Here is a 144179-nt window from a genome sequence, read left to right as displayed (position 1 = left end):
GAATATAGCTCATTATGAATCATAGTAATTTGAGAAGAGCTCTCTGTAAAAGTTAATAACCTACCTACCTACTTTATTATACACCAAATACTCCGTACTCAGTATTGTTGTGTTCCGGTTTGAAGAGTGAGTGAGCCAGTGTAACTACGGGCACAAGAGACATAACATCTTAATTCCCAAGGTTGGTGGCACATCGACGATGTAAGGAATAGGTAATATTTCTTACAACGTCATTGTCTATGGGTGATGGTGACCACTTACCATCAGGTGGCGCATATGCTCGTCCGCCAACCTATACCATAAAAAATTTAATAATTTCATATTTCATTGAAAATAATAGTTTCCTATGTAATAAAAATACTTTTTCAGAGCTATACAAAATATGACAGATACAGGATACAATTTACCCGGTGATTCTAGTGACGCTTTGTATAAAGGATCGATTTACGTAAAGGTCTAAGATTTTTAGGAAATGTTTCCGACTTAATCATAAATTACGTGTAATTGACGTAACAAATTATTACCAAGGTCCTGGGACTCCTCGATTCCATATAAAACCTCTGCTCACCTTTGACCGAAGTCTGACTCCGCTATTATACGCAGCAAATACACCTCAAGGCTTATTTCATTAATTTCCGTTTCAACGGAAATACTACTATTAATAGTCCGCTCTCAAGCGCGGTGCATCATCCTGACCGCAGGTATTGTTTCCTGACGAATTGTTAACGGAAACAACCGACTTACATTAAGCAGTTTTAGTTTTCTATGACTCAACGATGAAATAACGAGAACTATTAGGTAACGTCAATAATTTAATACATTATGTTTGGTTTGCTTGTACGAGTGTGACGAGTAACTCATATATTCCGCCACCACATACAAAGGAAAAGAATTAGGATGGTTCGGTCACAGCTTATCAAGCATTAATTGAAATAATTGTATTTAACTAACTTGACTTTGTATTTTTTAAATGTTGAAAAAGAGTAACTACTGGGTTTCTTGCCGGTTCTTCTCGTTAGAATCTACTTCCCGAACCGGTGGTAGCTTCACTTAATTGTAAAATGACGATTTAAAAGTGCTTATAAAAGCCTACTTGAATAAAGTTTATTTTCATTTTGATTAGTACTCACTGTACTATGTTGCTGCCGCTGGTAACTAAAATATATACTATGTTCGTTCTTATTGCTTATTTATTTGATGGAAACTTATTCACTTTGAAACAAAGTACGGAGATGGCCTAATGGCACAGTACATGTACCTAGACGTCACGGAATCGATTACCGCTACTGAGTTGTCTTAAACTTGGTTTATATTTATCTCGAAGGAGAAATAAAACCTCGTATCACACATTCGAGCAAAGAGTAAACACACTAAACAAAACTAAGCCTACATAATAGGACTTTTTTCTGCATGAATGCATGGAATCAATATCTTCATCAAAATTATAAGCTTAAGAGGCAGTTACATGTATGTCGTTGACCTTTCTAGATTGGGCGTTACTTAATGTAAGTTATCATTAAAAATATTAAAAAGATATTCTGTGAAAATCGCCCGTAGATCCAATATAAACGAAATCAGAGAACTTTGCATATTTATTTCTATTAGTTCTAATTTTTGTTTTGAAAATATGCGATACAATACTTCGTTTCAATCTGTTATCTATGCCAATTTACCTAAAGGATAGCTTTACCTTGAGTGTAGTTTAAAATGAACAAAAATTAGAGTATAGAACAGCTCCAAAAGGCTTTCAAAAGTCCAGTTCTGATTAAGACCGGGGTCACGTAATCATGCCAACAGCATAAACCGAATGACTCGGTACGTGTTTGACGTCAGTCGCGTGCACCGCGGGCGGGGGGACTAACCGTCGCACCTGGAGACCTTGGCTCTACCAGCCTTGGCTGAGAAATTGTGTTATTACGACGAAACAATCACACTATTCAAACAAAGTAGCCTGTTCTCACAAGTTGAAATGTATTTTGGTAATTCGCTTGCATTGATTATGGCCCGCGATACAGTATTTGAAGTAGCCTTGTTTCATTATGAAGCAGGTCTTTGCACAGGAATGCCTAGTCTCAAATAAAAAAAGCCGAATTTATAATCAAAACGTCTTAAAAGAAAAATATGGAGTGTATAATTTTCTAAATAACCGCAAGAGTCCGATGACGTGTCGCTCTGCTTCTTTTGTCATCGTCCCATTAGGATGTAGCGCGCGTCTGTTATATACCCACTGATGACAACGCGTGGCGTACGTGCTGACTGCGGCGCAACACCTGAGCCAAATGTACCGAAATATATTCATGTCACACAGACAACCAAAACTTAGCTGCTAAAATAATTAAACTTTCTTACAGAAATTTTGTCCATATTGCTAGTCCAGTGTCTTAATCCAGCGTGCAGAGTTTACAAACGCGCGTTGGGTGACGCCTTATGGAAGACGGTCTTTAGACATCTGTGAGGCGCTCGAGGTTTCTTGAAAATATATTCCGGGGGTATTTATATCTCTAGAAATCGACTCGCAGTAGTGCCTGGGGTACTTGGCCTAGTAGCTAGGTGAGATATCATTTCTATCAAATGCTGGAAATTGTATTCATTCACCTACACAACTTAGGATAATGCAACATCTTGTTTTTAGAAGTTTACAAAATTGTTCAAGAGAAGTTGACAAGTTATTTGAAAGTAATTCTCAATTACTTAAATTATTTTGCTTAGGATGTAAATGCACGGGACTGTAACAGTCAACTCTGCCTACTGAGTGCAGGCGACTGAAAGATGTGTCTTATAAAAAACTTCAATATCTTTAATATACTGGTGTGCTTGACCCGCAATTTTAGATCGATAACAACGGCGCCTTTGAAACTGTAATTTACAAATACATAATAACGAGTAATTCTGACGTCATTAGCGAAAAAATTTTAATTTAATAGAAAGATAATGTACGTAATTCCGAGGAGGTTGATTACCCGCCGAGCGCTACGTCACGTCTTCGCTGACGGATTGTTTATTGTTCACCGTTACCCAGTCACCGCTTAGACAGGTCCTTTAATTATTGGGATAAAAATAACGTAACGGACTATAATGGCTATTTTTTAGTTAAGTATCGTCACGAGGCGCATTAACACAGACCACAGGTGAAGTACATCTGCGACCGCAACGTCTAAATATAGAACCACTTCGATATTCAGAAAAGAGTTACCGCAGATCCGTTATTCCATCTCTTTTAATTGATCATTTGTTCATCGCGATATAGAGGTAAAAGCAAGGCGATTAAATTTCAACAAAAAAACATTGTTTAAATATTTGTAAACCATTTTATACAAAATAATTATGATTTTTTTTATGCAAATTTAATACTGAGTCAAATGGAATATAAATATTTAAAGTTTAACGGAAGATTTCGATTCCATTCAAATCTCAGCAAATCATCTCCTGCCCCTGGTACAAAAGAATATCTTCTTGATAATCCTAATTCAGCACAGAATAGTCGCTGTAGAGTGGCCTGCGTGTGATTGGTTGAATACGTGCGTCAGAATGTCATTCTCCCTGAGCGCGGGGCGGTTGCCCTGCTGTGGGTACTTTTACCTCAGCTTACGCCTAACGTTAAAATCAGCGGAAGAATAACAAATATAAAAAAAATAAAACTTTTAATATAATATCCTATGAAACAAAACAAAAAGTAATGTAATAAAAATAATTTCAATATGTATCCAACCAAATAAAAAATTGCATCGAAGAATATTTAACGCCTTAAACTAAGCCTTGCCTCGACTTTCTGACGTCAGTGATTAGATGAACCGAAATGTTAAGAAGCTTAGAGGTTTTGGAGTTGACGGGCCGACACTTACCTCCCACGAACACATTAGTACAGTACAGTTAGGTTCGGTAAGGCTCGTCTAAGGCTCTAAAAACAAGTGATGGAGTATGTAATTAATACATGGCATATGTTATGTCATTGACAGCAATATACAAGCAATGTAATAAGAATAGGTACTAAATATTTAAAGAAAAATACTAATTTTATATTGACAGAAGTCTATTTAAACTTAACTTCGTTACATTTTTTTAGATGTATTATTGAACATTTTTTTACAACACGGACTCGAGATGGCCCAGTGGTTAGAACACGTGCATCTTAACCGATGATTGCGGGTTCAAACCCAGGCAAGCACCGCTGTTTGTATTGTATTTGCTTAATTTGTCTTATTAATTCATCTTGTGCTCAGCGGTGAAGGAAAACATCCTGAGGAAACCTGCATGTGACAAATTTCATAGAAATTCTGCCACGTGTGTATTCCACCAACCCGCATTGGAACAGCGTGGTGGAATATGTGCCAAACCTTCTCCTCAAAGGGAGAGGAGGCCTTTAGCCCAGCAGTGGGAATTTACAGGCTGTTGTTGTTGTATAAAACACACTTAGCTCAGGAACTACTATAATAATTTCCGTTCCAATTTCACCTAAGTAATAGATTTATCGTATGTATGTATGTTTGTCCATAAGACATAACTATTCCTAATTGATCACAACAAACTGTTACAGCTATGTATCGTTGAATTATAGCCTGAAATAGATATACAAAGAGAGCATTAGATATATTATGTACATAGTTGATTAATAGAAAGGCTTGTTTGTATTTTCAAGAGCTCCTTTTCCATTTAATATTCTGATTTCGTTGTTTGTTAAAAATAAAAAAAAAATACATTTCTCATACATGGATCGTGGTCCGGAAATTCTTAACGCGGAATGTGTATCTTTGTGTCTGTGGAGTAAGGCTGCGTACAGATAATTGTATTACGATCAATGATCCCTGCGCGGCTGCGCGGGCGCATCGCCTGTCAATCAGCTGCCTGCACGTAGACCATGCATTATTTCACATCACGTACGATTAACTGTAAAGACATGTTTGCATTAAAGTGCAATCGTTGTTTTATAAGCTTATTAAAAAGAGTAGACTATAAATTATTCATATATATATACACAAATATATGCAAAAAGATTGATTGATTCCATCACAAACATTCAAGTATTTATTGAAATAAATGTATTCTATATAAAGCTCTGCTGTTTTGATTTTATTTGCTAAAATTACAATTACAGGATTTTTCAAAAAAAATTTTTTCTATATTTACATTTTTTCCCTAAAACGGGAGCAAAGTCGCGAACAAAAACTAGTTGTTTATATAATATAATAACGAATTTGAAGCGAATTTCAAGGAGAAATGTAAATGAATCAAAGGGCGTCCCTCCCTAATTTCATCACAGCAGCTTGTTATTGCGTCATGTTTGTTGTGGTAAGTAGTTGAAGATAAAGGCCGCGTCAAGTTGACTGTTGGCCACACAAACACGTATTCCGGGAATCGTACCCGTAGTTGCCACTGCGAGCGACAGTTATCGGAAGGATGTCTCGCCTGTAGTGATTAGTGAAATATTTCAAAACACCCTTTTGTGTTTTTTTATTTGCTGAGCTCCTAATGACACCTTTATGTTTAGAGGCGGCTCAACAAACAGATCTATAAATAAAGTGGGAAACAATTGCCAAGCGCCCCTGGGAATGTTGCCTCTTCCGTTAAATTTTCATTCTGAAGATTCGTCCCTTTCTTACCTACACAATAATCACTTGAGCTTGAGAGAGCAAATACTTAGTGAGTCCGACCTGTTGCCACAAGCTCGGGAATTAACGACCGTATCATCACAATCCATTTGCAGTATCTTCACTATTGAAACGATCTTTAAATAAAATATGCACTCAATAACCGAGATGCTCGGAAGCTTGCGGAAATTATGTGATGTGGCTGATCGTTTTAACTGAGTTGTGTTGTACAATGGAGTCCAGGTCGTCTCCCCTGTTACATTCCTGTGCAGTTACTCAATGGGCAGGCGGCTACAAGTCAGTGCACGTCTGGGTAGCGCTCCTTATCGGCTTTGTGGCCGCAAAAAACGTTAATGAGCTGATATCCGCGATTGTTAGCAACACCACATTCTTACTTTTCCTCTAAACAAAATAAACAATACACATTATAATCGTCTCGAACTTTCTGCGATAAGGATCTATTTTATTTTAAGAGTAGTAAACATTTCCAACGAAACCGGATCTGGGCGCTTAAAAACTTGGTAACTATTTAAAAAGCGTACACATTTAACAATTAAACCAATTCCAGCAAAGGATTTTGTAATCTTTATTATATTCTCTTATTGGTTACTAACGGTATATAATGTAATTCAAATGTAATATAATTCAAATCTAATAAATAATTTCTTTAATTTATATATTTCTTTTTATATTTACACTTAATGGTCTACCGAAAATATTGGTAGACTTCGAAGCAATTCAGTCAGATAATTCATGTTCCAAGCCCGGAGAAGGCTAATGTTATTTAATATACAGAAAAAAGTTTATATTAAATACATTTTACTGTCGACTCTAAATTTTTAACCAATGATAACTTACATAAAGTATAAGTAGTAGCAGTAGTATTTAAATTATCGCTTTTTAAGAATTAAGTCTCGTGCGACGTTTATTTGATTGGAATGGACGTGATTTTCAAATCATCTTTTTCTATGTCACCAATGAAATACCAACGGAAATACAACTGATACAAGTCAAAAGACATTGATTCTTTCCTCAAGAAAAGCTTGCAATCAGACAAGTAAGGCGGTAAACAATACAAACAATGTGAGTAGTAACACACGCGATCAGATTCCCGATGCGTCGACAGTGGGCACTAGTGCGTCAAGGCGCTCGGCATTCGTATGCCGGACGCGCCTCCAGTTATCCTCCATCAAGATTACCATGACGATTAATTAATGACGCGTGTTACGTGGACACTTCGGAGTTATTCAATCCTAATCAGCTCTGACGTCAAGTTCGCGAGAACTTATTAGGATGTAGGGAAAATTGATTAGGAAATTATTAAGAGTTACTTTACACGAAATGTAACACCGATTCGAAAATGATTCAAGGATTGCTGTCAAAAATATTAGACTTAGAGGTTAATTAGCATAAATAAAGCAAAGCAGCAGTCGGGTCAAAAATTTACCACCCAAAACAAATTTTATTCAAACCGTTGGATGGTTTGAGTTATTTATTTCTTATAGTTCATGTCTAGTAACAAGGTGATCAAAATAGAGTTTATTTTCATCCTGATCCTGAATAAAGTTTATTTTGGTTCACAACTGTCTCGTATTCCCGTGACAAATAAAATGATTGCTCATATCAGGCTTTATGTTTCGATACTTGTTATATTTGTCTAATGTCAAGAAATCTCATTACCGGCTACGTTCCAAAGCTTCGATAAGCACGTAAAACCGACGGCGCACCGAAAGTTTTTCCGATGGTGATGGGTCGGACCCACTAACTATAGTATCTCTTACCCAATCTCTACCCCGTAGTCTAACGGCCTGACACGTATTAAATCTGTATTAATATTATAAATGAGAAAGAAACTCTGTCCGTCACTCTTTCATGGCTAAACCTCTGAATCGAATTTGATGAAATTTTGTATAAAGAAAACTTGAACTCCAAGAAAGGAACTAGGCTACTTTTTACCAAACGAAGCCGCGCGCAACTACAAGTTATCGTGTTTAAAAAACTGCAGCCATTGTAAAGGAGCTCTTATTTTATCAACAAAAACCAACGTTTATCTCGAGGAAGGAAGGAAACGCTTCTGGCTTTTGCAAGTGCGTAAGAGTTACATAAAAAACTGTGAAATATGATTATCATTTAAAAATTAATTCCATTTTTATATTTATAATAATTGACGTAACTAAAGTTACCATGATTGACTTTATATTTTTTAAATTTTGCCGATTCATAAATTGAAATAGTTTGTTAAAATATTTTTTCATTTTAATCATTTTCATATATCTTAAATTTCAGGTAGAGGTTTAAATATATATTATAGTAGATGTGTCCCCGGATGTATCCGCAATTGTTTGAATTTGTAACTGTAAGAATGTTATAGTTACTGCAATAAAAGAAAATGTTATTGCTGGTTAATCGGGTCAAATGATTCAGATTTTATCTGTTACAAACAAACAAATCTTTATTCGTAATAATATTATGTACGACTTAGCTCGCACTATTTACGATAAAAGCATTTTAGTTATTAAAATAAGACATAATAATAGTAAGGACTTGTTATCAATAATTCTTATACTTAAATACAATTTAAAATCCTTCTACGATTCCATTTTGAATTCAATATAATTTGACTTTCAACAAAAGTACCAAACCCTTTCACACCATCTATAGAGCATACATAATAAATAAATTTCAAAAACCATAGGACTTTCATACAAACTTCCAAAATCCGTTCAGGGTTTTTTTTTATGGTATAGGTCGGCGGACGAGCATATGGGCCACCTGATGGTAAGTGGTCACCATCGCCCATAGACAATGACGCTGTACGGAATATTAACTATTCCTTTCATCGTCAATGTACCTTGGGAACTAAGATGTTATTTATGTCCCTTGTGCCTGTAGTTACACGGGCTCACTCACCCTTCAGACCGGAACACAACAATACTGAGTATTGTTATTTGGCGGTAGAATAACTGATGAGTGGGTGGTACCTACCCAGACGGGCTTGCACAAAGCCCTACCACCAAGTAAACCCTTAGATATGGCCCTATGAACCGGCCAAATTTCAAGACTGTAAATGGTATAGTTTTTTTTAATTCCGTATTATTGTTTCCGTATTGTTGTATTTCGCTTTTATATATAGATATATTATATATAGATTGTATTTAACTGATATACATTTTGTATCTCATATATTCGAAAGGAATAACTATTAAATTACCTTCTCGATTGGATCTACTGGAACCGTTAGTAGCTGTCCGCTTAATACAATTTCCGAACATACCCCCCCATCATTTGGAGGTAAAGAGTCAAGCGTTTTTCCAGCGAAAAAAAATGCGATTTGGTAGAAGATTTCTATAATGACTCTTCTCTCGGGTTCCTAGACACGTGTAGAAAAATTATACACGTGTCTAGACGAGTTGATTTTTGTCGTTTTTTTGTGGTAATTTTGATTTCTCAAGGAGTACGTACGCAGCATCGCGATAAAACGTGACCGCTGCTGTTATATTTGCGTGTTAAATAAATGATAAACTCTAATATTTGCTCTTCATGTTATATTTACTCGTAAAACTTCTGACAATCTACAGCTCAGTTTAACCCCGAGACTGACATTCAAAAGTAAAATCTCAGAGCGGGTTTCATACATAGCATTGTTATTATTTCAAATAGGTGGACCATCAAATGACAAGTGGTCCCCACTGTACCTGAGACACATCCCTTACATCGCTTATTGACAACTAAGATGCTAATAACGATGCGAACTATAAATCCCGTGTCTGTAGTCACACTGGCTGACTCACCCTTTCAACCGGAGCACGAAAATACTTTGCCGCAGTATATGTGATTGATGGTATCTAACTAACCTTTTTATAATAATGATTTATATAGTTATATGGCATTATTATATTAGAGTTATATGTTGAAATGGTAGTCGCCCGCAAATACGTTTGTATTATAGGGGTTGTAGCGCCGTGTGTTCATCCTGGGAGTTTAGGATTGATTTATAGAAAACTTCATCAAATTCAGTTCAATGACCTCGTCCTAGAAGACAAACAATTAGACAGACCTACATTAGCATTTATAATAAACATTAGTAATATACATACTACGAAATCATTAATAAAGCCTACGGTTAATAAAGTCTTATTTACTTAGTTAAGTTTACTGATTGATATAAACAAATAATATCTCGAATGCCGATTCTATATTACGTATGCCGGTTGACTATTTTGTTTTCATCATAATTAAATTAACAAAAAAAGTTAATGGAAGAAAATCCACTTGGTCCTGTTGGCCACTGGCCATAGTACACGTTAATCTTATATGAGGTTATAGGTACTAGGCCCATCAAGCCGTTGAAATTCTGCCAACTACCCACCAACCCGCAATCAAGCAATAGGTAATTGTATAATAAGCCAGGTTTGTTAAGCGCGAAACCCTTCTCCTTGAGAGAGGGGACGGCTAGCTCTTACTTTTACAGACCGCTTGACTTAATATACTTATATAAAAATAACTTCGTGTAAAATTTATATGCGTGTTAAATTTTAATAATAAAAATAATATTATGTATATTATTGTTATTCAAATGTATATATTAAAAATTCAACTACTATTGGATTCGGTACTCGTGTGAACATACATAATCATACCTTATATATGTGCCTCGTCTTTCTAGAATTATTGACATCTTAAGTAACTATACAAAAAAGTTAAGAACTTAGTTTGTATATTTTATATATGTAAAATATCATAATGGCATTTAGAAAATTAAAGAAGCACTAGTTTTCTATCGCGACACTATGTGAGATTTAACATTCATTCTTTTAACACAATGCCAAATGCAATATGCCAAAGTTTGTTTCAGTCTGATCTCGTAATGTGTTTCCTGGAACTGAAATCCCTTTGTTTTTTTGTATCCGCCTTGCAAGTACCGCCACCCAAACGACTGTCAATCACTTTTAAATATTGTAATCTTCGTCGCTCAGAAGCGCTCTAATAGACAAATCAAATAAAACTTCGTTTCAACAGAAAAAACGTCTCATTGTAAAGACCGATAATTGACTGCTTGTTTAAATATTTCCATAATATTTACTATATCTATATATATCAGTACGTGTTATATATCTATTAAATATGTCCTTTTGTTAATTTAAAATACGTGTAAATGTGTAAGGCTTATGGTAAGGTGTCACCACCACCCACACATATTAATACTGTAAGAAATATTAACCATCCCATACGTCGCCGACGGGATACTAGCCTTGGGTACTTAGATTTATGGCAAGGTAAGTTTCTAAACTCATAATAGATCATGTATAGTATTTGTCCGTTTAACGAAATAAGTACTAAACAATAGTTTACACTAGACGGCTTTGACACCCCACTCATTAATGAGTCACTGAGGCGCTAAGCCCGACGCCCGGTTTTGTTTACAATTTGGAATTGTTGCATGAACACAGGGCTCCGGTTACAAAACTTTATGAATGGACTTCCGTAACATTGTTTGCCAGAACGTCGATACGGATCCGCAACAATAAAAGGACGGTCGGCGGTGAATAGCATCGTTAAATCTATTTGCGAGTGTTGAGACGCCGGCGCTAAGTGCGTCAATGTTGTTAGGGGCGCAAACATTTGCTCTCTCGTGATCTATGACGCTCGACACATTCTACATCCCTTTTGTGGATTCTGCGCGTCGGATCATTTGATCTTCGCCCACGCCGGCGGTGGAAACCGATGCGTTTCGTGGTATTGCTGATTCACGGGACGGTTATGCGTTATTTTTTACTTATTTTTATAAAGTCATGGATTTACTTAATATATTTGGACCTTTTTTTATACGAGAAGCTTTTACAAATTTCTTTCCTGGAAACTGTAAAATTTTATGTAGCGGTACATTGCAAGCTGTCTATTTTTAAAATAAATAAAGACAAAAAAATACATACTTCAATGACCTTATGATGTTAAAAACATTAACAAAAAAAAAACGAAATATCGAGATTTACATTTTTTATCGCCAGATCATTGTATGGACTGTGCTTTTAATCTACGCGGTGTAAATAGATGTTTACTATTTTTTACTTTTGAGTTCATTGAATTTTATAAAATTCTTTTACTACTTAATTAAAAAAAAATTATTAGCATATTCAATGACAGTTCCAAGTACCTGTAAAAATTATCGGTATTATAAGATTGCACTATAAAAATATATATACATATATTAAACAAAGATTAATCACGAAAACTCAGACACTATGTATAACACCTTCAACAACTCATGGGGATGAAACGGAATATTATGTTATTGGAAAATTATATTTTATAAATTTTGCGCGGGTAAAGCCGCAGGTTCGGCTATTTTTTATAAAAAATATTATTATTACCGATCTTGTCCAAGCTAATCAAATAACGTTTGGTTCAATTATCACCTTATTTTAGTCATTGTCTTAATCAATATACATATATTTTATTCAACAACGAGAACAATCTTTATATGAAGGCTCTTTCTACTCGGCGGTCAGGAGTTTAGACATTGGTAATGTTTTATGTTCCATGCCTGTAACTAGAAACCTAATTGTACCAGATTACCGCCCTAGCGCCCATTGGATGCAGAATAAGTGTGTAGTAGATAGCCGTCTATTGGTTATGTCCGCTGACTTGGGACGACATATTATATATATTATGTTATATTGTGGTATAAATATGGTTATGTAAATAATGATAAAAAAAAGCTTCAACTTAGTTTTTTCATAAGCACATTTAAATTTTTAACAATTATGCTGTAACTGTAATTTTATTATGCTCAAATAACCGCAAATAAAAAGTTCCTAGCAGACAAAAAATTGCTTAATTTTATTATTTTTTTCTACATATCAATTAAGAAAACGTTGTTCGTAACGATACGAAGCGCCTAAAAACCGTTATATTATCAATTTTAAAACACGTTATATTTCTTGATGCCATATCGAGCATTATCTCGACAGCTTAAAATCAATACAAAAACAACATGATATCTGTTTTCATGACGCCAAGACAGATTTATTCAATCTATCTTCAACCATAACAAACGCGTCCTGAAACTCGGTGAGTCACGGGCGGGCGCATCCGTGACTATACTCGTATATGACGGAACGAGTCGTTCCCGCGTCACATTCACGCTACAATTGCAGAACATGTGTGTCTTCTCGCCTGCTCCGCTCAGGTCCGGCAGTTACGAAAGCTGGATGTTAGCACGGCGTCGGCGTCGGCGTCAGAGGGTGTGCGTCTGACGTCACAGCGGCGCTACGTGGTCGTGTCGTCGCGTCGCTCGCTCAGCGAAGTATCGGTCATGCGATACTTTAATGAGCGCGACTCTCCTGGACGCTATTAACCTTTGACAATGAATATAGACGAGGATGACATTGTCTATTGTGCTATTAATAGATAAGTACAATGCAGACCGCACATACACGACTGGTACGTGTTGGAACATATTTATGTTCTTTACTGTTTAGCTGCACATGATTAATTATAAATTATATTCTATATTACAGATTTCTATTTGCTTGTATAATATACCAATTAATATATAATTACAATTTTAAATCAAGCATTGGAGAAAGTTTTAACATAACAGTTTAATTTGCTCTAAGTGAGACTTAACCGCAAGATTCATCTTCAATATCTGAGATACTGTACCAGCCGCGACGGATCGCGACGATCATGTGTTAAATTGAGATGTGTTTAGTGTAGTATGTATATACGTCGTGCACAGGTCTTGATGGATAGATCGTTTGTATATTGATTGCCGATTGTAATTTTTTTTAAATAAAATATTTTTTTTAATTAAACCTCATTTAAATAATGTCGTGGAAACACGTGTTATATTATCAATTTAGCTAACTATCAACCTGAAAACCGATGTATTTTATTAGTCTATCCCTTTAAACTATATAAATAATATTAAAAATATTCTCGTCATACAAAAAATACTTTGATGAAAAGCAAAAATAAAGGAACAAAGGATGAGGAACAAACTAGCGCTTAGAAGACTTTCTGTCTGGAAATAAAACATTATATATACTTAATTTTATTTATATTAATTTACTGAACAAATCATACACACAATAATATTATATTGAACCGATTTATATAGTAATATATTACATATTAATATGAAATTGAGTTGTAAGGATACATCGCATCGACTCAATTTACATAAAATAATTTAATTTAAAATAAAATGGACTCCTCAATGCCATTGTCCTTAGAGGTGTATTTAATTAACATACATTACAAATTACATACTTTCGCCTTTAGGCTATAACGTATCAATTACAAAACCACAAGACATACATACACACAGAAAAAACGGCGATTTGATAAAAAATATAAAACGTATTATAGAATAATTATAAGTCTCTTCTAATTCGTCCAATTTGCGGTCACGTTATACCCCGTAGCGTAACATCAGAAACGGCCGAGGCTGAGAAAAGCACTCGTAGAACGGAACCGGGTCAGGCGATTAGACGTTTATAAGTAAGAAAAGGATTATAAATTTGCAACGCTTTGAGGTTACGACAATAACCTTACCAGACAACCGAAGGACTATTCTGTACGGATGATCTCGAAACTTACCGCCGATCGCAATGTTTCTAATTACAGTTATTAAGTCTCGTGAACGAGACATTCGTAGATAATGTCGAAATATCGAGCTGCAACAAATAAAAAAATGGTAAATATCCCGATTTTAATAACTGTAATAATAAAAAATTAAGCAACGTATCACCAGTACTCGAGTGGAAGTGAGAACTTTTAGAAAAGAACTGCCGGCTAACCGCCGACATTACATTCGTTAATTTGTAAGTGTTCGTAATGAAAGAAGAAAACTTTTTGCGCATGCGCAACGTATTCGGCGCAAGTGCATGGCGAGTTCCTGTCATATGATCAACGTTTTCAGCACACACAACACACCGATCAGGAAATATTGCTTTACTTTGCTTTGAACGTTTACATAGGCAACGAAAACTGATACAAAGGCGGTTTTGTTCGCGCCAAGATATAGCGACGATATTATCACGCACCCAAACTACAACAAGCTTGCTGCAAACAATGTTGTTGTTCGCCTCGCTGAATCCTTCTTTCCAGTTCTCGTGCTCGCCGATGACTACGAATACATACAGCCCTAAACCAGTAAAGCACCTGTTATGCAGTTACAAGTGATGCTATCTATGAAACGCATTATTCTAAGATATAATAAACCTGGTGCACACTTATCTAAACTTAAACAGATGACTCCATACTCAATAACTTCTTTAATAATTATACACAATCCTAATTGTGAAGTTTCGAAAAGGTTTTTGTCCATTTCAGTCGTTATTAATTGCTGTTTATGTATCGTGATCATCAACGCGACGGTAATCCCGAACCCTGAGAATGGTGTCTTACAAACAGCGCGGGTTTTTCGTCGGGGAAGTTCGTGGCGATCTTTTCTTCTCTAATGACATTTGCCCACAATCAGAGCGTCTCGCTAACGAATCGTGACTGACTCCGATACATATTAAGACTCTTCTCCACCGAGACGACAGTGTTGATTCGGCGGAAGAGTGCTCCGGCGGTCTCGTGAGTCCTTTATTACATACATACGCCTCTATTTTTACGCTTCCGTGAATCTATTTCATGATTATTTGCGTTACTCAACCATTTTATCGATATAAATAGCATTATGACATTACGTAGTTATGCTATTATTAATATAATTTGATAGTCCAACTACAAGTTTATGTGACTACATACGCAACTAATAATTCGTGTTCCATATCTGGTATTTTGTCAAATTCATTGTATCAGATGTCATTTATATTATTTTTTTAATCTTGAGATAATTTTATTAACATATACTAAAAATTAGTTTTTACACTCTATTTCAATAATGGATAATATCAAATTATCAATAACAAATCATAGGTCTTTTGAATATTTGTCAAATCATCTAAAGACAGGAAAACTCCTATGAAGGTCTCTTAAGAAAATGTTCGCATTTTTAATGGCTAAAATGGCTCGGATGGCTTGATGTTATCAATACAAAATTTTAATTTACACGGATTCGTTCTCGCCTTAGTCAATATTAATCGATAATATAGACTTTAGGGTGCGGTGGAACCGATAAAGTAAACGGAAGGTTTCGCGTAAATGAGATCAACGGCTTTGATTCTTAGTACCGCAAAAGCACGCGACCTACGCGTCGACGTCAAGACAGCGCGTGCGCAAGCGCGATATCCGCTCACCAAATATTGGACAAGGTTGAACCATCGGGTCGCCCAACCATTGAAAATGTTACTGGCGTTTATCTTATTCTAATTCCCAGAAGAAAGGTAACGTTCAATATTTGACATATGAAAGTTTCAATAGAACAGATTGCTACTTTCAAAAATATTGCAGACTTCACATTGAAGCCTTAACCGCAGTCCTATATACGAAACCACAATTTAATCAATGCCATTATCAGCGAGCACTCACTAACTCCAAGATAAACATAATTGTGAAAGGTAATTGACCAGCTGCCGGGAGCTCCTCGCAGCCGAGCCTCGGACCTGACCTGACCCGCTGGCGTGAGAGGGTGGATGAACCTTGCGGTTGAGCCGTGACATCGATTAAAACAAACAGTCATTTTTTAAACTTTCTCCAATCTCTTATTTGACATTCGGAAGAATCCGCGAACAAATTCGAAAAGAGAACGAAGTCTTCACATCCCTGTGGTCAGACTTGTTTGAATATCTGTCTAAGCTTTCATTAAACTAACATTCAATTTGTTTAACACTATTCCTACCACATTTTAAACCGGGCCTTCTCTGCAGCCGTTTCATAATTAATCAATATTTTTTTTATATGCGAACTTTTTTTACTGTATGTATTTTCCAAAATTATTCCATTTGAAAACCACATAAACTTCGCGGTTGAATCTACTTTCTGAGCCGGTGCTAGCTTCACTTAATATCGTTGTTAAATCACGTCTCGATTTTGATTTTGATGGATTTAAGGGGGTTGTGTTATAATGTACTTTTTCGAGGCGTAACATTCGATAAAAATATTTATTTCCGGCTTTAGCGTGTCATATTATAATTTATAAATAGTATTGTGTGTCTCAAAGCAGACATACCTATTTTTGTAAAAATTTAGTAAACCAAATATGCAAAACCTCAAAGCCCATGTACTTATCAATGGGAAATCGATGGATCCTGTTAAATCAGATGAACTGTTGATGCCAAGTTTTAATGGGTTCACCATATTAGTGGGTTGGCGACTAGACTAACCTATGCCGCATTCGCATACAAAAAAATAGATTATTTACTAATGTTGATACGGCTTGCTTAGTATAATTATGTCAGTTACATTTACAGTGTAATGTCTTACGCTATTATGCTGTCAAATTTAAAAATAATATTAAAGAACGCTGGTGTGCCAAAGATATTAGTGATTTCATGGCTGATGGCACATCTTAGAAATAAAACGATCACCTTTTATCGATCAATCGGCTATTTCTTTTCATATATAATATAATAATATTGTAAATTGTCACTAATTTGCAAAAATTGATTTTCTTTCGGCGGTTCTTCTCGTGTCAGAGTATTTTCTTTTCCGAACCGCGGGCGGGGGTGATTTTTGACAATCAATAAGTAAATGTTTCTATATCGAATAAAAGAATTTAATTTAATCTTGATCTCGGATATATTACAAAGATTAATTGACAATATTAGTATATTTTTTTTTTTATAAATATGAGACAACATCGCATACATTACTCTGATCCAATGAGTTATGGAAAATCAGAAGAAACGGCGGTACCACAAACACCCAGACCCAAGACAACATAGAAATCTAATGATAACCTACATCGACTCAGCTGGGAATCGAGCCCAGGACCTCGGAGTGGCATACCCATGAAAACCGGTGTAAACATCACTCCACGGAGGTCGTCGTTATGATACTCGAAAGCATCACTATCAACAAACCCTAAGCAATTATATCGTTATATTTGTGCGCACCTTGCGCATATGGTCAATCTAAGAGGGTCCCCGTCTTGGCTGCAATTAAAATATATACATACTTTTACAAGGGATTTTGCTTGTGTCCATCCAAAATATGTATACTTATGTATGTGTAGTAATTTTTATTTTTCAGTATATTCAAAAGCTTCAATTTACCGAATTAGCAATCACGGCAAAAAATATCAAATTAATTATTTGCCTGAGTTTCAAATACGATCGAAGAATTCTCCGCGAGCTATTGATTGTCCCTATCATGTAATAACGTTCTCTTATTGTTTGTAGGATACAAGTGTCACACCTTGGAATATAGAGACATATGTACACATACATAGTTTATGATGTATATATAATTATTTTATAAAACGTTAGGCATTTTTCTGTCAGAGCTTCGGCTTAAACCGTCACCGATCCCGTTGCCTGGGAACCCGAGGATGGTTTTAGTGGGTAGGACAGGACATTAGGCCCTGGCACGGGGCCCTCATAGCCCCGATTGAGTCCCACATACCCGTCCCAGTGCCCCGACCAGGCGGCATGCGTAAACGCATTTCCTCCTATTAACGTTATACTTTAAAAATTAAAATTATAGTTAATTTCACAATTATCTTTTCTTTGCCTCGCTATATTGTGCTAGTAGTAGTTATTCGCTTTACTGGTGGGTGAGGTTTGACTGAGTGTCAAGGGCGCCGCCGCGCGCCGTTTAGCGGTAAAAGCATACAATTTGCATGCTAGTCTTGTGACACATCACGGATCTGTGTGTTTGTATTTATCTCATTTCAACTTCAAACCTAGATTGCATAATGTTTATAACACATAATTATCTAATATTCGTATTTAAGACCAATCCGTGAACGTCATTTCTAGTTGAGATTGTTAAAAAATTTACACAAAATTCGTTTTAATGATTATACTTAGTGGTGTATTATCTACCACCCACTCAAATCAAATCAATTTTATTCAAGGAAACTTCACAATGAAGCGTTTTTGAATTCACTCATCATTCGCATTCATTGTGTTTCGGTTTAAAGCCAATGAAACTACTGCCATAGAGGACATTACATATAAGTTCCCAATGTTTGTTTTATTGACGTCCAACTGCCTGTTATATAAAAACAATAATAGAAATAAATCGAGTATTCAGGTATAAAAGATTATCATAGTAAACAATTGGTTTGTAAGTATGAATCGGTATGAAATGTACTTGGTGTCGATTGACGTAAATTGTAATAACTCCATACACCCGCGCTCTATCTAAATCATAATGATGACAACGTAAAAATAATAAGTTGAATTTTTAACAAAAAATTTTTTTCTATGAGTTATTCGGAAAACTCGATACTCACCACAGAAAACGGCGTGATATATCATAATTTGATAATATGCGGCATCATCATTAAGAATCATTTGTAAGTTAAGAATCAATTCAAATTCTTAACATTTGAAGTTTGGGATTGTCATACAAGTACATAATGTGATCATCGCGAGTTAATTGATTGAATCACACTGTTATGAATCAAACCCAATTGAGAAAGGCGCGTCACGTTTTTTTATCATTAGCTATTCGCTTCTGTTGCTTCACTTGAACGTTTCGTGCGCCCTATTTAGCCTTTTATTTTATAATCTTTACCTTAGAGGATAATAGAGAATGATTTAATTCATAGATGTTTCTGAAGCCGTCACACTGGCAGCAAACGTTATCACAATCATTGCGCAATACCCGTGCACTGACCTCTTAACAAGGCTGCTGGAACATAACCGTATGCGGATGCGTGTCGTCAGCCGTGTACGCGTGCACGCGTGTGTGCGTGTGGGTGCGTATGCGTGTGTGTGTGCGCGGTCAAGGTCGCGGTGAAAGATTCCTGGGATAACCGTTGTGCGGCGGTGAAAGTGTATCAGCGTGATCGAGCTACGCCACTATGCTATGGGCTGGGTTGTGACTCGTATATTTGAAGCGAAACGATAACACTAACGATACAATATTAATTATATTAAGTAATGATAACCATTTTATATAATTTTGTACTAAATCCTCCGATGCGATGTTGACCACGCGTTCTTTGGCTCTATGAGCATATGTCATCGTATTCCGATCATCCGAACCGACAATGGTAGGGAAGTGAAGGTCGGCACTAATATCAATTGCGTTATTATTTCTACATCTATCTATCTATCATAAGCTCATAGTTTTACATTTTATGGTTCAAAACTGTCTCAAGTCCCGTCTTTTGATTAGTTCTCTAAGCAATCATCAATAATGAACTTTAAAATATCCTTCCCTAGAGTTCATTCACATTAGATACTCCTGTGCGTGCTAGTTCAGACTCTGCTTTGTATGTCAGTTGGTTAGTTAACTCATATGAATGTGAATATGCATGAATATGAGGTAAATGGACGGTTTGAAGGCAGCGCGGCGTTTCGAGGCACGTCATCGGGCTACCCCGCTGAGTCACCGACCCCGCTTCCCCCTGCAGCCCTCGCGTAAGGCCGCGCCGCCCGCATGATGCATTCTTGTGTAATCTTTTCTAATCTTTATTTGAGTATGCACAAATTATGTCTCTATATTCTATAAAATAAATTGAATGGGGTCGTTTAAGAAAACGTAAATATATTTAGTCACAGTAGCATACAAGAATATGACTAAATGAAGCATGACTTGCAATAACAGTACGACGTCACTGAAAGCAGCGCAGGCGGCGGCTGATTTATTACAGGAGTAGAATGTGTAAAAACCGTAACGGAAAACAACTGCCTGACCGCGCGCCGTTCCGAGAAAGTCCTCATATCGCAACCGTCTTCACTAGTCAGGCTGCGGCAGCAATGAATGTCGCAGCTGTGACGACATCATACGTGGTATTCGATGGAAAACTGCACAGGTGGTAAAATGCATGAACTCAGTATTCGTGGATTTTTATGCAGGAGGTATAATTTTTCTTTAACAATATCAATGGCAATTTTTATTGCCAATAGAATCTTAAAATATATCAAAAGTCGTAAAGTCATATTCATATTTAATCTATTTATTATATATTTCATTTCATTTACACCCCAAACGGTCATGAAATACTTGTCTTCCTCAAGACTATTTCCATACCAAATTTCATGTGAATAGGTGCAGCAGATAGACAGTGCTACTGTCGCATTTTCAATATTAGTAAATATATGAATTTCATAAGTAAATAAATAAATTAAATGTCCTAAGAACGATTCCGCGTCACCCAATTCAAAATACCTTCGCTATTCCTGGATTCCGTACAAATGTAATCAAATTTTCGCCTGTGATGCAATATATGTGTATGAGTAGTATATGAGTAGTTACAATGATATTACTTCTCATGACATTGATATTTATACAGCCATAACAGCAATTGTTTTAAGAAAAAGTTAGACTCTGTTTAGTTGGTGTCAAGATATATTTAGGGTTCCGTAGTCTACTAGGAACCCTTATAGTATATTTTTTTTATTAAAATTTATTTGCTACTTTAATTTCATAAGCTATGAATATATATTGTCGATGGTGTTTCGAAAACTTTAAATAAATAAATAAAGTAGTACATTGTATCTCCTGACATAAAGTATTCTCGTTCTGACGAAGTCAGTAGATTCTCTAGACTAGAGTATTTATTCCATATATAGATATTTTAATTATGTAAGCGAAGTAATTAGTTTAATAATAGATTTTATGCACTGTACGGTAGGCTGCGGTTAATTCCCGTCGCGTGGCACGCCGGCCGCCAGCGCACGCGCACTCAATTATGATAAACTGAATGAAATACTAAATGCGAACAATTTATGCATTATTTATGATAAATTACTGTAATTAAATGACAGTTTGATGTTACATAAACAATATCGTTTTCTATACCAATATTGTGCAATCAGAATAGCAAAATTAAAGTTGTTTTAATCTTACTCGATTGTAATCGGCATAACATTAAATATTTAATGAATAATTATTAGTTAATCTGTAGTAACAGTTACGTATCTTTAACGTCAGATCATACATGACATACATATGTAAGACATCTAACTAAACTTATTTCTAGACTTATTTATAGTCATTATTACAATGCTATTAAAACAAAGTGTGATGAAGTTATTTTAAAAATAATTTAATGACTAAATTCTTATTGATATCCTAAAATATGTTATTACGTACGTAGTCCGAGCGTTATTAATAATAATGATTTAGTTAAAATTAAATCAACTTTAAAATGAAAACGTAGTTTACTGTTTTTTAATTATAAAATATAGATACTTCTTTGAAACGAAACCGCAATTTGTTGACCACACAAAAACGTAATGGCCAAAGTCAAGTGTGCATACACAAGACATGATGCCGCCCTGTTGTTTATTTATTTTTTTTGGCTTAGTAATTACTTGAATCATGCAATTACAGAAAAACCAAATGATTTTCTCTTCATTTCGATCTTTTTCAAAGTCAATGTCAAAAATATTTTTTTTTTTTTTAAAGAAATTCAGGGGCATACTTTTATAAATTCATGAAAGATCTTTTAATGGGGTATTGGTTGTTGTGGATAAAATCGTCAAGTTCAAAGTTCGGTAGATGTGTTAAAGCCTTTACTGTTAGTGCAACTTCGGCAGAGACACTCATCTGCCACTCGTAAGCTGTATGCTATGTACAACAAACGGTTTCATTGCAATCTTGAAAATTGATGCTCAACAGTTTATTACAAAGTTAAATACATTTTATAATCATACTTATACGTAGCATTATTTATTTTCTATATTGTATGTTATATATAGAGACCACTCTTACCTACTACTACAACTACGACACGGTATCACTATATATTATAAAACAAAGTCCCCCAGCCGCGTCTGTCTGTCTGTTCACGATAAACTCTAAAATAACTGAACGGATTTCCATGCGGTTTTGTAAAGACGATTTAAGTATATAATTTATTAATGTTTTTGTGTAATTAAGTTGAAATAGAACGACAATTGTTAATGATGTCGATAAAATTGTTAAATAAAATATTTACTGTTATAATTTTGTCATAAAATTATAAAAAAAAAATAGCGCGTGCACCGTTATATAAGAGACCGCACTGAGATCTATTTTGTTTTCAATAATTTTATTGTTTTGGCCAAGATAATTTTAAAAAAATTAAAAGTGTACCGAACTATGAATGAGTGAAAAATAAATATGTAGTTGCCGCTCGCGCTGCTCAGAACGCACGGTGGAATGTAAATTGTAACCAGTAGTAACCATTACGAGTTTACCTGTAACGAGTAACCGCCACGTGGACGAGAGCGCTGAGCTGCTGGGTTTTTTGGCGATGGAAGCGAACATCCACATAATAATATAATTATTATTAGGATATTATTTCATAACCTTAGTCACGCTACATGTTTCTTACAACTACTAAGAAAAATACGTTTTGAATCATAGCTCGTAACGCACACAGCGCCCCGCACCGGTACTCGTTATCGAATTGATCAATTGTCCGTGTTATTATGGAAACCCCGGTGCAGACTATGGGCGACCACGATTACGCAAGGTGCAACGTAATGCTGCCCTAACTGATCTCAGACAATATCGGGCAGTACGAGTATGTGTCAATTACTGTGTTCTATTGCGTTGCTGGTTTTAATTACGAAATACAGATAGACTGGGGAAATTATTAAGGTGTTTAATAATTATTAAGTGCTTTGTTTTCCTTTATTCTGTTTAGGAAAATCTACAATATTATTTCATAATGTTTCGAACACATTATTTAACGTTGACTATTATCGGTTTCGTAATGTTATTCAAGTCTGCCGTTCAATGAAAATAGTTGAATGAATGCAAAGATTTGCAATGAAGTTCGTAAAACAGCTTTACTTTTTGAGAAGATGTCTAAATAACTTCTCAAAAAGTAAAGGTATCTGAAGACGCCACGCACAATACATTTCGTTTTAGTTTACACATTAGACACGTGCGTACAATTTTTCTTGCTCGAGTTTGAATTTGCAATCGTAGGTTAAAATGTGCGGACGTGACTACTTACCTTCAGGGGACCCTTTTACTAGTCTCTCTCCCTACATTAATTAACACTAAATAAACAAAACAACATAGAACTGCATCCCATTTGACCAGAAACAAAAACTAAGTGCAATCCTCCAACGATCATGTGAGTTATTAGTTTGGCACGCGCCTTGTTCATTAAGAGACGGGTTGCGATTGATAGCTCGTTTGCATCAAATTAATATATGTAATGTTAATACTATTATGTGTTTAAGTATATTGGTTATAGTATAGTAAATATAAATATATTGTTTACTTTTTTATATACATATTAAAATTTTGTTAGATTTTAGTATTTATACCTATTTTATATACTTTGATTCTATTAATCTTTTAAACGGCCTTATGTATTATTTCATCATTCTACTCGTATGTGAATTATAAGCGAATCAAAACTGAACCTACAATAAATTTCTGTAACCCTTAGATTGTTGATACGGACAAATCATGAAATATGCAAACATTTTAATAAAATCTATATTTATATTTATAAAACTCAATAAATGTATTTACGTTTTTACTCAGTGGTAGGGCTCGGCGTGAGAGAAGACATGGCTAGAGAAGTATGGAAGGAAAAGGCATGCTGCGCCGACCCCAAATAAAGTTAGGGTAAGGGCAGGAGGATGGTGATTGGTGGTAGAGCTCGTCTGGGTTAATAGCACTGATTCATCAAATATTCCACCAAAAATTAGCAGTAATTGAACACAACGAGCCGGTAAAACTACAAGTACCAGTAACGAGTAACATCTTAGTTTCCCAGTTTGTAGTCGCATTGGCGATATAAGGGATGGCAATAATTTCTTACTACGTCTATGGGCGTGGTCGTTTGCTTAACTACGTTAAAAATATCCTGACCTTCTAATATCACATAGAAAAACCGATCTGAGAATATTCAACAAAACCTGCTTTATTGAAATGAATAAATACAACATTGGATTTCTTAATTTAAAAAAATAATTTGGGTTAGAGATATAATTAACATAAGTTCAGTCCTATGTGTCGTGTTGGGTAAATATGTTTGTTTATAAAATAACCGGTTCGCTTGGTTTCCCGCTACGATGATATAACCAGTACTTCCTCATACTCGTACATATATAAAATATCTGAATGTGCGTTAATGCAAATGTAGTTCATAAAATATGCAATTATTAAGATAAAAGTCCATTATATTTATATACCACATATTATATTAAGGAGCACACATAAATGTGTCACTGTCACTGGCACGAAATATGAGTACGTTTATACTACATATGTACCTACATACGTGCGTACACTTAACATGTTGAACATCATCTGTAGGAGATATACGACCCCTTGCGATTGCAGGTTCCTTCTTGGCATCTTGGTCAGGTCCTCGTATAAGTGACCAAGCTAGTACATTTATGTCCATTTACAAATTACTTTCAACTAGTTGCCGCTCGCAGTTTTTGCTATAGGGATTGGTAGTCAGGTGTTGGGCATAAAAAGTAGATAAGATTCGATGAATTTGTCACATGATGTTCCGTAGTTTAAGACATTTGCATTTATAATATTAGTCTAGATTTTTTTTGAATTTAGAATATTAGTATTATTTAGAACTGGTCCATCCGTCCTTTAACCACTAACCCTTGTCAGGTTAGAAAGTGATTACCTTTCATCAGTCCCGCTGCGCTATCCAACTGGCGCCATTAGATCCTCGACCTCTATGTTAATTATGTATACAAACAATATATCAATACTACAAACTCGATATTTTATACGCTTTTATTTAACTTATAAAATATAGAGTTTGTATTATTCTTTCTGATTGATTTTTCATACACTTTAATTGCTACAATGACCATGAGCAATGACCAGCAAGAAACTCGTTAGCTCAACAAGAAGAACTGAGTGAGCTTTTTATACATTTATTATTGATCAATACATACATATCAATATTGCTCAACGATTAGACGAACGTGAATGTGTTCGAATGACTAATGACTATTTTCTTTTTTGTTCCTTATCATTTGGAAGTCTTATTTTTATATTATGGTAGCTTAACTTAATTGTAAAATGACGATTCAAAAGTGCTTGTAAAAGCCCGTTTGAATCGATTCGATTTGATCGATTTGATTTGAGTGATCTTCCCTTGCCCGATGTGCCCGAAGTGGGCCACCGCAGCCTATATCGACGATAACAATACAACGGTATAGAAAATAATATTATCTATATTAATACTACAAATGAGGAAGTAACTCTTTCTGTCTGCCTGTCACTCTTGCACGCCATATTACCGAATATACTGAATTTTATGAAATTTTGGTATAAAGTAAACTTGAACTCCAAGACATGGGACATATGAATAACCAACCAACACCCTAAAAAGCGAGCGAAGCCGCAAGCGATTACTAGTTGTACATAAGGTTATGCGCTCCTACGATGTTTCGGTAGCCCAGCTAGACCGGTGAGAACGCTGACACAAGTCAGGACCGACCTTGACCCGAGGCATTGCGAACTGGCAACAAGAGCGTCGAGACAGTATTTCCGTCTGAATAGTTTCACTCAAGCGAAACTCTAAATTCGACCTTGACGTTTACCCTATTCAACAAGACGGGGCCGACCACTAAGATGCTCTTAAAATATCCTTTCATTGAACTATTTCGTAAAATCATAACTAAGTATAGCGATCACAATCCAACATATTTAACCGGCTTCCTTTTTTAGCAACGAAGCAATTTTAGTCGATTGTAAAACCCCACATTACTTGTACTAGTATAAAAACGATCGACCTACGTCACGGTATCACCTCGCAGTAATATATTCTCGACGGCGAGTATAACGGGTATCGAGTCGGAAGGACACGCCAGCCCCCGCACTCGCGCCGTCCCAGTGACGTCGACGAGCCCGCTCGGGCCGTCTGTCGACATCGTGTGAAATCCAAAACGTACATTCAAACAAACGATTAAGTTATGCAATTCAATTTGCCTCGTCTGGTGCACACGTGGCGTAATTAATACGTCGTCTTAATTGTGTGCGACATTCGTGCTCAACTATATCGGTTGTAGCCGCGATTGTTGTACGAGTTGTTCTTAACTTGTATGGATTCAAAATCGTATTTTTACTTTTATAAGAGGACGTTAAATCAAATAAAATTTATTCGAGTAAACTTCACAGTGAAGCGTTTTTGAATAGTCAATATTTTACACTATCACCGTTTCGGAAAGCGGCCTCCGGCGATACGAAACGCCAAGAAGCTCACGTAGGAACTCGTTACTTATTCGTTACACGGTATTCGGTACAATTCGTCGTCGTCTGTCTAATTCCAACAATCCTCACTTTTTTCCTAATTTAATCTTACGAACTTAATCTTGAATTGAGAGTTAGGTGTCGGTGCTTTTTTTACTTTTTCTAATTACAAAGTGATTTAAAAAGAAAGAGGCATTACATTACAGGTTATTATTACTCCTGATCTTATTGAAGCTTATCTCTCCAAAGCGCATGTATACTCAACAACAACAACAACATCCTGTAAATTCCCACTGCTGGGCTAAAGGCCTCCTCTCCCTTTGAGGAGAAGGTTTGGAACATATTCCACCACGCTGTTCCAATGCGGGTTGGTGGAATGCACATATGGCAGAATTTCTATGAAATTTGTCACATGCAGGTTTCCTCACGATGTTTTCCTTCACCGCTGAGCACGAGATGAATTATAAAGACAAATTAAGCACATGAAACAGCGGTGCTACTACAACCTACAACCCAGGCAGGGTTTGAACCCGCAATCATCGGTTAAGATGCACGCGTTATAACCACTGGGCCATCTCGACTCTAACCATGTATACTCATTTAAAATATATTCTGATATCCTCATGATATTTTCGTTCAAAAATCTCTTTCATCTTTTCAGTCAAATCGTTTTTTTACATTTTGGATTTTATTAAGTTCTTACTGACCTTGATATTCAAAATGTCATCATTAAAATCTTAAACTAATAATTGTGCAGGCCTTGATGAATTTGATGAATTGCAGATATCCGAGAAGATAATAATATATTAACATGATTGATTTTTTTCCTTTCATTAAGGTTAAAATTATTGTATTTTTTCTAGTGTATGTCATTTGAAATCATCTAAAATAACTAGAAAAACTACGTTTGTTACCTACGTGTTTCAATTACACAGTAGTAAAATATACGTTACTCCAGTAGGCTTTTACAAGCACTATTGACTTTTTTTTATTTTATAATTAAGTAAATTACAAAATTATGTTAATTAACAAACATATATATACATAGGTATATCCGCCCTGATAATCCACAAACACTAAGGCCATGCTTATAGTTTGCCATCTATATAATCTTGTGTGGTCCCCACATAAAGATATAATATTTTTAATAGCGTTAATGCTGTGTTTTAAAATTTTTGGTATTGATATATTTGTGTAGTTTGACTCATTCTAAAATAAGTTGAAAATCTTCCCCTCAAAGGGATGGGAAGCTATAGCTGGGTGTGAAAAAAATGATATGACCATAAACAAAATTCACAAAACTCTTACATCGCATCAGCCAATTTTATCTCCACCTCCATGCCTGATCTTCTTCTAAATCTCGATACTTCAAGTATTTTCTGCCACGTATAATCTTCCACTATAATTTTTTTTTCATAAATAACAATGTTGGAATTTTCGTGGGATAAACTCAATCCATCGACATTAAATGAAACTAGAGGAATATAGAGACAGTATCGATCTAAACGTTTTATTAAAGAAAGACATAAGGCCTCTTTTGGCCTCGACATTTAATCAAATCAAGTGTTTGAGTATCTGTTTAGAAGATATTTACTATCTTAATAAATACTTTAAAATATCAGATATAGTTCATTAAAAATACTCGTATATGTTAAATGTGTGATACTAAAGACTTAAAGAGTAGGTAGATGCTAATTATGCAAAATGTATAATGCAATTAATATTATATATTAATAATATATAATGATGATAAACGTACTGTAATTTTGTTACAGACCCTTTATTTTAGTTATCTATACCTTTTCTATTTATTTTCTAGTTATCTATACGGTTTTTAGTGATGAGTTGCGTCGCCTGCGTATTATTCTGTCCATTATCAAGATAAATTAAATAGTAAATTAATTGTGAAACAAGGATTAAATTAAAACAAACGAAAATATATTTTAATGTCTTTATTTATTCTGATGCCATTTTTAATATATTACATTTTTATTCATAAACTAACGCCTTAAATACATTAGGTACACATATGTTATGCAGTAATTTAAACAATTGTAATTTACAAAATACATTTTTTGGATAACCAATGCTGTAAATACATACACAGGAAATGACTTAAGTCTGTAATTATAACACATTAACAAAACAAAACACCAACATCCAAATGAACTCTGTAAATGTTATGAGAGTTTTTATATCTCCGCTAAATTCTCCGCGTGACACTTATATAATGGCGCGGATTCCACGGACGAATTTGTTATTATATCTCATTATATTTTATTTAACAAATCCGTGCGATAATATTCTGACTGGCTGACTTTCAACATTAGACACAGACACGATTTCAACTGTGGGGAACATTTTTGTTTCGCAATTAATAATCAATACTGATGAATTGTCGCATGATTGGGTTGAGAAAGGAATGTTCTCCTTCTTATATCGCTATTATTTTATTTTTTGTAATTTTATTACTTCTTATTTCGATATCCATATTTACACATGGTCTTAAAATTATACACTTTGATAAACATTACAATACATGACAATAATGTCAATTATGTTTTTCGCTCGGCGTCTTTAATTACTTCGAATGATTCATCTATTGAATCAAGTTTTACAAATACATACAGATAGTGTAACTAGTAGAAGGTTTATATTTATTAACATGAATAGTTGATCACAAACATATTAAATTTCATTTAAAATATTAATATTCAAGATATTAATATTTTAAATGAAATTTAATATGTTTGTGATTTAATATTAAATTTCATTTAAAATATTAATATCTTGATTCAAGAATTCGAAAAACTTAAATCCTATAAGCAATAGGTACAAATATTTACAAATTCACTTAATATATTTTACTCCGTTACAATTGATTATTAAAAAATATATTAAATCAATTTTAAAACTTACCTATATATAATAATAAATGACAGATTTTTTAACAGACTTATTATACCTGAATAAAAATATGCTATTTTCTATTCAAGAAATTAAAACGAAATTATAAACTCACTTGAAATATATTACTTTTCGAAAATGATGTATAACAATAATTTAAAAAAATATAAATACACAAAGTACAGAAGTAACATTCAGTAACAAACCAGATTATGTGTGGAAATCAGGATTGCCTATCCTCAGCCGGTGATTAAAATGTATTAATAAGATTTAAAATGCACATATTGTGGTCATAATTATGAATTGCGTTTGAGTCTCTACGACTGCTCGTCATATGACACGATTATGTTTCATGTTAGTTAATATTAAATAACTCTTAGTGAATTGATTATGTATCAAGAACTAAGCACAGAGAGACAGCACTCAGCAGCCTTTAAAGAAACGTCCAAACAGTTATCAGTTTTGTACTAAAAATATACTTTCACCCTTCTAACCGTAAGGTTAAAGGTTATAAGGTTTTATAATTACGAAAATTTGCAGTTCACGAGGAAAATATTCGGTCTAAATCAATACTTGCTTTCACCGTGATTGAAGTTTGTGATAACTAATATTTACCCAGGGTTTTTTTTTGTAATGTGTGATTTATTGTTTGATTTTTGTATTATGTGTGGTTAATTTATAAAAAATAAAACTATTTACAAATAACGTACGGCTTCGTCGTGAAACTATTGAAATGGAATATATGGAGTAGTTTCTGAAATTAGCGCGGACATACAGATTGTTTGTTTTAATTTATAGCACGTATGTAACTTTATTTAAAGTTATTTGATATCGATGCCATTTTAATAATTTAAATATTAAAGTACTTAGTTGATTATTTACAAATACTTTTGGCTATGATCGAAACTTTGACACCTAATAGGGAAGAAAATAACATTTTTTTTTATCTATTGAATGGGGATTTCGATACAGAAATGTGCCAAAACTTTAACCATTCCTCACATCTCCAAAGCGCTACCAAACTTGGGAACTAAGTTAGGTAAATCTCTTGTTCCTATAGTTACACTAGGTCACTCGTATTACCGCTTGCCCGAAAATATAAAATTAGCGTGTGGTACCTACATAGACGGGCTTGTACAAAGAATCCATCTAGTCCACAAATAATTTACCACAAACGGAAATCGCGGTGAAAAGCTGTATCATAAACTAGTTTACGAGTTTATAAATGTCCTAGTTACATAAAATCCCGTCGGGTAAAGCACCGAACATCAATTAAGTTGTTACAAACAACTATTTATAATTAGTGCACACGCTAGTGTCACTTAGCATTCTTGAGACACGCAGCCGAGCACGCCTTCGCCTATCGGTTCACACATCATCGAATTAATGGCTAAGGTAGTGAGACATCTATCGAGTTCCGTTATTGTATTTGTAATTTGTTTACCTACTTGTCTGTCACGAATGCTTTTGACGCGCTTTATTTTATATTCATTTTGTCCTTCACTAATCTGTCTATATAGAACTAAGAAGTGCTATAATACAACTAGTTTTGATAACTTCGCGCCGTAGACTTAGGTGTAAACTTAGACGCTTAGTAATAAAAAAAAAAACAAATTGACTAAGTTTGATATTTAACACTATTATCTTTGTCTTTATTATAATATCGTTTCGTTTAAATTGCAGATTGCGAGGTATTTTATGTAAGCATGATTGTTTATCTTGGTAAACATAACACATACAGTTTACAACATCTCAGCTGAGTCGAGCGAGCTTGTTTATTTTGTTATCACGGGCTTGTGGCGAGCGAATACTCGTACTAATTCCATTTAATCTGTTAAACGACTATTCCAAATATTATAGCCAAGGTCGTGTCGTGAGAGGTCAGCGGCTGACGGTGCCCGCATGCGGTTTGTGGTGTCTCATCTCGTGGTCGCGCGCTTTACAGTAGAGCTTTTCGACTTCTAAACAGCATCTATTTGAATTATGTTACGGTTTGTAAGACGATGTTTGTCGTAGCAGCTAAGTCTTACTAATGTATTCTTCACCTCTCATAATAAATATTATCAATGAGCATGTGCACAGTTTTAAATACTAAGCCCCGGATCATAGCTAGTTCGAATAGAATCAAAATATGTAATCGCTCTATCATGTTACAAAACAATCCTTCATTAAATACGCTTTTATAACTGATACGATATTCTACAAGTCTATGATTCCGTTAAACGACGGGAATTTATGATGCTATATATTATTTATCCGAACTTTTAGAGGGAGACGGGAATATTTAAAATGAAATGAGTTGAGCTTAAATATGGTGCCCAACTCAAGTCCTCTCGGCTGTTACGTTTGCTTCTGTTTATATTTACATCGGTCGCGGCGAGCTCGCGAGGTGACTGACATCCCATGTGATATCGCGCTGTGAAACGAGAACGCTCGTACACGGATGGCGGCCTTTTTCCTATGGGGTATATTATTATACTGGTCATCAAATGTTATCTCATTAAACTTTTATTAATAAATTTCTTATCGTTTAGAAGACAGTACGCTTTCCATACCCTTCACACCCTTTCCCCTAAGGGCTGTGACGTTTTGCGGCCTATCAGTGACCATGCGTAGATAATTGGATTCAGTTCATATCACTAATTTTAATATTGTTGTGAAAAGTTCCATTTGTAAACAATGAGCATACTTTGGACAAAATATACATATATATAAATAAATAAGCATTTTGAACATTAATTAATCACGACGTTTATGTCTACAGTATCAGTCTACCTGCACCGGTAGCAACGTTTGCTGACCAGCACATAATTAGTAGAGCGCAGACACTCTACCAATCAATCACACTAACATACTCGTATCGAGCTTCTTATGAGTTTGTGAATATAAAATTTGGCGACGCGCTTGTTTATTGAAGCAATTAGCGAACCGAAATCGAACGATATTTAACATATTAGATATTTGCATAACATTATCACCACATACATACATATATGTGTATGTCTACAGGCATGCGCGACTACACGTCTGACTGTGTTTGCTCAGATATTCACACCGCGTCGCCATAGTCCGCAATAATGGATTACACTCGAGCAAGTGTCGTCGCCGAATATTCCGCCGGCGACATGTGTTCAAGTGATTGTCGCCGGCGCCGCGGAGTATATTTATTGCGCACAATCTGTTCTCGATTCGCTGGTGTTAATTAAGCGAGTACTCTGAATCGTTACGAGTTTACTCTTTTTCGAAATTTACCCACATTTTGCGAGACTCATTAATGGTCCTTTGTTAATATTCATGAAGGTTTTTACTCTATAATACCTAACTACTTGTTTAATTTTTTTAAGAAATATTTGAAAAGATAATTTACTTAATCGGCTAAAAAAGTGTTAGTACATAAATAGCTGTCATTAGTAATCTTTACAACACTTTAAATGCCGTTTAAAAACAATACGTCCGTTATGTACAACGAACAAGTTCGTTCGCTTGCGCTACCGGCTCGCCGCCGAGCGGCAACACTTGAGATGTTCTTATAAATTTTCTACATTGTAATCTGATTGGAGAACCTATTTTAAAAAGTATGTTAAGTCACGTGCTCGTATGCGTGGATTAAATTTAGCGATATCATTTTAGAGCTTTTCTATCCGCACTTATAGTACTCGAGATGATTGATTATCATAATACTTTTTATATAACCTTCGTTTGTAACAGTAACTAACAAAACAGTTTGTAAATAAGCCCACGTGCACTTTAACCTACTTCCCGTTGTCGTATTGATTTGAAGCTATGTATTTTTAGTGGAATAGTATATTACCTAGAGCCAGAATAGATAGTGGAGGTCTGCACCCATATATTTTCGATCATTTGGACACTCCCGGTTGCATAGTTACATCATGCTGACAAAGATTTGCTTTTTTACTTTGAAAATATAAACTACTTAATCGTAAATATTCTATTTAGTTTCCTATTTTATTTATACATGTTTTCGGCTGAATATCGATTGAGTCGACACATATACCTACGAATGTCCATACGGTTTTCATAGTAGTAATTTTTAATTCAAGACATGGTGATTATGTTACAAATTAATCCAGCGGGACTACACAAATCCTGTACAAGCCATTAAACGTAATAACATGTCCATATAGACTCTTATCAATCATCTAGATGTGACATGCAACGAGAGCGTGCGATTTTCCGCATTTAACAAAAGCGCGCTCCGACGCCTTGCACCACTGAAACCTCAATCAAGTTGATACAACAACATTGACGGGCACATCGGCGTGAAGCGTGCGATGGAAGCGCACTGGCGGGCTGCCAGCCAATCGCCGGCCTGTCGCTTATCGCACAACCACCATTGGCCGAACTATATATTTGGCACAACAAATCGTTCACCACTTAATTAGTATGTGCCTAATTATAATTATTATTATTTAACATTATTATATTATTCATAATACATTTAAATATAAAACTATGACACAAACCTTTTAGTCGAGTTTGATCGACGGCGAGCTTAACTTAAATTAAAATAAAGTTTAACCTAATTCTTAAAGTCCCTCCGTGGATTCTTTGCTTAATCACGCACAACTATACACTAATCGTAATCCGACAACTCAGCCATAATATCACAATTGAACATTAGACAGATACATCGCACTGCACTAAAGCTTTCGACTCGTAGCGCTCGCGGGCCGGCAGAGCGGCCGGCAGAGCGCTGTGCGGCTTGTTCCCGCGCGACGGCCGGCGCGCGTCTGAGCGCGAGCGCCCGTCGCCGCGGCCGCCGCCGCCGCCGCCACCTCCGACTCGCGCGGAAAGGATGCCTCCAGTTAAATACAGCTTGTACCGAACACACCTGCTATTCGCAACCTAAATCTTATCGTGAGCGCACGCAGCCAGAGACTGAGACGAGATGTCAGCCGAAAAATTCATACTGTTCGCTGTCGTCGCTGCCTTCGCGGCGACGCTCACCCTCGCCAAGCCGACGCACATCCGCAGCGTGGACCTGTCGGAGGCGATCAACAAGACCGTGTGCCCCATCCGCGTCGAGGTGGACGAGAACCCGGACCGGGTGCCGCGGCGGATCAAGATGATGAAGTGCGCGCAGGAGCCGAACCACTGGTGCGAGAAGCAGCACATCCCGCGGCACGAGTGCTGCCAGCACACGCACGCCAACCACCAGATGGAGTGCGTGGAGATGCGCGACACGGTGCTCGTGTACTACAAGAGCAGCAAGACGACGACCACGTACGAGGTGTCGGTGGGCTGCAGCTGCATGATCGAGCAGAGCACGCGCGCGCCGCGGGTGCCCGACGGGCCCACGTGACCGCGCAGCCCCCGCGCTCCTAGCTTTAGTTCCTAAGCTCTCAACTAGTGACACTTAAGTTATTGTTATGTGAGCGATGACTGCCGTTATTTATTTATTTATTAAAATGGTTGTGAGCGCGCGGCGGCCGAGCGCCGTCGTGGGCGCAGACTCCGAGGCGGGAGCCCGAGTGATAGACTGTACATTCCTAGTTTAGGTAATTATTTATTGTCTACTGTTCATATTGAATATAAGGTAAAAGCTTTAAATTTTACAAATGTTTTTTATTACCCCTCCTTAAACACCTATTCGAAAAATTCTGCTCTAGCAGACTTTATTCAGCTGAATGAATTTAAACAAAAGCAAAAAGAACTTCTGCCTAAAACAATTCCTAGGCTTCTATTATGTGACACCAATTTTCCTTGAATGATAAAAACTTATAATAAATACATATTACTTTCATATCAACTAACTCATTTTAAAATTATTTAAAAACAAACTCCACAAGACAACCGATTAGGCGGAGGCTGGTGGGTAGAGTCGCTAATATTTGAAAACTTGGACCATAAAAGCTTCGTTTAAGTATTATTTACTTAAATAATATACGTACTTCATCTATTTACGTCAATGTTACACCGAAACGTGTGGAAAGAAACCTTGTCAAACTTGAGACATTTGCAAACACGCCACACAAACCTATCGCTTAGCGCTTGCGGTCGTAATAATAAAGTACCAACGAATTGAACGTCCGAGCGATATAATACAGTTAATAGGGAGAAAAATGAGTAATCATAATTTTACCGTCAGTCCGAGATGAATGGAGATGCTGTAAGGTATCTCGCGGCGTGCGGTCGCCGGCGCGGAGGCGGCTGCGCGTCATTCCGCACTGAGTCTAAGAGTTACCCTGAAATATAGGCCTTAGTGACTCAATCGGTTCCATGACTCATGGACGTTTTTTGGATATTAAATACATTTATCTTTAAAAAAAAGCAATAGAATAAAATGATGTTTTGCGCGTGCTACTTCGCTGTAGAGCCGAACTGGCGAAATAGCGACATGGGAAGCCTGACGGACACGGCGAGTTCGTCTCGTACTCGAACACAGACACCTCTGATGCTAACTTCGTACATACATAATAAATTAACAGAAATTCAGAAGTTTAAACTTTAATTTAAAAAACAACTTAACGATTATTTTTGTTCAATTATACAATATAACACAGTTATTAATCCTTATCCAAGTAAATAATATTTTTGACATTCAAATCTTACCCTCGTATGTTATACACCTGGAAATATGCATTTGTGTGCAAAAATTGGCTTCTGCATCGAGATATACGCCGTGGTACGTTAATAAACAATTTCACTAATATACCTGTGACATAATAACAATAAAATTTTGAAACAACTTATAACTTATATAAAGAACTTAATATTAGTGATTTCATCTCACAATACCTCCGATTATTTCTGAGGTAAATTAAAATCAAAGACCAAAAATAACATGATAGGTGCCCAAATAATTAAATATCTCTTTTGAACTTTTTCTATACTATCACTTTGTTTTTGCGAACACGAAGCGCCGCTCCGGTACTCCAGCCCGCTCCCAACGTTACAGTTAAGTAACATTATTATTGTTGTTGTTTTCAATTCTTTAGATTGTCTTAAAACAAAGCCGAGTGATTTCAGAGCTGTAAACCTTACCGACTCGCTCTTGGTACTTTCGTATTTACAAATGTATCATATGTAGATCGTACTACTTATTTGTTGTCAGGGTAATGGGCTCATTACAATTTAAGGAGATTGATGTTGTCTATAGCACACGGTAGACGGTTCAAGGGCGGCCGCGCGCCGACCCTCCGCTCCGACCTCACCCTCTTACCCTCTCTTGTTACCTTGATTATTTTCTCATTGAATAATTGCGAGCGTGAAAATTACATGTAATATTTTTTTAATATTTGGTAATTCGTATTCGTATTATATTCTTATTCATTTTGATTAGTAACGTTTTTTTTTTTATGGTATAGGTTGGCGGACGAGCATATGGGCCACCTGATGGCAAGTGGTCACCATCACCCATAGACAATGACGCTGTGAGAAATATTAACTATTCCTTACATCGTCACTGCGCCACTAACCTTGGGAACTAAGATGTTATGTCCCTTGTGCCTGTAGTTACACTGGCTCACTCACCCTTCAAACCGGAACACAACAATACTGACTACTGTTATTTGGCGGTAGAATAACTGATGAGTGGGTGGTACCTACCCAGACGGGCTCGCACAAAGCCCTACCACCAAGTAAATTTATTTAAGTAAGTAACGTATTGACGTTACTTACTTAAATAAATGTACTTAAATGCTTAGTATTACATTAGTGTGACGATGATGAGACGTCCTTCTGAGTGCTTCCGGCCGTTACGGCTGGTCTTATAGTCGGAGATGAGACGCTTTTCCGCCACGAACGGAGATCGCTTGGTTCTGTACACTATAGGCATTAAGTACAGTGCCGTGCTTGATGCAATTTTGCTATTGATATTAGTGCTATGTAACTTAAATCATTAATTGAAATTATTTATGTAATTAGGCGGACACATGACGAAGACAGCGCGAATGTAGATTCGAACGTCGGGTGCATGACTAGCCGAGGTCAATGCGCGATTGAGTCAGCTTCGTATGCGCGTTGCTGGGTTCCGAGCCGTCGGGACCCATCGACTTATTACGGTAATGACGTTAATATAAGTAATAAAACATATCCGATCACACGCTTTGTATTAGTGTGCGTGCGTCTTGCAACTTTGTTACATACATATACCACATACACCTAACCGTAATATTGTGATTACCCACCTACTTATTACGTAGTCGTAGTTTCTACATGGATAAAGTAACACATGCTGATCTAAGGTTTTTTTTTAATTTAATTCAACAAAGGCTGCGAGCTGCTGAGGTGCTGAGTTTGATATGGTTGTGACATTTGTTTTGTCAATAAAAATCCGCTCGATATCTTCAGGCGCGTTACTCACTGTATCGCATTTTCATCGTAATCGCTGAACAATTTAGTATATAAATTAATTGGTCATTTTTTTTATAATATTTGTTTTTATCTTATTTCTTTCAACAAATGTCTACTATATCTCTGAGTTAAAAAGAAATATAGAAAATCATACTAATTTATTTGCTTGTGTTCTACTGAGTAAGTGTATTGAAATACAAGTGGTGCTGAACAGAAAGTAGTTTGTTGTATTGTTATGTATAATTATGTAATTTCTATAATATATATAATTAATATAAGTATCACGATACAATCTGCTCACCTAGTATTCACTAAATTAGACCGGGACTGCTGGCCTAGTATACCGGAGACGGCGATAGAGTGCACTGCTACGCGGCGTAGCGGCGCGCGCGCAGTGGGCGGTGTCTCGCGCCCCGCCCCGCCCCGCCTCACACCCCACCACAGCGCCATTTACTTTGCAATACAAAACACAAATACGACGATTTATTTTTAACCCTGATATATTATGTCAAGGACCACGTCTAACACGTCACACATTGTTACCTTTACGTAATCTCTTATTTCTACTTAAGCGGGCATTTTTTACAATTTACATTTTCAGCTTTACGTACAATTATTTTATGCCATAATCGCAAAAATGCTTATAATTAAAATTTAGTGCTGCAGCCACATAATTCTCACAATCCTTATTTACATATAAAAAAATTAATGAATAATTTTGTGTAAGTATCTACTTATTTGTTGATGACTTTCGGGAGAAAAACAAACCGTTGTCAAAAAAATTAAATGTTTTCTATTACAGAAAATTGCATAATAGTAGCTCTTTTATATAAACAATTAGAAATATCTTGCATAATAGTTACAAAATAGTTAAAAGTCATCGTTTGAGGAATACCCAGCGTGTGCGACGCGGCGGCCAGCGCGACATTTTCCTCCGCTTTCCACGCCGCGGGCGCGCCGTGCGTCATGGGGCTGGCGATCTGCAGCTCATACCTAATGGGCAGCGCCTTAGGGCTGCCACAAGTCACTTATAATACTTAAAAAAATCATATATTATATACATTATAATACTTCCAAGATAAGCTTATCAAAATAGCTATTCATAATCACCGCAAGTCGGTTTTTAACATCGCATGAGCTAGATATTAATTTTAGTCTTGCAGAATAGTAATCGACTTTTTTGCGTTATTTACGTAGGCCCATGGATCACTGAGTGGTCACTGCCCATAATCATTGATACTGTAGATATAGTTTCTGATCATAACCTATTTCACCAATGAGTCGATGATCTTGGGAACTTAGAATATATTTGGGTAATAGTTACACTGGCTCAAACACCATTCAAACTGGAACACAAAAATAAAGAAATATTACTACTTGGCAGTACCTACAATACCAACATGATTAGTGAGTAGCTACGCAGTTAACCTTGCTTGTTTTTTTGCAAAGGTGTTTGGTGTTAATTGGTAGTTAAAAATTAAAAATGTATATAGGTATACAAACTCTCCGACCGATCTTACACATTCTTACGAAATAAAATATCAAACTTTATCACATTTATAATCGTATAATATGTATCGACATAAATAGTTTGTATAATGTAAATAAAAATTATATAATAATAATGGATGTCAATCCTACGTAGAGCACGGCGAGCTGACAATACGTGGCCCAACGTCAGCGGGGAAATATCTACGTGTGGAAGTGGGCGACGGAACAATCTGTGACACGGCGCGGCGATCTGATGCATTCTGTATCGTTTTACCTTTTAACATCCATAATGAAGCTTAATGAGAATAAACTAGGTTTGTGTACCTCTATTGTGTATCTGTGACGTGGATTCGATTTATTATACATTAAGAAATTGAAGTTTTATTTTCTTTTAAATAAATAACGAGTTTTGTAGATATCAATGTACCTACTCTACAATTCTACTGTGAGGTGCTGCAGCCGATATCGACACTATTTTATTAATGAAAAAGAGCGTTATTCGCGCAAACTATACCCTGGGCGCAATGGACTCGTTAAGATATAGATTTTATTTAATGGACAAACGTAAATGATTATTCCAGCAATTGTGACGTACTTACATACTATTACCTAACACTAGAAACAAGCATAAACTTGTTACTCCAAGTACCCGTTGTACAGTAACTCTTTTGTGGTAAAATGTAGGTATAGGTTTTTACAATAGGATCGATGTTCAAAAATATTCTATTGTAAAATTTAAAGGAATCATTAAGTAGCATTTGTATTGTAAAGTAAGTTTATGACAAAACTAATGACTTCTTAGTTAATTGGACATCTTGGGATTTCGATGATCACCGGGCTATTTCAAATAACGAATGTATTTTTTGATGAAAAAACTATTGAAAAAAAATAGTAGGTAGTCTGCCTCCAAAACATCTCTGACCTGAAAAGAACTGGAGAAAGACTCTTAGCAGGGTCTTACCTAAGTTAAAAATGCTATGAAGTCATTAATGTTATGCTTTCGTCACACAAACATTCTATGACGGTTGTGTTGTTTTGTTTCTTTTTTATTATTATATTATTAAACCCATAACAGACAACGACATTTAAAAATTAGTAACGTGTGTCCATAACATAAGTATAACCTATTTTTGCCGTTCAAGAAAAAAAATGTTTTGTTTTCAAACCAATTATAAAAATATGTTATAAATAACTTTTAATTCTATAATTAGTAGAGTACTATTATTCTATTGGGATTTCCAGGAGATATATAGATAGATAGATTTGAAAGATTATCTGATACGTTCTAGATCTAAGAAAAAAGCTAAAAAAACGTGATAACTCAAAATTGGTTCACTTTTGTATAATACATATGGGGGTTAATTAATTATATTCATTCAAAAAAAATAATGTACCTACAGGCCAATAACGGCTCATAAAGAAAACTGTTTTAAATATATTGTGGCGTGTAAATTATCTTATTTAGATCTAACGACACAGGATCCAAATGAACTTTATAATTCATTTTTTGAATTAATATTAATAGAATTTAATAAAATATTGAAAATGAAATCATTTTATAATAATACAAAATTGAATTTTAGTGACTAGGCTACTATTGGTATATATAAAGGCAGAAATAAATTATACGACCTATATGGTATGAAGCAGTGGAATCAAGACGAAGCCTTTCTGGGATATGTCAATAAATATTCCAAAATATTTAAAACAGTATGTATTTATGCTAAATCTTTATACATAAAGAACAAAATTTTGACTTCCGATAATAGAATAAAGGCCACTTGGGACATTATTGGAAGTGTTAGTGGAAAACCTAAAAAGGAAAGTATACCAATCAAATTAAACACAGGCAGTAAATACACAAATTCTGAATTAGAAGTTGCAAATTTATTTGAAATATTTTTTGATAACATACCTAATAAAATAACATCTCATTTAAAATCATCTACATTAGACGCAGCTAGATTATTAAATAAAAATGTTTCTAAATGCGTTATTGATTTTTCTTTTGAAACAGTTATAAAAGATAGTTATATAAGCAATAGATGTTATAAAAGTATTTAAAACACTCAATATTAAAAAAACTAACGACGTATGGGGCATTTCGGTAAAATTCATAAATAACATCATACTCGACATTGCTCCGTATATAGCAGTAATTTTTAACAAGAGTTTGGACACGGGTTCATTTCCTAACTTGTTAAAATGTAGTAAAGTCTTACCACTTTTTAAGAATGGAAATAGGAGCGATCCCAGTAATTACAGGCCTATTTCAATACTCTCATCTTTAAATAATTTTTTTAAAAAATATTTTAAATCAATTTCTTATCCATTTTGGTACAAATACCATTTTTCATAGTGAGCAATTTGGTTTTACAAGAGGTCGATCAACAACTGATGCGGGAATTGCGCTTCTTAAGCATATTTACGATGCTTGGGAGAAATCACAGAATGGTATTGGAGTATTCTGTGATTTATCTAAAGCATTTGATTGTGTAGAACACGAGACTCTTCTTTATAAGCTCAAATATTACGGCATTAAAGGTAGGGCTCTTGATCTCATTGCTTCATACTTAAGTCAAAGAATCCAGCAAGTTTTCATTAATGGAATAAAGTCTACTCAGGGCTGTATTTAGGGAAGGGCAACCGGGGCAACTGCCCTGGGGTCTCCACATAAGTGGGGGCCACAGTTTTCAGCAAGTTAACAAATACCGAGATATAGTCAAATTATAATAATGTTATTATTTAATAATTTAAAAGTTACCGATACAAGTAAATAAATCATAGCTTACTGATTGAAATAACAAAAGTAATTATTGATGATAATATATGGTCTGGAGGCCCCCACTGCTTTGTGACCCGGGGGCCTCCAGACCTTTAAATCCGGCTCTGAGTCTACTGGATCTACGTTAAAAGTAGGTGTTCCACAAGGTTCAATTTTGGGTCCCTTTCTATTTCTAGTATATATAAATGACCTTCCTTTCTTTGTTAAAGGTATTTGTGATGTGATCGGTTTTACGAATTTTGCCGATGCGACATCTAAGTTTTGTCGTACGTGTTAGGTACAGGTGTTAACTTCCTAGGATATCTATTTCGCGGGATCATCCCGCCGTCTGTATACTTAGATAATTCAAACTACTCCACGGATTTTAATCATCACCGTTTTAATCTAAGTAGGTATATGCAAAGTGATTCTACAGTAAGGTATGTAAATGTCACCGTAAGATTACAAAATTCGTTAGATTACAGTGTCTCGTCGATAGTAAACTGTGAAATATGATTGCAATTTTACGTATTATTTTTCAACAATCCAATCATCTAAAGGGGAAAGCGAATGTGATAATGTTATGTTAAACTACTACAAGGATCGCACCCTAGCAGCTGCTGACACTCCCCTCTGAGTTTAATTGAACCACCAATTGTAAAAAGGGAATAAATCCAAAAAATAGGAACGGAAATAGGTAATAAAAAAAAACTTCAAAACTTTTTGCTTTCAACTTATAAACTTATAGGTAATCATCCTGATTTATTCACTGACAGACCTGCCTTAAATGTATAATATTTAGCCCTACGTCTAAAGAATGTAAGAGTGTATAAAAGCGAATATGTCGAAAAGTGGTTCAATTAGACTCGATGAGTTTTTCAAACACTGACCTGTCAATAAGCGATATAGCTGATAGACATTCGATTTATTACTGCTTTCGCCAGTTTTTGACCATCTCCACCCTTAATTGTAAAACACAAGACATGGTAGGTACAACCGCAGCGCTTAATCGTCTTATGTAACAAATGAATAGCATCGTACAAGCTGCGCGGTGCCATTCAGTCACTTCAGATACAGTACATATTAACAGGAAAATAAAACACAATTTATTAAATAGCTTTATTATAAAAATATATTATACATAACTAAAATTTAACCATCAACGAGACAATCAGTGCTGTCGAGGGACGGCGCCGCGTCGAGAAGAAACATTTTCTTCACTTATGTTAAATACGAAATACAAAAAATCAAATATTATCCGCGTCGCCTCGATACGTCATCACATCGATGACGAAAGAATGAATTGTAAATTATTATAAATATTAACCGACTCGATAACAATAACAGAAACATGGCGGACTTCAATTGCGTGATTGCTGTTTCCGCCCCCTCGAAACGTCGGGTTGGGAATCGAATCTAGGTACCATTTATTATATCCGTAGCTGCTGCACGACCCCTTGTTGAGTTCGCAGGCGCCCGCGTGCCGGCGCGGCGGGTCTGCTCTAAAACGTGTGTCATATTCTCAGGGTTCATGTTAGGTATCATTCGGCCCTTTTATCTTAATTTCATGTGACGTCGGTACGTTTTAATTCGTAAGATAGAAAATAATTATAAATACAATATTATATTTAATAAAAAACTTAAATTTTAACTTTTACTAAAACAATATTCCAAGGCACTTATGTAACATAATAGTCTAAAGAAATGCCTCAATGTCACGTGTATCGTCAGACTCAAATGTAAACGGAGATAATGTTTGAAGAGGAATCTACTTGCAGGCTGCACCGTGTGTAGCCCAGCTTTGCAGGCTCGTGCAGTACTGCATTACAAATAGTTATTGGCACTTTTAATATACTGTATTGTCAATATTGATGCTTTATACAAATCCAGAAATCGAAGCAGCAGTAATAACGGGATAGACATTTTCATCGTCGAAGTGTCGACGGCGGGCGGCGGCGGGCGGCGCTCACACCGGCTCGGCGTCGGAGTCCGCGTTGTCGTCGCCCTCCTCCTCCTCGTTCTGGCCGCCTGCGACAGACACACGGCATTAGGGCGCGGGGGGGCGCGCGGGGGGCGCGGGGCGCGCGGGCGGGGCGGGTGCTCACGGTGGCGGCGCGTGTAGTGGCGGCGCGCGGGCGGCGGCCGCTCGTCGGGCGCGTCGGTCAGCAGCGAGTTGCGGTAGGCCAGCAGCGGCGCCCACTCCTCGCCCCACTGCATCGTCGAGAAGCGGGACTCTGCGAACTGCGGCGAGACCTGCACGTTAGCATCGAGTCCGCGGCGAGAGCGGGCGGGGCGGGGGGGGGGGTGCGGGGCGTCACCTTGAGCACGGCGCGCTTGTCCTGGCGCAGCAGCTTGCCGGAGAACTCTGCGAGCGGCTCGAGGAACAGCAGGTGGCGCGGCGGGTCGAGCGCGGCGAAGGCCACGCCGGCGCGGTGCAGCGCCGTGAGCGCCTCGCGGTTCTTGACGGCGTCCAGGCCGAACATGACCGAGAAGCGCTTGGCCAGCTCCTTGAGCTCGAGGAACTCGGGCAGCTGGCGGTGCGGCGAGGGGTGGCGCTGCACCAGCTCGCTGTACAGCGCCTGCATGGCCAGCTCCATGGTCAGCGCGCAGCTCAGCTTGTTGATCTCGCGCGCCTTGCTCAGCGTGGCCTTGATGATGTCCCCGTAGTCGTTGTAGCACTGCGGACACGAGGGTCATGGGTGGGGCGTGGAGGCGGGGCCGGGGGCTTGGGCGCGGCACGTACCTTGATGTAGTGCTTGAAGACGTCGGCGGCGCGGCGGATGGGCGCCACGTTGTACACGATGAGCTTGCAGTAGGCGGCGAGGAAGTTGCGGCGCTTGTGGAGCTCCTCGATGCGTCTCTCGTCTTGACCGTCTGCAACGCATCTCCGAACTTAACGACCGCCGCCTACCGCTACCGTCGCCGTGCCGTTCGCTGAAAACGTAACGCTCTGCGACGAAAGACCTCGCCAGTTTTCAAACGACCCAAAAAACGATTCCAAAACGAGATCGGCGCGGTCGTTTCGCGGCACCAGCGTTACGTTTCTACTGGACAGCTAGCTCAAGCGAAAAAAAGGCTACGTGATACGGCAGCTTCGACACCATCGAGCGGTCGTAGACATCGAGCAAACGTCGGGACGGGAGTGAGGTCAGCGACCAGTGGCACAGGGCTAGGGCGTGCGCAAGCAGGGTCGCATGCGGCAAGCGGCTACGTCGAGCATGCAGGGCGCGGGTTTCCCTTAGTAATGTCGCGGGCGCGGCGGCGGAGACAAAAATATGCATTATCGGAGCGGGCTCGGCATTACTAAGGCAAAGGGCGCGGGGGCTTACCGGGGTCGCGGCGCCGACGGCAGACATGCAAGCAGACACAGCGCGTTACGTATGTCTATCTCGTTTCGCTTCCGATCATTTATTTGTAACGAAATAATGCATATTTTTTCTCATCGTTACAGGTCCGATTCGTTTGCGCAGTATGGCGTTCGAGACGACGGCTAGGAACGTTTCGCACGATAACCCTGGCGGGCAGGGAGCGTAGTCTGTGCCCGAGTGTGCGTGCCTGTGTGCGTGTCTGTGTATATGTGTGTGCGTGCGTCGCGTGTGTGCGGTGTGGGTGTGTGGGTGCACGCGAGCCGAATAGTGTTGTATGCGTCCGTGTTCTGTGGTGTCAGTGTAGAGTTCGTGTGCGACAAGCTATTCTGCATAGAGGGAGAGAACTATACATTTCGGCCTCAAGTAATCTCTCGTACCGATCGCGGCAGATGTTTACCAAAAATATCATCCGGAACGCCATACTTGTCAAACCACAAATAAACGTAGACACCGGTCGCAATGATTACTTTTCAATTACCTGCCGCAGTAGGCAGGTAATCGCCGCGAGATACACGGGACAAGCGAGCTCGGTCGATGCTACGTGTCTACGTGAATTTGTGTACATCGTAAGTTTTGCATCAAGAGTGGTCAGTCAGTAGACACCCGAGGACGGGACGGCGCGGTACCGTAGTTGTGGTGCACGAAGACGAACTCCTGCACGAAGTCGTTGAGCAGGTCGCACAGCGCGGCGTCGGCCTCCAGCGCGGGGCGGCGCGCGGCCGGCGCCTCGGCGAAGAAGATGAGCAGGTCGCACAGGCTGGTGTAGGCCTCCTCGCGCAGCTCGGGCGAGCGGCCGCGCGCCGCCACGGCGCGGCACAGCTCGCAGTAGGCGCGCAGGCGCTCGCGCAGCGGCCCGCCCTCGCCGCGCTCCTCCAGCTCGTGCAGCGACCACAGCACGGAGTAGAAGCAGGCGCGCACCACGTACACCAGCGCCTGCGCCGGCATGCCCGCCTCGCCGCCCTCCACGCACTTGGGCAGGTCCTCGAACAGCGAGTCCCAGATGTTGGTGTCGTTGAGGTTGTGGCACATGTACATGATGGACACCTTGCGCAGCGAGTTGATGACGTTGAACACCTCGTCGGCGTCGGGCGTCTCGCCGCCCTCGACGAGGCTGCGGTAGTCGTCGATGGCCTCCTTGTAGCGGTTGACGCACATGTCGGTGACGGTGGCGCGCGCCACGTTGCAGCGCGTGTACACGGCGTGCTGCTCGCCGCACAGCACCTCCAGCGTGCGCCCGCACGTCTCCAGCACCTCGGCCTCCGTCTGCACCTTCACGATCTCGCGGATCTTGTTCAGCAGCAGCGTCAGGTTCTGCGGGCGACGGCGAGCGGTCAGCGGCGGCCGGCGGGCGGGCCGGCGCCGCGGGGGATACGTACGCCCTCCTGCCGCTGCGTGGTGTACAGCTCCAGGTCGAAGTACTGCGGGATGGCCACGAGGTTGGTGAGCTTCTCCGGGTCGGCGCCGAACTTGTCCAGCAGCGCCGGCAGCGTCACCATGAAGTGCGTCGTCATCTTGGCGCGGTCGTCACTCACCATCTGCGGGACGCGGTCGTGTTATGAGCATGTGGATCGGAAGCGCGGCCGTCGCTCGCATCGCAAGCGAGGGGCGGTACCTTGGCCTGCTCCTTGGACAGCATGTGGTGGTGCTTGCGCGAGGCGCCGCGGCCCACGGGCGGCTCGCCGGTGCTGGCCTGGCGCACGCAGCACACCATCAGCTCGATCAGCGACGACTCCTGCCTGTTGTCCAGCGCCTCCTCGCCGGCGCCCGCCTCCTCCAGCAGCAGGTCGGTCATGCACTCCCAGTCCTTCATCATGGGGTTGGACTCGATGAGCGAGTCGACGAGGTAGGCGCCGTGCTCGTGCAGCTCGGACTCGATGAAGAACTGCACCAGGTCGCGCACGAGCGGCGTGTTGGGCAGGCGCGCCTTGCCGCGGCGCGAGCGCGCGGGCGGCGGCGCGTCGTCGCAGCGGAACAGGCGCACGTTGAGGAACTCGCCCGCCGCCGCCGCCACGCCGCGCCACGACGAGTACACCAGCTCGTACACGTTCTCGCAGTCCTTGTCCGTCAGCACGTCGGGGTGCATCCTGCGACACGCGCCCTCGTTACTTACGGACACGCGAAGAGCGCATCGCGACTCCCCCCACTCACTTGAGGATGGCGATGACGAGCCGCACGGCGTGCACGGCCACCTCGGTCTCCTTGTCCAGCGACATGGACACGATGCGGTCCTTGAACTTGGACGTGAACAGCTCCAGCTTGCCCTTCAGCTCCTCGCACTCGTACAGCGGCTGCAGCGCTTGCAGACATCGCAGCCGAACTTCGCCGACCTGAGAGGCAAGTGTTAATTTTTTAGCATCAAATCTGAGCCGTCAAGCTGAATGATAGTGTATACTTACTTTGTCGTGAAGAGTCCATCCGATATATTTGAGATACAAGTCATCGAGAAAATGTGCAGGGAACTTCTCCATCCAAATGCCTATTTCTGACATCGTGATGGCTCTGATGTCGGGCAGCGTATCCCTGCACCAAACAGGAAGCCAAATTAGGTGACAATATTCCTCGTCGCCATCAGATTCATATAAGATCTGAGCAAATAAATACCTGTATCGGTGCACAAACACGGATTTGAACATGTAGGAGAGCATGTTCTTAATTTCCTCCATGTTCTCCTCCAGCTCCTGGCGCTTGGCGACCAGCACCTCGAGGCGCTCGCTGGCGCGCTTGTCCCGCGCCTTGAGCCGCTCGGCCTCGTACTGGCGCAGGCAGTTGTCGCAGTTCACGCTCGTCAGCAGCGCCACGTCCACCAGCGCCGTCATCAGCTTCATTACTGGCGGCCCAAACGATCACTATGTAGATTTCGATGATACATACATTCATCAGTAACGCAAAATATTTAATATTTACCAGCGAGTGTAGCCGTGTGCCTGAAAGCTCTCACTTGCGAATCTGAGAGGCCAGTGAGCAGAGAGATGATGTTGTCCATCAGGTACTGGTCATAAATAATTGAGTACTGACACATTTTCACCAGTGTCTGTATGAACTCGCAAAAGTTTGAGCGGAATTTCTTCCATGTCTGTCCCGTCATAATGAGAGGATATTCTCCACTTTCCTGTTAACAAAATAATACAGAATATATTAGAATTTTTACCCAAAAACTAATATTTCCTTACTTAAAAATATCTGAAACTTTCAATAACTTCCTTTATTTATAATTGCCTAATCATATTAAAATTAACATTTGAATTAAAATTAACGTTTGACATCATGTCTCCAACTGACAATACAACTAACAACACAATTTATACTGGCAGACTCCATAGAAAGGAGTTGCTTTTTAATTTTTATTGAGTGTAAATTTTACACAAATGCTAACTATAGCTGATTACTGGTAGAACAGGCGATGAGTGGAAAGTATACTGGACTTTATATTAGTAACTGTAACCTGAATATTTATATAGGCCATGAATCATCACCATCTGTCAGATCTGAAATAATAATCAAGACTATTTTTTGATTCCATAATACAATGACAATACCTCATCAAATTCTTGTGTCATCTTCTTGATAATAAGAGTGTGGTCCATCTGAGCCATGTCGGGGGTGACCTTGCCGCGGCAACCAGAAGAGTTAATAAAGAATTGCATCAACTGCACCAGAGCACTCTCCCTGTTGCTCTTGTACTCCTCTATCCACATGTCTACCACTTGCTACAAACACGACATTGCATTAAATTATTATGTACATGGTTAGTTAAATTTCACAATACTAATATATTAAAAAAACTCATTGATTGAAATTATTTATTCATAAAAATCTTAAGATTTATTTTAGATAATTTGTAATTAGTAACTCTTTTTAACTTTTTTCTAGTTTAAATTTTCTATATCTAAATATGCTTCAAATAGTCTTAGTTACTTTATCTTTTAATTGAACAAAATAGTATCAATGATGCTGTCATAATCCACAATATTATTTATTTTATTTCCATAAAAGTTGCAGAGTTAACATAATGTTGCAGGTTTTGTAATAATAATTTGTCATTGTTGCTTCTTTTTAGTAATAAAAACTATAAATCTCAAATTAAGTAATGTAAATCAAAATTGTTTTTGTATATTAAATTCACTGGTGTTCACCTATATGAATAAGAACATTTTTAATCATGAACCTTTAAATTTGATTAGAAACATCAATAAAAAAAGTGCTTAATAGTAATAGTAGAATAGTTAAGGATGAAATTTTCATAAAGATTGTTTCATGATATTATGACTGAATAGATTCAGATCCAGTAATGGAATATGGTTTTGCATATTTAGTGATATGCAATATAACTTACATTTATTGCTGTTTTGTTAAAGCGAAGGATATTGTAGAGACTGTTTTCATCATCCCCCGGTAGTAGAACGGGCGGCGGTGAGTAAGCTGGCGGAGGAGCAGCACCTCTTCCCCGACCTCGCCCTCTTCCGCCGCGACCACGTCTTCGCAGAGGCGGGGGAGGAGGAGACTCTGCTAATCTGCCGACGTACCCACCATCACCCCCTCGTCCTCTGCTTCGTGTTATACGTTTTGTTGGGGCCGGTGATGGTGATCTGGTCTCTTCCTCGGTATGATCTTCACTTTCTTCTCTAGGAGCTTCTGCTATGGTAGAATTTGCGACCGCTCCCACATTAAAGCCCGAATAATTCACATTGGGTGTTTCCGGTTCATGTACAGACTGTCCGCCATAGTCAGTCATAGGGGTTGCGGGAGTCATGGGATTAACATACTCCGGCGGAGGATCATCCATCCGAATGCGTTTCCCGCCTCGTCGATGCATTTTGATATTTGTTTACTTACTACTTGATCCTAGCATTAGGCATTTAAAACTTGGTTTTAGATTTTCTCATTGAAAACATCACTATTTAACAACCTTGTCAAATACGAAGCAAGTACGCAAGACTATGATATTGATCCACTTCCCCAATATCCCAAACTTGATCAATAAATGAAAACACAACGTCAAAACGCAAAGGACGCGATGTAATACAGCTAAAAAGAGAACGGAGCAAAAGATACGATTTCGCGCCGCTTATGACAGAGACGAAACTAAGTAATGACAGAGACTTGTCGAATCCAGTCCACAGATTCTATAGGTATGGTAGATAATGAATATGCTAGATTAACTTAACATTTATTTCGAATCTATGTACGCTGGCACGTCCACGGGTTATCGTATAGAGAATAGTGTCGTGTTAAATATTACTTAATTTGCAGATGTATGCATATTAAAGTGTTTGTATAAAAAAAAAGGTTTACAAGAATACAACCCTTAAAATAAAATCGTAACAGCACAAGTAATAAGATTATAATTATTACAAACCGAGTATTTTTTGTGCCACTTTAGTTCATATTTTTGGAGTAGCTCACTTGACTTTTTATAGTATCTTTGAATAAAAATTAAAAACACTGATGTTTTTTTTACATATTGCAATAATTTTGCATGGCTGAGGTTGAACTGAAGTATTAGCTGTCACATTTCTGATCGAATGATTTTTGTATAAAATAGCTACGTTTTTTCTATACAAAATAATAAAATGGCCAAGAAAACTTATGATCTGTTATTTAAACTGCTCCTCATTGGTGACTCTGGTGTTGGCAAAACTTGTATATTGTTTAGGTTTTCAGATAATCACTTCACAACGACATTTATTTCCACTATTGGTATGAAACTGAACCATCTTTATATTTTTATGTCCGTGCAGTGTTTAACTTTATATCTATTTACTATTGTATCTCATTATTAAATCAAATTAAATTTATGTCGTATGAATATGAAACATACATTTTTCAAACTGTAAAAAACAATGATTATATTGTGATGGAATTTTATTTTAATATTTTATTAAGGTGTGTAACAAAACTTGTTTTTATTAATGTAATTCTCTTTTATTTCCTCAGGCATAGATTTCAAAATCAAAACAGTAGAACTTCGTGGTAAAAAAATCAAGCTCCAAATTTGGGACACAGCTGGGCAAGAACGATTCCACACAATCACCACTTCCTACTACCGTGGGGCGATGGGGATAATGCTCGTTTACGACATAACAAATGAAAAAACATTTGATGATATTGTCAAGTGGTTAAGAAATATAGACGAGGTTTGTGGAGCATATCTCTATTTGTTTTAATTATTTATTGGGAAAGTTAAAGTATATTATACTACCTTTAATTTTGCTTTATAGCACGCAAATGAAGACGTGGAAAAAATGATACTGGGTAACAAGTGTGACATGGAAGAGAAGCGAGTTGTCAGCAAAGAGCGGGGAGAGGCAGTGAGTTAAATATTTTAAACAAAGAATACTTAGTAATTTCATTAAAATTATCAGAGCCCATTAATAGATTTTCTATATAAATCACCGTATTATCTAAGGGGCAATTTGCATATTGTCCATAAAAAAATAAATAGAAATATGTACAAATTCATAATAAATACCAATAGTAACCATTACAAACTGGAACATGAGTCATATTCACTATAGAAGGCTGGGCTATTTTTATCACTTACTCATAATTTATTTGAGTATGACCTTTTAACCAAGCAATATAGAGTTTATTTCCATGTAGACCACAGTGTCCCAACATAATAAAGGATAACGATAGGATAACACACCTTGGTTAATTGCCTTTCGATTAACAATTATTTATTAATAACCAGATACTCATTAATATAATAAAATAAATAGAAATATCTTATCAAAGCTTCCAGCCTAGGCAATTATAAAGCAAAGAATAGGGTAGACTACTGGAGCTCAGCGGGCAGGCACCCACGTACGGCGCCGTTTCAGATCGCGCACGAGCACGGCATCCGCTTCATGGAGACGTCGGCCAAGTCCAACATCAACATCGACCGCGCGTTCTCGGAGCTGGCGGAGGCCATCCTGGACAAGTCTGCGGGGCGCGAGGCGGACGCCGACCACGCGCGCATCGCCGTGGAGCGCCGCCCGTCGCGCGCGCCGCCCGCCCGCGCCTGCTGCTCCTAGAGCCCGCCGCTGTACAGAACCGTTTCAGTGTAGATAATGGATCGCCTGCTTCTGCGCTTCCGAGGAGCCCTTTAGCTTGTAGTCTTAGTCGGTCTCGTTGTATTTCGACTTAATCCTCGCTTCTTCGCTTAGTGCGTGTTACTTGTTTGTTATGTCGTCTCTGATATGTGTCGGTGGTCGTAGCCGTTGTGTGATGCGGCTGGAGTGCCGCGTGTGCAATAATTCTCCCCGGCGCCTGTGTTCAACGTGGAGTAGCGATTCATGTATCTTATTTACCTCCTTTTATTAGTCACGGCTTGGTGGTAAGATAAAGTGCAATTAAACAGAATATTTACGAAACGATAGCAGATAACTGATATACTATAGCTTACATGAGAACTCCGATAATGTGTAGTGAGTAGTTTCATATACAGATTTGTACTGGGATCAAAGGCTACATGCTTAGTTGCACCTGACTCCAAAGCGCAGCGTAGCTCTGAACAGCGACATATCCGCGGAAGCAATAGGTATACTTGAATTACTTTATCGGCCAATATTTATGGCATCATTTTTAATAATACACTATAACTTACGTATAATCATAGTTTAATTTAGTGATCGCTCTTCGGATCATGTTGTTATACTGTCTTTGTAGATTTCGTTGCGTTCGCGTCGACTGTACTTAAACTTGTTTGTAAGTTAACTGTCTCTGTGGACTCTTAAAGTTAAAGTACTTAGAAAATTAAATTCCGAACGTTGTTTGTTCGAAACCTACCAACAGTTTTTTAACGCTGATCAAAGTCAGATTACTATCGATCTAATTACACTTAAATCGAATGGTCAGCGGTCGGTAGTACCGGATGACGCAGTACGCGACCAATGAGCTATTCATTATATTTGGTTAAGCAGATGTTGGTCAGAATTTCCAAAACTAGCGACGATCTCTGGAGTGAAGAGGTTTTACTAAATTAGACTAACGACATTTAGATAATTATTTAAGTGAACTTATACTTTACTATAATGTACGTTGATGGATAATGAAAAAATACTATTTTATCGTACGGTGTATGTGTCTCGTCGTCGGTTTTTACCCGCTTTTATAAATAAACATCGGCATTGTATATTATGTTCATAATAAACAACCTATGGTACACGCTTGTTTTATTTCATTCGAAGCAACCATCCCTCCCTATACGCAAGAAAATATGGCTAAAAGTAGACTTATATAGATCAGTTTGTTAGAAACAATAAGACTAGCAGCTTACTATTCCATCATGAGCAATGGAACACATCAAATACTCAAACTACTATTATAGAACTGTACACCATACACTAGAATACATTTTATTAATATATTCCTTTTAGAAATCATTCAAATGTATCTGAAATAATACAGATTAGAATAGGAATAAAATTTAAAGTATTTTGATTTATCGAAAAAAGAATACTAAAGTAGCAATTTATTTTGCAGATCCGCCTTTATTTTTTCTATCAGCGGCCTGATTGGTATTCAGCTAAATACATCGTTAGTTGAAAAAAAAATTAAGATAAATGATGTTTGTTATTGTACCACGGTAAAATAACGTGAGGGGCGCGCCTTCGTGAGCGAATAGGTCTATAGGTGCTCATCTAATGCAAACACTGAGACAATTATTATCTATTGACCGCTTTTACTACGAATAGTGTTGAAAACACTCAGGCGTTTGATGGAGGATACAGACGCGGAGGTTATCGCGCGGTCACGAGTCGACGAGCTGCTATCTTGGAGTTGCGTCGCCGCGACCCAGTACTCGCTTAACAATGGACTGGACACAGTGCCTAGTACTACTGTATTGTTTGTGTCACGTTGTGATATCAACAGAACGTAAGTCATTTCTTTTGAAACAGTTTCTGCAATAGATAAAAAAAGTATTTAAAACGCTCATATTAAAAAAATTAACGACATATGGGGCATTTCGGTAAAATTCTCATCTAATAAGGCAATTTTTAAAAATGGAAATAGAAGCGATCCCAAAAATTACAGGCCAATCATTTCAAATCAACTTCTTATCCATTTCGGTACAAATACTATTTTTCATAGTGAGCAATTTGGTTTTACAAGAGGTCGATCAACTGATGCGGGAATTGCGCTTCTTAAACATATTTACGATGCTTGGGAAAAATCACAAAATGCAATTGGAGTATTCTGTGATTTATCTAAAGCATTTGATTGTGTAAAACACGAGACGCTTCTTTATAAGCTCTAATATTACGGTGGTCAATGTAAGGCTCTTGATCTCATTGCTTCATACTTAAGTCAAAGAATCTAGGAAGTTTTCACTAATGGAATAAAGCCTTCTGGATCTACGTTAAAAATGGGTGTTCTACAAGGTTCCATTTTGGGTCCCTTTCTATTATATATAAATGATCTTCCTTTCTATGTTAAAGGTATTTGTGATATAGTATTGTTTGTTGACGATACTTCACTGATTTTTAAGGTCGACAGGGAAAAATACTGACTACGACGATGTGAACGGTGCCTTATCACAGATACAAGATTGGTTTAAAGTAAATAATTTGGTTTAGAATGCTCAAAAAACAAAATTTGTAGTTTTTACCCTATCCAATGTTAGAAAGCAAGATTATAATATATCTTTAAGCGGTGGCCGGCTTGATGTAGTCAATACTACGGTATTTTTGGGAATAGAATTGAATTCCAGACTTCATTGGAGTCCCCATTTATTATCCCTAACAGAAAGACTCAGCTCCGCACCATACGCGGTTAGAGAAGTTAGACAAGTAACTGATATTGATACGGCTCGTTTAGTTTATTCTGGTTATTTTCACAGGATTATGTCATATGGCATTTTAGTTTGGAGTAACGCTGCAGATATTGAATCTGTCTGTATTATTTTACAAAACAGCAATCCGGTCTATTTATAATCTTGGAGCTAGAGACTCTCTTCGGGATGTTTTTGACAAAGTAGGAACATTCACAGTAACATTGATCACTTTGATAAAATCAGTGATAATGACTGTATATGCACTATAAGTAAGGATAAGCTTATAACGCCAAGTTTCCGACTCAGCGAAGTCAATAATTCTTTCTTGGAGCAAGGTATCCCTTTCTATAAAATAATTCCGCAGACAGACCTGTGCCGTTTCGTAAATTCAAATCGTTTATAAAAAATATATTGGTAAAAAAGGCATTATTCGATACAAGATTTTGTAGATGATAAATAAGCTTGGAATTAATACCTGTTGACTTCCAGGCAGGTTACATTGCATAGGCTATTTGACTGTTTGTTAAAATCCATTTTATATTATTTAGTAGAAGTTAAGGAACGCAATAAAAGTTTTTTTTTTATTTCTAGTACATCTTTACCAAAAAATATCATTAAAAAATCCATATTTAAATAGCGCGCAAAAACGCTACTTGGACAATATGGCGCTGCATGTATATGGGTCGGTGACATCACTTTATTGTCTTTTAATCTGTGGTATATATAGTAGAAAAGCAAGGTTAACAAGAAAGTGACTTCATCATAAGCCCGACCAATCAGGAGCGTTTTGTGTCACGTGACAAACGTTTGAAAAAATGCATTTTTATTTGTGGATTTTTGAAAAAAAATGAGTATTATTTTCAACTTTCGTTAGTAAATAACCATTTTTAAACTCAAAATTACAATAATTCACAATTTATTTTTCGCATGGGCAACGATTCAAAAGTACTTGTAAAAGCCCACTTGAATAAAGTTTATTTTGATTTTGATTTTTGATTATTGTTTTACTTACCATGAAAATATATAATTGGACCTAACTACTGGTGTTCTCCGCAGTGTAATGTAAAGATTACCTGATATTTGCCATACAAGCAAACACAAGTAACTTGCTCATTTAACTAGCTCATAAACTGCAGTCAAAGGGCAGCTACGAAAAGGGATTTCCAAAAAGTGACCCTATGTAGTTAGACAACGAGTAAAGGTTCCCTCTGGGCGGGTGTACAGCGCCATGCGTGATCGAGCTGCAGTGCGCGGAGTGCGTGCCCGACAACATGCCACTGGTGACGTCACAGCGCGCGGCGGACGGCGCTCTGCGCGCGGCGCACGGCGACGAGGTGGCGCTGTCGTGCGGCGCCGGCCGCCTGCTCGCCTTCCCGCTGCGCGCCGCCGTCGTGGCGCGCTGCGAGGCGGGCCGCTACCGCGTGCCGCTCGACGGCTCGCTGCGACACCTGCTCGAGCTCGGCTGCCAGGAGAACATCTTCGAGGACGTCCTGCACCCGGTACGCTATCGTCGCTCCCGCGGATACTTTCAATGTCCGGTGTTTTTCACGTTTGTGTCGGGTAAAAAATTTGATTTATCGTTTCATCAGGTTGAATATTGCTCTCCGCCGCTACGGGGACGCGCCTACCAACTCCAAGAGGAGAATTCGAGCATTCGTCACATGGCGACGCTGTGCTTCGACGAGGACCGCGGCATCGCGACGTTCGCGCACGTGAGCAACGCGCCCGCCAACGCGCTGCGCCTGCCGCCGCACTCCGAGCAACGCGCGCCGCTCACGCTCTTCGGCAACTTCAACAACATGTTCGACGCCACCACCAGGAGCGTCGCCGAGAAGCTGTACTCGGACGACGCCAGGCTGAACAGGCGCGTCCGCGAGCTGTTCAAGCACGAGAAGGTCTCGTTCGCGGGGCAGAACCTCACCGCGGCCGGGCTGCTGAGCGCGCACTACTTCGACGACCAGAACATGCGAGTCGCCGACTTCGTGTCGAACAAGGTGGCGGTGTGGGCGAGCGTCGCGACGGGCAACCTCGAGCACATGCAGCGCGACGTCGCCAAGTTCGCGAGGATGACGCGGCCGCACGCGACCGTGGACGTGTACGCGGGCACGCACGGCGACATGGCGCTGCGCACGGGGCACACGCGGCGGGAGGTGTTCCTGCGGGGCTCGCGGTTCCCCGTGCCCAAGTACGTCTGGACGGTCGTGCACGACAAGGCGGGCGGGCGCGCGCTGGCCGTGGCCGTGCTCAACGACCCGTTCGTGGCCGTGAGCGAGATCCGCGACGCCGTGTTCTGCGAGAGCGCGTGCGCGCACGTGTCGTGGCTGGCGGCGCTGCGGCGCCACCGCAACTACGAGAGCCCGCTGTACGGGCTGGCCTTCTGCTGCGGCGTGCACGACTTCGCGCGCGTCGTGGCCGAGCTGCCGGCCGCGCTGCTGGCCGACGTGCCGCCCGGCCGCGAGGGCCTGCTGACGGACTTGTAGCGGGGAATGTCACGTTGCAAATAAAACATATCATGTGAAATACATTTTTTATTTAAAAAACATTATATCATTTGTTGTCGCGGATGCCCTCAATCCTTTTCCGCTATGGCAGTTAGGTGCCTGTCGATTTCACTTTCTGGCAGTACTCTGAAAAACAAAAGAAAACTTTATAAATTCAAGCAAAGTTTTTCATCCATAGTTAAGTCATAACAAAAGTTGTTTTTCAAATTGAATATTTAAAAATATCAAACAATTAATTGAAATAACATTACAAAAAAAGTACAAATAATAATAATAATAATAAATATGAGACAACATCACATACATTACTCTGATCCCAATGTAAGTAGCTGGAGCACTTGTGTTATGGAAATCAGAAGTAACGACGGTACCACAAACACCCAGACCCAAGACAACATAGAAAACTAATGGTAATCTACATCGACTCGGCCGGGAATCGAACCCGGGACCTCAAAGTGGTGTACCCATGAAAACCGGTGTACGCACCACTCGACCATGGAGGTCGTCAGAAATGGACCATATTTGGACCAAAGTTATGCAAGCCAGTAAAAAAATACCTGAATTTAGGATTTTCCTTTGAGACTACTCCAACCTCAATCTCTGAAGACTTAAAATCGACAGAGAGCACTTGTGAGAGACATGAGATAGCTAGCTGTATGGCATCATCTGAAGACAAGTCAGCACGTTTCTTAAGTTTTTTCTCGAGATAAGCATTTGCATCGGTGGCCTTGGATCCCGCGGCCACAGCTTTGTATGAGCAATAGTAGCCTGAGGGGTCTGTCTTGTACACATTGGGACCAGTTTCATCATCATAGGCAATGAGCATCATACCTTTAAAAAAAACATAGAATTGTATTAACTATGTTATTACAGTATTATCGAAACATTATGGTAAAAAGAACAAAATCAATCTTATCGATCAAGACAAATCAATCTAATATTTCAAGCACAAAGAAAAATTAAAACTTATTTCCTAAATATCTTAAGTAAAGAGTTAGAAATTTCATATAAAACTTACTGCAGCCGAGTGGGCGCATCTCAGCATTCTGTGTATACACTTGAGAAATGTCAGCAATGCGTCGGCATAGAATGTGTACTGGTATTTCAGTGCCATACTTGTAAGTCCAGTTTGCTGCTTCGTAACGAGCTCGCTGTACTTGTGACCTGCTGTCAGCTGTAATAATTTCGTTCTTCAGATTTCAACGCAAAAGTATCAGACTATGATTTAAAAGAAGAAAAAAACATCTAAGAGTAATAAAAACAAAACAAATTGTAGTTGACTTTACCCGTCATGCCGGTCATAACACATCCTATGCGGTCTGTAAGGCGGAAGAGATGAGTGACAGAAGCAGGGTCTAGCAGGCGGTCAGGCACCTTGCGCTGAGCGGCTACTACGGCGCCATCAGCGCCTCGAAGTGCAACCGATGTCAGGCCGCCTTGATTTATAGCTTTTAAAGCGTACTCTGTTTCATACAAAAAACAAAATAAATCAAAACTGCTGTAGTAAACTTCATTTAAAATAATTTATAAAAAAAGTTCATCTCTGAGCATTTTATAAGATTGTTAAGTTTTTATGAAAAGTAATAACTTCATAATGAAGAGAATGAAACAACCATTGACTTACCGACTTGATATAATCTGCCTTCTGGCGAAAATATAGTAATATGCCTGTCGAATCCAGCGCTACTTTCTCGGGCCATTTTAATTGGTTTTTAATAGTTTAACAATTTTGTAAATTTATAAAGCTGGAAATATGACAGCCGCACAATGATTGACAGAAACGCTAAAATATTTCAATTTTCAACACTCATGATAGGTATGTTCTCTTAATCATATCGTTCCAATTTTAACCAATCATAGTACTTGCATCTTAACAGTCATTCTCCATAACCAATAACATTACAGTGTACAGAACTTCAAAAAAAACTCTTATTATAGTGGCTAAGAGCGAAACCATTCTGCTTTGTACTAAAAACAACATTATTTGTTTTAGCTTTTTCATTATAACAAAATTATTTAATAAATACTAATAAAAATTATGATGTACATTATTAAAAAAAAAAATTAAAAAAAAAACAATACCTTGAATCCAAAATAAAAACAAAGTAAAACATTATTTAAATTTGGTCCATAACCGGTTTCATACATGATTTCTGTTTTGCAAGAAAGATTCCTAATTTTTTGCGAAATGCTTAATGTTTGCCTTTGTTAGAACTGTCAATGACAAAATGTCGACTTATCAGTGGAGCAGTTGTCACTTGTCAGTTGTTGTCCGTTTATATTTGTGAGTGGTTGTGTGATTATAATTTTTATTTTAGTTTAGTTTCGTCTTCCTCAGTTATCAGACCTTTTATGAATTGAATAATAATTTATTTCAAAGGTCTGGCTTATATCATTGTTTTATCTCCAACCATCTGCCTTATTATCATCGAAAAATTCAAACAGCAAAGATGCAAGAAACCGTTACAAATACAAACGAGAGGAAATCCTTATTTTCTTCTTTCTTGGAAGTCCTGGAAGCCCGAGAAAAGCAAGCTCAAGCTGATCGGCAGATCCAAGAGGAAAAATATCAGAGAAGAACTCAACGAATTTACGATTTTCACGGTGAATACAATATCAGAAATCTTTTAAAAAAAATCTGTCAAAAATATTCTCATTAGAACGCATATGAAAAAAAAATCCATCTCGGCATCTATCATTGTGAATATTATTTATTTAACTAATAATATTTTTTATAAATTTTATTATAATGATTATTTACTTAGCTTATTTATACAAGTATAAATATGTGATTATTTAATTGTATTATGGCCATTATTATTTTTCACATTCATTTATTTCTGAATAAGGGTAAATATGATATATTAATAATTTTATTTATCTATTATGTAGTTTATCAAATTAAATTTAAGTTTTGTTATTTTATTTATATTTAAAGATTGACAGTTAGCAATTGTACATTAATGCTTAATTGTAAGTTGTGGTGACTGTTACTATCAATGCTATTTTAATGTTAATGTTATCTTTCTGATTTTGTTGTTGAAAGTTTATATTATATGTTAATAATTTTTAGTAATATTATTATATAAATAAATATTATAAATTCCTGCTACAGTTAAATCGCAATGAACTTAATATTCATTTAAATGTTTTATTTAACTTCAATGTGAAGCCTCTATTCAAACAGCATACCAGTAAAGTGGTGGATTTGACATTTCAATAGAGATATAATCAGTTATGTCTATTTACTCATATGATGGTACACAACTGTAAACTACTATGGTAAAATATTATGATGACTCTACTCAGTGTCACCTTCTCAGAACGCCAACAACGTGATGCAGTGGAATTGCGACGGTGCCTAGACTATGTGTCGCAGCACGCACATGTTCTGGAGTCTGTGCTACGTAGCGCTTCAGGAGAGGGCGTCCCGCTGTCGGCCGCGCTGGTCCGACAGGCGGCCGCTCTGCAGCGCTGCATGGCGCAATGCGTGGCCAACGCGTCCCGCATCCGCCACTTGCTCACTGCCGCGCACCAGCCCCAGATGGACACCATGCTCGCTAAAATGGTAAGTTTGATTCGTATGATGAATATAATTTTTTGATAAAATAATTAATAATAGACAAACGACAAAACCTCATGAGATCTTTTTCAGTAAGATCATTAAATTTGGAACCCCTCAAGTCCTCGCCTCAGTCAAAATAGTTTAGGTTTTTTAATAAAGACTGCCATGAATGCACTAAAATAAAATATATGTAAAGTATATTAATAATTCCTTAGCCAGGCCACACTTTCCTGTTATAGATATTATAAGTTCATTATTCCGTACCGTTCTACAGTATCATGGATATGTTATATAAGGTTTAATGTTTATCCTTGTAAAGTTTATTTGGAAGAGTAGATTTGAAGCTCTGTGAGAAGCGGCTTCATTCTTTCAGCTCACCAAAATTAATTTAAAGTCACGTAAATCTATTGGTTCTACCTGTAGTGATGGACTTCGAATGAAATTGCGAATTTAACTACTTACATTTAGATGACGATGATGAATTTTCTTGCGTTTTACACATTGAAAGAATGTTTCATATTAACGTAATAACAAGTTATTATTTTTAATATTTAATCTAAGTAACTAACGCGGCCTAAATACATGTATGTTTAAATAAAAACAAAATGAGACCTGCGATAGAGCAAAAAACGCCGCTTATATTAATTACAGAAGGCCAGCGGTAGAATAACGCATAGGTCCGAAGAATTAGCTATAACTGAAGTTGGTAATGAATCGTGTTACAAGGGTACGCCACAAAAACAAATTACTTGTTTTTTTCATTGTTCGCTCGTTCGATGTTAATCACATAGGCAACATAAATGCAGCACAAATAATGAGTACCTATAAAATATTGAGTATAACACATGCCAGATTGGATCGTTGAAATTACATAATCTTGTTTAGTCAGCTGATAATCGTGTACCATACGAAAGTAATTCATGTTTTCTTTCTCGTGTTTATGAGCGATCTCCAATGTGTATTTTTATTTATTTCTGAACATTAGAGAAACGTAACTCATTTTACGAAATAAACGTGAAGTTCTGTTGCGGACAATCGGTTTTTAAGTTTTCTGATACATATCTGAGTTTTACTTTAAGAATGGTTATTGGTTACTGTATTAAAAAATCCGCTATCGGCCGTTCTAAGCTTCAATTTAAAAAAGCTCGACTTAACATCTCTTCTTTAAAAGATTGGATTAATTTTTATAAAGAAAATACCAAACCGACTTCTAAAATTGTTTCATTTAATATTAAATTTATGAAATTATTATTAAGTATCTTTAGTTCTCTATAATGGGATAAACCGACGAAAATAAAAAAAAGTCTTAATGGTTTCATTGAAGTGATTACTTCCTTAATTTTAAAGTCGATTAAAATTTACTATTATATAGCATTAATGTTATTTTTTCCGAATCCGCCTGTAACGTATGAAACGTTTGTGGCCTAATTTTATATTATTAATTTATACATTCAGTGTTTTAACACAAAAACACATCACGTTATTGCCAATAACGACACTGTTCGTTTATTTATCGATACACAGATGTAAGCAAATGTCTGTTTTTATGTTATTGCTTATCATAAAAACAAATCGCCGAAATTGTTGAAACCAATACTAATACTTTACGTAGACTTTCTAGGGGAGCTTACATTGCTACTGCGTGTGTCAGCTGCATAGCTAAAGGATTTTCTTTTGCTTGAAAGTGCATCGCTTCATACTATTTAATAATAAATATTTATCAAGAACATTAAAAATCGATTTTAAATCTAATCACGAGTGTCGCATCATTTCGTGACGTGTCGTCAAATTCGGAGGAAAATGATTCATGTGGTGAGGCGAGCAATTATAGAGAGAAAGTCTCTTTGTCACGTCACGTCATGTTCATTTGTTTTAGCCAACGACTGTGATCGCGAGAGCCGCTCATTGTCTCATCTACTTATCAAGTTCATTTATGTTTTTATGGCTGGCTTTTTACTTGCCAAGTTCACGGATCATTTTAACATTTTACCTCATGATTATTGTTATGTTATATAATTATATTAATAATATAGTATATGTATACCTTTTTCTGTACTGCGCTGGACGTTTCCGTTTATAATATTTCAGCTTAATCGTTTTTGAAGCGTTCATGTAGAATTATCAAAGACTCTTGGTCCTATGTGTAATACCATCGAAAGTCACAGTATTTATGTTAGAATAAATAAATATAATGCGGTGTATTGTTACTTAGAATGGACGTTTCGGTCGTCACAGATAATTAATGTGGATTCAAATCTCAGGGTTGTTGTCCCATGGAAGCGCGACCCGCCCGCGCGCCCGTGTCTATTGAGGCGACAATCGGGTGTTTGCGTTGAATTCCTGCAAAGACTCTTACTAATATGAATTCAAAGTAGATGATTAGAAGCGTAGCTTTCATTGATTTTATTCGTAGGACTGACACATTGAATTGCATTATTGTTAAAATATATTTACTGGCTCTACTTATTGGCTCTTCTAGCCGCTTTAAGTATACTCATTGATTTATCTTACGTATTTTTATGTTGATTATGATTTATAATGAAATATCACTCACTAATTACCTACTTACACAACATAAAACGGTTTACTTTTAAAATGATTTAATAACACGGTTTTGAAACGCTCATTAGTGGAGAAGTCGCAATAGTTGCCTGAGCAATGCTACTTACTTAAGTCGGTCGCTGCTGAGAGCTAAACGCTAAACGCTTGAGTCTCATCCTCGCGGCAGACAGCCCGTGCGACACCTGAGCAGTGAGCACACCGGACCCTTCGTTGCGCTTTGCTTTCTAGCGTTATCTTGTAATCCGTCGATGACTTCGATGTCATCATTTCCATTGCGTACACTTGAAAATTTTAATTGTCGCAATTGTACGTTTTTATCCTGATGCCTCTCCGTGAGGAGATGTCAGTACTTGTATTTTTTTTTTAAATAACATAGCTAGCATAGGCTTAGCAAAGGAATATAATTCGAACTGCTCTTCCAATAAATAACTTAACTAACTTTCTGTTATGGAACTGCTGTCGAGTTATGCGAGTTTTTATAACTTGCCTGTGTATCGGTGGGCTCAGTTAACAAGTTCTGAGTTGTTCGAGTCTTATTTGTTGGAAGGTCTATTTTCGTAAACTAAGTATTTCTAAACACTATTTGAAGACGAAGTCGCATAAAAATTATTATAATGAATCACATTAAAAACCATTAAATGACAATCTTTTGTATATTTGAAAGAGAGAAAAAAATAGTAAAATACTCGGCCATTAATAAAACGGTTAGGTTATTTTAAGGTTAATGTATTAAGCTAGTAGTGTAGACTAACAAGTGAAGTGAGTATAAATTGTATAAAAAGCAAATTCGTTGTACACTGATCTTGATTTAAGAAAAAGTCGAAACTCGGAGGCCCTTGCGGCTCAATAAATAAACCAGCATCGTATACAATATTCTCACGGTATTGCAACGAACTGTAAACGCTGTTTTAACAAACAAAGTGGTATTGTTAGGTTTTCTCACTATTGAATCTTTTTGTTTGTAAGATCGCGCGCGCCCTTAACGTCACCTGGCTGGTTAATAAACTGCCTTCCAACCGCACGAGTCATCGTTGTGTAAGATTCACTTCCACGTTCATAACAAAGAAGATCAGTTTTTTCCGCACACGAGCTAAGTTATAAGCTCTATCAGTTCCATTATTCAAGTCAAACACATTTGCAAAAGTGAAACGCCATCGTTTTTGAAGTAATTTCAGATAAATAGCTGATGTTTGTATAATGAGACATTTTATGCTTACGTCTTTATTCTTTGACTAATATTTGTCTCGGTTCTAGGGCATTGTGCAGCCCGGCCGAGTAGGTGCAAGGTATTGTAGTGCAAAACAGCAATACTTAGTATTTTGTCATTCGGTACAGGCACAAGAGAAGACGTACATACAAGTACATCCGTTTAATCTTCAGAAAATAGTTGACGGATGGATACAGTGTGTGATGTTCGTTTTTTGAAATGAATTGTGAAGTGATTTAGAGATGTGTGACGATAACAAATGACTTGGAACATTGTTTTGTTGATATGTAATTGGCGGCCGGTCGTTGCCTTGAGCACTACCGCCGTAAAAACTGGCTCCATTCGTTTTTACTATTTTTTCCCACACGGTCACTGATTGAAATCGCATTGTTAGTAGTTTACGTCGGTTTTTTGTCGCGCACCTATTCAAGACTATTTTTGTGTTCTTTAACATTACGCACATCACGCTCACGATGACTCGGGGAAATAACGCACCCGGATTGCTACGGAAACTTTATATACCTACTTAATATAGTTCCTTAAGTGATTGACTGATTACTTACAATGCACTGCTTAAACACCCGTTTAGGCTAATTTTGCACACGAATTCCTTATTGGGAGTAGATGAACACTAAGGTATGATTGTTTTTTAAATTCATCACATTGAAAGTTTTTATGGAAATTCGCTACGTCTAATGTTCGTATTATGTTATTTGCGTTAATTTTTAGTAAAGTTAAAGCCCCGTGACATATATACATGAAAACTACACACACATAATAACGAGTTATTATAGTGATTTCGAAACTTCATCCCTTAAAGTGTCAACATTGTTTATAGAATTGTAGTAAATGTACTTATAAATAGAAATTCGTCATTTTTAAACAAAAACAGTATCAATTTGACAAGGAAGTGATTTGATATGCATTACATACATTTCACGGCTTGTACAATTTTTTTTTAAATTGAGACTGAATTATTTTACAGTAAATGTATGAAAATACGGCTATCTCGTTAGTAGGATTTTCTCCAGCAGAGTTCAATAGTAGGATCAACGCCATGCCGTACGTGGCATTAATGTGTACATAAGTACGAAAGAGTTACTACGCACTTGTAATTTTATAGCATTCCATTACTTGCTTTGTAGGCCGTCTACTCGCTTCCTTTTTACAGAACTATTACTTAATCTGTGGTACCCATAACTTAGAAAAACGAGAATTTATTACAGATTAAATGGTTTGACCAAACTTTTCACTCTTTTATAAATATAATTTATCGTTTCGGTGAAACGAAAACAATAAATGAATAAAAACTATTTGAAGAGTATATAACATATTGTACAAACGTCTTTCAAGTGCCTTTTTAAATACCAAGCCAAAATAAATATCGTAGACCACCTCAGTTTAAATAATCCAAATCGATATGTCCTTCTCCTTTCGAAAGATTTGTAAACATTTATAGACAAGCGCGTTGAATTTAAAAACATTCTTTATTATCAAGTCGGTTTTAAATAGTAATAAAATAGTGCAGCACTTAGACCACACTGCGTCGCCCTCATTCACACAGGCGGCGTCAAATATTTCTATTTTCTTGCAAGAACGCGAGCCGCGCTGAGTTTCTTCAGCATGTTAGTTTTTGCAATACTAAGTAAGTACTCCTCGTGTTACGGCATCTCAGTCGATATTTTCTTTGCGCGCACGTACGGGTGGTATCTATCAGTAAATATACTGATATTCGCAATGAATAACTGTATTCATTGCGAGCATCTGATGAAATAATAGCTATAAAAGATATGTAAGTATTGACGTAAACGATTTGTTCTTTTAATTTAAAAAATAAATATAAACAAATATTCTTGATTTTTACATACTAGAAAAAGCTTTTGTTTGTGAATCGAGTTGTAGGAAACATCTCTTTTATTACTGAAATAAAGTAACATATATTTCAGTTATATTCAGTCTAAAATGCAATGCAAGTCTGGTCTAGGTCCGAGTGTGCTAGATATGTGTGATGGCTAGACCAGTGAGCACTGTTGCGGGCTGCCTCGGCCCTCGTCGCTGGCCGCTGCGCCGCCGGCCCGAGGGCGTCGACCCTCGTTACTCCCGCGGAATCACTTGATTATCCTCGCCCGCGCATACAATTTTTCACACTCACTCACTTAAATCATTCGCCTTCATTGCTCACGATTACACCTCATTCACGGACGCGTGTTGCTGTAATTGTATTTGCGATGTTTCGTCAGCCTCTTTGAAATGGACCGCGTGACGACTTAGGGTCGTTGCAATACGCCAAGCGCTACGAATGTTTTGCAAATCATAAAAAAACACTTTAGAAAGTCTCCTATCGCCTGTATTTATATTTAAATAAACTTGAGGATGTTTGAGCAGCAGTATTACCAGACTGAAGACGACGCATTATTTTTTGTCCTGGCAAAGATGGTATTTTAACAGATCGAGTCCATGTTCGAAACTTAACACTGAATTTCCTTTATACGTACAACACGTCTAATTTTTAATCTAGATATTGTTTCAAAAATAATCACAATTTTTTTCAGTGAGTTTCTGTGCCTTGTTTTGACTGAGCATACTTAAAACAGAGCCAATAAATACCTACTATAAACGGTTAGCGATTCTGAAGTTAAAATAGTGCTCGCTAAAGACATCGTTAATCTGTTCTAATGGCTATAATCCAAGCGTGTACTGCGAACGGGACGCGACCGCTCGGCGGTGGCTCGTGACCGTTTCAAGTTCGCGTCGAAGATTAAAACACTATTAAACGCTTAGCACATTATAAACGCTGCCATGAGGCAGTTAACAAGTAGCCTTAGCATTGGTCATTATTGGTATTGTGGTCAAGGAAGCTATTTCTATTACCTATAAAAGTTTTCCCACCGGTTATTTTCGAGTTAACAGCTCGAGGAAACGTTAATTCAAAGATGGCTATGTTGTTATTATTGAGATTTTATTTACGTGGCCACAGTATATAAACAGTAATTATAAAAATTTCTAAATTGTAATGCGTAGGCGGCACTAGTCGCGAATCGCGATAATATTCTTGAAGGAAAATCTGAATTTAAAGATATTAAATCCTTTTGCACCGTCTGAATACGCGTTTACAAAGCGACAAGCAACGGGAATCCTTTACGTTATACATACGTAATGTTTTAGATATTATGACATATTTAGTTAGCTCCGTTGTAAAGTTATTTTGCTACCCAGGAAGAATGCGGTCCCACTGGTATCTAATACGACGTTTCTCGGTATCGGTGTTAAAATATTGTTAAAAGTAGTTCAAGACTCGTATTAAGTTATTTGCTCGTGACGTTTATTTGTAGCTTTTGTTAAAATTTTAGCTTTAACAAACAAATATATTCATTTTCTCTATTGCATCTGACACAGACGCTATTGCATAATCTCGTTCCGCTTGGATGCCCAACATTAAGTAGTGCAATTTTTAAAAGGAAATATGAAAATGAGTGCTAGTGCTGTGCTTGGTTAATGTGTAGCAAATTTCAGCTCGGAGGCGGCGGCGGTGAGCGGCGAATTATTTAAGCCTCGTAGGATTATCGATCTATAGCTTATTTTCCGAACATGTCGTATGTAGCCGCTGTATTTAGATATGTTGTTAATTCTCAATTAGGATGTAGACGGAGCGATTTGCAAGTCTGCGGGAGCAGGACCCCTCGGCGTCGCGTCGCGGAGGGCAACGGTCATCGAGCATGTAGGGTGGGCGATGGAGTCACATGCGTTGGCCAATTAGCCGCGCGGGCAATTGAGTCGACAGCAATTATGCCGCTAACGCGGTAATGTCTCGGGCCGCCGCCGTCGCGCCGGAGCGGCTGATTGATCGCGGACACGTGACGCGACAGGTGCCTCGGCTCGCAGGAACCTCAACGCATACTAAATAAAGTACATCCTATTAAAGGTAAATATGAAGACACAAAGCTTTAAAGCTAGACGAGGGTCTTAAAGCGCGACGGCGATCGTTTCCAAACCAAAATGCATGAAGCTAATTTTCGACATATTACACACATTTCAGAGCGATTGTTTTTACATGGACTGACTGGTTTCAACTTTGACGTCTCTCCCTCGAGCTCCGTGGAGGTGATTTATTGTCTTTTTAACGGTCGGGACCGGAGCCGCTCCGGCCGCGGCGCCGGCTGCCGAGTGTTGGCACTCGGGGAGTCGTCGCCCGGCGCGCCGGAACTTTGTTGTCTCAGAGGCTCGACGCGACCCGTCTAGCCGTAGTCTGATTCCATATTGCACATCAAAATGAAAATTGCATTTTAAATTGAATGCGTATGAATTGTCATCGCGTTAGATGTTGCTAAACAGGCGGCACCGGCAGATTGTGTGAAACATAATCCGTCGCGCGTAGATTTGATGATATTATGTACGCTGTTACATTCTCGGAGCAAACTTTGTAATTTATAGCTCAGAAAACTTACTTACTCCTCCGCCTTCTTATTATATTATTTTCTAGTGGTAGTTTTATTTTCCTTTTTGTTTTCAAGAGAAATTAAACATATTTGGTTAGGATTATTTTTTTGCGATTTCAGTTTCGAGTGATGGTATGTTTTTTTTAACTTTTAAAAAAGTTAATCCTTATAAACATAGGCCCCGTTGTCTTAATGAACACACTCAATTTAAAATGTTATTTCATAAAATACTTATATTATCAAGCAAAGAGCTATTAGATCATTACAGAATAAAATCATTCATATGACAATCGATAAAATAATAGATCGCTACGAATGTCACACTAACACGGTCACTCTCACTGACGTCTGACATGTAAACACACAAATAGTTCAGCCACCTTGGCGTTGTTTACGATGCGACACGACGCCAGATACGACGTACAGTCAGATATCTCACGGTCAATCGTCAACAATACTAATCCAGCGATAACGCTCGTTATCTGTTATCGCATCGAGTTTAATTAAAATAGAGACACTGATACGAGCCGGCATCTATCGCATCGTAAGTGCGGTCTGTTCAACAGGTTAGCGACCCCGAGGTGTCGACATTAATCATTGCACGGTAACTATCTGATCGGGCGGCTGGACTGGGGTCAATTGTTGACGACTTCTAACATTTGTCACGTAGCTTTGAGTTATTTTTAGCCTGGAAGTTTGATGGACGACTTCAACATATTTCTTTTGTTTCTCGTAAGCCAGTCTGGGTAGACTAGGGTGGGGGGGTATCCAACTAGTACCCATGAGGGGCAGTGAGCCATTGTAATCAATATACATCTTAGTTCCTACGGCTGGTGGTACGATGCTGTTGTAAGGTATGGTGAACGCTTCTTACATTTCCAATGTCTGTGAGAAACGGTGATCAATTGGTGGCCCAAGTGTCTGTACACCTACCAATATTATAATATAAAAGAAGGACGATGCTAAAAATATAATATAATCAAATTAAAATTAAATTCCAAACGGGATACCAGGAAAACCCCAATTGAAAGTCAGTAATCGTCTCAGCGTGTTATACTTTCACACTCACACCTTAGAATAGAAGCGTGTTAGAAAAGGACTCGATTCATATTAATAGGATTGTACCATCGAACATCAGCGGCCGGTCCCGATTAGAATGCGTCGGCGCAACCTTGCACTGTCGCTTTCAATGCAGAGCGAGCGCGTGGAGTCCGCCGACTAATGACTACATTAACGCTTCTTTGTGATTTTAATTGAATCGATATTGCATTATAAAACCGAAGCAGTAGAAAAGAAGTGAAATCAATTTGCGTGGCTTGGAGTCATTCGTCATTCAGAGTCGCGGCGAGTACTGGCGTTTCATCTCCATCGCGATCGTACGAGAGTGAGTCATATTCATTCACTTTCATAATACACCGTTAAGGTCCGGAAGAGATATTCGCGTTTCGGGTCGGATTAACGTGTCAACGCAGCGGCCGTCCGACACAATGGATACGCTCTGTTAAAGGCGCCGGTAAAAGCAAACCAGCGGTACAATCAAATATGAGGGCAATTGTAATATCTCGTGCATGGGATTTGCATATAAACGGAAATTACCTTTCTAATGGCGCGGGCGGCGCGTCGGGCGGAGGCATTGTTCGCCTAATCGGTGAAAGCACAGGACGGCCGCAGCTACGATCAGGCCGTCGAGCCACCGCCGAGCCACCGTCGAGCCTACCACCCGCCACACGCATGGGCTTCGACCCTCGCCTTGAACTATACTTATGTGTCAACTGTTTCTTTAGCGGTGATATATTTTATTATGAAGCCAAATACAATTATAAGTAACGTTAACGATAAGTGCGCCTAACGACAAAATGTTTTTCGCACCGCCTGATATTAGACGCGTTTTCCTGTGGTTTGGTGAAAGTCATGCCGATATATTACACAAAGAAAGGTTCTATCTAGAAAGTTATTTATAGAGGCCATATGAGTATTATTTTTAGTCGACAGCTGCCTTGCGACGCATGTTCATAGGTCTACACATCGATACATGAAACATGAAACAATAATAAAACGTATCGTTTTTTTATTTTAATCTTAGAAATCTCACTTTCTGTTGAAAGGTATAAGCACCGGCGCCCGTAGAAGCAATGGACTTGTCCTGGAGCACTCGTCATCGATTACCAATTACCGTACACCATGCTATGCGCATCATTGGTTTGTGTTTCGGTTTGAAGGACGAGTGGGGTGTAGTTACATAATATCGCAGAGGTGTCTGGGGTCGCTGTTTTATATTAATATTTTTGTTTGTATCTCCGCCAGTTCAAAATTGAATATTAGTTGCGTTTAGTCTCAATTTGCAGAATAGCACGGTGCGGTATCTGATAAAGAGAAGTGGGTCGCGGCGTATCTCCTGGATTCGCAATCTCGTGATAAATATGTAGATGTATGTCGAACGACTGCTTCGATCAGCGTCGCGTGCTATCGTTATCTCTTCGAGGCGTTCTAGTGTCCCACTAATTAGAATAGTATCTGTTGTTACTGTAATGTCGTCATTTAAGAACATTACAAAAGCTACATATAAAAATATTTATATAATTTCAATTTGGAATTGGTGCCCTGAACACGTACAATTTCCGCTCCGCAAGGAAAACTATTGATGTTATTAATTAAGAGTAGGTAATAATCAGTTATAGAGAACATGTGTAATCGACATCTTTAAGATGTTCCTCCTGTCATTTTAGATGAGTCCAATTAAAAATTAACAAAAAAATCTGAAGAGAACTGTGGGACTGCTGCCTAGGCACATTCCCCTTGGCCATAGGTTAATTATGCCACAGATTGGAGCGCTTACTTCTTTGGTGGCGGTGGTCATGAGTTCGTATTAAGTACTGTTTATTGCGGAATGACTCAATCCTTCGATATAGCTGTCATATAACACCGGGTCATCACACACCATTATAGCATTTGACACGGTGCGATCAAAGAAACGACAAAGTCAGCAAATCGAGGTTAATTAAGAGGTCAACACGCTCCGTGATACGTTTTGCAAAAAAAAATCCTTGATTTTTTATGTAAAATCGCGAATTAATATGAAATCAAATTATCTGAAACAGCTTTAGTTGATGTTAGAAAATCGTGAAATCTCTTAAACAAAGATAGAACATGCGTGGAGGTGTGAGGGGGGCGACACAGTTCGATGGTCCTTAACCTTGCTCCGACGCTGACCTAATTTTCTCCGTCACCGGGCGGCCACGAAATTTGTTTTTATCCAATCAAATTAGATCTTATTTATCCATATTACAATGAAATTAAATATATTGTCGGATTATAAATGTTTCAAAAGCTATAATAATAAAAATATAATTTTCAATCGCAACTAATAATATTGGCCATTTCGTTAGTAAGAAATATGTCAGTTGCGCTAAGTGAAATAACTAAAGAGAACAGAGAACAAGACTAACTATATCCTCACTTTACACTCGCATGTTTGGCGTCGTTAATCTGCACGTGCGAGTTTTTATATAAACCGTTCACCAAAATAAATGAAAAAAAAGAAAGAGTCTAATAACATTTTCCAAATAATATTTTAGTGATCGCGCGTTTAGTGGGTAGCGAGTCTTCTCCGTGTAATGTAAGAGGAGGCGGGAGCGTGGCGCTCGTGACGTCGGCTGTTGGTGCCCCGTCACGCGTGGGGGTCCCATTGTGCTAACCAACACTAACGCTCACTCGCAGTACACAGTGCTTAACCTGTTTTGCGTCGAAAGTTACTTCTCTCGCAGAAGTACCTACGTGCTCCATACTCGTCTTAATGTTTCCTTTGCACTTTTTGTGATATTCCAAACTCGTCATTGAGATTAACGATTGGATCCGCCGCCGTTCAATCGCAGATCCCGTATTGAGATTCTTATGTCATAGTCTATTGTTCCGTTTGTGCGCTTTGCTTGGCCGACTATACATTAATATTCAGATCTATTCGTATAATTGTGACCTATTTTTATGATTCGGACATTTTTTGGTTACCGTAAATGAAGGTCCCTGAGATGTCTATAGCAATCGAATTGAGAATAATCCAAATAAGCATACAAACTTTGATTTTAGCTAAAAATTATATATTAATTTGTGTAAGCCGATATTATGTTGTTCTTTAATAAGATTATAGATTATTTTTCGCTTTTCGTATTTAAAATACGTAACCGGCTTATGACGCGCTACATAAGCGCCCAGACATCGGGGTTTTGAGGCCTCGGAGTTTGCCACAGAACGATGGGGTGGAGTGTTCTGGCTATCCAAATATCCGACCGGGCTGAGTAGATGTATCACGATGCTGGTGAAATGTGGAGGTTGAGAGGGATGTGACCGCGACCACACACCAGTGTGATCATTGTGATGATAAAATTAAGTAAACTAGGAAATAGAATCTTCGAAACTGACACACAAAATTTATGTCACGTGCCGTAATGGACGAGTACATGTGACGTATTCATTGAACAGCAATTTACCAGTGTCAAATATCTAGTCAGTGTCGTAGCCCTCAATCATAAAACAAACCGTTATGAATCGAAGATTATAAAAGCAATACTCTCAATTAAGACTTTCTCATAGAACACAGGTTAATTTTAAATAGTTCTTTTAATGACGCCCGGACAATATATATATTTTATTCCCACCATCGATAATTAATTAGTTTAACTTGTGCGACTGAAGTTGTGGATGCTCCAACAACAATTTTGGATATAGTTTGAATTACAACAGCTGTAGAATATTTTGTTTAAACATTAGCGAGTCATATGTTATTTAGCTAGCAGGCGAGAAGGATGTATTCATTGAATGTCTAAATTTGATCAGCGTCATCGTTATATTGGTCATAGTAACAGGATCGCCTCGCGCCTGACCGATTGACCCACTGCTGAGGCTCTTATGGTGTTCTCAGTACACTTATTTAATGACTCAGTAACTTTGATTTACAAACTAACACATACGAGTGAAGGTAAATAACGGCACCATTCGAGTGCTCGTGTCTTAAGCAAACGTAGTCAGTGTACTCGCGTACGCAGCAATCGGTAGATTACTGTTTATTTATTTTGTATTGCCTTTTAATGAATGGTGCGAACAAACGATAATCAATCTATGACCGCGGTGTCGTTGAGATGACATCAGCCAGCGCAGCCGAAATAGTGCAGCGACCGCACATCACGGCCCTGACCGTCACTGCTATTTATACGCGCACGCGCCGCGCGCAACGCGTTACGCGCGCCGCGCGCCGCGTAACAGGAAGTATTCCGCGAGCTGTTTTTACTCTATTTAGTCTTTATAAGTCTATTTCAGCTTCGTTTCGTCTATTTTCGTTAAGAGAAAGCAAACAGTAGATCTAATTAAGGAGATCGAGATATGTCGAAAACTGCATTACCATAACACTTTCATCGCATGCTCTGAGCGTAGTCTTGAAACACACAGTTATATATATGTTACAATGCGTTTTCATAGATTAATATATTTAATCATCTGTATAGTAAATCGACACATCGACCAAGCTCGAGCTCGGCGTTATGAGAGCAATGTGTGTACGCATATATTAGCTACATAGCCCGTCATGTCTTTGATACACGTATTGTTTGTTCTCGTGATGTTTTTACATTTGGCGTAGAAGGTGCACGTGAAACGTGAATTATTTCAATTAAAACTATTTATTAATTACTTGATGTTATTTGTGAGGTCGTCGACTTGGATGATTAATTAATTGCTAAGGTGAGCAACCTTAACAGAGACCGATTTTAATGTGAATTATTTAAATAGCCATCCCTCGAGAAACATGTTTCATGTGGATTAGTATGATTGCAGTGGCGATTTGTATGACGGTCTGTTCGCAATGATTAATTTTTAGTTTATAGCAATAAGTATTTTTGTTTTCGATAGCACTATATTAATGAGATATGTTTATTTATAATCCAATACGTTTTATGATAAACGCTTCTCGTAAATATGTTTATTTCTTTAAAATATTAAACAACTGAATGTAGTTACCTCATAAACTCGGGTTAATTAACCTAGATTATTTGTAGTGTGACTAAAGTCAGTGTTGACCTGATTTGTGGTGCCGACAACTCCGCCGCTAGGGAAGGGCGGCGTGTAACTCGACGCCGGGAGGTACTCGTGGTCGTGCGGCTTCTCGACCAGCGCGGCCCTCCGTCGGCGCTCGGCCTCCCGTCTGTACCATTTTCGTTATATCCAATATTTCATTATTATTACTATTCTTTTCGTATTCAGTGTTTAAGGAAAACAAACGTGAAGAATCCAGTATTGTTCAAGTAAATTGCCTGATCTTATAAGATCCAAAAATCTTCTCAAGAGGGTATTATCTTTTCCCGGCCGGGGACCGACCGTTTAATTATTTATGTATTAATATATATATTTGACGCTTCTTCTTATATTTTACATGTCTTTAAAAATATTGTGTTCCAATTTTATTAAATCTTTTTTATCCGTAGTACCAAGCCAAGTTTAGAAGCAAGATTACGTCGTCATATCGTAGTTTCCTGTGATATCAAAACGTTCGATAGAGCCGTGTGAGCCGTGTTACTAGGAGTCGAGCGCGCTGGTGGCCGACGGCAGATGTCATATTTTATTTTCGGATCGTTGCCAGAGTGTCTGACGCGGCCGAGGCTCCATTCAGCTACAACACGCTAATTCTACGCACAGACTTCGTGTACTGCCGATAATCACTCATGACTTCCGCATTAGGAAACGCGGCGAACTTGTACGGATTCTTTAAATAGGACAATTTGAACAAAAGAACGCGAACTCGTCGCTAACCCACCCCTGCCACTTGCTGCTTGGTAAATCAGCGCTTCACTTGCTGATATAAAATAAATTTGGATAGCCATCATGTGATCAACTTTCTGCTAAATTATCGTATGAAATGCTTGCGTTTGTAACTAAATTGAACCTTAAAGGGCAGTAAGATTATACAGATTTAAATATGATTTGTTTGTTTTTACGGACTCGAACAAAGTATTGCTTATAACTGATATAGCTTTCACGTGATAATGGATTATAGTTTGTATGGTTTAGGCAATGAGATTTGTTGTTTTTGTAATGTACCTTTGTACGCCCTTTTGTTTTATCGACACCTTGGAGAGTAAGCGCTCAAAGATGGCATGTTGAGTTGATATGGATCCGTAATGTTACCATAAGGCTATGCATTGCCGCAGGAGGCCGAGCTCAGCACGTGGACGGCGTTCCTGCAGCGCGCCGTCGACGCCACGTACAACACGGAGGTGGTCATAGACAATGTGCAGAACCTAATCGGTAAGCCCTACGTAAGCACTAGATGATGAAAAATTCGCAACTTGTTTCCTCCCTTTCACAAAATCAATGTTATACAGGATAATAAATAATATTACTTATACGGAAATGATTATCGAGAACACGCTCGTTACGTTTATAACAAAATAAAATTGCAGCGGAGCAAAAACGATGCGTACGCGAGGTATCATCGAGCAGCGTGTTCACATCGCTGTGCGGCGCCACTGCGAGCGGCGCCGGGGCCGAGGGCGAGGCGGGCCCCGAGGCGGCAGCGGGCGCGGAGGAGGCGCAGGCGGCGCGGTCGCCCGTGGGCCGGCGCGCGCTGTCGGCGGCGTGCAGCACGCCCATCGCGCGCGACTAGCCCCCGCCCCCGCGCCCGCGCCCGCCGCTCGCCGCGCTGTGCTGCGCGCTGTGCCCCGCTCACACTTGTACCACAAACTTACTCTCGCGTTAAAGTTTATCGTTTAAATCATCGTCAACTCTGTAATCTGATCGTCTAGCCGGGGTGATACGAATGAATACTATTTGATTTACGTTTATCGATACCTACCGAGTCTCGACGATCGGATCGATTCCGAAATTATCTCGTGAGAGCCTCGACTCCCAATACCGCGATCGGTTCGGATCGTAGGTCGATCGGACGATCTAAACACGAAGTGTGAAAATATGTAAACGCGAATCGAAATCGTGTGAGAAGTAATTACTCGACATCGAATATTGTATCGGGAGACGAACGAGGATAATATTTATAGCGTCCCTGCGCGCGCCGGCTCGGGTTTCGCTCGGGAATGTCTCGTTTCCGCTCGGGCGGCTCGTAGGAAAAACTTAATTGATCACTTAGTACACCTTAACGAGTGACCGATTACGTTTTTCCGCTAAGTAGACGACATACTTATATGTCTCAACCTGACCGGCTCGCTCCGTAGCCGGCATATGGTGTTTGCAACGGCGTGCCGCAAGACGTTGGAAGTACCTGAAATAAATATTATCGTCGAGTCGAGAGGACATTTACCCGCTCTCTCCGTCGCCCGGAGGCCGCGGCCGCTGGACGACGGTACAAAGAGGTGTAACTCCACTGCCTTATCGCGTGTGTTCAATTCGCGCAAACTGCCGAATATACTGTTTCTAACTTATTTATATTATATAATTCATAGATTTAGCGATCGCGGATGTCTTTGATACTTTTGCCTCTATCGTCTTTTTGAATAGATTTGTAACTTTTATATTACTCTTACGCATTTAACCTAATCTAGCGTACTCGAGTGTCGTGCGAGCGATTGTATTTGTCTAAAACACGGCCCCTTGCGTGAGTGTCGGTCAGTCATCGAGTCAGTTCTGCTAGCGAAGTTCAACTGTGAGAAATTGCATGTGGAAGCATTCGGTTCCGTGACGTCGATCCCCTTGAACGAAACCATACGAACTCGCGCACCGTAATGGGAGTATCAAGTGTCGCTCGGGTGTTAGGCTTTACTAATTCAAGCATTTGATCGTATTTTTCATAATTATTTGCGGATTACCTCATTATCACTAGTTACTAAACCAATTTTGTATATTACGAATTACGAATCACGTGCGTCGTCGCATTCGTGAAACATTATTTCGACGAGCATTTTTCTTCGGGTGACACTTTCGCAAGTTGAATTTGGTGTAAACGTTAGTTTTTTACATTTAATAAATAAGATTGTCGCGCTCATTGCCCTTAATATTTAGGACACACCTTATGAAGTTGTACCGTGCAGTATGCGATTATGCTGTACGCGTGTCTCAATTTAATGAATCGTAGATAATGTGCGTAACGGATCGTTTTAAGTTACACTGTATGTGCACGTCCCGCGCTCGCCCGACGTGTCTTGTGTGAAGATGTGTGAGTGCGTGACGTTTGGTACATCCGCGGAGTATTTCTCCCGAACAAACCCTCTATCGAACCTCAGCACACTCGCGCGCCGTCGGTGTAGGGGACGATACTTTCTGGCGCACTTGCTTTTAGTTACGTAAGCTTTAATTATAATCGATCGTTAGTGATGCACTCCGCCCTCTCGCGTCGAGCGCTGCTGCTTACTTTACTTTATTTATTTTATTTACAAAGTTCAATAGTTGCCGATATGTGACAGCATTGATTTTATGACGACCTCCATGGTCGAGTGGTATCTACACCGGTTTTCATGGGTACGCCACTCTGAGGTCCTGGGTTCGATTCCCGCCCGAGTCGATATAGATTACCATTAGTTTTCTATGTTGTCTTGGGTGTTTGTGGTACCGTCGTTACTTCTGATTTCCATAACAGAGTAATGTATGTGATGTTGTCTCATATTTATATTTTCTTTATTGATTCGACAAAATTAGAAACGCCAGTATTATTATATATGTAAAGGAGTATTATTTAATTGAGATTGACGTCACTGATATAATAGGTCGGGACGGTACGTGTAGTGGTGGCCAAATTTTCATTAGCTGTTCGGGATAGTCTCGATATCGTTAATATCTACCTCTGTATTCTAAGAACCAGAACCTGTCAGCTGGGTATCGTTAAGTATTAGACGTAGCTCGTTTCCGTGGATGCTTTGCAGAGTGTTGTTGCTCTCAGCCCCGTTCGTTAACAGCTGTAGGAGCCCTGTGTCGGGGCATCGGCCGCCGCGGAGTGGTCACAACGAAGTTAGCTAGTAAGTCGTTATATTTACTCGCCTCAGCGAATACTCGGATTGTTTATCGGGACCCGGTTGTTGCAGGTGTCGTGCGACGCCTGATACTAAATATTTTAATGACTAGTTGTAAATCTTTTATTGCATTTTTCGACTAAAGCGTTTATTCTACCGTTGTCTTATATAGAGAGAAGAGTTAATAGCTATAATATACGATTATAGTACTGTAATCATGTTGGATGACATTTTATATAAATTCTTTGAGTGTTTCTCTTGATGTAAATTGTTAAAATTGTAAACTTTTGTATTTTACGGATTAGACAGTAGTGGCCGGTAGTGGCTCGTGCCAAACACGCCGGCCGGCCTCTCCGTGTTCTCGAATAGCGTGTGCGCTCTCTGGAGATCGCTGGGCTGTTACGGCTTTGGCGCGCAGACGGGCGCTCGCAGCTCGGCCACGACACGACACGTCACGCGTCACGTCACGTCACGCCACGCGTCACGTCACGCGTCACGTCACGCGTCGCGTCACGCCACGTCACGTCACGCCACGCGTCACGTCACGCGTCGCGTCACGCCACGTCACGTCACGTCACGTCACGTCACGTCACGTCACGCCACGCGCCACGTGACGCGGCTCAGCTCCGCGAGCGCTCGTCCGCTGCTTCCACACATTCCAAATGTATTTTGTGTATTGATTATGAATACAGCAAATAAAAGAAGTATTTTAATGCATTTGTTTATTTCTCATCTTACATTAACATATTTATTCAATATCGATCTCGAATACATAAAGGTATCAGACTCATATTGGCAAGTTCGTGGGAGACGCGAGCCGACCGACTTACATCAAAGAACGTTTCCGACACACACAGTCATTTTTATTACAGCTCATTGATTGATTTGATACTGAAGTACACAAGATAGTAGACATGTCCATACTTTGACTTGCTCTCAATAAAATGTCGCTATGGCAATTATTTAAACCAAGTAACACGACAGAATAAATTTTTACTGAGCATTCTGAACATGTATGGTCGATTCTGATGGCAGCCGATGTTAAAACAAACAATAATCAACGGAATGGTCCAGTTTACTAATTAAGGATTCGTTTCATTTGGAATGTCGTAAAATTGAAGTGGTTATAAGTATACTCTATTCCAATGAGAACAGGAAAACCCCTAAACAAACCGTACATCTCAATACCACGAGCGTTTTGTTGATAGGGCCGTTACATGATTTACTACAAACAGTTCTTGGTGAATAAATTTTAATTTGTAATACAACAATATTTCACTGAACTGCGAAAAACAACTTTAAGTTCACTTCTAAAGTAACGAAAACAGTTTTGCCAACATTCAAAACGCCATTTTTCGATGAACGAACAATTAAAATTGAGAGCTCGTCTAGGGATGTTTGCTAAACGTATGGAGAATGAATAAATTTTAGTTTAAACATATTTATGGATTTTTTCTTAAATATATATTTATTTAATTGGTTATGATATAGAATATGAAATATTTGTAATAAAAGGTAGAAAATTACTAAATGTTCTATAAAAATGCTGTTATTTCATATGTAAATAAAAATCTATTCATATAAATATAATTGTGTGTTTCTATGATTTATCACTGAAAATAACTACCTATTTATAAGTTAATTACCACGATTCAAAATAAAAATACCGAACCAATCTTTAAGACTAAAAATGCTAACCCAGAAATTGGAATATGCTTTGCATCTTTTCTGCAATTTATATAAAATGTTGCGAATTTTATGTTATTTTTAATACAAAAATAGCATTAAAATACATTTAAACCAATAAAATATATCGTTCCTTAATGAATGCATTACCCATTCACTCAATAACTTGTTCCTCACTAGTGTAACTCAAATATGATGTCAATTCAAGGTCAAAGTTGTTTATTTATCTTTTCTCCTATTCCCACTGGAATAAAGTATAGTTCAGTCGAATAGACTGGATATAAATAAAGAGAATTATGAATATTCATCGACAACAGTATGCGCATCAAAGGTTGACCTGCCTCTACCCTGCCGTCCGGCCGCTGCAATATAGTATTCGGTCTCCCACTCGACCCACACCCACGAGTGTCGGCCACGAAATACATATTAACCTTAAATAAAAAAGTCTTAACCGAGCCTAATCAATAAAATAGTCTGTTATCTCCACATCAATATAATTATATAATATTATTGTCAGGGTAAAATATTTCGATTATCGTCAATACATTGTACGATCTTTATATCAAGTCAATACATTATACGAAGCTCTTAAAAAGACTTATAAAGACTCTAAGTAATGTCCCGAAAGCTCTGTTGACATGTGTAATCAGTTGAGAATTATTAATACAAGCACACCGACAGCCGGATGGCACAACGCCTAGGTCAGGTTGACATCTGGGCCCAAGGCGCCATCTCGGCAATGAGCTTTATCTATCTAAATTGTCATTAACATTGCATACGTTATAGAGATTCGTATGAAACTTATATTTAACTCAGGGTACAAATTCTAACACTGGTTTTATGCATAAAATGGTAACAGAAATAATTTCATTCATATTTTGTAAAATATATGAAGTATATAAATAATATGGAAGACGTCGTAGTCGATCATGTACTTCTATCAAGAAATGAATTTCAGAGGCGGAAAAGTCGGTACTTGCAGTATTTACAGAAGAGTGTTCCAATTCAAAACGCTCCCAATTATCAACTTTGCATTGAAATGTCACAGCGGAGCGGCGGGCGACGGTGACAGCAGAGCGGATCAATTTGCTTACGGCTAAGCTAAGACGAAGTAATACTGCCCCCTCGCGCGGACGCGGCGAGCCCTCGACCCATAAATACCTAACTACTATGTACACCTAACCATAGAAGGCCGCCTCCCGCCGCCCGCCTGCGACGATGCTCCTCACATTTGGCACAACACTGCGGCGCCGGCGCCGGCGTCAGGCGGGCGCGGGCGGCGGCGGCGGCGCGGGGCGCGGCGCGCGCGGCGGGCCCAGCACGGCGTGCGGCACGGGCACCGTGCGCCCGCCCGCCTGCACCGACACGTGGCCGCGCCGCGCCGCGCCCAGCGCCAGCACGCAGTCGCCCACGCGCAGCCGCACGCCCGCCTCGTCCCAGTCCGCCGCCACGGTGCGCTGCTGCGGGTAGCCCAGCTTCACGCCGTTCGCCACCGTGTATGCGCGCGACGGCGGCAGCGGCGGCGGCCGTTCCTGCGACACGCCCGTCGGCGGTGAGCGACTCCGGTGAGCGGGAGAGCAGGAGCTGCCGCTCTCCCCATAGCGGGTGGGTGGACACTCACCAGGTCGAGGCCGAAGAGCGAGCAGGTTCGCTTGACGAGTTGGGGATCGCACTTGTCGGCGGGATCGGGCGGTGGTGTGCCGGCGATGGGCGCGGGGCGGCGCCGCGCGGGGGGCGCCGGGCGGGCGCCCCGCACGGCGCGCGCGCGCTGCGCCCGCCACGCCGCCTGGATGCGCTCGGCGGCCGCCTGCCGGCGAGCGCGCCTCATGCGCTCCAACACCTATATATGCATAGTTTGTGTTTAACTGAAATCAAAACAACTGCGTTACGGCTGGGGCGATTTCGTACCTGTCGCATACCCTCGCTGAGGAATACGTGTCGTTTGCCGAGCGCCCAGCGCACGGCTGCGGGCGAGGCGGGCGCGGGCGGCGCGGCGGCGGCGGCCACGGAGCGCAGCACGCGAGCGCAGCCCGCGCCGGACTCGCGGTCCGCCCCGCTGGCGCTGCGCCGCCACAGCGCGCGGTAGCGGCCGCTGAACGCGCGGAACCGCATGCGATGCGGGTATCCGCTGGCCATGAGTTGAACGGTTTCCAGAATTTGCAAAGCGCGCACCTGCGATGGATGGAGGGTGATTGTTAATGAAACTCGGCGACAAATTTATGAAAAGCAACTTCTAAAAATTAAAGATCGAAGACTGAACGAAAACATAAATTATTTTTCTATGGATTATATTTTTATTAGTCTTCGACTTTTAATGAATGCGCTCCACGAGCAGAAAACTAATTCGGTCACCTGTCGTGCGACGGTGACGCGATCGAAGTGCATGGGGGTCTCCGTGGAGTTGGCTCGCAGGCAGCGCACGAAGTGCGGGCGCGCATGGACCAGTGTGCGCAGCAGGTTGTCGAGGCGCGTGTGGAAGTCCTGCGTGAGCGTGGAGGGCGCGGCGGCGGGCGCGGGGGGCGCGGGGGGCGCGGCGCCCAGCGCGCCCGCCGCCACGGCCGCGCCGCCCGCCGTGGGCGACGCGCGGAACTGCGCGCCCGCCGGCCCGCCCGCCGCCGCCAGCGCCTGCGTCGGGAGCACGGCCCAGAGTCATTTTATGATGTTCACGAGTACTTTCAATGGCGCCGATTTCACGGCTTTCGGTAGAAATCAAACCCGTGAGTGGGATTTAGTTCACCTTGAGTTCGGCTCCGAAGAGGTGCGTCGCAAAACCGAACTCGCAAGTTCTCGTATCGAATGCGGCCAGCAACTCGTCGGGGACCGCGTCGCGATTCGCGTCCAGAAAATCGCTAGCGTCGTAGGTCACCTCGCCCGCGTAGTGTCTGACAGCAAAGCGCCGAGGGTGTGGGGGTCTCGGCTCCGCCAGTCTTGGATGACCTCTGCGTGAATAAGAGCGTGAATTATTTCAGAGCGATTATTTCAATATTCTATTATTCCCGATAGTTTTAAGACCACACTTTACCTATGAGCGGATTTAATGCGAGCGACGTATTGCTCGGCCGTGTTGCGCGCGGCGCACTCCACGTCGAGCGCGGCGAGCAGCCCCGTGCGGAGCGACGACACCAGGTCGATGCAAGGCACGTTATCCACGTACTCGACTTCCAGAGCACCGGTCACTCCCTCCTCTCGGCAAGACTCCGCCGAAGACTAAAAAGGCGAGACTTCGAACGTAATATCTAACTTGGTCGAAAAATGAATCCAATAAAATTCTATGTGATATCGAGTAGATATATGAATACCTTGAAAACATGAGTATTGTAGAAGTGTTGCATGGTTTCGGCGCAAAGATTAGCGCAGAGATGCTCGAGCCGACTCGGGCCGGCGTCCTCGAAGCCGAACATGTCGAGGATGCCGACGAAGCCGTCGGTGGCGTGACGCACGGCGTCGTTGAGCGCCGCCATGGAGCGAGCGCCGGCCCGGCCGCGCGCGCCGCCGCCCGCCGTCGAGGCGCGTCGCGACGCCGCGTCCTGGTGCACCTGTCGGCGTCCACGAGACAACTCACTCGCTACGAGACGGCCGGTCGCTCGGCCCCGCGACTCGGTAGCGTGTACTCACGGATTCGTTGGAGTCCGACGACAAAGTGCCCAGCGTGGAGCCGAGGCGCTTGAGGGAGTTGGCGCGGCGCACGATGGTGGCGACGGTGCGGCAGTACAGCGCCTTGGCGAGCGCGTCGCGCGCGGCGGCGGCGGCGGCGGCGCTGGCGGGCGCGCGCGCCTGGCCGCGGGCGGCGCGCGGCGCGCAGCGCGTGCCCAGCCCGCGCATGAGCGCCGCCGCGCCCACGCCCAGCAGCGACCCCGCCGCCACCAGCTCCGCCTGCGAGCGAGGGGGGGGAGTGACACGCGCTCGGGACTGACGGAATACATTCGCTGAGGCGACTGCAGCTCGCCTACCTCTCCGTTCGGTTCCGCCGTTCCCTCCGCGTTGTCGGAGAAGTGGACGTTGCCGAGCAGCAGCACCGCGGCCAGCACCCTCAGCACGTCCAGAAATGGTATCCCGAGGACTCCGAGACAGCTCTTCCACGCATGAAACCGGGCCCCGTCCTCGGCCTCGGGTCGTCGTGGGTGAGAAGAGGCCAAGTAACTGTTCGGTAGACATGATAATACTTCTAGAGTAAACTCGGTGTTAGGTGTGGTTAGTTTATTTAAATCCTCCTCGTGTCATTTATTTTGAAAATATCTTCGTTGTAATTATTGTGAATACAAATAATATTGTTGTTAACCTACTGTGAGAGAACCCTAAGTATACCCACTTCATATAAAATATCCCGAATAGAGCATCGAGCTCCAAGATTGTAAATAGACAGACAGCAATTTTTTGCAGGATAAAACTGTTTCTTTATCTATACCGTTAAAATAGAAAATAATTCGAATTGAGTTTGAGAGTAATTTTTTTAATTTATTTTAAATTTCATATTAAAAAAGACTGACTGACAACAAGATGTCATACCGGAGATCGTTCGCCGTGTAGCCATCGAGATGTAGCTGCGAGCGCTCGTCGCTCGTGAGGCCGGCCAGCATCTGGTAGAAGATGTGATAGTTGCGCTCGCCCGCCGGCGGCCGCACCACGCGCGTCTGGTCCAGGAAGTAGCAGTGGATCTTGGTGCGGTACAGGGCGCCGTCCGTCACCTGCACCTCGATGAAATGGCCCTGAAAACACGACTCAATGAAGCGCATGATACTTTTGACCCACTTTATTTCATACGATTAGGTTTAGATTTACTTTCGTAGATTTATACTTTAGCAACATTAAGTTATTACCAATACCAATTTCCAAGTCTCCATTGCAATTTGTGTTTTAAAAGTAGTATAGGTCTTAAACAAATATTACTCTTCCAATTAGTTAAATTGTAGACAAAAGCTTCGAATTCTATTGCATAATAACCAACAAGCTACTCACGATTCTACTGGAATGCGAGTTGGCGTGTGTGGCGGCGGTGCCGAGCGAGCGCAGGACGGTGAAGGCGGCCGCCAGGTGCTTGAATGCGTCGGTCTCCGGCCCGCCGCCCGCCACGTCGAAGAGTCGTCGAAGCAGCACCATCGACGCGTACGTCTTCCCCGAACCCGACACACCTGGTCATACGTTAGATTAGTGATCGTAGCTCGAGGACAAAGAGTACGCAAATAAGGTCAGAAGTCGCTCCGCACCTGACAGTATGATGGCCTGCGGGCAGCCGGTGTCGGCCTGGTGGCGCACGGCGTCGTGCACGAGGCGCGCGAGCTCGGGCCGCTGCGCGCGCGCCGCGCCCGGCGTCAGCGCGTTGCCGGCGTCCGTGTACGCGTTCATCGCGATCAGTATCGGCCCCACGGACGTCTGCAGGCGAATATTATCTTCTATAGGCAGTTCTGATATAGCTTTACATTGTACGGATAAGCTACCACATACGTAGAATTTATTTTGATAGAATCGCGCCTGAAGCGCTCGCACTACGGCGTCCTCGGTGAGCGGGCCGCGCAGGTGGATGAGGTCGTCCACGTCGGGGCCCGCGCCCGCTCCGACTCCCGCACTCGCGCATGCGCTCGCCGTAGCGGTGCCGCTTCCGCTGCCCGCTCGCCATCTCGCCTCTGTGACACGTTTAAATACATTGATGTATATCAAAAGCGAGATTATTGTTCGTTCTTCTCAATTAAAACAACATTCCGATGTCTAAACTGGTGCGCAGCATTCGAAAGTTCCTTAAATGTAACTGATTTGTGGGGACGGGTTCACTTTAAGTGTGAGCAAACGACGATGCCAAAGTGAGTAACCTGGTGGAGGCGGCGGAGGGTGGTGAGGCTGCAACGGTGGCGCGGGTGCAGGCGGTGGGAGTAACAGTGGAGCGCGAGGGGGCACCGCGGGCTGCGAGCCGCTGGAGGAAGTACCGCTGGCGGCTCCAGCGGCGCCCGCCCCGCCGCCGCTCGCTCCGCCAACGTGTAGATGGTTGCGGAGGGTGACCAGCTCCGAGCTGAGGCTTAGCAGCCGCCGCTGGAGGTGCACCGCTTCGTTTGACGAAGATGCGTCTGCTTGACAAACAACTTACTATGATAAATCTTGTATAATATTACATTTATATTGATTTCAAAAATGTATCAAAATTGGCTCTTTATTGCGATTTATTGGTTGTTTATAATTCACAAGCAATTACATTGATATATTTATATGAGCTTGAATGACATATATTCATCGAAACCGAACGAACCATCGAGCTGTCATCAGAGTCACCGAGTGGAGGGATGGGAATTATTTTGGCTCCATCGTAATAACAAGCAAACAGCACTTTGACCACCTTCAAATACCGTACGTTACGCGTATAAGAATATGTTTTTGTGTAACAGGTGTGGTTATGTGTACCTTATCGTAACATCTAATACGGGTATGCTTTACGAACTTTGAAGTTAATAAATGATTACCTCTTTTTTAAGTGGCAGGTGTGACTTAAGAAAAACTTAAGCTGAGTTGGTTTTTACATGCATACAGATTAATGACAAAACGACGAATGTCTTCTTGCCAGAAGTAATGGTGTTTTACAAATTGAGCAAGGTTGATAACATTCGTTGTGAAAATATGTATATTTAGTCATTATATACGGTAATGTTGTATAGTGTTGTCTCGTGTGTCCAAAGGGAATCGTACGCCAGCAGGAACTAGAACACAAGCTTCTGCTATTAGATCGGGACTAAATAGTGACCAAACATTATAGGTATAATCGACACATTCACAGGCCTATTTGCGTTATGCGCATCGATATCGCGTTGTAACGTAGCAGATATATACATTATTAGCGCGAGGGGCACGCAGTTCTGTCGACTTGGCGACTCGACGAGGTAGTGCGCGAGCGCCGCGGAACTCAACAAGGGGGGGAGACAACCGGTTGTCCAGGCGCAGTGGCCTCAGCCGTATTCCGGACTCGTGCCACGTCCTGAAAAGTCGACCTTGCGACTATCGAATTAGAATTTGTTTCAAATTGGAATTTGGAACACACGCCGCGTCAAAAACCTTTTTATTGGTGCGCCATCGAAGGACACCGCCTTCCCGGTCGCCTTCCACGCGGCTTCGAATATTTGAAGCAGCTTTTGTTGATGCAAGAGAAACCGCTCTGAACTCGTGAAAGTTGCACTTTTGTCAGGCTGATATTGCGCAAGTACTCAAGCTGCTCGTTCTAAACGAACAAGGAATGACCCTCACACTCGAAGTACATACAAGTTTGTTCTGCATAATCTTTTATCATATTAACATTTGAATTAGTTTCTATTTGATTAATACAGAAATATATTTATACAAAAGTAATGATAAAGATAAAAAAGAATAAAAAAATGTTATAATAGACCGATTGCGTGAGTTAAACTTGTGGCATTAACGGTAACAAAGTCGACGGAGTATTAATATTGAAAACGTTCCGAAGACGTTTTCCTCATAGGCGGTTTGAGGTGATGAAAAAATAAGCGGACATAACTGCGAGTGGGTCGATCGGTTAATTGTGTTCTCGGCGGCGGCGGAATGTCGGGGCGCGCGGCGTGTCCGGTTGTGTCCGGCCGCAGTGGCAGCACCGCACTCCGACGACCTCTCTGACCATCGATTAATAAAATCTTTTGATATAGTACCGCGTAATCGTAGGTTTATCCCGCGAGGAAGACTGCATGGGGTTGTCAAAAAAGCGCAAGCGTGGTTTTAAAGTAACCGTATTCTCAAATTACAACCAGCTTTAGTTCTAATAATTATTAATACGAACACGACCCGCATTAGATCTGCACGCCGGTTGGAAGTGCAGTTTGAAGCAGTTTAAGTGCGGGTGTCATAACTGTAACGAAACTTAAATCGACCGCACAGTCTGCAGTCGGTTCGGTATAGCTTTTAGTATTCTTTGACATTTATCACCTTTACAAAATATTTTTGCCATAGTATTCGTAAAGTTTTTACTAAATATAATTTTGCTACAAAAAAATAACACGAAGACCGAGTACATACACTCGAACATACATTGTTAAAGTAATAATACGACTCAGTTCTAAATGAATACAGGTAATCAGCGTTTCTGTTTCCGATTTTGCCATTGCAGTCGTAGTTCGCCGCACAATGTATGGATCTCTACGTTCACGTCGCCGCTTCTACTGACCGACTACTATTGCTCCAATTATTTGAATTACACTTTATACAGATATTAATATAGTATTAGAACAAACTGATATGTATGTACCTAACTATAACTGTACGATTATTTAAAACTGCAGCATATTACGTTGTTAGTAAATCATCTCTAAGAAAGGATACTTCTATGATTAATACTTAATACGTGTATACTTAATTGGAGATTGCTAGAGACACTGAACACAAAAAAACATAAACAAAATATCATGTATTTTAGAAATCATATGTTCCTACTGCTTTACGTATAATAAGGTATAAACAGTTCGCGTAATTAATTCTTTGTTTAATTCTCGCTGACGTGAAACTGTATAAGAAACAATGAGATCTGGAAAGTTTAAAAGCCATTGTAAAATAACGTATAAAAAGTTGTATTATAAATAATACTATTTTTAATAACCTCGGCAAGACGGTACAGCGTATGAATGGCGTCCGCGCACGTGACGACGAACATTTAAGAGCGGCTAGCAGAAGGATAGTTCTGGTTTTTCTTCTAATATTTTAGTTTGCAGTGTTTCATTGAGAACGTAAGAACGCACCTTATGGAGAGTTGCGATCCAAACACGTAACTTCATTCTAATGGATGAATGAAAGAATTTTATTCACACTGAACAGAAACAGGTCCAAGTTATTGAGGGCTTTCATAACTCTGCAGTAGTTAATTGATCGACATGATGAGAAAAAACCGCGCCAGTTCCGACCGCACGAACTGTCCCTGCTTATACAGGTGTAGATGAACTGAAGAAGAGCCTCATTGATTAGCTTTCCTTTTTTTATTCCGTTCCGTGGTCTGTGGTTTTCATCGCAATTATAATTAAAAAATGGTAGGCTCAATTACCTGTTGGTAAGTACTAGGAGTAAGCATTACAAGGACGTGTAACGATTCGCAAGCGTTTTCTTCGTTGTCGCGGGGAGGCGCGTAAGTTTTGGGGACAATCCTCGAGTACTGTCTGTAGTTTGTGTGCTTATTATGTTTACATTTTCGGTTCGACTTCGCTTCGAGGACCATTTAATATAGTACAGTGTCAACACATTGGATCAAGTTATTCCGATTTTGACGCCGCGAAGTATAGAACGGCACGTGACTCCGATTACTACGTCACAAGATTGTCGGGCGATCGACTGCGACGCGTAATTACTGTCGCCTGCAACGTCGACACGTCGAATCCGCGACGGGTGACAAAGAAGACAAAAAGTATTTATTCCTCAGAGAAGATCCAACTAACAGCGCCTTCAATCGAATACCTGTGACGAAATTTAAGACGTAATAATACTGGATGTCTCATGAAACATCGGATTGAACACCTGCTGCAAGTTGTAACAGCTTATTTACACGACCTACTTACGAAAAATGTTTCCAATGAAAAAAAATCCTAAATTAGTGTTCCAGTCAAATGAACACTACGACAAAATGTTTAATAGCTGCATGGGTACCAGTTATGGTATCAGTCGCAGGAGTGTGTAAATTACGTTAAACATGCTAACAAAAAGTCGACAGAGGCGAGCTACTCACACGTCGGAGATAAAGAGGCCGGTTGAGTGATGACTTCTTACATTTTAAATAATCCTAATGTATGTAGAGCACTGTAAAGGGAATGTTAATAAAATCATTACCTTCTACGGCTGACTAGCTACTGTGAGATTTCTAATGGCATCGGAGCCGTGCAAAAAATGCGTGTGTTATTGGTCGGCGGCGACGCGCGTGCGCAAGAATCTCATCACTTATCTGCCGGACAAACGCTTCCGTAGACACGCCGCCCGGTAATGTCTCTTCGATACATGTACTTGCAATTATTATGCGCGTTTAGAGTTATTTTTACTATGGTTATTATTTTACGTTAAAAATATAAAAGAAATTAATAATATAATTTTGAGAACAATAATTGTGGGTCGGCATTAGAAATTCGCATCCCGAATTTTATGATAGTAGGGGTTGTTTCTTAAAGGGGTTGTTCCCCTCTCTCGAAATTTACCACTCCCAACCCGCGGAAACCCATAGTTTTTTTTTAATGTTCGTTTAAAGTTACGTGTAACGGATCGATATTTTACATTATAATTAACCTTAAATCATTATTTTTATGTTTATTAGCTTTTTTCTGTATTATATTTTAACAAATACTATATACTATTTACTATATTATATTAATTTATAGTAAAAAAAACGTAATTTAATTTAATTTTGTAGTGAAGCGATTCTTTTGTAAAGAAAATAATAATCACCCAGAAGATTTTACGAACATGATAATAGAATACAATATAACATAAAATATAAAAAAGATCCATTTATCGCATTATTAAATTTAGTCAAGTATATATACAGATAAATGGTTCTTATAAATTTCTAAAATATACCTATTGTTGTTTCTATTTTTCAGCCAAAATTAACAGCTGTGAGGGGCACAGAAGTGGCGAAGCCACTCCGGCAACAAAAATAGTAGATAGTTATAGTAGCTAAGGATAGGTTAGGTTAGGTTAGATTTTATGACCAAACGCTGCGCAAGCCGAGCGAGCGAAGCGAGCGTGCCGCGGCAGCGGCCGGCGCAGCGCCAGAAATCACATTGTATACCAATAATTGGAATTTTATATCTCTCCCCTTCCAAAATTTAACTAACAGTACGAATTCTGATGATTTTAGTATTGAAATTTAAAAATTGAAAAAAAAAAACTAATGATTTCCGCGCGGGGGGAGTGGTGGTGTAGGTACTACACCACCCCCCCTTACCCCCCACCCCTTCCCCAACCTTAAATTCGGGATGCGAATTTCTAATGCAATCCCATAATTGTACTCTAAACATGCTCGGTCATACACGTCTCGGTCGTTGACCGATACGAGTCCAGCGGCGGTTTGAAGCGAGCTGTACACAATGGGGCGAGCGGATAAACTAGAAGTGGACCGAGGCTAAGACGTATAGGCACGTATCTAATCACGCGGACGGCGCGAAAAAACCTCCCGAGAGTCGGCACGGGCCGGCGGCCGTCACCGCTCACACGTGCTAATCAACGCGCAGATGCCTTCGATGTGTCGCGAGGAATTTTCTCATTAAACGACAGCAAATTCCTTCTCGCAGATAATCTTGCCTTATCAAATACGCGCCACAGTCACGGAGACGTTCGCCAAACCGTCCCATCGTTATTTACGAAAGTTTGACTTTAAAATGACCATGTTTCACTTATCTTATTATTTAATCAAGTTAACTGTATAATTATATATAATTACTAATATATTGAAAAAAATTTATGATTTTATAGTAATAACGTCTTATACGTAAAAACATTAACGAATAAATTTCTAGAACCGGAATGTAATTAAGAAATGATATAATCAATAACGAACGAATCGAAGCTATATAAGTGAAAAATACCATCAAATTAATGTTGTCTTAAATTTTCGCGATGATTACACATTTAAATAAAACTATTTATAACGGATGAATCGCGTATATTAATTATTTTTAAACATCCCGACGTTTCGAGCACTTTGCAGTGTTCGTGGTCACGGGCAGACTAAGATGACATTTGTCTATTTGAAGAACAAAGGAAATATTATTAACAACTACCGCCAACGATTTCTCAATTGATATCTTGAGTAACGTTCCGGTTGCACGCAGAAGGCACTAACTGTATCTTTAGGTCTTGCAGTCTGTTAGATTTGGGATTTTAAATTTTTAATAAGTGGATCCCAGGTGTTAGAAAGTCTCCAACCATCTTCTCTATTGAAGTTCGGATGTTTTTGAATTTCAATAGCCTCGCGTATCATTCTAGGAAGGAATCTGTGTTCTCTAGCGAGGATCTGTGGTTTATCAAATCGGATAAAATGGTTAGGTTTATCCAGAGCATGTTCACAGACTGCAGACTTAGAAGAACGCCTATTTTTGACATCTCCTATATGTTCCTTGACCCTGGTACCGATACTTCTCTTTGTTTGGCCTATGTAAGATAAACCACACTCACATTCGAGTTTATATACTCCTGCAGTTTGTAAAGGAATATTACTCTTGATAGGTCTCAAGAACTGGCTCGTCTATATTATATATATATATAGTCGTATGTCATATAATCGTATTTTATATCTTCAACAACATTTCATGAATAATTGTCTCGTTTTTTTTCATATCCGAGGCCATGGAATTCCACATGTATGCTCACAGGGCTAATTCTATCGAGGTCAATATTTCGGGTTGAAGGTGTAAACGGTTCAGTAATTTTCATCATTACGGTCAAGCATCGCCCCGAAGGATAGGAAGTGTCAATCCATTCGGGGGTTTGTTATGAATAAGATGTTTTTCAACAAGTATAAAATATGTACGTCGTAAGCGTCACATGATCAATTAGGATCGCGATCTCGCCTTCTAGACCGAGCCGTCTCGCTTTGAGTCGCGCTAGCTGATGATGGCCGAGTGACTGATTATTCAACGCGATTGTCGGAGCCACGAGCCGCAATGCTGGGAGGTTGGGATCTTAACGGAGGGAGTGGTCGGTGAGAGGCGCGTCGTGCGCGGCGGAGCGATAGCATCGCCGACGCCGCGACTGTCGGGATCATAGACTATATGAAAACAACCTCTGCCTCTAATATGAGACGCTATAAATTTACGCAATCTTTTTAACAGTACTTCGTTATAATATTTATACGCAAAAATAATCCATTTATTTGTATTATACATTGTGCAGTCATTCACGTTTTTCGGGTCGTCTTTAAACAGTTTTATACCTTGGGTTAGATTGTTTGATTATGGTACGCTAAAGACATATAACGCTTTGTAATGTTTTGTGTATGGAAATTGAATACTTTTCTACTGCGATTAAAATATCTTCTATTTTAAGTCGGTTCAAAGGCTATGAATAGATATACTCGTATAGCTAAATACCAACAAACATATTTTTTACTTAAAATGCTAAATAGTTCTCAAGGGAATTAAGAAAATATACGGATTTATGTGACTTTGCAGGAAATACGAGTCTATAATTGGAATTTTAATGAACATATTTGGTTATCTGTTTTAACTTTAAAGATCGAGATAACCCAAAACTACGCACACACACACAGACACACAGTTATCAACAGATCTGTCTTCGGGCCGGCGTATCGTCGCAAACATAAAAATGTTAATTTATAAACGTATCAAATAAAGATTATAATTATGCAAACTTAAACACCAACGCCTAGTTTTAGCGATGGCGGCGCACACTGCGACGTCTCGACATTATTCACGTTTATTCTCGTATAAATCGAAGTCGCGTTTACCTTCGCTGAATGTTTTTTGCATTTATTTCTAATGTGAGCAATAGTGATGCGCGGTTATGTACATTGATTGCCGAGATACGGAAAGAAGATCGCCTTAAGCACGTGAATAGTTAGACTTGCACAGTGTTGACAAACTCAACCTCAAACTCCTTTATTCAAAGTAGAAGCATTACACTTACTTATTGATGGTCAAACTAAAAACTAGCACACAACGAGTGAGCAATGTGTGACTCGAGGAAAGAAAACGCCCAACATCAATGGAAAGGCAGGTGGAGGGAAACGCCAATAGACGCAATAATTATATTTTACATTAGAGTATTTGATTTTACAAGAGAGTTCAGGAACAAAGACTATAGTATTGTTGTGCTCGTAATCCTGAGCCACAGTGCACGCCGGTCGGGTGCGCGTTGAAATCTTTTCTGCGGAGACTTGTGCGTTGGCATGTTGGCGTTGCGCGATGGCGCCGAGGACAGATATTTGCTACTTATATTGGTTTCGTACCCCTTTTAAAAAATATATCAGTACGGAGCATATAAACAGTTTGTTGTGGTGTTATGTTTATATGTTTGCTAGTGACCCGCCGCAGCTCTGCACGGGTGCAATGCTGATACTAAATGGACTACAAAATGTCTTTATATACAACAAATATTGTATGAGAAATTTTGTTACACTTAAGTCCCTACGTTTTAAATCAGTCATATCTTCGAAAATATTTCTTTAAATGACATGATATGGCCACATTGGTTTATATGAAATGCAAAATATATTTAAAGCACTTGATATGATAAGGATGAACGCTGTATTGTAAAATTGCTTCGTAACTGAGATATTTTTTCTCGTAAAAAGTAATTTAAAAATTGTTGTGGTTTATCTCTGAGATAGACATATAGTATCACATACATATACCATCATGTAGCTTTTTTGTAGAGCTTTTTAAGGTGGGTCGCTAGCGTTTGCGATGTGAGCGCAAACAAAAAGTATTTATGTGCAACATTACATTAGAAGCCGAAATCATTGGTTCTCTACTATTTTATGCATGTGTTATAAATATCTATACGTAGTTCTAGTACAATTTATGTATATTTATGGTATCTTGAAATATTTTAAAGCACAAATTTAATAATTCTTTATTATTTGGTATAGAACTAAGGCATTTTTATTGTATATTGTATATTGAATTTAAAGTAGCGTTGGACGCGCTATAAATGTACTTTTGGCTTAAAGGCTTAAAGCCGGCTGTCGGCTACCGCGTGTGTGTCATGTTAACCTGTGTTGGTATTTGCTTCTCATAACGCGTTACTAATCTATGACATGATACCTCCGTTCGTGATTTGCCGGTTTTTGCGACAGCGCGTGGTCGTGTTGTACGTTGGCTCAATGACCGTATACTGTGTTTATACATAAATGTGCACTCTGCATACGGCCGCGGCTGAGGCGCGGGCCATCGCTTAACATAACGACGTTAGCTCGAAGGGCAAAAACTGCGCGTGCACTGCGAGCGCGTGTAATTGCAGCCACACGCAACACGCAACACGCACACAAGCCGAGCGAGCTTTGGAGGCGATCACGAGAATTATTTGAGGTGTATGTGTATGCGGACGGCGACAGGTGACATTGCGTAGAGAGAACTTCTCGTTTTGGACACTCATATCTGTACTCGTAAAGGCTGGGGGACCAAACGCCAGCGGCGGCGGTGTGATTCACGGTGATAGTATTTCTTGTTGCTCGCGGGAACCTGCCGAGAAACCCGCGGCGCACTCGAAAGGGCCGAATTTACTTAGATACCTGCGCCTCTCTCCCCCCGCGCGGGCTCTACTTGACCCCGCCCGCGGCCCGTGCTCGCCGTCTATGAGCTACGCCGTTAGTCGTGGAGCATACGCAGCCTCCCTGATCTTTTGCATTAGTCTACGTTTATATTTGTATACGAGTACAATCTATGTAATATTCGTTTTAATTATATTATATATAATCGTGTCGTTTCCGTACGTATTTGAAAATGTTCATTCAAAATATACTTGATGTATAACGGTCGATTACAGGTTAGTATAAACACACGAATGCGGATAATAAGGGTGGGCAAAGGCTGAATGCGTCTTTGTTTGATAACGATGATAACGGAACAACAATAAATACCTCAGGCGGTGACAAAGAAAACCCAGCATGGTCGGCCACAACACCTAGCACTCATTTGAAACTAAGCGAACCTTCTCGCGCCTCAACGTCACTAACGATCTACAAACGGGCGCTCACAAAGAACATATTCATTGACGACTTAGGAACTCGACAGACGAGCTCCGTGGTCCCTCTGGCCCGAATTATAACAACTTGCGTAAATAGCGCTATTAACCACACATCAAATTTGAAAGCCTTCAACTTTCTGGCACAGTATAAGAAGTAATAAAATGATCACAATCTCGCGGCCGGCGCTCGCGCAGCGTCGTCGGGCTGCGGTCGGGACGCGGGGGCGGCGCTCGCTCACCTTGCAGCTTCTTCTCCGTCTCCCAAAACTTTTGCAGCTCAGTGAAGTATTTGTCGAGTATGAACACCTTGGAAAGGCCGAGAGTGGCCATGGCAGGCGGCGCGCTCTCATCACACTTCGCGGTCGCGCCGCTCTTTGCCGACAACGGCGACTACTCTCACGCGCGTCTCCCCGCGGACTGCCGGCCGCTCCGCTGTATCCGCGGCGCACTTCCCCGCCCCGCACGGAGATCCTCCGCCACGCGCCCACCAAGCCTTCGTACTCGGTCCTTTATTAGCCCTACTACATGTTCAGCCCCACTACAAACGCAATGAAGCAAAAAAGAGAGTTCATTTTATTGAAATTAAAGTTTTTAATGTTACTAAAACTGTGAAAAAAAACGGTGCAACTTTTTAAGCATTTCTGTTTAGGTAAAGGTAACCCTACCTTTATACAGGTTAGGTAAGGCTAAAGTCGAAAACACTTATTACGAAACTATATTCACATACTGTGGCCGCACACTTTATATAATGAATTTGAGTCTAAAAACGACTGCGTCAGCGGTGGGTGAGGCGGAGGCTGCGAGGGCGCGGAGGACAGGGCCGCCGGGGAGACTGGTTTGTTTGTTTGTAAGCTCGAGTGCCGAAAGCGCTCGACGGCCGGACCTCGCCCGCGAAACGCGAACGACTCTAGACCTACGGGACTGCGACCTGAGCCACACTCACCAAATTGCGCCTCCGGTCGCACCTGCCTCCTATCGGGGCCACATGTACTAGCAACACTTTTTGCTCAATCCAATCTCGAACATTAATCTCGCGTTCCGATCGAGGATAATCCGGCAGCGCCGTTACAGAGCGCAACCAACGCGCACGTTGCGAACGTGGACCATTCTTGAATTATTTCAGTGACGTGCCCTGTTCGCAACGGAAGTGCATAAATTCATGTTTTTTTAACATTAGCTGAAGGCAGGAGGGCGTCACTTGTATGATTACACCAATTACGTCACAAGTTATCATAAATAAACACAATTACATTTGTATACAAATGCCGAGTAAAATAAAACACATAGTTACTCCACGGTTTCTATTTCAAACGATAATTATTAAGTCTTGCCTTGAGTAATATTTCGTAATAATTATTAATTTTTACTAACTATTAAGGCATAATAAACATAGCATATAGGTATTAAACTACTTTTCATGATTTTGTTTCCATTGAATGTCACAAATTCTGTAGATATAGTCAAGCAGAGAATATTCATCAAATGTTATAGTAAAAAAGCCGCGACGCAACCTCAAAGGTAGGTATTGGAATTCGTAATTAAAACAGATTCAATATCTGAAGCGTGCCCTAAGTTAGTTGGCCAATTGTTTTATCATGACAGACCCATAGAGCGCAGTTTGTCAAAGTCGTTTAGGGACGATGAGTGAGTAAAGTTTCGTTTCGTGTCGTGTATGTTAAATCAAGATCACAATGTTTCATGTTGTGTAATATAAGTTGTATTTCTCCATATTTGTCAACTTCAAATTGAGTTTTTCGGGGTATTCAAACATAATAATTCTAAAAATTTTTTAAACATAATTGTGTAGGTTAACGAAGTATGGTTAGCACAAAATACAATTTCACTAATATCTTTATATTAAAAATATATCTAGTTCACATTAATAGTATCTAGTTCACATACGTTTATTTAGTACGAAGATTATTAATAATTTACATTTAAAAAGTCTACAGCCAATTTTTCTATCAAAAAGAGCCAAAGAGTATATTTGATGTTGTCTAGCTTAGACAACAGCAAATATACAACCATTCATTTCGAATAGAATGAATACTGTAAAATTCCAAGTTTGTGATATTTTTGACAAAGTTTTGTCAAAAATATTTATGTCGTCAGCACAAATTTATCCCGCAATTTGTCTTTTAGGAAAACATTCACTAGAGTCACACCGTAAAGCTCGCATTCCACTCTGATCCATCCACGTAACCCAAAACTTGTCAAATGATTTATATAAAAAAATATTATATCTCTGTATTTTAATTCAGGATTATATCTGTTACTACATTGTATGATGAATGTTGATAAATCTCGATACAAATATTACGATTAGCAGGACACTCGCCGATGATATCCGTTGCTTCAGAGCGCGCCATCTATCGCCCACGCACGAATCTAGTTCGGTCGGCTGAGGCCGAGCCGGGCGTGTGTCCGAGGTGTCCGAGGTGTCCTTGCTTAGAGCCGCCGCGACTCGCAAGGGGTCGCGACTCGCGAGTCGCATCGAAAGCGCTCGCCGAGTCCGTCACGCGAGTCATGTGTCGGCTACGGAATCGGAGTTAAATTCAATTTAAAGTTTTTTCGTTTCACGATATAAATTTTTAAAGTTATCAAAGATCGGAGTAATTTCCACTGCAAATCGATTTTCAATATAATATTAGTATATTATCTAACACAGCACGAGTTCTAAGAGCGTTATAATGAAAAAAAAAACAAACTTGTAACTAAACTTATAGTAAATTCTCAGAGGTACCTAACTAAGGTTAAAAGAAATTTCCACCGCCAACGAAGGTTGGTCATCATTGGTTTCTTGAAAGGTGTTCTCTCATTATTAACTGATGATAATACTAACAGATAAAAAACATACTTAATTTACTAAAAAAACAATGTAAGCCTGGAACAAACACACACATATGCTTACACGTGAAGCTAATTCTAAAGTTAAAGAGCTCGGGAAAACTACCAACTAATAAAAACAACATACAACCTTCTTTGCGTTTAGCGAAAGTAATAGATATATGTACAGCGTGTGAACATACTTTATCGATAGTTACAAATGAAATCTACTACTATCTCATGTATTTATATTCCGATTACACGAGAACCTCAAATTAATTACCGCAATCAAGCCCCGCTGTGTTTTGACGAGTGCAATAGCATAGCATAAATAAATGCATGGATTGACTTCTAAACTAATTTATTGTACCGAAGGTGTGTGAAAAATATAATAAACTATCTCTACCGATAAAGCACACAAAAATATTAATAATATCTTGCTTACCTAAAAAAATAAAGCTCGAAGCAGTGGACATGCTTTAAACAAAAAAATATCGATTGGAAATAACGAATCTTTCGCCGAAGTCGTAGTCGTTGGAGACCGATCGACATCGGTAACGCCACGAGACTTCGCTGGCTAAGAGTAAACGGATTTTGAAATGTACTCGTATTTACAGTTACCTTCACATAATCGACGCCGCCACTGATTATCGTGGACCACGCAAAGCTACATTCGATAACCGATAACACACCGGTAACGGACCAATTGAAGGAAGCACGCGTGGTGTGAGTGCCCGAGGGTCCTGCCGACTCGGCCGAATAACTTGCACAAACAACGGAGGCAGAAATACTATTTCCGACAATAATAATACCGGAATAGACCAATCTTGACGAGTTTTTGCATTACATGCTCAACATTTCGCGTCAGTAATGCGAAGTAACAACTCCTTACGTGTCACCACTGACTGACCAGTGCTGTCAGCATGAGTTACCCTTGACTTTTTTGAAGTATTATTAGCGCAATGAAGGCCTGTTATCGCTACTGCAGAGCCTCACTTGGCCCGATAGCGGACACGAGGCATTATGCTCTCACTGCTCAGGAGCGGGTAGATTAAACTTATTGAGTGCATGTTAACCTTAAGTTGTGAAGTATTGAACTGAATCAACGTTTTTAAAATCATTTAATACGCGAAATGGAGTAAATAGTGTGCCTTACGGTATATACTATCGGGAAACACAGCACTGTTAATGAAATTTCGCATTTATTCAAAGGATTGTTTAGGAACTTGAAAAGCTATTTAATTTCAGGAAACTGCAATTCACTCGTGTACAGTTGGCGCCAAAATTATGAAACCTTTTCTAATGTGACTTTACGATATCGTTTTACTTTAATTTTGTTTACGTTTACAGTTTCACGGTGTTGATATGTAAGGTGATCATGCTTCAAACTTAAAAATTGCGAACTTCCGTACAAACTATCATCGTCCACTTCACCCTGTTGTGGTTTTAACTTTCAAACATCCTCTTTGAGACTGTTCGACTACCTTTGCAGGATATTATTGTCCCTAAAATCTGTCGCGACACTCGTGCACTCACACGTCACTCGCCACCCCGTGAATTTTAACTTAAAGTCGAAACTTGCAAAGAATTAACCATTGAAACACAAGGCAAATTCATTTATACATCAATAGCTATATCGTACACGTGGCTCTTTTCCCAAATGTTTACAAGTGACGCTCAATTTAAGATTCCATTACAAATTGTACAAGGAGTGCGAATTAAAAAATGAAATCACATTGAGATCCTTTTTTGTTCTATATTGGCAGCGACTTTTCCGGTCACGGCCTGCTATTCGAATTAAAAATATGGAGCGATATATCGCGCATAAAAAGGCAATACGTGACGTCGGTTACGTTTCACATCAAAAGAACAATGGTCTAGGGCCAATTACGCCTCGGGGCGACACAACGCGACACCTCGCCAGGGCCGCGCGCCGCAGCAGCGCACCGTCTAGATAACGCTAAGCGGTGCTGTAACGATTGTGATGTACTGTCTAAGATAACATTTTCTTTAAGTTTCTCGACGCTGAGCTTTTACGAGTAATCGGAACGAAATAATGCTGATAAACTTTTCAGAGTCCCCGATTTTCTCTATACGTAACGAGCTGCATGCGTACATATCGAATCCCTCACGATCTGAGCGGTAGATTGTACTCACTACGATAAATGTAATCGACGACGATTCATCGATAAAAGAATATTACCACAACAATCTGCAACGACGTATCGGATAAACGTTACGGCAGCACAGATGTATCGTCGACGATACGCCGCGTGCTCGCTCACTCGATCGCTCTGAAGCCTACCTTCAGAGTGATTGAGTGATTGGCTATTTGCTTAGCGTGTGATAGTTATAACAACGTGTACAAACCGAGGCGTTGAGAGCGCGCGCGGCGCGGTCGGTGCGCTGCCTGCCGCCGCTCACCCGGCTCCTCGAGCGTCTCCTCTTTCTTCTCTTGATCCACCGCCGTCTGTCTGCATACAAAGTTAATCACAGTGCAAGGGCCATCACACTAACTCATTCCGCTGGTATAATGAATATACCTGTGTGCGTGAGTCTGTCGAGACCGGTATGTGCAGAAGAAGTCTGGGCGTACGTGATGCGAACGTAGCAACGCGGCCAGCGGTGCCAAAGTGGGGGAGGCGGTGGGGACGGAGGAGGGGGTGGTGGCCGAGGCACCCTCGTACGTCTGGTCCGGCAGCAACATGCCGCAAGCATGGCGGCCCGTCTGCACCGCCTCCACCGCACCGCGACCGGAGACAGCCTTGCGCCTTGCTCAGGGCCTCACTGTCCACCGGGTGCTCCCTAGTAAAGTTGTGCAAGGACGTAGGGTGACTTCCACAGAGTGGCACATGTATAAACAGCAAGCACATTTAGCGACTCGGTCGCTGTTTTCGGCGCGATACAGCGTTGAGTGAATTAATTTAAACGAAACATTATGTCGGTTATCATATGATGGAAGTCCTAAGGTTGAGAAATATATAAATGCACTCAGCATATAAAAAAGTGTGAGTTAAGTACTGTTTTTAGTCACTCTAATAAAGCGTTTAAAATATGCGACATTTGAAATGAATTAAGCCTTAAATTATATTTGAATTGTATTAAAAAAAAACACTAACGCATAACATGGCTAATGAAGTTTGTAAATGGTGTAAACCATTTGCTTTGCTTTACAATCATTTGTCTAAAACTATAAAAACTTTTTTAACTCGCATCCATTATTTTATCAAAATGTAATCACTTGATCGGCATCTGACGAAGTATTATCAACATTCCTTTATCTTTAACAATAAAATAACAGGTATTTTTGAAGTATTAATGTTTGAGATGTAACAACTAAGAAATTCAGTGAGCATTCATTACGTGCGGTGAGTCGGCACAAACGGACCAAAATCCTAAGAATGTTTCTTCCTTCAAACAATAGTAACTAAAGTTCGTTACGACGTAATCGTTTAGGTTAAATGATTATTTACAAATCAAAGTGGGTCTGTTAGAGTGATATGCTCGTTAGCTCAAATAATCACAGAAGCAGACGAAGCTGGCGAGCGGGGAGAGCGGCGAGGCGCGCGTGCTTTTTGCTAGGATTCGGCTCCGCATCGCACCGTTTGAGACTGCGAATCACAATCCACTGCACTGTTTGCACATAACTAGTCCATCCCTTGTTAAAATATAAATAAACAAACACTCAACTATCACATTTAATAAATACTACTGTTCTTTTGGACCATAAGACACGATTGTAATGGCAATTCAATCAAAACAAATAATAAAATAGAAAAGCTTAAACTTTGTAGTTCGATATATGATCGCGTATTTGCAGTGCACACGTGACGGAGACGTCGCTAGCACGTGCAGCACGAGACGAGAGCGCGCGTCGGCGGCGCAGGGCGCAGTGCGCCGCGCAGTGGAGCACTCGGTCAGCGCTGAGCCCGGCGCGCTGGCGAGAGCGGAGCGCACGAAACGTTCGTGGAACGACCTCCTCATTTGGAAGCGCCCGCATTTGGTGCATTGGAACATCGGAGCCCACGATTACATACAATAAATACCTCGACGGAAATGTCACTTTGCAAATTTGTCGCAACATGTTCAATCATCGCAAGAGTCACGTGCGCCGTCGTTTGAAGTATTTACACATACGCGTACCTATAGCATCGCAGCGCGCATCTGGTTCCCAAAACAAGAGACATCTCAGAAAAAGCCGCGCGAGTGAACTCGTCACATTATAAATTTTAATCCTGCGCCCGCTGCGGACGCCGCCCGCGTCGACTGGAGTACGCTGCATCGAGACCATTTATATTATCTTCGTATACATTTTGGACGCAATATCATTATATATTTACTACTTTAAAAAAAATATTGCTCTTTTTGTTGTAGTGTCTTTAAATAATTACCAATATATCTTCTCTATTACAAAGCTTGACATTCCTCAGGATAAAATGTCCCCACGCTTATGGTTGACGGATATATATGGCATCATGGTATATGGTATATATAGATAATACGCCTAATGTTAAATTTCTTGAATTCGGACTTCAGTACCGTTTGACTTGAAGAATCGGAAAAAACATTATTTCGATGTAACCTATTTACAGTTTGTTTCTATGTACCTACAGGCATTACGATCAGTGCTCTCGAAGACGACGAGCGAAGCGGGCCGGTGCGCATGTATGTGTGATCTGCTGCACACAGCACACGGCATGCGACTACGAGGTAAATAACTGTCAAGCCGCTCTATATTTTTTGTAGCGAGTGTGCCGGGACGGCGGCCGCCGCTCCGCGCCCGCGCTAGGACTGTCACGTCGCGTCACACGCGCCAGCGCGTCGGCTCGACTTCGCCTCTACGCAAGTGACCTACAACAGACTTGGACATCTTTGATATCGAAAAAAGAAAACGTTGCTTAAAAAAGATCCATTTTATAGTAACGAGTACTGATTCTCCGGACATACACATAAATTATACCAGCAACGATATTGAATTCAAGCTTGTGATGTGGCCCAATTATATTGAGACAAATTACTTACGATACGTGAATTTATAATACTTATTTTGCAAGCAACTTAATAATTTTACTTAACATAAGGTCATTATTAAAATATTTTGGTAAGGCCACTAATTTCATAATATTGCTACATAGGAATGTATTTGAATTTCAAAAACGTCAACGTAACGTGGTTTATACTTTCCGTAAGAACAATAGAAGAGTTGGAAGTTTACAAATACTATTTTTTTGCAAACTAAAAACCTTGCTAGGAATAAATGGAATAGTACAAAATTTTACTGCTTTGTACGAATAAGTACAAATTATAAGTAAAATTTTCGATGTCTTAAACTTATTGTTTTTCATTCGTATCTAAAATAATTGACAGTATGCCAGGAGGCTATGTTCGAGTGGAGTCTATGCCGGGGGACTATAGTAATGATTAGTAAATAGTTTTCAAAAAGGCTCCATATAGACCTCTTATTTGAAGGTAAATGGAAGATCTGGAAATTGGGCCGCCAGGTGACGCTGCAAGTTCACCGCTGCAAATAAATAAGGCACTATAATGCGCCACAAATCTTCGAAACTAATATTTGTGCCTCGAGACAGTGACTTGCCGACCCTTCAAATTGGGACATAAAACTAAAGTAAACTAATCCTATTCGGTAGAATATATGACGAGTGGATGGTACCTACCCAGATGGCTGGCAGAAAGCCTAGTCAAATCAAAAAAGTAGCTCCTACTCGATTTGTTGCGTCGAATTAATGAAGATCGCAAGTTCGTACAACTATAATAACAACATGTGTTATGGATTGCATCAATGATTGATAAAAACTTTTAATGAGCTAAAAAGGGAGTTTTAAAGAAATTTAAAGATTTAAGATAGACGTAGTGTGTAGTAGCGTATAAATATATACAGGGTTATTGGTAACTCGACGTATATCCGTTAGGAGGTGATAGGGGTATGATAATTATCGCTCCAAATTTAAATTTGCGAGACGGAAAACGAATTTATTTCAATATTTTTTTCTCTTTAAAATTCTGACAAAATTAACTAAAAACAAAAACTTATGAAAAAAAACTTACTGAACTGACATACTTACAAATTTAAAATAAAATTTAGAAACAGAAACAGTTCAATAGCTAAGTTATAAATATGACATTTTGTAATATAGCCCAAATAAAGTATTCATAAGCGAATCCGAGAAACTCTCTACAACAGAGCACAGCACACACAGCATGTTCTACAATGAATAATGCAGGATTCTATCCTTACTATTATCCTCACGAAGAAGTCTCTCAAACGAAAATTATTTTTAATAAATTTGTGCTTAATGCGGATTCAAAAGTCGAGTCTTGTTTGGAAAAGAACTCTGAACCATTTTAATTGAAACTTTTTGTTTAAATAATGTTTGAAGTTGCGTTTTTGACAAATTTTGAAAAAAAACTAAAAAACGTGATAACTCAAAAATGGTTCACTTTTGGATTATGTATATGGGGGTTAAAATTATTGCAAATAGTCACCCCTATCACCTCCTAACGGATATACGTCCAGTTACCAATAACCCTGTATATCCTTTTTTTCAGATGTTCTAACATTCTTTGAATATTGTATTTACTTTAACTTTTAGATTACTTGGAACAACTTGAAAATAATCCTAGTTGTCGTGGTCGAGTAGCGTGTACACCGGTTTTCATGGGTACGCTACTCCGAGGTTCCGGGTTCGATTCCCGAGGCAGAGTCGACGGAGAAAAAAAAGTTCATTAGTTTTCTATGTTGTCTTAGGTCTGGGTGTTTGTGGTAGAATCTTTACTTCTGATTTTCCATAGCAAGTGCTTTAGCTACTAACATTTGGATCACACTAATGTATGTGATGTCGTCTAATACCTATATGTGCTGCTACCATTCTTGCCACAATTTTACGCGGTCAAGATTTATACAGTAACTAGTTTTAGTTCATATTTGTATATATTTAAGCATTTAATGTTATTAATACATATTATTTAAATATCTATATACTATTATTGTTTATAATGCATGCACTGGTGGAGATTTTCCTACATCTTCCTACATCACGGATGAACGAACAATACACAGATCGACACTGAAATCGGATTTTGAAATGAACTTTTAAAAACCGGACAGCGCTGTCTTTCTGCATCTGACGTCACGAGCGGCGGCCGTCACAGCTCACAGACGGATAGACGCGAACGACTGCTCAATAAAGACATTGAGAGTTTTTCCTGGACACGCAACGGCGCCCGACGAAACTGGTATGCCCATCGCGCCGCCCATGTTAACATCTATCTAGCCGATGTGACTTGAATAATAGATATCTTTCTATATTACTATGATTTTAGTAGAAACTTTAGTGGTGAACAGAAATTGTTTTATTCGCCGCTTGCGCATTCGACCATTCATTATTATTTTTACATTAGTTGTTTTTTTGGTAAAAATGGCCAGCAGTGTATTTTACAGCTAGGTTTGGCGTCAAAATGAAAAGTAGCACCTATTAAATGTACATTTACAGCTTTGGGTACCTATTTTTTAATGACGATTCTAAGCCCAAATTTGAGTTGTTTATTTTGTTGAATGTGTGCCCCATCAAGGTTTTCTGACGATTTTTTAGTTCATTTCCGAGCACGAGATGGATTTTAAGTATAAAAAAGTTACGTCTTTTTACCACTGGGTTATCACGGTTCGATACGAGCTTTGTACCTACATATATATCAGTCATAAAACAAAACCGAAGTATAAATTTCTCAAAAAATAACTTATCAATTGTTGTTATTTTACCCGAGACATGTCGAGTTTAAGGTGCAAGTCGAATACGATCGAAACAATAGTCGGAATTAGTTAAATACTTTGAAGGCATCCGTGTGAAGCTCGTGGAGGTTGAGCGTTGATCTGTAAGTCGAGCGCCGTCCGCGACCTCTTCTCTCCGCTTCCCATCAGCGACCTTGCTGATTTTTATAATGAGACTGATTTCACTCAACTTTCTTTACTTTTAACCTACATCACATATTATATTTATCAAGAGTATATGCGTATATTATATAATTACGGTTCAATTCGTAATGTTCATTTGTATAATTTTTCAGATGCTAGGATGCTGACGAAATTGATTTAGGCGTCTCTCCGACCGCAATACAGTTTCAGACTCACTCGCGCGCCTACATAGAATTACAATAATTTAATGACTGTAAGTAAAACATAAGGAACCAATTAGTGTACGGGAACCCTACAAACGTCGCAACGTGCAACGTATCCGAGATCGGTCCGCTTGCTAGTGAAGCAATAGATTTAATTGTAGCGATACTAACACCGCCTTGTAAATTCCTGCGGTGACTCTGCGAGCATCCGATCTGCCACCTCGCGCAGACCACACGCGAGCCCGACTTAACATTACTCGCCATTTATTTATATTGACATTTTACACTTTTAGTTATTGAATCCGTTTCTATTGAACTATCATTAACTATTTTGTAATAAAAAGCATTTTTAGTTAGTTACAACAATAGTGCTGATTTAAGTTAATTAATAAAATAGCAATTTATCACGTAAAATTAATAAAATAATTAAGTATTAAGGGTTCTTTAAAATATATTCAATTCAAAAAATATTCACTCCATAATGTAAAGTTTCAACACGTACGAAGTGAACTTTTCACTTTTTAAAATATGTAACATGGTGGCACAGCATGATAATATTATATTTCGAAAAATAAGTCATATCATGGAAGATAAACCGCTCGCAATTCAGCGCGATGTCGGCACTCGGCCGTCGTCGGCGACCGCGCCTCGCGGACTGTCGCCGTGTCGCGCGCGGGACGCGTCTGCCGTCGAGCGGCGCCGCGTGTCTGCGCAGTCTGCACTCTACAGTCGCGTGTCTACTCTACGCAGCACAGTTACAGTGGTAGTCGGTACCGACAGATTAACACGATAGCCGCTTAATTAATTTCTATTTCCTACTTTGACAAACCGTAAAGACAAAGTTTGGTCGTGCAATTACGAGTAAATTACCTAAGTAAATCATAGAAAATTATGCCTTCCTCAATAAAATAAGTATATCATTCAATTCAGTACTGGTTCGTATACAACAACTGGACATTGTGTTCTATTTTAGTCTTAGATTTTTATAAGTAGAGTAGCACCGATAAGGAGGTAAATAAAACAAGATTTCAAAAATAATGCATTTTTAATCACAGAGCACTTGCGCTAGTTCTGCAATAAATAAATTACCACAACAACCACACACAGGAACTAACTACTTACACCTACTTATTACATACTAAGTGCGCCAAGCGCGCGCGCTCCAGCGACGCGACGGCGACGCGACGGCAGCGCGACGGCGGCGCGACGTCGCGTCGCCGGAGCGGGCGCGCCGCGTCGGAATGTATCGTATCACAAGCGGCGAGCCAAGCTCTACTGTGTAGTAATTTAATCTATAATTACAAATTCTACTAATTACCCCGCATAGTTAAATAGAGAGGCCATTGCACTTAAATTAATATTAAATATATAAATATCCATTGTCATACCCAACGGAAGGACGTCACTCTCACGACCATCGCTTTTTCGATTGAGATTTTAAAAATATGCTCTTTTACTTACAGAAGCTTGACACTTCCACGAAATATAATTTCTTATATCTACGTACTATGTTTAAGTTTTCGAGAGGTCGTGCAGATATATGTTTCGATACATAAACTTATGTACTCCATACGGTACGTATATAAAAACAAGCCACGACCGAGTCGACAGATCATATTTACATTTACGTAGAGAAAAATATTCCAAAATCGGTTTCCGTCAAGACGCATGTAACGCATTCTACGATTCAATCACTCCACCGAGAGACGGTCGCCACGTTCGCACGGCCACGGGCGCGACCACTAGTGCTTGGCGAGCATCCCGGACAGGTGGTCGGCGATGGCGGCGGCCGCGGCGCCGGCCAGGATGGAGCGGTGGTTGCCGGGCAACCGGTGCGTGGCCAGCGGGCCGGAGCACACGGCGCTCAGCCCGTAGTCCTCGTCGAGCGCCACGTAGTTGTCGCTGGCCGTGAAGAGTGTGACGGGCGCGCCCAGCTTGCCGGCCGGCCGGTAGGCGTCTCCCACCACCAGCTTGCGGTAGAAGGCGGCGGCGGCGGCTGCCAGGGCGTCCACGTCGTGTGTGGTGGCGCCCGACACGAGCGCGGTTGTGCGTTTCACGCGCTCCTCCCAGCTGCCGAGCCGTTCCAATTCCGACGACACCTGCCGACCGATGTGTTACATCTCGAATTCTGGATTCGACTCTTTTATGACGGTGCAGCAGGCGAACACCAACCTTGACGGCGTCGACGTCCTTGAACAGTTGCACGAAGTAAGCCAGAGCGTCGGCCTCGTCGGTCTGCGCAGTTCGCGTCACCCGCTTCTTCTTTCCCCGCGTCGTGTGCGTGGCGACGTAGGCCGGGGAGCCGTCGACCAGGACCAAGCGCGTCTCACAACCCGCCTGTGATTTTCATCGATTAGTTTAATTATTATTACATTATTCCGTTATATAGTATAAACTCCTAATACTACGGACGGCCACATGATGGTAAATCCTAAACAATCAATAACGCGCCGCTGTACTTGGCCTAGCGCCTGGCTCACGCATTCTTTAAACCAGAAAACAACGATTCTCATATTTAGCTACTCGGTTGTAGGTAGAATATCTAAATGCATAGTAGCCTACCCTAAAGAGTTGTCGCAGAGCCCTAGAGCCAAGTATAGTCGATATATTATTTTAAATATTTAATCGATTTAACATTTTAGCAAACCCACACATATCCTTTTTGGTTAATCGGCACCGACCTGTTCGAGCTGCAGTGCCATCTCGAAGGCGACCCCGGCGCCGAACGAGTACCCGAGCAGCGTGTACGGCGGCTGCGGCTGCAGCGCGCGCATGTGCGTGACGTAGAAGCGCGCCAGCGCCGCCATGTCGGTGAGCGGCGCCGCGCCCGTGCACTGCAGCCCGTACACGGGCCCGCGCACGCCCGCCGCCAGCCCGCGCAGCGAGTCCACCACCCCCTCGATCGGGTGCACCTGCGACATTGCGATCGCAAATTACTCGATATATTCATTCGATGCATCAAAATATAGTTTCTGTAGTCTCGTTGGAACCGGAAATGCTCACCATGAATACGGGTGGGGCGTCGTCGGAGGTCGAGGCGCTCGGCAGTTTGACGACGACCTGCTTGGGTACGAGCTCCCCTTGCGCAGCGAACTGCACCAGCTCCGTGGCGGCCGGCTCCGCCGCGGCCGCTACGGCCACTGCGCCCTCGCCCTCGCCTCCAAGGGCGCGCAGTTTAGCGAACGTGAGCCCTCTGATCTCCTGCACGCCCAGCACGACGTCGTATCCTCGCTCCAGCGTCTGCTTTATTTCAGCACCCATCAACGAGTCCATACCGAGTTCCGCAAGGTTAGCAGAGTCCGACACTTTGCTGGGATCCTTGATGCCTGTAGATCGAGTGAAAGGAGTGAGCGACGACTCAGTATTTCGATCGAGCACGTATGCACGGCGAGTACGACTCACGCACCGAGGATGTTGGCGACGGCGTGCAGGAGGTCCTGCTGCGGCGCGGCGGCGGCTCGGCGCTTGTCGGCCAGCACCATGGACGCGGCCACCGCGTGTGGGCGCGCCAGCAGCGCCCCGAGCGCCTCCATGCAGGACGAGATGCGCTGCGGGACGGTCCCGCCCACCACCGCCTCGTCGCCGCCCATGGTCTCGACGATCAGGCCCACCTCGCCTATGGCACCCCACTGCACGGCCAGGCCGGGCAGTCCGTCGGCTTGACGCTGCTCCACGATTCGTTCCATAGCGGAGTTTGCGAGACCGTAATTGCTCTGCCCAGGGTTACCGCGCCCGCAAGATACCGACGAGAATACGACAAAGTAGTCGAGGTCTGGAGTCAACTCACGCGTTGCCGCGTCCAAGGCCTTCGTTCCTATGAAATACAAAGGGCAACATTTGTAAAACGACACAGGCACAAATCGGAGAACTGTTTTTTTTTAATTCATCAACGTATTTAGTAATAAACATTTATTGAGCAAATTACACTACTTTCACACACCATAAAAAACGAAACATAACAAAATATCACTTATTCTAAAATACATCAAACAAAAAAAGTATAATAATAACTAAAACTAGAACAGAACAAGTTTTGAGAGTAAAAAATTAATAATTAAAATAATATTAAACTATAAATAGTGTGCAGCAGTGTAATTTAGCCAAAAGGAGATCCACTCAGTGAAAAATAGAAACACAATATTTGTCGATTTAATGTCTACGAGATGAGAGAATGAGACGGGAATGTAGTAGTCACCGTCGATCTTGGGCCGGGCGACGGCTCGGAAGTCGTCGGGCGTGAGGTTCTCGAGGAAGGCGTCGCGCAGCACGGCGGCCAGGTTGAACACGCCGCCCACGGGCGCCAGCGCCGCCGCCTCGCGCAGCAGCGCGCGCGCGCCGCTCGCCGTCGTGGCGTCCGCCGTCGACACGGCCACCTTCACGCCCTTCTCGCGCCATCTGCGGCGGATCGCTGCCGGTGAGTATGCGAGGTCTCACGACGTCGGGGACTCGGAGGGGTTTTCGCTGGGCGTACCTGCGGATGCACCACGACTGGTATCCGGTGCGTACTCCACTGCGCGAGTTGAAGACGAGTGCGGTGGCACCGCGCATCACCAGCCACTGCCCTAGTTCCAGACCGAAACCGCCGAGGCCGCCTGAACCAAGAAAATTAGTAACGTGATTATCTGTGGTTGGCTGCAACGCGAACGCGTGCGACGAACGTGTAGGATACCCACCGACGAGCACGTAGCTGCGCGCGGGGTGCAGGTAGGTGCGCGGGATGGCGGACACCAGCTTGTTCGCCGGGCGCGCCCCGCTCGCCTCCTCCTCGCGCACGCGCAGAAGTACTTTGCCGATGTGTTTGCCCGTCGCCATGTATCTGCGGCAAGAGGCGCCCCGTATACGACTCGTCCTCGAGCGGCGTTGCGATTGCATCGACGCGGCACTCACCTGAAGGCCTGCTCGAGCTGCTGGTCGGTGTAAACAGTGGAAGGCAGAGGTCGGACGGCCCCGTTCGCGATACCCTCCGTCACGCAACGCATGACCGCCTGTTTCTCTTCGTTCTCCGACACTGCGTCGAACAGTGCGTCCAATAGGATTCCGTGGAAGGTCGTATTCTTGAGGAAGATCGCCATGCCCTGTCGTCGACAATAGGATACATTAGAATGACATCTCAGTCCAGCCGTCGCCGTCGAGAGGGATAGCGACCGCTCACCAGCGCCGTGTTGTTGGACAGGTCGAGCTTGCCGATCTCGAGGAAGCGGCCGCCGTTGGCCAGGCAGCGCACGGAGGCCAGCAGCTTGTCGCCGGCCAGCGAGTTGAGCACGAGGTCGACGCCGCGGCCGCGCGTGCGGCGCTGCACGAGCTGCTCGAACGACGTGTCGCGCGAGTTGCCGATGTTCTCGTCGGGCAGCGCGGGGAAGCGCGAGCGCAGGAAGGCGCGCTTGTCGGGCGTGCCCACCGTGGTGTACACGGTGCAGCCGGCGTGCAGCGCGATGGCGATGGCGGCCTGCCCCACGCCGCCCGTGCCCGCGTGCACCAGCACGGCCTCGCCGCGCCGCATGCGCCCGCGCACGCACAGCGCGTAGTACGCCGTCGCGTACGCCACCGGCACCGTGGCCGCCTCCTCCAGCGACCTGCGCGCGGGACACTTTATCATTCCTCCATCGGGGACATGATTTTTATATGAGGTATTATTCAATATTTGTATGTGATTTCATTTTATTTCGGTTTCCAAGGTTTTACTTGTTTCGATATTCATATGGGAAGCTTTATAATTAGTTAATATGTCTTTTTTTTATTTCCGTTGTTTTTCTTTTTTTTTTAAATGTTTTTTTTTTTTTACTTTTTCTCTTTTTATTTTGTCTCGTGTCCTATTTCTTTCTTTCTTAACAAATCTGTATGCTCACCAAGCTGCCGGAACTTCCCACAGGAAGCCTCGATCGGCCATGACCGTAGTCGCGAGACCTTTCGCCGCGACCATACCCATGACTCGCTTTCCATCTGTCGACCGACCGCTGAACTCCAGACCCAGAATACACTCCTAAAAATTGTGAACGCTTAGTAACACAAAAGAATAATTATAACTAAAACCTGGCCAATAGTTTTATAAGAACCATCCAGTTCGGACGTGTCGATGAGCCGTATCGTTCGAAGCGGTAGGGGGGGGCTCACCTGTCCGGCGAGGTCGCCCGGCAAGGCGTCGGGCGGCAGCTTGCCGGTGGCCAGCATGATGTCTCGGAAGTTGAGCGGCGCGTAGTACACGCGGCACAGCTCGGAGCGCGCCGGCGTGGGCCGCGCATGCGCGAAGCGCAGGTCGCTCTCTATCCAGCGCAGCGACGACAGGTCTCCGCGCGTCAGCGTGTTGACGTAGGCGTGCTCCACCTGCGGAGCGGCCGCGTCAGTACTCCCTCAGAGCTCGCTCGGAATGCTGCCGATCAATCGATCGGGCGCTGTTCCTACCTGCAGTTGAGCGTCCGTCGTGTCCGCTAGCGGCAGATGTCTGTAGGATCCCCAGACGCCGGCGCGCAACACGTTGACTGCGATGTCCTTGCGCACCTGCGCCGCGTAGGTCGGCGCGTCGGGAGCGAAAGGTTCTTTCGCGTTGGGGAGGAAGAAGACGCGCAACGAGCGGCCGCCGGCCTCTCCGCGCAGACACGTGGCCAGACCCAGCACGCCGGCGCTGGCCGAGCGGGACACCGCGTACACGCGCAGCGGCTCGCTCTCCGCGCGCTGCATGGCCTCACGGAGGGTCTCCACCCACGCGTACTTGCCGTCCTCGCCGATCTCCACCACGACGCGCTCCTTGGGAAGCGCGGGCAGGCGCCGCAGCAGCACGTACTCGCAGTTGGCAGCGACTTGACGCGACACTACGCCGAGCCCGGCCTCTTCGATCGTCTTGGCGGCTCCTCTCTCGTCGAGAGCGCCGTGTGGCTCCTCCAGCAGGATCAAGCCGGCCTCGCCGAGCGCGGCGGCGAGGTTGGAGAGCACCGCCGCGCCGTGCCGGCTCAGGACGTCTGCCGCTATAACGAGGTGGCAGTCGGCGTCCGGCGGTCCGGCGCGAGCGTCCTTAGTGGTCACCTGAAACCGTTACACGAAAGTGTCAATATTTTATGAGTATGACTTCGCTATCAGCGCACGAATATAATTAATAGTCGCTCATGTACCTTGATGCCATGGGGCTGCATGGGCGCCGCGTAGGGGGCGGTCTGCGCTCCGGCCGCCAGCGAGGTCTCCACGCGCACCTGCGGCTCGCCCTCCAGCACGGCCAGCGCCAGCGGCGCCAGCAGCGCCTCGGGCGCGCGCTCCAGCGCCGCCTCGGCCACCTTGAGGCGCAGCGCGCCCACGTTCTCCAGCACGAGCTGCAGGCTCACGGTGAGCGCGTCGCGCTTGGAGCGCGACGTGTCCTCCGTGCCCACCGTGGCGTTGTCGTACGGCAGGAACACGTACTTCTCTATCTTGGGCGCGGCCTGCGCGTTGGCGCGGCGCGGCGCCAGGCTGGTCTTCACGCCGCGGAACTCGACTCCGCCGGCGGAGATGGTGTCGATGTCGCGACGCATGCGCACCGGAATGCTCCCGTCGGTGGCGGCGGCGACGGCGGCCGCCTGCGCGGCCGGGTCGATCACGGCGCGTTGGAGTCGCGTGGGAAGGTAGAGCTCCCGCGTGTCGACGCCGATGATGCCGAACTGCAGCATGGTGTCCATGAAGGAGATCCAGTTGTCGTCCCAGGCAAGCGTGCCGGCGGTGCCGCGCGGGTCGGAGGTGCGGATGCCTCGGAATATGCCGCCATAGTTGTAGCCGCGCAGACGCAGCTCCTTGTAGATGTCGTCGGTGACGAGCGGCAGCAGGTCGGGCTCGGCGCGCGCGGGCTCGCCGGCGTCGGGCAGGCGCTCGGCGGCCGGCTCCTCGGCCACGCGCACGAAGCCCGTCACGGCCACGCCGCCGCCCTCGCACACCTCGAACTCGCCCGTGCCCTCCAGCACGTTGATGAGGAAGCGGACGGGCGCGTCCCGGGACATGATCGTGGCGCGCTTGAACTGAACGTTTTCGAGTATCACCGGGGTTTCTTCGACTTTTTTGTTATGTAGTTTCGCCATAGTTCTCCAAACCAAAGTCTGTAATAGAAAAACGGACGAAACCATGTAAAACGATTACATATTGTCTCCCACTTCCTGTACAAAGCGATAGGCGTAGCAGCGAGATCTATAGAGGTTACCAGGTATCCCGTGGCAGGGAAGAGAACCCTGCCGTCGATGTTGTGGCCCGCGATGAAGGAGTCGTCGTTCTTGGAGAGGTCGTACTCGATGACGTTCTCGCCGGAGCGCGCGGCGCCGTAGTGCGCCACGCTCCACTCCACCGAGTGGTCCCAGCGCACGCGCGACGCCAGCGCCGGCGTGCCGCGCGACACGGGCCACGCCACGGGCGGGTAGAGCGCGCCGGGCCGCGGCTGCGCGCCCGCGGCGTACAGGCGGCCCAGCGCGGCCAGCAGGTGCGCCAGCGCGTCGGGCGCGTCGCGGCGCACGAGCGGCACGTGCGCGGCGGCGGGCGCGGGCCGCGCGCGCTTGAGCACGGCCTGCAGCAGCGCGTGCGGCGCCACCTCCACCAGCACGGCGCGCTCGGGCACTTCGCGCACGGCCTCGGCGAAGCGCACCGGCGACAGCAGGTTGTTCACGTGGTACGCGGCGTCGCTCAGTTTGGCTGAAATGCGATCGCACTGATGACTCATTCGCTACTCATACACTAACGACAGTGAAGGTATACACAGAGTCTTTTCTTGGTCAGATCCTAGTGTTGGGTGATGTTTATTTTAGTTACGCCTCGGGTATGCACAAGCAGTCTAACCTATCTCTGAATTCCATTGGTCCTTGGGCAGCGACGAGGACAGCCAGCGCGAGGTGCGCGGCTTGGGGTTGGGGATGACGCGCTCCAGGCTGCGGCGCAGCTGCGGCGCCGCGGCCGCGATGTACTTGCTGTGGAACGCCACGCCCGAGCTGTTGACGCGCCGCGCGAACACGCCCTCGGCCGCCAGCGTCGCCACGAACTTCTCGATCGACTCCACGGGCCCCGAAATCTGTCCGACCACCGGAGTTTTGCATCAATGTCGAACGATCAGTCAGCGTCGGGTCGTGGACTGCGAACCGGCTAGCGAGGCCTTACCGTGACACTGTCGGCCGCGTTGTGGCAAGCCGGTACGATGTCGGGGGGGCAGCGCTCTACGCACTGCTCCCAGGAGAGTCCGACCGCCGCCATGGCGCCCGGAGCCAATTTCGCGTCCACTATGCTGCGACCTCGCCAGAATGCAGCGAGCACGGCTTGCTCCGCCGTCAGGGTTTCGTCGGCATACGCGCAACCTGGCGCAAATCACTCTTTTAGTATAAGATTTCGATTTGAATCCGTCTGAAAAGAGCGATCGCTCGGGGGGGTCGCTCACCTATTTCGCCGACGGAATGTCCGACGATGCCGTCCGGTCGGATGCCGACGGCGCGCAGCACGTCGACGAGCGCGACCTGCACGGCGGCGATGGACACGAAGGACGTGACGACGTTGTCGAAGGCGGCGTCGGGCGCCTCGGACAGCACGTGCAGCAGGTCGATGCCGTGCGGCTTGAGCGCCGCGGCCGAGCGCTGCACGCTGCTCGCGAACACCGGCAGGCGCAGCAGCGTGCGCGCCATGCCGGCCCACTGCGACCCCATGCCCGAGAACACGAACCAGATCGGGCGCGGCTCGCCGCTCTCGATCTCCTGCGCGACGCAAGGGCGGCGTTAGTGGCGAGTGGCGAGTGGCGACCGCTGAGCCGGGCCGGGCGGCCGAGGCGCTGCTCACCGAGATCTCCTCCGTGGGCGTGTCGGCGAGCAGGCGGAAGCCGCGGTGCGCGTGTCCGGGCACGTTGTGCGCGTGCACGGCGTCCAGCAGCGCGTGCAGCTCGGCGTCGCGCGGGTGCTCGGCGGCCAGCGCCAGCAGCTCGCGCACGGCCTCCTCGGTGCGGCCCGAGGCCAGCACGAGGCGCGGCGCGGCGTAGCTGGCGGGCGCGGGCCGGCCGGCGCGCTCGGACTCCAGGATGATGTGCGCGTTGGCGCCGCCGAAGCCGAACGAGTTCACGGCCACGAGCCCGCCCTCGAAGGGCGTGTTGCGGTCCACGACCTGTCGGGAAGAATTTCGGTTATTGTTAATATCGGCCTTTTGGGTAGCGACAAACAATAATACGAGTCCAATAAAGATTTTCACCTTTTAACTCCAAACGAATGAGTAGTAGCGTGAGGAGTTAGCAATATTTTATAAACCGACACATCTGGATGTGTAGTAAGTAAGTACGACTACGACTAATTCAGAGATCTGTTTACCTTAATGCGGCCGTCGCTGAGCGCCGGGATGTCGGCGTTGGGCTCCTTGTAATGCAGGTTGGCCGGAATACTACTGCGCTCCATGGCAACGATCACTTTGGCAATGGAACACAGACCGGAGGCGGGTTCGGAGTGGCCCATGTTAGACTTAACCGAGCCCAGCAGTAAGGGGCCTTTGCGGTCCTTGCAGAATAACTCCGCTATCGCATTGACTTCTTGCGGGTCGCCCACCTGAAAGCACGATCATTCACAAGTTACATATAGTACTGCCTCGCAAATCATCAATATATCTGGAATTAATTCCGAATAAACCCCGAATAGCCAAGATCGAGATTCACATTGATTAATAAAAAAATACAATACATAATTAATCTAATCAAATATCTAGTGAAAAATGTATTATTTACAACTTTCAGAAGTTTTGTTTGTACAGAGGCAGCCGTACCTTGGTGCCGGTTCCGTGGGCTTCGACGTAGACCACGTCCTGCGGGCGCAGGCCGGCCTCGGCGAAGGTCTCGGTGGCGAGCTGGCGCTGCATGTCGCCCGAGGGGAAGGTGATGCCCTGCACCTTGCTGCCGTCCGTGTTCATGCGCGCGCCGCGCACGGTGGCGTACACGCGGCGGGCGGCGCCGCGGCGCTGCAGCAGCACGGCCACGGCCGCCTCCGAGCGCACGTAGCCGCGCCCGCTGGCGTCGAAGGCGGCGCAGCGCCCCTCCGGCGACAGCATGCTCAGGCGGTGGAAGTTGAGCGAGTTGGCCGGCTTGAGGCACAGGTTGGTGCCGGCCACCACGGCGGCGTCGCACTGGCCGGCGCGCATGGCGCTCACGGCCTGCGCCAGCGCGAACATCGAGCTCGAGCAGGCGGTGTCGATGGCGTACGAGGGGCCCTTCAGGTCGAACGTGTACGATATGCGGTTGGGGAACATGGCGCGGCAGCAGCCGGTCAGCGCGTAGCCGTTGATCTTGTCCGGGTCGGCCGTCCACAGCTCCTCGGTCTCCGAGTTGGACACGCCGACGTAGACGCCGGTGCGCGAGCCGCGCAGCTCGCACGGGTTGAGGCCCGCGTCGACGATGACTTCGTGCGTCAGCTCCAGCAGCAGCCGCAGCTGCGGGTCCATCAGGTGTGCTTGTTTCGCGTGCACGCCGAAAAACGTGGCATCGAAGTGAGCGAGGTCCTTGAGTTTGCCATTGCGCTCCGGTAAACCGTGTAAGCCTGTAGAATAATCCGAACAATCATGAATGTAAAAGAACGACATTACAAACGGTAACTCTTCATGTATTGATATTGCTGTGTTTTGTATTTGTTGATTGCATATCGCAATGGATGTGAAAAATATTTCACAAATTGATTGAATATATAATTATTTAAAGTTATATGGTGCACATAACATCGTAGCATAAAGGCATTTTTTTTTCAAATATTCTCTTTCGTCTATATCACTGACAACAAATTATTATTATGACGTCAAATATTTTAACAAAGTAATAATTTAAAGTCAGTTCACAGGTTAAATTAGTAGTTTAAATGTTATATTATATGCAACAGTTTTTTATAAAAAGTTTTTTAATTAAAGTGACGCAATTGAAATTGACGGAATATATGTATATTTCAATACAAACGTATTTCATTTTCCGTTTTTAATTTCATGCTTTGCGACACAGCCAGTGGCGGCCTAGGGCGGCAGATTTAGAGGGGCGGTAAAGTTAGCCCAAATTTGTTATTATCTTACAGAAAAAAAAAACGTATCATATCATATCACCTAGTTTATAATCATACTAATAACGGAAAAAGGCCGATGTAATGATAGAACACAAATCATTAAGTTGCAATTTCAGAATAAATGTAATTTATACGATTGGAAACTAAACTTACGTATCGAATTTTAAAAGTCAGTAGGGGGCAAAAATTGGATAGCCTATTAGCCTACTGGCGGCAAATTTTTAAATCCGCCACACGCCGCCGCGCACAACGCACGTCAAACAGATTTCATGTCGGTACAGGTTGCCGTCACTTGTCGATGCGTGCAGACTGAAGAAGCTAACATGTGTTCACTAGACGATTGAAGAATACTGAACTTCTAAATTTCAAATAAATCGTTCAATAACAATTGCGACTGATGTATGAATCATCGCTCGTTTGGTCCGCACTCAGCCGTTTCCAAGCACCTAGCTCATTCCTTCATTCACAATAACTTCGAATACATTCACCTTCATCAAAAATAAGATGAGTCCAGCCATCCGGCTTACATACGTGAGCGCTTTCAAGACTTTGAAAAAGGTTCTATTTCGCCCTCCAGCCTCTGTTACTTAATTAAATAGTAACCACCGATAAGTCTTGCTTAGAGTAAATAAGTTTAATACTTGTCACGGATAGTCTTTAAGGATAGCTGAGCGAGATACACTTGCGAATATACTTAACGCAATACACCTTTGGAACTAGAGCAAGGCCGATACTCAAAAAGGCAAAAACACTAAACAAACAATGTTTTACTTCGATCATTATGTTTCTGCGCTAACGAATCCAGTCCAGGAAAATAATACAGATGAGCTTTAGAAACCCCACCTTCTATTTGAATGTTCCCTTTTCGCTGGCTCTTTAACAATTTCTAAAATTTCTTCTGTATTATCTTGTGATCTTGTTGTCATTATCAGTATTATCATTAATTCTCAAAAATCTATAACTCAAAGACGACATTTGTGATACCTCGCATAGTCTCGCTATAATCATAACACTACATAATCTCTCTCTATATACAGCGAACACTTCGATGTATGAAACACGTTAACGGAAGGCGGAAGAGACTTACAATTGACGTTACACGTAAATTTAATTGTTTGCTGTTAATTTGTTGTTTTCGTCTAAACAACGCACAAAAAACCTAAGGGACATATGAATAATAAAACAATTATCACAATGCTCCCAAAAGATTCACACGGAAGATACTTGGCGGATTTGAAGCACAATTGCGCCGTCGTAGTTATAAACAATGAGACAACCTAAAGATACGATTCAATGGGACATTTGTTGAATATCTCATAGAGCGCCAAATAACACATGGCATGCTCCCGTTACATACATAACGTACATCTACTGAGAGGTAGACTAGCTCAATCGTAGAGAACATCAAAGGAATTCACACAGATATTCTGCTACCAATGAGGACATTAGCCGTTATAAATCTCGCTACAGATGCAACATTGCATTTTAATAAATAATAAATAAATAAATAAATATGAGACAACATCACATACATTACTCTGATCCCAATGTAAGTAGCTGAAGCACTTGTGTTATGGAAATCAGAAGTAACGACGCGACGGTACCACAAACACCCAGACCCAAGACAACATAGAAAACTAATGGTATACTACATCGACTCGGCCGGGAATCGAACCCGGGACCTCAGAGTGACCCATGAAAACCGGTGTACACACCACTCGACCATGGAGGTCGTCATTAATACTACACAATGAAATTAAGAAAATTATGTGCATATTGAACAACGCCACGAGAAGCTCGACTAACTGGACTACGACCCGCGTTTTAGTTCTTCATTCAGCATCTATTCAAAGGACTAATATAAAAATTATAATACGTCACGCTTGTTCATAAGTAGTTTTTTGTAAGAACGTACTACGTTTTTTAAGATTACATATATTTTAGTTATGCAAAACAAATAATTGTTCTACTACGTGTGAATAGATTTTATCTGACGGAATATTTTTACTATGTTTTATTTATTATATACCTAATCGTTTTTTAAAACGAAAAAAATATAATTGTAACTATTGCCTCGTATAAGTGTGTTCGCACTGTTCGCTAAATTTTTTAAATAATTGAAATTCTGAGGTCAATTGGCTTGTTTTTGTAAAGTTTCTACTTGCTATGCGATAACTACACGGCTCCTGTAAATTATTTTAAAGTATTAAAAAGGTTAAATTACCATTGTTAACACAAATTAACATTTTTTGCATACGAAGTCGATTTTTTTAGTTCAGTACTTAATTAATATCAGAATGTTCTAATAATGCTTATTATTGTTTCGTGCTAATGTAAGCTGTTGCGCCGTGTAGGTGACGCCGCTAAGTGCAGACGATTATGTCAAGTGCAATGCAGGCGGGGAGGATCAATACCTCTATATGAAAAAATAAACAAATGCGTTCCGATCGCGAGTATCGAAGTAAGTCGTATGAGAAATTACTTAGTCTCCAACGCGAAAACGAGATAGCTGAGTCTTCTTATACATATGTATATGTACACTTCAAAAAAATACTACGATTTCATATTGCTGTTAAATTTGCTGTTATTACTGAGCTGATCAATGTGCAGCTTATATTGTCCTTTTATGAATACATATCAGTGTGTTATTTATCAGAAACGATTTAAAAAATTAATGAAAAGATAGTTTTTACTTTTTCGCAATGCCTCATGCGTTCTAAACACGACGACCGTTTGAACCCTTCGTACCTACGGTAAATTAGAATCGGATTGATTGCGTAACATGGGCCGGAGCTGAGCGCGCGCAGAATGGCGTAAATAACACTTTTCCTGCAGTATTCCCAGCGCAAGAGATCATTTGTTTTGCTCTTCGTATCTTTCAAAGATGACTCAATCCGAAGTATCCTCATATTTACTATTGTTTTTTTTCCTCGCGGTTTAAGGAAAACAATTTAAGGATAGTTCGATGGATAAATAGATCTGGAATTACATTCGACGCGCTCCTATTTATTTACGTATACTTCGAGTTCGCGGTTAAGAGTTTTATTTGTGACATAATTAGACGGTAATTCCAGTGTAAACATTGATTTAATTTTTTAGGTAATCCAACTTTCCTGTTATAGATCAGCTAGCAGTCCAAATGGAATAACGCCCTTACTGATATTACTAATGAGGGAAATGAACTCTAACTGCTTTTGTTCCATCTGATATACAAAATATATCTTTATGTAATTTAAAAACAGAGGTTGAGCCCGAGAAAAGGACATTGTTTGGCTTGTTTTTTACTATTAATCCCTCGAGGAGATAAAATGATGGGTAAAGGTTTGTGTGTAAGTCTATAACATAGAAGTCGTCAATGATCAAACGAGTATGGCACAAAAATTATAAAAAAATATTAAATTTTTTTTTTGGAAATTCCATTCACAATAGCAGTGGTAATTACGAAAAGGGATGACGCATGGTATGCGCTGTTGCCGTTTGTTTTTGAAGATAGAAAAATGGAATATAATATTTTGACTGTTGACAAATCACAACAGGAATTTCGAGATTTGAATTACTCATAATATTGATTATATATTCCTAGGTTTAGAAAAAGGAAATGACTGTAGTTTATTCTTAATTAAATTAAATATTTAAATATTTTATACCACCCTAGTTACTGCCAGAGGTCAGTCTATGAAAGAGTTTGTAATACTACCTTTTATCTAGCTAAAAAGATCTGTTTGGTCTAATAACTAGCTAAAAAAAAATTCGGAAGTTTTTCAGTACTTTTCGTTTGCAATACTATAATAAAATGTAAATATGTAAGGCTTAGTTCCATAAATATAGAATATTACCAATTAACGAACAATGACGAAAATAAATTGAATAAGAGAAGCCCTTATTATGCTGAGAACATTGGCTCGCGCTCACAATCCGTCGGCTGAATTACACTACAATACACATCGCGACGATCCGAGCAGCTGCGGCCATACGACGACTCGAATACGAAGTGAACAACCGCCACATTGAGATCATGCATTTAAAGAAATACACACCGGGAGTCCAACGTCGGTCGTCAGCGGTGACCAGGTCGACCCCATCAAAAAGCTGCTGTGCGAACTCCTCGATGTTGTTGGACTCGGGAAGGCGCCCCGATAACCCGGTCAACACGATGTCGTCCGACTCCCCTGCTCGACTTCCGTTCATCACCGCACCCGGCATCTTCACCTTCTGATGTGATATTCACCGCGCTAATAATCTGTAAACAAACAAACACTTAGGTTCAAGAACTGGTCGAAATTAATTACTTAAATCTACGCGAAGACTGCAGGTCGTCGTCCTCTCACCGTGGTTTGGAAGCCGTATGTTTAGCCGAGGAAGCTATCGGTACTCAATAGTCTTACGAAAACGCGCGGCAGCGAGCGGGCAGCGAGCGGGGCAGCGAGCGGTCGTCGAGCCGCACGCAAGGAAGTGCACGCGTAAAGTGAAGCTGCGGCGGCGCGGCGTACGGTTAAAAGGGCGCGATAGTGGGGTCGCGACCCGGCTTACGTTTCCATGAGACCCTGACTGTCTTATCATCTCGCAAGGACGACGAAGGTCGATGATTCTTCTTTGGCGAACTCGTCCTCCGCCAAACTTCTACTAGCTAAGCGGGAGAAGAGATTACGTATTCTTAAATTTGAGGTAAGCGACGTCCGATTCGACCTTCATACGATATCTCCGACGTCAATCAGACTCTTGACCTCTCAGTTGCCGACGCATTTCATAACATCGAGGTCTGCCAATCGCAGCCAACGTACTGGGATCGCGGGTACGATATCGTCGCCGGGTACTCGCCGACTGCTTCCCGTTACGAGAGCAAAGTGGGGCAGGGACGAGGCACTGCAGGAGCGGCGGCGCTTACAATGGCGCTCTTTGTGCGCCAATTGACGCGGGCCACAGGCTCGTCGCCGGCCCCGCTTGCCTGTTTCTGCGAGAGACGACATCAGGAAATCTCTGTATCTGTTCATCGCTGCATTATTATGATAATTATTTCAGTGTTGCAACTATGATACGGCTTATATAAGTAGTTGATACTCGTTATCTAGATATTAACGCTAGTATAATATTTATCGCATAGATTCTACTTTGTAGTGACTAACACTCTAGAATGTGCGCAGTTGGTTCTATGTTCATGACGTTTTTGCCGAGTCCAATTATTGTATTTAATATGTAAATAGATGTACATCTTCTATATTTCCATTTTTCATCTCAACTTCAATAATTTTAATATAGTTCAATATAATATTGGTAAGTAAGTAAGATTATCTCGATATCTGTTGGCAACGTTTAATGCAAATTAGGCGTGTCATCCGAAGAAACCGAAGTACTAGCAATAGTGACTGTATTGAAAGTCGAATCGACGGGAACGGCGGCGGCGGCCTGCGCTACAATGAGGCAATTATAACGCATGACGTCATAACATCAATGCGTTGTTATTTTTTCATAAACCGGTCCTAACTTACCAGCATAAAAACACTGGGAAGCAAGCAAATTGTTTATGATTTGCTAGTATAAAATTACTTGGGAAAGCATTGTACGTTAATTATATTAGTTAAAAACACTGACGCTTTACGTCATTACATACATTAAGTCTTTTATTCTAAAAAGCCACAAATCTTATTTAGGTTATTCTTCAAGTAGATGGAATAAGAGGACAAATTATTGAAAACAGAAAATAACGCTACCTAATATTATCAGCCAGTATTTTATGGAAAATCCTACGAAGGAAAATCACAAGGAAACCTGTCGATATTTAACGTCTAGTGGAGCTGTTTGCGCAAGAACTTTTTGTGTTTGTATACCGCAACCTTAACACTCGTATGAGCAATGCGTGAGACGGGATTGGGTAAAAATACCAACATATTTTCTGTGTTTTTTTTTCATGTTTCCCTGGAAACGAAAAAAAAAAACACAGCAAATCTGTAAAATAGTAATGACAGAATCGGACCTCGAGAGTCGGAATAAGTTGCATAATTGCAGTGACGCTGACTCCAGCGCGTGTTTGCACTTGGAAAGGTCACCCTTATCAGTGATAGCGAAGATCGCGGGGTCAGAGTCGTACCGCATCACACCTCACCGTCCGTATCTGATGTTGGACTATAGAGTACCTATTTGTAACATTCTACGTCTTATTTTATGACTCTAAAAATCCCAACGATAATAACTTACATTGAAATAAAATATAAATACAATAAATTTACAAAAAAATGAACTATAAAATTAATTATATTAATAAATGGATTCATCAATATTTGCCTTAATTGTAATCATAGATGTTTAGGTTGTACAGACAACGCTCAACATTTTAACCCTGAACGTTATTTTGAAACCGTCTGAAATATCGGATTACAATAAATTATAAATCCACTCCATCACTGACTCGCGCAGTCGCAACTGTCGCACTCTCAGTTCGCCCGACAGATTGCAAGATAATGTTATGTTCGATAAACCGACTGCGAGGAATTGTCTCCATAATCAGACTCGATGCAGGCGCGAAAACGGCTTATTCAAATTGTTGTGTCTGCATATATTGCATATCGCTAATAATCTTTAATTGACCTTTCCGTAAATATGTAACGGATAACGGTATCGTATGAATATTTGGCGCGCTGTTCATGCGCCTGCTTTAGTTACGTTAAGCTCGTTTGGTACTGATACTTGGTAATGTTCGCCATCCATAAAATGAATTTACAAAATATCATCGGAACAAGTGGCACAAAGCATTTCAATTTGCTCGTTATTCTTGATTGAGGCTTCCATTTTTTTCTAAGAAATTAAAAAAGTACTTATGATTATTATTACTTTAATACCCATTATCGACATGGATGACTATTTTTTAAGTATTTGTCTGATACATTACCAATAAGATATTTATTTAATAATAATTTTTGATATAAATCATAACTCTAGCTTAGGATTATAGTAGGTGTATCCCATAGTTCGAATAGATCACAAATTTAACGTCGTATGGTAGAGGTCCAAAAATAATCAACCTTCTAGTCAGATTCCAATAAGAGATCGCTCCGTCGTAACTACTATTGGTATTGGAATTTGTATTCGCTGATCTTCATACAGAATACATCAATATAAATATTGGGAAATATATATAATACAACTGACTGGACCATACGTGCTCCAGTCAGTGGTGGTGGATGATGAAGAAAAGTAACTATTGGGTTTTATGCAAATTAATCTTAATATTTTGATTGCCTATATTTAAGTATAAAAAATTGTAACTTCAAATACTCCCAAGAAAACTTGTACTAATTTTTAATAAAAGTTAAGCGTAAAGGAGTAACGTCTCGTAATAGTCTCGGGGCGAAGGCGGTACTGACAACCCTCATCTAGACACGCAGCAACAAACGCAGCGAATAGATTAAGTAGGAAGCTGGATAACGTTACCGTTTTAGTTTTATTGTTCCATAGAATTGAGCTATTTTTAGTGTCATTAAATTGCCTATACAATTAAATATATTAAAAGATAATAAAGTATATTTAAAAATTATAATTGTAGCCCCGCCATTAACTGACCTGACATTGCATGAAACTGAAATCTCATTAGAATGAATCTAGGCAATAAATTTAATCATTATGAATGGGCGATCCTTAATAGATATCTGTCTACGAGGTATTTTTAGTGACAATATTGAAAGTATGATGCGACGAAGATCATAAAAGAACCGAAATAAATAAAAATGAATTATTAGTGTTTTCTCAATCACTACATAGTATAAAACAAAGTCGCTATCTATGTCCCTTTGTAAGCTTAAATCTTTAAAACTACGCAACGGACTATGATGTGTTTTTAATAGATAGAGCAACTCGAGAGTTTTTGTATAAAATTCATGGACAGTATAGAAACGAAACAAATAAACAAGTAAATAAACAAATTCTGAAGTGTATTTAGTATCAGTATTGCACCCGTGCGAAGCGGGGCGGGTCGCTAGTTCGATCAATTTTAAACTAAGTAGTGCTACTGACAGTAACATACATATATATATATATAAGATACATTAGATGTATAAAAACTTGTAAAGTTAAATGATTTCAATTACTTTTTTTTCTTATAATGCATATTAACTTATACGTTGTTTTAGATGAAACATATTTAAAAAACAAACAAAACGTAAAAGTATTTATTTTCTCCCTTGAAACTCTACAACTCGTACGAGTGTCAGTGAGCGAAACGCCGCGCAGTTGCGCTATTGTATCGCGATAGTACTAACCTGAGGTACCGGTACATTACAAAGACATAAAGCAAACTCTTTCGTTTGTTTACCACATTTACGTAAATAGGTACCTCCTATACATTTTGCACGGACAAGAAACTCTTAAAACTTCTTTGCGTCTCAATGAAAGGCGACGATTCAACTCAGTGGAGTAGAGACGGTGAAATGAATGGAAGTCGATAAAAGCGATAGTCTGTGTCAGCTGGCTAATGACGTCACGCCACCTGATCTACGCGCCGCGAATCATCAAACATTACCACGAGCATATTATTATCTTTCAACCTTTTTTATCATAAATATCGTTACTCTTTCCGGCTGCTTTAACTGCACAAAAGTTAAGTTTATAGAAAGGAAGAATACCTTCAAGGAAAAAAAAATCGACTGTTTTAAATGACATTGTTAGTTGCAGTTAACTAGCTCTACTAGACGCCTGTAGCGAGGGGCGAATCGTGAGTTGTGATAACCAAGCCGGCATCTGTGCCCAGTCAGCTGTTTATGTTTGTAAGTAAATAAATTATAAAGATCGGAACAAGATAGAACAATTCAAAAGTTTACTTTTATTTTCTGTGAGACATTGTAAAACACTCATTTAGGTAACTAATATACCAACAACTTATTAAAATAAAATACTAAACTACAATAGTGTGGACTACATGAGTCAATAGTTTATTATATATCTTATCAAATCAGACGGTTTAAGCATTGACAAGCTTTTATCAAACAATTATTTGGGTTCAAGTGTCTATGCAGCTTGAAAAAAGATTTGACAGACCAAATGCCTGCTTCCTGCCTATCCTTCGTTGTGCTATTGCTGGTGGATTGACTTACTGCTACCTTATGCTATTGAGGAACTCACTTACTCAGAAATCCATCAAAATCGGAGTTAAAGAGAGTTTCGCTCTAGTCTACTCCGTACATTCTTTATTATATTTTATTATAGTCCATATTCATATATTATTTTCTTTTTGCTCCACATTTTCCTTTAAAATCCGCAAATACTTTTAAATTTGTACTCTAGATAGTAATAGAACTGGGTAGTTACAGCAAGACTGAAATACTGATACAGTAATAATTTAAAAGCTTTATGTATTAACTACACTGGAACACGCTTTGATATAATTAATATAAAATTAAAAATAAAACTTCACGTTGGGCTAGAATGACCATATTAATCATATCATATTGGATCGTATTATTAAAATATTTAATGATGAAATATTAAAGAAAAATTGATACTACTTACTCAATAATTACAAAAATGCGAATGCTGACTGCGGTCTTAGACCTCAGCTCTTCAGCAGAAAGAAACAACTAAATGGTACGGGAATTCAAACCACTACCATTAACACTCGTATTAAAAGTAAACAATGTAATAACGAAGCGCTGTAAGGATTCGTACTTATCGACCGGCAGTCGATCTTTTATAATACGAAATCGAAATAGAAATTATCAAACGAAACGTCAAAGCAGCGCGGAACTGCGGCACGACTGTGAGTCAGGAGACGGTTCCTTGCGCGAATATCTAACGAGGGGCGTGCGGGGCCGGGGCGAGGCACGTTGCTATGGTGCGAGATCAGGCCACGTGCACGCGGCCAATGGCGGGCGGCGGAGCGCCGCGGCTCGCACTCCCCGCGCCGGCCACGCCGCGCCGTCGTGTCGCAGCGCCCGACGCTCTCCGAGCCGACCGCGGCGGCCGCGCGGCACTCGTCCGCGACCAGTGACGAGTCACCTGCGTCGCGGCTGACCGGCCGGTCCGCGCGGAGCCCGCGCTCTCCGGCCTCACGAGACGACCGGTCACCGTACTCGCAAAACGGCTTGCACGCTGGCGACATGCACTTGTCACTCTACTGTTGACATCGCCTGTATGAACTTTTGTTAATTATGCCTTCATCGGTATCAATATCAAGTTTATTTATTATTACAACAGCAAACTTTATGAGTGACTGTATAAAAAGTATATAAGCATCTTGCAAAATTTTTTTCAGTCAATTTTAACCTTTGTAATATTGCGAGAGCGTGTGTAGTGCGAATCAAGGGGGCAATCAAGCGGTTTTTTCGCTGAACTAATTATAGTTAGGTTAATACGGCAAAATATTAAAATTAATAATTACGTTAAATATTATGTTAACAGAAGGCAACGACTGAAAAAAATGTAATTGACCACAATGAAGATGTTGGAGTACCTACAAACGCAATTTACGTGGTCTGGTTACGTACCACGTGTTCATTAGACATCCTACTGCTAAACAGCACTAACCAGAATTGTATTTCGGTTTTAATGATAAGTGAGCCAGTGTAAGTACGGGCACAGGCGCTTAACACCTTAATACCCAAGGTTGGTAGCGCATTGGCAATGTAAGGAATGGTTAATATTTCTCATTTGCTCTTCCGCCTATACCATAAAATAAAAACATAAGTATGTATATCAACCTGTGGTAAATAAAAAAGCTTAAAACGGCACCTTTGGGAATCGATTGACTCACCACCTCCCTAACGCCATGCATTGAACGTAAAAACTTATTAGGTCCTTAGCTTTTGGCATTATAGTTATCAAACTTATTAATCAATCTATTTAACTGATAATAAAAAAAAAAAAATAATTAATCAAATTAATATTAAGTTTATATATATTAATTATTCAAGTAGGATTTTACAAACACTAAATCGTCATCACTACATAGTATGAAACAAAGTCGTAAACTAACTAAACAAAATCTTTTAAACTACGCAATGGAATTTGTTGCGGTTTTTTTTAATAGATAGAATGATTTGAGAGGACGGTTTTTGTATATGATACATGGACAATATAGTTAAGAAACATTGATAAGTTTAGAAGTTTGTAATGTGATGTCGTAAATAATCAAATTCTGTAGTATGTGTAGTTTCAGTATTGCACCCATTGGAAGCCGGGCGGGTCGCTAGTTTAACAACTATATTAAGTGAAACTACCACCGTTTCGGAAAATAGATTCTACCGAAAGGAACCGGCAAGAAACTCAGTAGTTGCTCTTTTTCAATATTTAAAAACATAGACCCGAGATGGTCCAGTGGTTAGAACGCTTGCATCTTAACCGATGATTGCAAGTTCAAACCCAAGCACCGGTGAATATTCATGTGCTTAATTTGTGTTTATAATTGATTTCGTGCTCTGCACTGAAGGAAAACATCGTGAGTAAGCCTGCATGTATCTAATTTCATATAAATTCTGCCACATGTGTATTCCACCAACCCGCATTGGAACAGCGTGGTGTTATATGTTCGAAACTTTCTTCTCAAAGGGAGAGGAGGCCTTAGCTCAGTTATGGGAAAATTTATAGGCTGTTTTTTTTCTTGTTTTAAAAATACAAGTACAATCTTACTTAAATACAATTATATATGTATGTATGTAATTTATCCTACCTGGAAGTTAACACCTATTAATTACACGCTTTTTTATCGTCTGCATAATTTTGTGTTGAATAATATGCATTCTTCTTTATTCTTAACTTTTTTTTCATAATAAATTTATGAAACGGCAAAGTTAAAATGTCTGTGGAATTTTGTTAGAGAAACGAATACCTTGCCCCAAGAAGGATTTATAGACAATGCGAATGTTGTAAATGTATTGTGACGCAACAGTGAGTATTCCTACTTTGTTAAGAATATCCCGAAGAGAGTCTCTAATGCCAAAATCATAAATTATATTATTATAGCCGACGACGGCTCGATGCGTAGCCAACGATTGTTTTTGGTGGCACGCGAATTGCCAAATGATTATATTCGATAACATTCGAATCGATTGCCAATCGATTCGAAAGTTATAGTGTAAATTGTAAAAGATAATTCTAATGCAATACTAGCTGTCTGTCTCGGCCGTAACTCGTGTGGGACTTCGCCGACCGATCGAGATTATATCTATGAAGATCTAAAAAAATGTACAACATATTAATTTACTTTATAGCCTACGTCCGTTTTGAAACTATAAACATAAGTTAGAGTTCCATACTTTATTAATGTGTCCAAGAAATGATAAGTCCACAAAGGCCGCATTAAAAGTGACAAATGAAAATGCCCATGACAGTAAGGACCCTCGGCCAGTTGGGCGTCTCATACAAAGTTGTTTTGGACGTTTATAAAATAACAAATATCTATCTGCAAGTACGGCTTTGAAATCAACACCTGGTTTATGTTGCATAGATTAAATTATCCACGTTTAACGTAAGATATTAACGTTTTTAATTGTTTTTCCGATAAAAACCTTGCTAAAGGCACACGGTTCCCTCGGAGTCTCACCCAGTAAAACCACTGCGACTGCCATCCTCGACACAGATCGGAGAGACTGCGGGATAACGTCGACATAACATGCACAGAAGTCTATAACACTCAAGAAAAAATGAATGCTGTGAGTTTTGCTTAAAAAAGTGATATAATATATATCACTTTTTTAAGGAAAACTCACGACTTATTTTAGAACTTTATATGCGCTCACTATTGAGCCAGAAAACATAATGGAAACTTTACACATGTTCAACTGAGGATAAAACTCACAATTTATACAAGTATACACAATAATTATAGCCTATGATCATCATATGAGCTGAGATGGCCTAGTGGTTAGAATGCGTGCACCTTAACCGATGATTGTGAGTTCAAACCCAGGTAAGCACCACTACATATGTATATATGTGCTTAATTTGTGTCTATAATTCATCTCGGCGGTGAAGGAGTGAGGAAACCTGCATGTGTCTAATTTCATCGAAATTCGGCCACATGTGCATTCCACTAACACGCATTGGAAAAGCATGGTGGTGTATGTTCCAAACTCTCTCCTTAAAGAAAGAGCAGACCTTATCCCAGCAGTGGGAAATGTACAGGCCGTTTCTTTACTTTACTTTACTTTACTATGACCATCAGGAATCACATGTCTTTACATATATAAATATATTTATATACTTCTGCGCTCATATAAATAAAGAGGTCTTTAGAATACAAAAAAAAAAAACAAATACATATTAAATGCGCGAGGCAACTAACATATATTTTACGGGTTCAAAATGATTTGGAAGAAATCGGTTCACAAATAACCTTTACTTCCGTAATGACTTGTCATAGATAAAAATAGTTTTTACAAGTTTCCTTAGTAGATAGATCACGGAGTAGGAAGAAACTGTTTGTCCTGTAGTGAGAGCTGTCGACTGCGTCTTTGTCTAACATGCCATGGAACAATTTTCTAGAGGCCTTTTTAAGACCTACAGTTTTTTAGTAAATTTCTTTGGTGCCACTTGAGGTTCAGCCCGCGAAAACCATACGAGCGTGGGAGATCGCGGGTGTCGTGTGACCATCATATTTCATTATTATTGTTAGATACACCTGATATATAATAATTTATAAAAAATTAAACCTACTTCAAAATTGGAAACAGCTAGTTAACTAAATATATATATAAATCTAAAGAAATTAAACACATGTGTTTGGGAGATTAAAGATTCTAAGATTCAATTCTAACAATGTTTCATACGTGTCGAACTGATAACTCCCTGTAAACCTTTTGTAGAAGTTGTTTTCAAACTTTCCTTGTTTTTGCTCTTTTTATTTGTCACAACCGTCACAAAATCCGTTCAGTGGTTTAAAAGTAGAATCCGGAGATTCGCATAAATAATATTTGTTATATTCTGAAATTATTATTTTAGAAGACAACGGATTCCATTTGTAAGAAATTTAAACGAATGCCTAATATTAACTCTAACAAGACAATACTACGGAGTATAAAAACGCGGAGACGGCGACATATGGACACATATGTAGATGTATGGATGTGTATATTACACACGATGATCTTATGTTATGTAAACATTATATGTATCGAAGGTTACATCGCTCAATATTCAATCGCAATAAATAAATATTATATACATTTTGAGTACCTATGTTCATAACTATTTGTTTGAAATCAATATTTAGTTTGTTGGATCGACGGTCGTTCTGTGAAGTAGGTGGCGGATGGGTAACGGGTAACCCGGTGATAGATGTTCACCCCCGCTCGTAGACATTGGCGCCGTATGGAAATTTAACCACTTCTTACATCAACTATGCGCCACCAACTTTGGGAGTAAAGATGTCAGGTTCTTTTATCTGTAGTTGATGTTGGAGATTATGACTCTTAAGAACTTTGCAGAGAGAGATACAAGTTACCTATCGCTTAAAACTTTCGATTGAATGAAAGAGACATAAAAAAAAGGATAGTATTTAACCAATTTCGGTATTATTTACACTAAATAGTTTGTTTACTTTAAACTATTAACTAGTTTTACTAGTCAAATTCTTGAAATTGTAAATTTAATCAATGGGACGCTTGTTTACATTTATCACGTGCTGTAGAACTAGTGGATACTACTAGAACGATTGTTTATTTCTGGGAGACATGCTAACCATTAAAACACTAACATCACACACGTAGGTACTTGTTCGCTTTATTGCCGAGTGTAACGCTTCTAAATTTCTTCGATATCTATTCCGTACAATCAACGAAGTCAAAAAGTAATTATAAACTCATGCGTAATACAACACGCATATTGCCGTATCTATGAAACGAATAATTAGCCAACGTAAAAAGTTGTATAAATGCCTGTGTATGGTATAGAGAGAGTACATTAGTATCTAATATAGTCGACAGTATGCCAGAAGGCTATGTTCGAATGGGGTCTGAGCCCAACAAGATATTTAGAAGCATCCCAAAATATTTTATATGTATCTATTAGTACAATATGCCTATGTATCGTAAAATGAAAGATACATAATTATTTTCTGATAAATAATAATATTAATAATGCAAATGTCTTTTGTAGATAGATATGAATTTAGCTCAACGAATTGCATGAGATAAAGTGTAGTATAAAAAAGTATACCAATAAACATATTCTTAGTACAATAATATTAATTAAAGTTTCAATTTTGTATCCACTTTATCCTTTTCAGTTGTATTCTGTTTTTACTTTGTTTTTTATTTACAGTTACACTATGGAAGAACGTAACATAAAAGAAAAAATGCATCATATGTTGAGACATATAACGTTTTAATAATTTAGAATTTGTGTGCAGTGTGTGACTAGATGTATTACCTAAAAAGATTGGAAATTAATATTTAAAACGACATATATTGAAAATCAAATGAATTTTCAAAATCATAATTGTATCAAACTTGACGAGAAAGATGATGAGGGAACTGAGATATAACAGTGGAATATATTAGAACAGAAATAAATGGTTCAGGGTATGTCCATGAATTAAACGGAACTGTAAAGACATACAATTAATCTTTGATGGATATTGATAGAAGTCTTATCAGAAGCAAGGGCAGAATGATGATGTTAGCCCGAAGTCGTTAAATCATTTGTATTTCTAAGAGAAAGGGCATTGACTATTGCCATCGAGAGAAAACACCTGTAGCGGTATGACTGTTAATAATTTGAGTTGACAAATTTTAATCCACGCAAATAACTGTATTGCAAATGATTGCAACTTCTATAACAAACCTACGGAGCCCTGTCCGCGCCCCTGTCGGGCTTGCATTGAGATCTAGTTTTGACATTCTTATGCTTCCTTCTCATAGCCACTTTATTTTATATCACTCTCCGAGCTACTAACATTTGATAGGTGTCATTTTCAGAGGTTTGTACATAACTTACAAAACACCCAGACAAATAATCTCTGCGGGCGAGCAAATGGGACACTTGATGATAAGTGGTGACCGCTACCCACATCCATTGGCGATGTAGGAAATATTAACCACTCCTTACATTGGTGTGATGTTCGTTGTTTGGACGTTTAGTGGATTAGCGCTGGATGTTGAATTAATAAGTGGATGGTACTTACCCAGACGGGCTTCACAAAGTAGCTACCAGCCTAGCAGGTTTGGCACCAACGCCATCAAATATGATTGGCATATCTTTTATAGGAACAAGTGTAGCGGGAGTAATCATGAAAATAGAAACGAGGATTATTAGGACGAGGGTACAGCGGTTCGCGGGTGTTGAGACACGGCGCATGTTGAGACATACAAAACAAGAAATTTAGATTTGAAGTACAGGTTGACTTCAAATAGGTATATGCTAGATTATGCAATTGTAAATTGGTCTGCGTTTCTCATAATGAGCTCTTTTATTTTATATGCCACATTAAGTATTTTGAACTATTTTTTTCATTTTTCATATAAATGATAGACTCACTCGCTTGATTATTTTATATATATTTAGTCGTATTGCTATGTTCCTTATCCTTGTGCTCGTAGTTGGCTCAGTTACCCTTCAAACCAAAAGTAGCAATACGGTCGAGCGTGCACTAAGCCGTGTCAGAGTATGTTAGAAGTGTTCGAATTGTATGGTTTTGCTTGTGTTACAGTTTGTTGAATAGACCTTCAGTTCCAGTTCAGTTCCGATCCAAATAAAATGACTAGGCTCAGTTTAATTATAGAGTAGGTGCAAAGCGGTTGTTAAGAGGTTGGTTTGTATTTTCTTAGGGCCTGCAGTGGAGTGTCTGTAACACTCCAATCGACGACTACCTTTATCTAGATTTCAAAAGTCTTTTACACTTCTTGATATTTTTCATGGGACGTCGCATAATACTTAGTATGCAAATATATAAACAAAGATAATAATAATATAAACAATAGGTAATGTGATATATAATTATTGTAATGCTTAACGGCATTATCTGCATTGATAACATATTCCGAATATAAAAAGTAGGTTATAATTGAAATGTAAATTATTCCGAACGAAATAACAATTACAACGAAACTGTAATGATTATTTTAATTACAAAAGTCGCTTCCAGTGTGTCGTATCGATTCGGTAGCTGTTGTTTAGCGCGTGTTTTCGTCTCTGGCGTTTCGGTAAGGTCGTGGCAATGTCAAATTTATCCATTTAACCTAACGAACCAACGACTCTCTTGTCAAATCTCTTTCTTTGATGAATGTCGCAACCACTTCATAATATTTACGGGCTTTTTTTAGAATAATCGTGAAAAATACTTGATTTTGATAACGACTGCTCGGCGGTCAAGTTTCGCTAATGACAGTAGCTGGGACCTTATTCAGCACGCTACTCTGGCGCGGCTTGCGTCTCGAGATGAATTCCAAGCACGACTGATGCACATACAGACTCAGTGGTGCTGGTGTGTACTTGAAACTGCGATCTTCGATCGATATCCTCTGGGTCATCTCGGATCTCATATGTAATAATATAAGCGCTTTGATAGCATAAAATATGTTATTTAGATAACAGTATGAATGACCTCGACCTCGACCTCGACCGGACCACTGTCACTTGATGTTAGGAAAATGATTTCGCCAACTTTTAATTTTGCACGTTTCTTGTTTTTAATACCTATCAATATTGTAATTGTATTCATGTTAAATAATTATGTAGATACGTCTTCGTTCATACTTCACGTCAAATGTTAATCGTCGCAGTTAAACGACCGTCGATGATGCTAATTTGTCTTTTTGGTGCGACTCGTGTGCGGCGACGGCTCGGGCCTCTATGTGGCCAAAACTAAACGAATCTTAGTTATTGCGGAACGAATATAACGTGGTTCGATTGTTAATTTGTTTGATATGTTTTGTTTGTACTTCGAATACTCACCCATTCATTTCGTTGATATCTAAATAAAAAATCCAAATCAAAATATTTAGGCTTGCAAAAGCCTACTCTATTCAAGTAGGCTCTTACAAGCGCTTTTGAATCGTTACAATAACACATCTGCAGACCATTTTATGCTTGGATCTGCTCGTGGCTCGGCGTAACTCTCCTCACATAACGTTACGTCTTTTCGTGATGGAAGAAGTGCTGTCAGATCTCCTACTGAGTCTGATTGGGGAACTATTGACCCAGCCAGGCCAGCGCGTCCTAACATGTAAAACTCCTCGCTCCGTGATGGGAGATCATGACAAAACCACATATCACGGAGCGAGAGATGAGGATGGCTCTCGATCTTTTAAGGGCGTGAAACACCGCATCGAACTTAGATAGGGTTCCATGTGTTATTTAAAATACCTAGATGGTTTTGATTTAGACGGTCTCGAGAGATTTTTTTCTACTTTATTTAAGTACCTTCCTTAGTATTCACTACAAATGATCTATGTATAGGTAAGATTATTAAAATGTTTTCTGTATCGTCATTGTGGTTAAATTATCCTTATATTGTCGGCATAAAGTCTTTCTTTATTTGCAACGGACATCGGTTCAGGATATTTACTGAGCTCTACGAGTATTATACACTTCAAATGTTAAAGAGGATTTTAATTGTTTGCATAAATGGATTTAAAAATGTTACACAGTTCTAATGAGTATGTCACTACGAATAATGTACGTATGTATTTAAATAAACTTTAGTACGAGTTAACACGTTTTTTAACATGCGATTCGTAATAACAAAAGTCCGTTTATAACAGACCGGCGGTTACGTACGTGCGATCAGTATTACGAACGACAATAATGACAATTACGCTGTATTTGTGAATCTGTTCTGTTTGTATGTTATGTAATGCATTGTTTACTGACAACTTCTTTATACGAAGTTGATATAATCTGACATTGGCAACTATACGTCGTGAGACGTGAACAGCGCGTATGTATGTGTGTATGTAACGTCCAGTTTTTTATCTGAAGATAGAAGATCGTTTGTATAGATTATTAAGTAGAAATGCACCAGTACAGTACGCAGATAGTGTTTCGTATGACATGATAAATATAAAATGAGTCATAAGGTAGGGAGAGGCAGTCCCGGTTATCGACAGTCTCGAGAAAAAATACTGTCGTCATCCAGATATAAGTCTACTAGCTGTTGCCCGCGGCTTTGCTCGCGTCAAAAGTGGTTGTAAGTAACTTAATAGACTAATTTAATATATTGCGTTGGTTTAAGACTTCTTTGTAAAGAACACTTGTGGTTCACTCATGACCATGCAGTCCATTTTAAAGATTTGACCTTGTGTTTTGTTAATTGAATTAAGCGCGAACTGTTCCCTTTTGAACTTAAAATAAATATTACACTATTTCTCATCTATCCATCCATCATCAAGTGATAACTGTAGCCCCTATGACATTCCGATGGAGTGCCGTAACTATTAGTCTGGTGCCATTGCCGTTTGAGGTCATAAATCATTCAGTAATATTATTGGCACAACAATCTTCTAACTTAAAAATTACGTATCTTAAGATTAGTCTTAAGAATAGAATTTAATTTCGTATATAGGTTAGCCTATATACGAAATTAAACTATTTCAACACTTAGGGGCAGAATACTCAAAAACGCTTATATAAATAAATAAATAATAATAAATAAATATGAGACAACATCACATACATTACTCTGATCCCAATGTAAGTAGCTGAAGCACTTGTGTTATGGAAATCAGAAGTAACGACGGTACCACTCTACCCATTTCTAACCAACAACAACAAAAACAACAACAGCTTGTAAACTTCTAACTGCTGAGCTAAGGCCTTTTGAGGAGAAGATTTGGAACATATTCCACTGCGCTGATTAGAAATTATAAAAGTTAGAGCACGTGCAAGATGAACCGATGATTGCGGGTTCAAACCCAGGCTAGCACCACTGAATATTTATAAGCTTAATATGTGTTTACAATTCGTCTCGTGCTCGGCGGTGAAGGAAAATAGAGGAAGAGGAAACCTGCATGTGTCTAATTTCATCGAAATTCTGACACATGTCAATTCCACCCGCATTGGAACAGCGTGGTAGAATATGTTCCAAACCCTCTCCACAATGGAAGAGGAGGCCTTATCCCAGGAGTGGGAAATTTACAGGCAGGAATGTTACTTTACTTTACTTCACATGCAGATTTCCTCAGGTCGCGCGGGGTAACCGCCGAGCACGTGATGGGCAAACAAAAAGTAAGCACAATAAAATTCAAAATTGCTTTTTCCAGGTTGGAATCCGCAATCCTTGGTTTCTAAGTTATTTTTTAGTTAAGATTCACATGTTCTTAGCTACCCATTGGTTATCCCTCTCTAACTTATTACTAAATAGCCCATAATTTATATGTCGCAGCCAACTGGATAAATTAGCCAACCCATTAGTAACTTTACTAATGGGTTGGTTACCACTACCAAACGGTGCTTACATACGCGCGGTACATGTAACGCAACAAGTCTATTCGTCTGCTCGTGTCGGTCGGTCGGTCGATCATGGGTAATTCGTATATCGGAGTTGTCAACTAATTTCGAACATTAAACATTAGATAGTGTTGTATAGGAACAACAACAATCTAGAGCTTTTGCTCTATCAGCAATAGTTTCCAAAGCGCATGCGACGGAAGACATTTTAGGGCACTCGTTTACGGCTCGAGTTACGTTGCTTGAGTTTTAATGAGGATCCCTAATATTTTCGAGCAATAAATATAGCCTAAGTTACTCAGGGGTAATGTATCTTTCCAATGGTACAGGCTTTTTGAATTCGTCACAGTGTTTTTTCAGTTTAATCACTATATACACACACAAAAAAATGCAAAATTTTCCTCTTTATAATAATACCATGGATGAGTCAAACACAATCACATTTTCATGTCTCGTTTAATGCAAGAAATTCATCACATCACAATCATTCCTCGCCGCGCACTGCACGACGCGCGGCAACCTAACGTTACACTGTATGCTCACAAATATTCTAAAGAGTTCGACGATCGGCAGCGGCGGTCAGGGCGCGTCAGGGCGCGTCAGGGCGCGTCAGGGCGCGTCAGGGCGCGTCAGGGCGCGGCGGCGGCGAAGTCGAGCACGAGCTTGCCGCGCGCCGCGCCCGCGCCCGCGCGCTCGTACGCCGCGCCGCCCTCCCACCACGGGAACGAGCGCTCCACCTGCACTGTAAACTGCGCACCATCGACCGGCGTTGTAATTACACTTGCAGATATTCTTATAGGAATACTATGTTGGTACCCCTTAAAAAAAGGAAAAACGAACCTTCCCCCTTTCCGCCAGTCTCCTCAGCATCTCGATGTCCTCGGCGGAGGGCATGAAGTAGGCCCATCGCACGTGCGGCGGACAGGGCCCGGTCGGCGCCGGCCCGGTTCGAGCCGCTCCCGCGCACTGGCTCGCCAGCGAGCCCGCCGCTCGCAGCGTGCCGGCCAGCACGCCGTGCGCGTCCGTCTCGCGCAGCAGCGGCGAGCTCAGCGTGACATAGCGAGAGAACCGCCAGCGCCGAGCACCCGCCTCGGCGCCGCCCAGTCCCGCGCAGTCCAGGATCACCTCGTACCTGCCGGATGGTCGGATACGACATTCGTCGGCCCCCGAGAGCGATATCTTCGCCCCGCAGACGAGGTGACTCACGGGCCGGACTCCTCCAGCAGACGATCGTAGTCCGGTGAATTCCTGTCCAATGCGGCCACCGCGCCGAGCTCCGTGGCTCTCGCGCGGAGATCATCGGAGCATCCTACGACGACCTGCATCGAGAAGTGTCGCTGTATGACTTGGTCGACTACAACAAAGTGTGTGAGAAGGTTCGAGGCGCCGACCTGCGCGCCGCCGCAGACGAGCAGCTGCAGCGCCGCGTGGCCGACGCCGCCGAGGCCGAGCAGCAGCGCGCGCGGCGGGCGGCGGGCGGGGCGGGCGGGCGCCACGCCGCCCGCGCGCAGCGCCGCGCACGCCGTCAGCGCCGCGTACAGCGCGCCGCCGGCCTGCGAGTCGCTCAGGCTGCGCGGCGCCGGACCTATCTGGCGATTGAATATACGTGATGAAGCTTGCGAGCCCAAACCGTAGTGGCAACCGTTACATGTCCGGGTACCAAACGTCATGGCGTGTACGTTGTGTCGCAAGCCGGCTGCGGTTGGTACCGCGGTTCGTTGTAATGGTTCGATACCATGGCACTCACGTAAGAGATCCAGCCTAGTGACGAGTAACCGGCATAATATACGCACCCAGCGGTTCTTGACGAGCACGTACTGGGCGTGGGCCCCCTGCCAGTGCGGCGGCACCACTCCCCACACGCGCTCGCCCGGCCGGAGCGCCGTCGCTGCGCCGGCGAGCTCCACTTCTCCCACGAAGTCGCGTCCCAGCACGAGAGGAAACTCAACGTCGGATCCCTCCAGTTTCCGTAGAGTGTTCAACACGCGAGCACCGTAACCTCCTATTTTACGGTAAAATAGTGTCAACATATTGTCACACTCTGGATGTAAGATATGAGGGGGTTACTAATAACGAATACTTGAAGTATTGAAATTGATTAATTTTGATTTTGATTTTCAAGAATAGAGCTTATTGATTTCTTAAACGCCGGCAACACACCTGCAAGCGCCGCGGCGTTGCAGATATCCGGATAGGCGGCGGTGGTCGCTTTTCATCAGATGAATCTCCTGTCCGTTTGACACCTACATCATAAAAAATAAGCACGACTTACGGAACGAACATCATCATAGAAAAGTAAAGGCCACACACACCAAAAGAGTATAATTTCATTAAATGTTGGTTAGGAGCGTGGTAGACAATTTATAATCAATTTAAAAAAAAGAAAAAACTTGCTTATTGACTGTCCAAAATTTAGCAATTGCTTGGAAATAAACACATCGGACCAGAAGAGCGACATAAAATCGCCGTGATACTTTCTTCCGGTCAAAGGGTCATCACCGGAGAAGTACTCTTCTAAACATTTATTAATTTCGCGATATCCTTTATAAAAAAAAGCGTTTCAAAGCGATTCACGTTGATGATGAACATCACAAAAAGAAGTTAATGTAATACATCTTGTCCATTACTGTTTAACACTAAGATTTTAAGTGTACATTTCACTTAAAATCTTAGAGGAGTGTGCCAGTGTAAACAGACACAAGGGACTTAACATCTCAGTTCCCCAGATTGGTCTCACTTTTGTTATGTAAAAAAAGGTTCACATTTAATTTGGGATCAATGTTTATAGGCAGTGCTGGTCACTTCTCGCTCTTTTGTCAATATATCACAAAACAAAACTAATACATGTCTCAGAGAGTAAATTGCTCATGTGGTCATGTATTGAAAAAAATAAATTATTTTATAAAATAAAGAAGTATGACCAGCAAACAATACTAACTCATAATTTTACCTAAAATATATTGCAAGCCATTTAAATAAATGGGAAAGAAGATATATAACCAAGACTACATCACAATGTTACGGTGACGGAGCTTCCTGACCAGCATATGACATCACGCACATACAATTCAGGTTAAAGAACCAATTGCTTAACATAAATCACAAAATATCCCTAAATCACATCAGTTATTGAATTGACTACCTTGACTGAGATCACCCCTAGATGCACCATTTTCTTTTGATTTGAATGAAGATAATATATCTTTAACACTGTTTTATTACATTAATAGTAATAATCAAACCTATGTGTTTATATATATATATTATTTATATTATATGTTTAATACAGTAGCAACACCTCAATCTAAAGTAATACAAATAAAGTCAATAGGATGAAATCAAAAATATGATTTGTGACTCTTCCACTTTTGCAATCCACTTTAATTTTCAAGTGTTCCTATTTTTTTTCTACACGCACTAATTTGGCTATGCTATGAAACACACTTGGCAAGATCTAGTTTAGAGTAGGTCTTGACATAGAATAATTTACCAATCATGCCGAGGTCGAGAGGATTGAGTGAAGCGGCTCGCACGCGCACGAGCACGTCGTCGGGCGCGCGGAGCGCCGGCACGCGCGCCTGCTCCAACCGCAACTCGCCGGAGCCATAGGCGTGCACGCGCCAGGCCTGCATGCGGCCGGCGTGAAGCCCGCGGCCCCACCCAGACATTTCTTAGTGTAATCTGTAAAAAACGACACAATAACTTATTACTCAATTAGTTGTTGTTCAAATGATTCATTGCTTAAAATTACCTTGTTAGGAGCCAAGTGTCGGTACGGACTTAAAAGAAGTTTATTTATTTATTCATTCTTTATTGCACCCTTCTATACAAAAGTTGCATGAGGTGCAGCGCCTGTTGCACCTCA

The 144179-nt window shown here is 41.0% G+C and overlaps 8 protein-coding genes across 19 annotated transcripts in view; 3 read left to right on the top strand and 5 right to left on the bottom strand.

Moving 5' to 3' along the window:
- Positions 1 to 43416: 43416 nt before the first annotated feature.
- LOC124536096 (cohesin subunit SA-1) lies at positions 43417 to 50773 on the bottom strand. The gene is made up of 13 exons (XM_047112532.1): positions 50014 to 50773; positions 49217 to 49387; positions 48585 to 48789; positions 48282 to 48507; positions 48077 to 48200; positions 47829 to 48007; positions 47293 to 47764; positions 47057 to 47215; positions 46307 to 46991; positions 45056 to 45186; positions 44631 to 44990; positions 44418 to 44553; positions 43417 to 44340 (listed from the first exon to the last, which is right to left on the bottom strand). Exons 1-13 carry the CDS (start codon positions 50491 to 50493, stop codon positions 44279 to 44281), a joined length of 3390 nt encoding a protein of 1129 aa, XP_046968488.1. The 5' UTR covers positions 50494 to 50773; the 3' UTR covers positions 43417 to 44278.
- A 359-nt stretch (positions 50774 to 51132) lies between these two features.
- LOC124536272 (ras-related protein Rab-10) lies at positions 51133 to 53826 on the top strand. Its single transcript, XM_047112779.1, has 4 exons — positions 51133 to 51377; positions 51615 to 51814; positions 51899 to 51988; positions 52502 to 53826. Exons 1-4 carry the CDS (start codon positions 51251 to 51253, stop codon positions 52694 to 52696), a joined length of 612 nt encoding a protein of 203 aa, XP_046968735.1. The 5' UTR covers positions 51133 to 51250; the 3' UTR covers positions 52697 to 53826.
- Positions 53827 to 54410: 584 nt separating this feature from the next.
- On the top strand, positions 54411 to 57957 carry LOC124536135. The gene is made up of 3 exons (XM_047112593.1): positions 54411 to 54539; positions 56662 to 56936; positions 57027 to 57957. The coding sequence occupies exons 1-3, from the start codon at positions 54476 to 54478 to the stop codon at positions 57915 to 57917; spliced, it is 1230 nt and encodes a 409-aa protein (XP_046968549.1). The 5' UTR covers positions 54411 to 54475; the 3' UTR covers positions 57918 to 57957.
- LOC124536136 (proteasome subunit alpha type-6-like) lies at positions 57951 to 59784 on the bottom strand. The gene is made up of 5 exons (XM_047112594.1): positions 59563 to 59784; positions 59225 to 59401; positions 58957 to 59112; positions 58496 to 58769; positions 57951 to 58064 (listed from the first exon to the last, which is right to left on the bottom strand). The coding sequence occupies exons 1-5, from the start codon at positions 59636 to 59638 to the stop codon at positions 58007 to 58009; spliced, it is 741 nt and encodes a 246-aa protein (XP_046968550.1). The 5' UTR covers positions 59639 to 59784; the 3' UTR covers positions 57951 to 58006.
- A 358-nt stretch (positions 59785 to 60142) lies between these two features.
- On the top strand, positions 60143 to 80111 carry LOC124536137. The gene is made up of 4 exons (XM_047112595.1): positions 60143 to 60542; positions 61262 to 61506; positions 76902 to 76998; positions 77154 to 80111. The coding sequence occupies exons 1-4, from the start codon at positions 60389 to 60391 to the stop codon at positions 77354 to 77356; spliced, it is 699 nt and encodes a 232-aa protein (XP_046968551.1). The 5' UTR covers positions 60143 to 60388; the 3' UTR covers positions 77357 to 80111.
- Positions 80112 to 82530: 2419 nt separating this feature from the next.
- LOC124536167 (unconventional myosin-IXb) lies at positions 82531 to 108585 on the bottom strand. Of its 11 annotated transcripts, none has more exons than XM_047112634.1 (17): positions 108430 to 108585; positions 102365 to 102785; positions 102192 to 102291; positions 87140 to 87394; positions 86778 to 86956; positions 86540 to 86705; positions 86292 to 86464; positions 85842 to 86041; positions 85286 to 85475; positions 84951 to 85208; positions 84635 to 84871; positions 84358 to 84542; positions 84073 to 84274; positions 83688 to 83960; positions 83244 to 83507; positions 82957 to 83175; positions 82531 to 82867 (listed from the first exon to the last, which is right to left on the bottom strand). In XM_047112634.1, exons 2-17 carry the CDS (start codon positions 102692 to 102694, stop codon positions 82598 to 82600), a joined length of 3501 nt encoding a protein of 1166 aa, XP_046968590.1. In that variant the 5' UTR covers positions 102695 to 102785; positions 108430 to 108585; the 3' UTR covers positions 82531 to 82597. The 11 variants fall into 11 exon arrangements, with proteins under 11 accessions (XP_046968590.1, XP_046968587.1, XP_046968588.1 ...); XM_047112631.1 differs by lacking the exon at positions 108430 to 108585 and adding an exon at positions 108126 to 108335 and having other exon boundaries at positions 102365 to 102626; XM_047112632.1 differs by lacking the exon at positions 108430 to 108585 and adding an exon at positions 108126 to 108335 and having other exon boundaries at positions 87140 to 87391; positions 102365 to 102626.
- A 395-nt stretch (positions 108586 to 108980) lies between these two features.
- LOC124536275 (fatty acid synthase-like) lies at positions 108981 to 129684 on the bottom strand. Of its 2 annotated transcripts, none has more exons than XM_047112786.1 (23): positions 129446 to 129684; positions 123988 to 124190; positions 118677 to 119443; positions 118232 to 118462; positions 117714 to 118031; positions 117322 to 117631; positions 117048 to 117241; positions 116733 to 116961; positions 116107 to 116588; positions 115058 to 116005; positions 114354 to 114971; positions 114066 to 114275; positions 113801 to 113934; positions 113107 to 113527; positions 112842 to 113029; positions 112628 to 112770; positions 112426 to 112546; positions 112150 to 112349; positions 111361 to 111768; positions 110958 to 111280; positions 110636 to 110866; positions 110127 to 110291; positions 108981 to 110053 (listed from the first exon to the last, which is right to left on the bottom strand). In XM_047112786.1, the coding sequence occupies exons 2-23, from the start codon at positions 124151 to 124153 to the stop codon at positions 109697 to 109699; spliced, it is 7164 nt and encodes a 2387-aa protein (XP_046968742.1). In that variant the 5' UTR covers positions 124154 to 124190; positions 129446 to 129684; the 3' UTR covers positions 108981 to 109696. The 2 variants fall into 2 exon arrangements, with proteins under 2 accessions (XP_046968742.1, XP_046968743.1); XM_047112787.1 differs by lacking the exon at positions 129446 to 129684 and adding an exon at positions 124279 to 124803.
- An 11069-nt stretch (positions 129685 to 140753) lies between these two features.
- LOC124536493 (reticulon-4-interacting protein 1, mitochondrial) overlaps positions 140754 to 144179 on the bottom strand; it is a 3722-nt gene continuing 296 nt past the window's right edge. Inside the window, exons 2-7 of the mRNA XM_047113049.1 lie at positions 143805 to 143995; positions 142108 to 142316; positions 141706 to 141903; positions 141521 to 141633; positions 141155 to 141446; positions 140754 to 141063 (exon numbers count right to left, since the gene is read on the bottom strand). Coding sequence (XP_046969005.1) covers positions 140944 to 141063; positions 141155 to 141446; positions 141521 to 141633; positions 141706 to 141903; positions 142108 to 142316; positions 143805 to 143982 — 1110 coding nt within the window. The 5' untranslated portion in view covers positions 143983 to 143995 and the 3' untranslated portion in view covers positions 140754 to 140943. The remainder of the gene's footprint in view (positions 141064 to 141154; positions 141447 to 141520; positions 141634 to 141705; positions 141904 to 142107; positions 142317 to 143804; positions 143996 to 144179) is intronic.

Source organism: Vanessa cardui, chromosome 16 (assembly GCF_905220365.1).
Source record: "Vanessa cardui chromosome 16, ilVanCard2.1, whole genome shotgun sequence".
NCBI classification, from domain to species: Eukaryota; Metazoa; Arthropoda; class Insecta; order Lepidoptera; family Nymphalidae; genus Vanessa; species Vanessa cardui.
This window is presented reverse-complemented; position numbering and strand designations above follow the sequence as displayed.

Bases quoted from the DNA above. Each gene is read 5' to 3' on its own strand.
- LOC124536096 (XM_047112532.1), bottom strand. From the start codon at position 50,493: ATGCATCGACGAGGCGGGAAACGCATTCGGATGGATGATCCTCCGCCG. The intron at 48,508-48,584 runs GTAAATATTAAA...TTGGGCCGCCAG, and splicing joins GCACACGGCTACACTCGCTG to TAATGAAGCTGATGACGGCG. The intron at 44,341-44,417 runs GTGAGCACCCGC...TGTCTGTCGCAG, and splicing joins CCACTACACGCGCCGCCACC to GCGGCCAGAACGAGGAGGAG.
- LOC124536272 (XM_047112779.1), top strand. From the start codon at position 51,251: ATGGCCAAGAAAACTTATGATCTGTTATTTAAACTGCTCCTCATTGGT. The intron at 51,378-51,614 runs GTATGAAACTGA...TTATTTCCTCAG, and splicing joins GACATTTATTTCCACTATTG to GCATAGATTTCAAAATCAAA. The intron at 51,989-52,501 runs GTGAGTTAAATA...GCGCCGTTTCAG, and splicing joins GCAAAGAGCGGGGAGAGGCA to ATCGCGCACGAGCACGGCAT.
- LOC124536135 (XM_047112593.1), top strand. From the start codon at position 54,476: ATGGACTGGACACAGTGCCTAGTACTACTGTATTGTTTGTGTCACGTT. The intron at 54,540-56,661 runs GTAAGTCATTTC...GCGGGTGTACAG, and splicing joins CGTTGTGATATCAACAGAAC to CGCCATGCGTGATCGAGCTG. The intron at 56,937-57,026 runs GTACGCTATCGT...TCGTTTCATCAG, and splicing joins TCGAGGACGTCCTGCACCCG to GTTGAATATTGCTCTCCGCC.
- LOC124536136 (XM_047112594.1), bottom strand. From the start codon at position 59,638: ATGGCCCGAGAAAGTAGCGCTGGATTCGACAGGCATATTACTATATTT. The intron at 59,402-59,562 runs GTAAGTCAATGG...TGTATGAAACAG, and splicing joins AGGCAGATTATATCAAGTCG to AGTACGCTTTAAAAGCTATA. The intron at 59,113-59,224 runs GTAAAGTCAACT...AAATTATTACAG, and splicing joins TGTTATGACCGGCATGACGG to CTGACAGCAGGTCACAAGTA.
- LOC124536137 (XM_047112595.1), top strand. From the start codon at position 60,389: ATGCAAGAAACCGTTACAAATACAAACGAGAGGAAATCCTTATTTTCT. The intron at 60,543-61,261 runs GTGAATACAATA...TCACCTTCTCAG, and splicing joins ACGAATTTACGATTTTCACG to AACGCCAACAACGTGATGCA. The intron at 61,507-76,901 runs GTAAGTTTGATT...GCATTGCCGCAG, and splicing joins ACACCATGCTCGCTAAAATG to GAGGCCGAGCTCAGCACGTG.
- LOC124536167 (XM_047112631.1), bottom strand. From the start codon at position 108,208: ATGTTAAGTCGGGCTCGCGTGTGGTCTGCGCGAGGTGGCAGATCGGAT. The intron at 86,465-86,539 runs GTGCGGAGCGAC...ACGTATGACCAG, and splicing joins GCAGGCCATCATACTGTCAG to GTGTGTCGGGTTCGGGGAAG. The intron at 84,543-84,634 runs GTATTCATATAT...TCGCCTTTTTAG, and splicing joins ACAATACTCATGTTTTCAAG to TCTTCGGCGGAGTCTTGCCG.
- LOC124536275 (XM_047112786.1), bottom strand. From the start codon at position 124,153: ATGCCGGGTGCGGTGATGAACGGAAGTCGAGCAGGGGAGTCGGACGAC. The intron at 116,589-116,732 runs GTTAGACTGCTT...ATCGCATTTCAG, and splicing joins CCAATGGAATTCAGAGATAG to CCAAACTGAGCGACGCCGCG. The intron at 112,547-112,627 runs GTGGGTATCCTA...TTCTTGGTTCAG, and splicing joins GCGCAGCTACGTGCTCGTCG to GCGGCCTCGGCGGTTTCGGT.